This window comes from Temnothorax americanus, unplaced genomic scaffold (genome assembly GCF_048541705.1).
Source record: "Temnothorax americanus isolate GAGA-0224 unplaced genomic scaffold, ASM4854170v1 Scaffold34, whole genome shotgun sequence".
Taxonomy (NCBI): domain Eukaryota; kingdom Metazoa; phylum Arthropoda; class Insecta; order Hymenoptera; family Formicidae; genus Temnothorax; species Temnothorax americanus.
In genome coordinates, this window is record NW_027509485.1 from 807570 (window position 1) to 951748 (window position 144179).

The following is a 144179-nucleotide window of genomic DNA, read 5'->3' on the forward strand; positions in this document are numbered from 1 at the left end:
TGTGTTCAATAAAGCAGAATAGCGAAAAGTTTATATTTTTTATTTATATATTCTTTAATTTAAAAAAGTAATCTAATTAAATTCGAGAAAAAAAGATACTCTTCCTTAGAAAATTATTTATTTGTAAAGCATAATCTTATAAAGAGAGAAAAATGTTATTTTCCAGATAAACAATTGTGTTTTTCACCTTAAATATATTACCAATAAGTTTCACTTCTTGAACTCAATAATTTGTCCGATCTGAAGAACACGCGCGGCCAATTGATTTACCGTATAATGATAGGTATTCAGAATTTCTGATTTTGTATAGAATTCGTGAATTATTCAAAATTATTACGGAATCGCGGTCAGTTAAACGTGACTCTTACTCGTCCATTTTACAAGTTACCGCAAACTCGTGACTGCCACCAATCAATGTCCTGATTACCGGTACGTGCGTGTAAGTGTGTGTATATCCACGTTAGTCTCGGAATTTCAATATCACGGCCGTAAAATGGTCATTATTTAGAAAAGTTTGGTGGCGAATTAAGTCATTGGAAATGACGATATTTATGCGCGGACGCGGTTGCTACCAGAAGCGGGAAACGATAATAATTGACGGCGGTCTTTCCCGGTGGGCGAAATACGTCGCGCAAGAGACCGATGGCGATTTATCGGGCTGAAAAGATCGACGGTGGCGGCGGCGCACGGCGCGGCGCGTTCCCCGCCGATGTTTTCGTCGTGTTATTAAAACTACGCGTGAATTATGCGCGCGGCATTAACGAGCGCCCGGAGCAACGCGATCGGATCGAAATCCAGCCAGCTCGGTGCAGAACAATCGGAATGATCGAGTACTCGAGTCGTTCCGATGTGAAATATATCGGGCTGCTTGACCACTGTAATACTGTGTCTAAAACGCAGTTCTTAAATTTAACTTTAACTGAAATCGAGACACTATCAACGAAACGAAAATACACCTATACTGGTGATGCGCTGGATGATACGTATGATTCAGATTATCTTATTTCTCATAAAAAATTTAAATATAAGCTCAAGATAGCTGATATTCCATTAGCAAAATTGTCAAGACATTTTATTTAAAATAACTCGATTACATATGGCAGGAGTTTTAAGAGACAGAACAACATTATTAGCAAAGGTATTTCAGTTTTTTACACGATGAAATTTGTGTATATAGTATATTGTGCACCAAGGGGCGAAAGTAGCGTTTTTCAGACGAGTGTGAAGTTTGCCGGTGAGGGCGGCAAATCACACGAGACTGAAAAAGCTTTCGCCCCGAGGTGCACACGATATTTTTCACAATACCTTTACGGAAAGTTCGACTTCCATGCCTAGAGAGAGGCGAGAGTGGTCAATTTCAAGCCAGGACTTAACTTTCCTCCCTAGGGCGGAAAGTGGTTACTTTCCACCCGCTATGCCGCCCTGGCGTGAAATTGGCCGCTTTCGCCCCTCTCTACAGGCATGGAAAGTCAAACTTTCCGTAAAGGTGTTGTGAAATAGTTATTTGTGCAACAAGTGCTGTAAGATGAAAATTTTCATCTTTACGCACGACTTGCATACCCTATTTTATGTTATTGCAAGTGCGTGGAAAGTGGCCCATTGCGCACACTACGCGTGCGTGATAGACCACTTTCCACGCACGTGTTACATGAAAAATATTTTCCTGGTAAGAAATTTTCGATAATTATCTGAAATACTTTTTGCGACGTGTGATCTTTTTATGTGATTTTATATTTTTAATCGAAATCATATGATATTTCCAATGAAAATACGATTTAGAAACAATCGATCTTTCTTTTATACGCTGAATCGACATTGAAACTTGGATTGTAGAGAAGAGCTTTCCATAATAAAATAAAGAAAATGACAAATAGAGGACCGTCAGGTGCTGCCATCGGCGAGTGATTTTGCGCCAAAAGCATGGGACAAGCGATCAAAAGGATCCTCGACCTTTGACTTTTTGCGGCATAATAAACCAGTGACTTCTTATGCAACTTGACGCTCGTGCTACCGGATATAACATTAATATGACGTAATAAACGTCAAGCGCAGTAGCCGACTGTAATAAATTTAGATATAAATTATGCTGACAATTGCCAACTCATCCCTTTTTTTTGTCTCGAGTTTGTCGGAAGCATGGCATCGGTCCGCTTGTGTTCCACTGATTAGAGATAATTTAATTAAGCTCTTATATTGAGATACATTTACACGTAAGAAACGTCACGTTTTAGAGGCTGAAAAATTTCCAGTTGTATTAACGTGTCACGTTTACAACCCAGTACGAGTTGTATCTCTTTAGGAGAATGATAAAGGCTAATGTGCGTGTCCAAATGGTAATAATCGAGTTGGTCGAGTTAGTATATTTTAACACAAAGACCTCCCGCTATCGGAGTCGGAAAATGGTCCCACAGACATATAAGGCTCGATTAGAATCACATTTGTAACAATTTACGCCAGAAAGTATCAAAGGGAATAAATCGCGTCCTACGACACCTGTCAAAGTTCTTCCAGGCGATCGTTAAAAAGCCGGCTGCGTGAATTGCTACGCGATACGATCGTCGATCGCGCGCGTTTGACAAGCCGAAGAATCCATTTCCGTCGCATTGTCGATCACGCTCGTTTTCGAGCAACGAGCTGAGTTGATGGGAGAGAAATCTGAGAAGTAGGATAGCCGGTCGGATCGAATCAAATAGCGTATATAGCAATCGAAACTCGTTTCTCGAAAAATAATTCCTGACATGATATAGCGGCACTGGCGCGGTGACGGCGGCGCGGCGTCGCGCAGCGAGCGACGATCAACGCCACACGGCCACGGATCGCTCTTCATCCAGGAATTCCTGTTCAGGTAGTCACAGACAGGGGATAGGTCATAGAGAGAGAAAGCGGAGGAGCGCGCGGAGTTGTTGCAGGCTGCACGTACAACTCCGGGGCTCTTCTTTCTCTCGGAAGGGCGGAGCACTGTCCATCTACCTGGGCTGCGACCGGGGGCACAAACGTAAGGCATTCTAATAATAACCTATGGGAACCGCGTTCAAAAGCGTGTCGGGGCGCGGGGGGAAGAGAGAAATAGATAGGGATAGGCAGGTAGAGCGAAAGAGACTACCGGTGCCGGTCGAAGCGGGAGATTGCGGTAAGAGGAGGATGGGAGAAGAATTAGAGGGGCTTAGCCCCGCGAAGCCTATTATGAGCGCAGCGGGTGTGGGTGGACACACCGATTGCAGCGCAGGCGAATCTTTGGAGCAGCCGAGGGGATAGAGAAAGAGAGAGAGAGAGAGAGAGAGAGAGAGAGAGAGAGAGAGAGAGAGAGAGAGAGAGAGAGAGAGAGAGAGAGAGAGAGAGAGAGAGAGAGAGAGAGAGAGAGAGAGAGCGAAAGCGAGAGAGAAGTAGAAAGAGATAGAGAGGGGCTTGGGCAGATTTAGGCATTTTTCTCCTGATTTTTCTAGCGCGCCTCGCTGAAAGCCACCTGTCGATATTTAATGCGATAATGTCCCGTCGCGTGTGACCGAAACGTTCCTCCGCCGACTTCGATGGACGACTCTGACTTGACTGACTGATGTCCGACGTGTCGTCGTCCGATGGTATGGTCGATCATCTCCTCCTTTCTCTTGGAGAACCCTCGAGAGATTCCCCGTGGGCGCGATGCCGAGTTTTTTTCCAACGTTGACAGTAAATCCACTAACAGGGAGAGAGACCGAACGGCGACGGGTATTATAGCGCGGAAGTTCTCCAAATCACTCCGATTTTGAATTTTCAAGAAATACAATACACGATACATGCATGATAATCGTTTTTTCTATCACTCTTTAGATTTATTTCTTACGCGAAATGTCAAACATTTGTAAAAAAAAAGAGCGATCGGAAAGAAATAGTGTAAAAATAAAACGTTGCCTAAAATATGACTTATATAATATATGTTTATAAATTTCTAAAGATTGTGATAGAAATTTTCTTAAAGTCTTTGACGACTTGGTTTCAAACATATTTATTAGATAACGTTGCTACAGTGAAATTGTAATCTTATTTGACGCGACCTTATTTGCGAGAGACTGTCCTGCGAAGTGATGGAGTTGATCGAATTCGAGGCTGCCGCGAAGCAGGAGCGCTCGGAGAGGATCGGCGCGTTGCGAGGGCGGCGCAGGCGGCGATAGTTCGTCTTCTCCGAGAGGCCGCCGCCAAGTCGTTTTTACCCGTTCAAGTGGGCCACGACCGCGCAACGGAAAGGGCCGCACGGGACGTGTGAGGTTTTAAAGAATGGTTTCCCGTGGCGCATCACTCTTCCGCGCCGGTTAAGGCCTCTCCTCGTCGTTTTATCGGCTGTGTTTACACCGGCCCCGGGATGGATCTTTTTCGGGCGGGGAGAACTTCGCCGGCGTGTCGGTGTCCGTTGGAGAAGAACGATCGTCTTACCGCAGCCAGATAACTCACCTGTCCAATCGCGTCAAAACAAAGAATCGCGTCACAGATGCGTCACGGAGAGACCGAGCAAAAAACGCGCTTTTCAAAAGGGTTCACGTCACGCGTGAACACATGTGGTGTCGGCAAATCACCGTTCTGCGCCATTGAACGCCCCGGACTTTTTAAACTCGGTATATCTTAATCGCTAGACGTCTTGACCCTCTAGAGACACGTATTTTCTCAAGAAAGTTTGCTCTAACGGCAATTTTAATAGTACGATCAACGCTTAAATTCTAATCACGATGATATCGTGTAGGAAAAAAAAATTACAAAAAAATCTCATTTACTATAACATACTATGTTCGGTAATTAGAAAAATACAGAAAGTAACAAGCACTTCATTGTAATTAAGTATCGCGCACGTGGTTGCAGAGAGTGCTATTACCAAATTACAGTTTTGCGTTCCAACGTCGACGATAATCGAAGCATGAGAAAAGCCATAACTTGCATATTTACCGTAAAAATATACGCGGCAGCCGCGGACAGATTAATCAACACCGTAGACGCGGCGAGAATTTGTCAACGTATGACGGACAATGTATATATTCGTCACTCGCGTATCTGATGTCGAAAGACGCTACACGCCAGTACACGCTGTCATCGATAGACAAGACCAACCACTCGGAGTCGTTCGGGCCGGTTTGTCGTAACCGCGGTACTTGTATCGCTATAACTCACCCTCGCATAATTACGGGGTACTCTTTCGCTCTTTCTCTCTCTTCCTTTGCCTGTCTCTCAGCCATTTTCCGCCTTCCGTTTTCCCTCTCTTTTTTCTCTCTCGGCTTCCGTGCTCCTCCTTTACCTTTATATAAATCGTGACTATAGGCGGCCGTTTACCCGCGGCATATGCAGGTACAGGGCGCGTGTCACCTGTTTCGAGGCATTTCGTAAATAACAGAAATAACATCTTAAGTTCGATACGCGATAACGGGCCTGACTGGCGTCGAACGCGTGACGACGACTGATAGACGCGTCTGATTTAATTTTTTTTTGTGTTCCGAGCAAAGATCAACGATCCCGGATGTGCTGCTGCCGATAATGAAGGATATAGATATATATTTAGTACACTTACTTTTCGACCTATCTATATATTATCTTTATATGATATATGTCATATTTCACCACCTTCATTTCGTATAATCATTTATCATGATACTTTAGGGGTCTCTTTGTTCTCACAATCAATGCCTTTTGCGCCAGAAATATTATATTCTGATAATAATAATAATAATATTATTAAATGATGTCTGATTATGATTTCTTATCACGCAACCTATTTCTTCGTTTCGGGATAGAAAGAAAGAGAAAGAGGTACGTCTCGAATCGCGAGTAATTAACCTCGCCGCACTCGTTCGCGACTCGATTTCGTGGCGTCAGGTCGGATAATCAATAACGCCATAACGAGACGGCGAGAGCGTAAGATTGAAACGTTTCGCCGTCACGACTGCGCGCCTACTCGAAAAAGAAAGAAAGAGAGAGACAGAGAGGAACAGAGAGAGAGAGAGAGAGAGAGAGAGAGAGAGAGAGAGAGAGAGAGAGAAAGAGAGGGAGAGAGAGGCCGGACGCTCTCGACAAACGACTCTGTCAGATCGATGGATCAGTAAATGCCGCATCGGATTGTTTAGCGGAGGACCGGCTTGCTTTCGATAATTGCCACGCACTCCAGTCAGGATGAGTCCGCGTCTTTCGGAGTTCTCGGGACGAAGGGAGAAAGGAGGGAGAGAGAGAGAGAGAGAGGGACGTTAAATGATGGACGAATGCAGGTCAAACGTTTTCTCAAATAGAAGTAGCTTGTACTTTTTTCCGAAGGCTCGACCGGTCCCGACGAAGTGAGATCCATGATCACGATATCATCCTTATATGTTCCTCTGGCGCTAGGTATCCCGCACCGTACCGAAATTTAAACTTATTCATCGATAACAAGTAAATTGCACGTTTAATTAGTATAGTAATTAAAGTACAGTAAACAGTACGAGGCGATATTAATATTCCGCAAGCACGGGAAAGCAAACTGTCAGATAAATTACTTAAAAGGGTACATTAACAGCGTTTCGCATTAATGTAGAATATGAGATAGCGGAGTAGTAGCGCGTCTCACGGCACGCAAGAATTTCGTACGGCACGCGCGGCGTTTGTGATCCACACGCGTTACGCGTCCTGAGAACTCGAAAAGAGCGAAAGATCCCGCCTATTTTGTTCACCGTTATCTCGCGTGTAACGCGTGGAAATTTTATATACATTTGCAAGTGACGACGGGAAACGTGCAGCCGAGCCGGAGATTCCCGGCGTGTCATCATTACAAGGATACGTGTATTATACGTGTGCGCACATTTACGTAGGCAAACTAACGAGGTTTGATTTTTCGTTATTGATAGTATCTCCCATTTTCTCCGAGAATTTCACTCACGGCAGCAAATGCAAAATTTTCACGGCAATGTACATCGATTGGGAACTATCTTTCTAAATTATTTTTCCTCTGAATAGTATCCGAAATTGCATTTGCTTAAGTTTTTCGTAATGTGACACTTATAACGCCCTTTTTATGTCGAGTTCTGGGTCGACAGGCACTAGTGAGATCCGACAGCGGATAGACGAATGCGCAGTCGATAGAAGACACATCCTCAGACGTGCAGACTTGACTATTCGAAACGAGCGCGTGCCCCGCACCCCGGGGATCAGAAAGTTCGGTCCTTTGAGAAAATATATGGGCTCGATCTTACATGCATCTGACTGGTCTGTGTGGCCGGTACGGGAGATAAGGACAACCTTCATGGAAGGACATTATTCTGATTAGTCTGATTTGTGATCAGAAACAGAGAAAGAACTATATACAAAGTCATGGAAGAAGCTTGGCTATCTCTCTCTCTCTCTCTCTCTCTCTCTCTCTCTCTCTCTCTCTCTCTCTCGCTTCTTTTCCTCCGTTTCCCACGAGCCTTCTCCTCCTTGCACGCCCTCTTACCTAATCGCTTTGACAGCGACTCGAGAAACATAATGAGACGCAGCTCGCATACTGAGTAGTCCTTAGTCACGTATCGGGATTCGAATCTCGCGGTATGTGCAAATAACTTGCGCTTGTAGAACGTTCATTCGTTATTTTCTATCGTAAATCAAACTGACCGTAACTGCATTCTCGCGCATTAACGAATTCTCTAGCAGCTGCAGATTCTGTCTTCCTACTTGAGGATATATAATCGTATAATTACAAGAAAGAGGATGAAATCCTGAATTACTATATCGCCGCCGATTGAAACGCGCGATAACATTACAGCGCTTAAGTTAATTTTATGCCACATATAGATTTTTATTTTAAGACGATTGAAAAATTTTTGTTTGTCGTAAAAATTGAAAAATTACTCCGAGCCATGGAATCTCAAGTGATTCATCTTGAATAACTATAATAACGATTGAGAATATGAAGTTCTTACATCGAATTAATTCTGGGTTTGCCGATATGAACATCTTCGACACGAATGCGACCGGTGCAGTAGGCTTTTCGGTGACCGCCCGGACCGCCTCGACGCAGGAGGATGAAGGAGAGAAGGAGAGATCTCTGATACCCCGGCGACCCCAACCCTCCTGCATCCCGCGCGCAGCCGGCCTGCCAGTCATCTGTGAGGGTTTAGTCACATTGGAATTTCTCGGAGAATATTCTGTAGAGTTCTCTCTCTTGCTCTCTTCCCTCCCCTTCTCTCTTTCTCGGGGTCCTTTACCCGATTAAAATACATATTTCTCATATTCCTTTTGCCATGACTTGCAAAAAAACGAGATGTAGATGCTTTTCGCATGAAACATTTTTCGTTAAAGGCGAGTACGTACGGAAATTTAGTCCCCACCGTGCACAAATGGATTTTAATTATTTTAATTTTATTATTTCTATAGGCATTTAACTTGAGTAAAATGGCAAAATAATAATCAATTTTCCAAAGTTAATCACTTAAAGAAAGAAGGAAATCTTCATTTTCAACATGTTTCTCTATTTAGTTCTTTTATCTACTTTATTTTTCGATTTACTTTATTTAAATTGCCTGCCTTTATATTTCTTGTATTCCGACTTGTATTTTTACAATTGTGACTCAGAGTGTATCGCCCCCGGAATATCACTTTGAGAACAACAGGAGCAAAATGTTGTTCCTTTTACCGGTCACCGTACTTATTTCTGTTATCTTTGATCGAATAGTTGAGCACTTGATTGCGCTGCAATAATAAAAATCGATATGTCATTACGACGTATAGCAAGACGCGTTCATTCAAGTATATAATGATGGAATAAATCGGTACAGTCATTGCTGCTTTTAAGTAATCGCTAATTAACATGAATTTTAGCTATCTTTTTCTAAAATCGTTTTTTATAATTATTTATAGAAAAATACAAACGTAATATATAGCTTGATATATAATTGATATGTATAATTGGCGTTTTTCTGACAATTTATTTCAACTCGTCTTCCAAAATGACATTGTTATGGCATTTATCGCTTTATAGCATTTATTCGCTTATCATGCTTATACTTTCGTACTCGCGCTGCACGATTATAAGCACAAGACAAGGTGCAATGAGAATTTCAGTTTCATAAAGCGAGGGTAGCGGCGCTTAATGACGAGATCAGATTTCCACCTTCATTTCGGATGGTAATTTATGCCGCGCGCAGAACTCGCACGTCGCTAAGACGCCCACGTAACTTCGTTGCTTGTCTATCACTATTATCGCTAACACGAGAGCGCGAGCGAACGGCTCTCTCGTGTCCGGATTCGCTCGATCTCCTTCGTAATAAAAAGCGTTCGCTCTCAGGCACACCGCGACGATCACTCGATATCATTGGATTTCTACAGTTTCTTCCGAAGACTATATATATCGCTTCGAACGTATCATAAATCCGCAGGTATCCGGACTATCTAACTTTGACGATTACATAATCGGACGGGCAGCTCTTTTTCAATATTTACATAATAATCACCGTTATATTGCCGGCGCGATTATTTCACTTTTGGCGCAGAAAAGAAAAGAGAATTTTCCTCGATCGCATCGCGCGATGCGATCTCGCAGAGGGAGAAGGACCTTCTCGTTCGATTCGGGGCGATAGGTGCGCGCGCGTATAGTGGCGCGTACCTCGCAAGGGCGAACTACCGGTTTAATGGGGCGCGGATGTGCGTTCATAGGGGTGTCGCATTCACCCGGGATGATCGATCACGGGTTATCCACCCTTATAGTTTGTTATAATGCGCCACGCAGCGTATATACACGCGTATAGGCACCTAGGACGCCTTTCGCGCGTAGGTATACCTTACGATGCCCAACCGGCGCGGCGGCCTCGCTTTCGCCCTCCGAGCACGCTCGACGATAAATTGCGTAGTTCGATATTAATATAGCGGCAATCACATTTGAATAATTGAATGTGACAAAATATAATCTCATCCCGATCGCGACTTGTCCTTAGCCGAGTCTAAGAGGCTGAGAATTGTCACGTGATAGATATACTTTCGCATTTGTTGGCGTGAGTCTTGACAGAAATTTATCAAATTGATAGTTAATGACCGCTCAAATGAGGCACGTGTGATACATATAATAATTCTTAAGTAGTGTTATGGCATATGGCTACGAATGAACATCGAATCAATCTAACGAGATTTTTTAATTCTTTTCCTTATTTTTATTTACACGCATAGTGAATGGCTTTTGCTTTAAACCGCAATATAAATTTTCGCTCTTCTTATTGGAGGCTGGTATACTCGTACAATTTGCATGATCCGCGCGAGCGATCGACGAGAGAAAAGTCTGTGTGAGTCGCACGCCGCCCCGTGACGGATAAGACACACTCGTTTGTTATCGTGCGGGTTTCAAGCGGGGATCGTTTACTAACAGATCCCTCTTTTTTCTCACGACCGGTTATACCAAATCGTACCGAGTGGTACGCTCAAGAAAACCCGCGGATGCACAAGGCCGCCGGAATTTTTTTTTCATTGCGCCCCTCTAAGAACTATAAACAAGCGCGAGCGAAGAGTGTGTCGCTCGGTCCCATGAAAACAAGTGGCCGAGGGCAGCCAGGGAATTCGGTAATTCGAGAACCTTAATCGGATCGGTGTTGTGTTTCGCGGACCCGACAATAATGTTGCTACGCGCATCCGAGGCTCTCTCGCGATGCTGTCGAATATTAATTCTTTTCGCCACGGAACATTCCCCGCTCCCCATCAACAAACGTTGCTTGCCATGTACTTATGTAACTAATTTTCACGTTCGCGAGAATCGGAGAGCTTATGCATTTTCATAAGTGCAAATGTGATGGAGACAACGTGTGCAATTATCTTCGCTGAACTACTACGCAGGGAGCAACTTCGTATAGTTTGTCGTTCATAATAATACTCGCACACACAAATTATACAGTGTTTATACAATTAATCCGATCGTGTCATGAAGAATATTTAATTCTATGACGACCGTCGATAGAAATACACATATAGGAAGTTAAACGTATTACATACGTGAAATCCTCGGGGTTGTATCTCGCTTAATCCGTGGTCCGTTTAAATGCGGATCATTTTAATTTGAGTTTTGAGTTAAGATGTTCTTCCCTGATATCAGTGACGATGTAACATTTCTTGCAATGTATTTATGCATGATGATTAAAGCGCTGAAAGCCAAATAATCTCATGACGGTTGACATTTGAAATAGATTTTTTACTGGAACGTTTTGACGAAAGTCTAAATTTATAATGTATATTTAGAGTTATTATATATGCAATTAATAATGCAGTTTTAGATTGCTCCTAGATAAAAGAATCTAGAACGAGAAATTCGTTGCATGCAAGAACATAAAGTTCGCGGTAAGTACTTTCGTAAATTTCGCTCGTACTTCTCGAAGCGAGGGAAATTTATACCTCCTATTTCGACCAACAGCCCAAATTAAACTTGCGAAAGATCCTCGGCGCGTAAGGCAGTGGACCTTCCACGAAAGGCGAACACAATCGGGGTACATCGCGTACGAACACGTTTCCTGGCTCCGTCCAGCTTAACTGTATAGACTTTGACATTGTTACGCCCCCTTCCTAACACAATGAGAGAGACGGTAGGGATGTTTCGCGGAATTACGCACGAATAGTAAGCAGGTTAGGTTGCGCACGATCGCATTGTATCATCTTTCCCGCAGTGTATTAATGCACGTTGTTCCAAACTCCTTCCAGCCTAATATAACTCTGTTTTCATAAACGCGCACTCTCGGGCTGGAGTCGCTTTGACTGGTCCAAATACGATCGCCGAAGTTTATCACCTGTCTAAAATAATGCTCGTTAAATTTTCAACGAGGAATTTATAAGATATAAATTTATTAAGTGTAAATTAGTAAGTTATAATTTTGTTAATAATTTAATTATTGTCGATTGTACATATTGCTCTGTTGCACACGCATACATCTTATTTCATGTTCTTTATATATACACATTTCGTACTTTATTCAATCTCATAAATCCCAAGTTCTCTCTCTCTCTCTCTCTAGTTGTCAAGCACGTGGACGTAGAATACGGAAGAGCAGCGAGGGTGGCAGCTTTCTCAGCTCTGGCGACGTTTATCGAATTTTTCGCGGGGCCACTTAGATAATTCGTAGCAGGCAGGGGACTTACGTAAGAATCGATCATTCTCCGGCGTCACGAGAAATTTAATGGCTCGTGGCTGGCTGTGCGCGCGCGATCGAGAGAGAGAGAGAGAGAGAGAGAGAGAGAGAAAGTGTGTGTGTGTGTGTGTGTGTGTGTCTTCCCTTCCCTATTGACAGATGTATGACATAGCTGGATTCGTCTCTTGCTCTATGACGAAATAACAGGCTTAAAGTGTCTTTTGCACCCTGCAGCTAAAGATTTTTAACAATGTCCTGGAAATGCGAATTACGAGTAACGGTATAGGAACATCAGAAAGGGGTGCGAGAAAGAAATTGGTGGCCTTGTCGACTCTTCCTTTGTTTGGGATTACAAAAGCGGCTTGTCTTTGTGCAAATACCGATGCTACAGGATTTGAGCAGAATATCTACATTGCAAACGAGAAAGTTGTTCTTTTAAGAGGAACGCTCTGTCTCAATGTTAGCTCGGGTGAAATCTAAACAATATATTCTTGTGATTTTTACGCTCGAAACTATCTTGTTATAAACAAACATTTTTGTGTTTAATGTATTTTTAAATTCTTTATTCAAATGGTACTTATTTTGATACATATTTCTCTATAATTACAGAATTTTAATTTAAAGTAGTGTATTTTTATTTGGTTCGCCATCTGTGATCAAACATTTCATTTCCTTCATGGTTGCTTGTCAGGAGTTTGCCATATGAATGAGCAAAGAAAATTAAACTTTTAAGGCAAAGTGTTCATCTTTAAATGTTCTGTGAAAAAAAAATTTCTCATGATTTTTGTATATGATAAATTTTACTTGCAAATATCCAGTGTAATTTTAGTTCAACTTACTATTAGCACAATCTTATTATCCCTTTCATTTATCTGGTATTTACTGCATTTACGAGTGTTACAATTAATTATCATACTCGTACTTAAAGACCGCCCAATATTGAGTCTGCGCGACAGAATAAACAAGTTAAATCCATACGAAGAGAGACAACTCTCGTCTTATCTTCGCGTAGGTATCTCTATACATACATACAAGAAAGACGCGTCCGATATAAATTTGAGAATTCAGGATTCATTATCCACTACGTCGATGGCGTCCAACACGGCGCCGCCCGCCACGTCGATCGATGGCTGCCGAATGCGGATGTGTCAATTTGCGATATTATGCGAAACGCGGCGTGTAAACGCGCGCGAGGACGAGCACGGGAGCGGCGGCGGCGGCGGCGACGGCGGTGGTGGCAAAAGGGGGAAAGTGCGGGATGAGAGAGTCATAAAATCGAGCGAAGTGAACGCCAGGAGGGAGACACTGAGCGATGTCGGTGACAGGTCGCCCGCTCTCCTCCACGTCCTCCTGCAACCGCCTCCTGTCGCTATTACTCACCGAACGCCGAATACCATTCAAAGTTCGAAACCGCACGTTCGCGACCCAATTCCTATACGCGGAGTCAGCTGTTCGGTTCATTCAAAGCTCGATCGCTAGCGCCGCCGGGTGCCCGCCGCGAAAATAACGGCTAAATTATTAAAAAATAAAAGGTGGAACACGCGCGCGTGGTCGCCCTCGATAATTTCATTTACGGTCCGGTGGGTATGTGACTTGCGTTTAGACGAATGCATTAGCAGTTTTATTAAAACGTTTATTTTATATCTCTATTTTGATAAATATATCATTGTTGTACGATTGGTGCATTTTGATAGCTATTGTTATATAAGCATTTATAGTATGATATAATGAGCTAGTATATAATACATATGTGCAGAATTCGCTACGCCACACGCAATAAAATATAAAACACTAAATTTTTGAAACTTCGATTATAAAGTCTTTTGTTCGATATGAAAATAAATATCGTACAACGATTTCTGTTTTCGATTTAATCGCATTGATCCGATTGACCGGCAGGAATGCCTGGACATTTTGATATGTATATGACATATATGTATATGTATAATGTATTATATGTATTATGTCCAGGCATTCCTGCCGGTAGAATGTATAGTACAAGTGACTTTAACACAATATTTAAAACGTAACAAAAGAAACATATCATATACAAATATGTTATATCTTTGTCTCGATGTGTGGCTGCCTTCGGCCAGCCGAAGGATTTTTTCCGCCGCCGCATATACAACCTGCCGTCCGACGGGAAAAATGGCGACTAAAAAGATTTATTCTAAGATAAGATTATAAAGATTACAGGCCATTAGCGACATTAGTCGGTGCTTAATCCCGGTAAATAAAATATTTACCGTATATACACAGGTACGCCCACGAAGGATTTTATAATTTAGGGAGGAAACAATTGTTGAGTTAGGATCAGTTCTAATTCCGTAAACTGGGATCAATAGGAATTTGTTCAGGTGGCTGCGTTTGTATTTCATAGAGGAACGGCCTGTGTGTGTGTGTGTGTGTGTGTGCGCGCACGCACACACACACACACACACACACAGAGCGGATCCTTTCTCTCTCTCCCTCTCTCGCTCTCTCTTTCTCTGCCAAGACCACTCGCCATGCTGACTGTCAGTATTATCCTGCGTTCGTGCGCGCGCGCGAGCGCGCGTGACCGTTCGGTTCGATCTGCCGAGCCACCGGTACGAGCAGTCCTTAAAAGTGCAATGTCAAATTTTACGCTGTTTGTCCCGCGTCGATCACCGACGGCACCTCCGCGCGAAAGTGCTACAGTCAGTCGTATTAACACTCACGTCAAGTTCGCTCCAAGTCAATGAAACTGTAAAATTACTCACGTTTCACGTATTCCCGTTCTTCCTCCTTCTTTATTACATACCTTTTCATAATAAAAAAAAAGGCACGAACCGTTTGCCGATACGTTTAAATTAGAATATCGATCGAACTGTATATCAATGTCAAAAATAGATATCAATGAAACTTGGAAAATCTCTTTGGAGTCGCGTTTCTGGTAGCGAGACTCGAAACCAAACGCGGAATCGTGCATTTTTCCCCGGTTTTCTTGCAACAGCCTCGAAGACCAGGAGAAGCCGGGAAACGCGAGGGAAACGCCTCGGTCGACCGCGCGCCAGCGTGGAATTGGAGCGATGGAGTCTCCCGATCCACGTATCTCGCTGTATTTCGCGAATGACGCTCTCTCCCGCTCTCGTCCTAGCCATGGCGTTCTCGTCGTCATCGTCGCCGCCGCCGCCGCCGCCGTCGTCGGTCGTCGTCGTCGTGGTCGTCGGCGTCGCCGGCGTCGTCATCGCCCGTCGGCGGTCTCGTTGGTAGTGGTGTAGCGATGGCGGAGGATCCCGTAGTTCGCGGTCCCGCCGGCGCGGCGCTGCGGCCCGCGCGCGTTCTCGCCCGGGTCTCCCGATAGGCGGGCACTGCCGGCGCATTGGCCGCTCGCCGGTGGGCGTGTCGCCGGCGTCTCCCACTCCCGCGCTACGCGCGGCGCTGATTGACAGTTGGCGAACGACTGCGGACGGCGCAGGATCTAAAATCGCGCTAGGCGCTGCTCTCCACGCCGCGCTACGCGCTCCGCTCTTCTCTTTTACTCCGTGTGGCCGATCTAACAAACCTCCGGCGTCCGGCTTTTTCGCGGGGGGGAAACCCTGAAACACGCATATCCCCGTGGCTTGCCTTTCGACCGCGCGGCCCGCTGCTAAACGTGGGTAACACACTACGGAACCCTATACCGCGCCTTCTGTCCGCCGGAGTTACACGAGTGCCACACGCAGTAGTTATAGTCACGGTCAGGGAGGAGGGTCGCCCGCCGTGTCGTCTCTCGCGCGCTCGGACAGTCTACTCGCTCGTCGCGCGGTGTCTCCTCTCTCGGTTCGCGCGCGCGTGCCCGTACACCGGATCCTGCGAGTCTCACATCGCGATATACCGTCGCGTCGCGTCGCGTCGCGTTCGCATCTCGCGACCTCGCGTTCGTCTTCGCCCTCGTCGACGTCGCGCGCGCGACAGCGACAGATCGTCGTCCCGAAACGAAACGTGAGCGCGCGCGCGCGCGCGCGCGGGGGGCCGCCCGGTGTTAGAATCCCGTGCGGCGACGTGTGTAAAGGCGGCAACCGCGGAGCGCCCGGAGGTGACGCGTATATCTCTCTCGCGCGGAGAAAACAACGCCGCGCCGCGCGCGGGTCGTGGCAACGCCGCCGCCGTGCCGTCGCGCACCGTGTGCGTCACGCGCCGCGCGTCTCTTTCGCCGTGAAACGCCGGAACACCCGCGCGAAGTTGTGCGAGCGGCGCAACGGTGAATAGTGCTCGCGTCGTGGCGCCCGTCGTCGTCGTCATCTTCGTCGTCGGGCGTCATTGTGGCCGTTGCTCTCTCTCTCTCTCTCTCTCCCTTCCCCCCTCCAACCCCTTGATACCTCAGTGAACTCGGAGAGAATGTAAACGTGGTTCTGTCAGTGAACATCGTCGTCGTCGATCGGTGATCATCGGTTGTGTGTCGAAACAGTGAAGTAGAACCCGTCCGACGTCTTTCTCGAAAGCGTCGCGTCGCGTCGCGTCGCGTGCCCCCGCGTGTGCACCGGATGCGAAGGAGAGTGGAACAGAGAGCGACTTTGCGCAGCGGATCTCCCCGAGAAGAGGTACACCTCGCGGATCGCGTCTCGATGCGGCACCCTCGGCTGCCAGGCCTCGCGAACAACGCGACGCTCTAGGTATTTCCTCTCCCCCACCCTCTCTCTCTCGCCGAGATAACCTCGCCAGTTGTTGACACCGCGTTGCGGAGGTCAAACCACGTGCCCGAGCGTAAAGCTCCCGTCGCCTGTGACATGCGGGATTGACGAGAGGAGTCTCACGCTCCCAACACCCCGAGCGCTGGTGCGCCCAGAGATTACACCTGTGTTATCCAGGACGTCCGTGGTGGAGTGTCGCCGCGACGACGATGAGGAAGCACGCGCAGCCGGGCCCAGCCGTCGCTGTCGTCGCCGTCGTACGAGTCCCACTACCGCAAACGTTGCCCGCCGCCGAGCACTGCTGACGACGCACGTCCGCGACAGTTTGAATTTTGAGCGTCGGGCCGCCGCCGGTTTCGTCTCCGAACGACGCCGGTCTCGCGTGTGGTGCGTGTATGTGTGAGTCTCGGAGAATACACAGGACGAGACAACAAAAGGGAAAGGATCCCGCGAAGAGAGACCTACGGAGAGAAAACGGAGAGAGCGACAGAGCGAGAGCGAGAGAGAGAGAGAGAGAAGGATCGGCAAGCGGAGAGCGGAAGCGGAGCAGGCCGACGGGCCGGCGATTGTCGAGAAGCGCGTCCCGACGGCTGGCTTCAAAAGGAAGCGGAGGAAGAAGGCGGTTGAACCTCGCAGCGTGCCGTCGGCCGCCGACGGAGCCCGGAATCTGGTGCCACGAATCCATCGCGTCGTCCTCTTTTTCCCGTCGGACGCGAGACGACCGAGATCCTTCATCTATCTTTCTCTCCGTGCCGTGAAAGCCGAGCGTCACGCAGCGCGTCCGAGCATTGAGCTTTAGCGCGCGCGCGCGCTACAACAGTGCCGAGGAAAAAGTGTAGCGAAGTGTCGAGGCTCGCTTGCTTATACATTGTGGGAAAATACAGCCGCTACGGTGGCTCAGCACGCAGAGTTCCCCGGCGCGGCCAGGGCGTTCATGGCGCAGCCAAGGGTATGTTTCAAGTTTCAACCTGCACTTGCAGCACTTTTGCGCGCACCTTTTTCTCCGATTCGGTGCTAGGCGATGCGCGCGATCGATAGGAGAGACGAGGATAATCCCTCTCCTCCCCCTCCCCTCCGGCTTCGATTCCGAAATACGGCGAGAGAATCTTGTGACCTTTCTCGGAAAGATGACGTAACAACATTGCCAGTGACGGGAAACCACGAGGATGTCGCGTATACGTTTCTTCGCGTATTTTTGCCGAGTGCTCTAAAAATGTCCCGATGAAAGTTTCACGAGACTCGAAATGCCGTTGGGAAAGTGTTTTACCTATTCCAAATCTCGCGTTTTTAAGGGAGAAACATTCTCGAAAGTGCGAAAGTGATCGATTGTCCGTCCGTTTATAAACGCGCGCTCGCGATTGGCCAACAAGGATTTTTTTCGTGAGTTTTTGCGAATCATGCTGCCGTGATTTTTCCTCGACGGTTTCGTTTCCGGCCCTAAAAGTCAGCGTCGCGCGTGAGTCTGTAAAAACTAAAAACGGTGCCCCCCCTCTCTCTCTCTCTCGCTGCGTCGCGTCTCGACGGAGGCGAGGAAAGTTTCGTTCGGACGCGCGCGAGTCCGCGGCCGGTGAATTTGAATTGAATATATATCGACGCCGTGTGTCGAAAGGGGAATTTACGTGTCGTCCGCCTCGGCGCTTTGTAACGTCGCGCTTACAACGCGTTGCGACGGCGGCGACGAAGAAAGAGAAACGGCACAGTTTGCGCAAAAGGGGGGGGGGACTGGTTTTCGGGCTCGCCGCGAGCGAGCTTCTTGAACCCGTGTCACGCTACGTATCGCGGACGCGGATCGGATTGGGATTGCGGATCGCGGATCGATTGTCAGCCAATCACGGATGAGCTGCTCGTCTATGATTGGCTAGATTGCGATCCGCGATCCGCGACCCGCAATCTCAATCCGATCCGCGTCCGCGATACGTAGTGTGACACGGGCTTTTTACTCGGGCGCGAAATTCGCGTCCGTGTCATCGGCACCCCGCCGATTCGCGAGGGTCGCGTGAGAAAGAAGAGGGGTCGAGGGGTCCGAATGAAATTTGCCGCGAGGTCTGGCGGGCTCGTTTCGTGTTTACGTGTCGATTACGCGCGTCGTAATCGGACGACTTTGACCGCGCGGCGTAATTACGAGCGATAATCATAGCGCAACACCGGGGAGTAAATTTCCTCTGGCCTCGATTGCGAGAGTCGCGACGATGCCTCGCTGAGCCTCCACCGAGTTTCAGCAGAGTCGTGCGGGAGATTCGAGAGGATCCCCTCGAACAGAGGAGGGATCCGTCTGTTGAATATTTACGCCGTGATCGTTTCGGTAGACTCGCCGCGAAGAATCCTCTGACTGATTTCAGGCACGCTCGCGCTATCTCCGTAGGCCGAGTATATTCACCCCGGGATCTCGCGCATTGTTTCCGAATATGTAATAATTGTCTTTAGATCGTCTTTAAATCGCGCTTCACGCGCGGATTTATACGCGCAGATTTCGAACGGAGAGCGCGTTTCGATTGGATTCCAGAAGCAGCGCGGAGTTTGATGATTTTCATTCGCTTAGGGGCGCGACGAACAAATGCATATGGCGTTACGAACGCTTAATTAATTAAAACAAGTGGCGAGTTGACATTTCGTTGTTGTTCTCGATGATGAAAGGCATCGCCACTCCGAAACGCGTTTCCATTCACCGCGTTTCTCTCTCTCTCGTAAACATTTCTAACGTGTCAAAAGTTAGGCGTATTATTTCTTCATTATTCACCATTAACGTGATAAATAATTGCGATATTGTCCCGGTAATGGATAGTTGTCTATGATGATTCAATTAAGTGTCATTGAAATCCTCTTTTTACAATTTGAACGCCAGGAGTGACACGAACTTAATGAATCATGTTTCGACAAATCTGAGGCACTAGTAGCACTATAGTGCACCGTATTAATAATGCAAGTGTTATTCCCTTTCGCATTATGAGATTCCCAAAATATTCTTTCATTCGAATAAAAGCTAAGCACATTAAAGTCTATTTCAGCTTTTTATCTAATTATTTTCAATTTAGTACGATCATATCTATAATACTCTAGCGTCGACGTAATATTCATCTGAATTTTGAATTAAAAACTCGCCGCGTCACACAGAGACCGCAAAATTTAGTGTATCTCTTTTCGAAGAATTAATCAGGCTTCGCGTCGTCTGCGGTTTCTTGTTCACGCGACGGTCAAATGCGACGAGCTGCGGGACAATATATAGCCTCGTTACAGCCTTTTGCACGCATTTAAGTCCAAGCGCGATTTGTGTATTCAATGCGCGTCTAATGGAGAAAAATATAAATGCAGCTATTGCATTCTTTGGATACTTGGACCGGTGCAGCAATTTTTTGAGATCAGTTAATGTTAAATATTTTATTTACATATTTTCGCGTTGATCCGTGCTTGCTGTTCTTCGTGGTTATACGAGATATGTTTCTGCCCGTCGGACGTAGGTAACACGTTTCTTTCTCTCTCTTCAATGTGTTTTTTTTTCGGCTCTTGGTACTCTTAAATGCTTTAAATAATCATGTAAATTTAATTGTATTACTAAAATAACGCGCGAAAGAAATTTTAAAATTCTTGCCTTTACATATCGTGACATACCGATAGAAGAATCTTTTACCTTTCATATCATATCGAGTAAGTAACAAATCACATTTTCAAAGTAGATTGCTGCAAATCATGATATCCAGCTTCCACGAAGAGCAATTGATATTCATGTCTTTTTTAAATGTTTTTACGATAGAATTGACACATTATGAATTAATGTTTGAAATCTATTCTAAAAAAAAATGGTATTTTTTTCAAGTTGTGCCCGAGTTGTTTTTTGCCGATGCGAGATATCGGCCTATTCCAACATTTTTCTCGTTTTATGCAAATACGAAATACTTAGTGAACTCGTTTTAATTCGCGAAACTAAAGACTTGGCAGATTAAGTTCGATCGCATTGACACTTCTCGATCATTCAATGCGCGGTGCTAAACAGGCCGTATATTGATTCCGATAACTGAATCCATGCGAAAGCAGTGCTTCTCGCGCGCCGATAACTACTCCCGTGTTTACACGTTTCACACACATGTGGCATTGCGATGCGATTCACATGTGACCTTTTTTGACCACAGTCTCTTTTGTCGCCCAACTTTTGATGGGATACCGACGAAATCTTTTCGCATACCTGATGCTTCTGCTTACATACCGCTCAGTCAATTCCGTTAATAGAAACGAAAATTAAAATTGGTATATATATAATTTTGGCTTCCTCAATTTTTGGAATTACACGGAAAGAACGGTTTTGCTGAAGTGTCTAAAAAATTTAGCTATAGATACAGATCTGAAAATAATTTTGTTGCAACACCAAAATAATTATAGTAGAGGTCGCTGATTATGCTGTAAACAATTTTGACATTTCAGCAATCAGTTTGAGTGTTTGAGTGTTCTGCATAATTATTTTGATGGCCCAACAAAATTATTTTCAGATCTGTATCTAGCTAAATTTTTTTTTACTTCAGCGAAACCGTTCTACCCGTGAGAAATAATGGGAAATGTATCTTTCGTTGATTTTCACGTTTCCGTCGCCAAGAATAAATGTTCTGTAATGCGTCCTCGAGGTGTCAAGTATGCGTTTCGTCCCGCGAACAGTTTCCGAGTAAGCCGGATGTAATGAGTATTGACAATTTCGGGCAAATAATACGTTTGCGTCTGGTATACCGGCGTGTCTCAATCGCAGCCGCGGGTCGTGCAGGAGTCGATCCCAGCGATGCGCTTCTTACCGCTCAATTCCGCTTCGGCATCCCGTCGCTCGGTCCCGGTTTGCGCTTGCAAAATTGCCGAAACGTGCGTGCGTGTCTGCTTCAATGGCAATCGCAAACCTCTTTTGCGTGCAGCGCGGAGAATTCTTCGCGACGGTAGATCGGAGAAAGCGGTCGTCTACGGCAAAGCTCGGGTTCCTGACAGGTGAATTTTTTTTCAGCGACTTAACGCTCCGTCGGAGGTTGCAAAATATCGATGATATACGATAAGTATTTTTGCTAAATGCGCGATTGCCGAAGGAACAACGAGAGTACCTGAAAAAATCTTTACCTGGCCTGCGAAAACGATGACGGGTATCCGGGAATTCAAATGGCCACGATAAGTATCAAATTTATTCGGGATTACTGGCGATTTTTTCCGATTTTTAAGTTTACTTGTTTATTTGTGCTCCTCTACATATGGCTTGTTCCAAGGATCTATCGATATTTATTTTAAGGAGAAATATGTGACAGTGCCATTTACAAACAAGTTTTTGTCGAGGAACGAACATCGGTATCACAGTCCTGTTTTCATTTCTACGTATTTTTCTAAATTTGCCGTTTACTTTGACATATGTCCTTATTTCCTCATTTGTGTTTCCAATCCTTCCGAACTTCGTCCCGGCGGAAAGTTAGCGAGCGATCGAGAGTCAAGCAGCATTTAGGAATTGAACGAGCTAGAAAGGTGCAATGTGCGATCGCGTTTCGCATGAGCGGTGTGGAAATTCACGTAACCCGATAGCGCATTTCGGATTAAAAATTCCGACCGCCGCGTTGCGCCGCGCGAGGGAATGGCGGACGGGGCTCTCTTGGACGACGACGAGGACCCGATTTTTCGTCGTCCGTCGGCGCTGTATAGGTACCGCCGCGCCGCCGAATGAGCCCGTGATTATGTATTTATGGGCATCCATCAATCACTTTCGCTCTCCCGATTGCGGATATCGGCCTTTAGCCTACGGATTAAAGTCGTATCGATTTCTCGCCGTTCCCCATTGGCCGTGCGCGCCCGCGTCGCGTCTCGCCGGCCGTTTTTTTCCTCTTTTCGTCTGGACAGTCGTTAGGCATATTCATGCGCGAGATAAATGGGGCCCAACTCGGCTCGGTGCCCGCGATTTAGAGCCGCATGGTGGGCGCCGCTCCGATACGAGCCTAATTCTGTTTTCCGAAAATATGCCCGTATAGTCAGAGTGCGACCGTTCAAATGCAACCATAAACTTCATATATGTCAAACGTCTCTCAGATGCACGAAATAGCTCTACCGGTGAACGACTCGGAAATTGTGTCTCTCGCGTTGTGGCACGTCTGATACCTTCGAAATACAATATTCTCACATCTCACAAATTATCAGACGATGCGGAAAAGAAAACGTTTAAATTTACCAACTTGCAATAGAAAAGAAGCAAGTTTGTTTGTTATAAAAATAAGTGTCTTAATATAATTAAAAAAAAAAAAAAAAAAAACAACCGAAAGAAGAGCAGCTCGTTACATTAAAAAACAGACAATATAATTGTAATTGCGAGGAAAACGTTTTGTCTTAGAATTGCGCTCGTAGCGTGATCACAGGGTTAACTGGAAGCACTACCGCGATTTATATCGTTAGATTTTCTATTCTAACATAATGAGAAAAGAGGGAAGAGAGAAAGAAGCGATAGGAAAGATAGAGCGAGGCGCGAGCTTACGAGAATTCTATCTGATTTTATACGAGGTGCTTGAAATAATTGAATTTCTAAGGAAATTAATTACCGCCATGTGTGATAATCATACTTTATGTATCGCGTAATCGTTTGCAGTAGTGGAAAGAAAATGTTAAATGTTAAACGAAGTCAAATCGGAAATAGAACGAAATTGAAATGCGAAAAACATCTTTTATAAATGTACGATAAAGGTACGATATTACAATATTCTTTTAAACATTGATAATGATTACAAAAGAAGTAGATATGCACAAGAGCATTTTTATCTTTTTCTTTTTCTCTCTTTCTCCTCTTTCGCGATACTAACAGCGAAAGCGTTCTTAAATAGTTTAGTATTGGCAATCGGTGCACATCGGCCGAACTTTTATTATAAATTGTAAATCGTCATTTGGCGCGTTAAATAATAATCAATCTATCTCGATTATATTTGACGCCAGGCGGTCCTTCCCCTTGGTGAACGAGTTTTATTTTCATGCCGACACTAAATGTCAAATGAAAATTTCGACGCAAAAGTTTGTTTCGAAATAAAACATTATGGCTGACGTGAAGAGCTCGCGAACGCATGCTTGCCGATTTCGAGGTTGGGTTTGCTTGCTCCACCGTAAAACATCATCGAGATTCTCGCCTTCTTCTCTGCAAAATCTTGATGCTATACCCAAGGTCTCCATTTTCTGTCACTTCGTCACGGATTAAAGAGTACATAAATTAGACGTGGAGATTGCACTCTTAATAAAAATAGGATTACGTGAAAAATTATTTGGCGAAGTTGTGTCTCGAAGGTGCGACAGTCCTGGCTATATCAAAGGCGAATTTAATTTTTTCCTCGAAATTTTTTCACGTAGCGAAATTTTTCGCATTGCATTGCTCTCGCGAGAGATTAATAGCCGGTTGGGATGTTTCTGATATTTCTCTTCGTGTGATGTATTATACGATTTTGAAATTGATTTCAACTCCGGCGGCGGCGTAGTGCGCGGAGACCGAAGCGGCGGAGTGTTATAGGGAAAGAGCGGAAGGGAAGAGAAATGAAAAAGAGAAAGAGAGACGCGAAGGGCTCGCGTTGTCGGGTTATTGGTGTTTACCTCGTCGGCTCGCAAAATTCGCCGACGGCGGCACCTTCATCACTCGGCAATTTTCTGAATTCTGATCCGCCGGGCGCTCGCGCGCGATGTATTCCGCCGATTTATATTTTTCACCCAGAGATAATCGCGCGCAACGCGCACACACACACACACACACACACACACGAGTATTGCCGCGTCTTGTCCTTCTTTCCTCCCCCGTCGCCGCTGTTTGCCTCTGCGTTTTTTTCGCAATTTATATTGAGATGCTTAAGCGCTCGCCTTGACCTATCTACTTATAAATGGCGGTCGTTTGTCAGGCTTTGCTAAATTTCCCTCGGTTCTCCCCGGCCTGCCGCGCGAGCCGGTTTACAGCTGCGCGAAACCGAAGCGGCCTCCCTCCGCGCCGCGCCGTTTACGCAAAAACGTCATTTCCATACGTATTAGGAATTCTCGCGTCTTGCATTAATCCCCATGACAGGACAAATTCGTGTACTAACTCTAGGACGCGTCATTCAATTTTTGCCCGAGAGACGAACGTTGCGCGCAACATAATTCAGCACTTAAGCGCGTTATAGGTACTTTATTTCGCGGCGGTACAATATTGATAGTGCAATGCGCTCGAAGGAATTAACTCAACAAAGGAGGAGTGAGATAATTCGCTGCAGAAAGAGAGAGACTAACGGTTCACCAAAAACTCTGCTCGTCGCTTCCTCAACGCCGTTTCCGGAAATATTCTTTCCACGTCATGCCGGCCCGCCGCTCGCATACGTCTTCGGTGACAGCTCGACATCGTCGCGACGCGTCGCCCTGTTACTTCTCCGTTTCGGTCACAAATTAACGCCGTCTGCAAATAGTGATTGTATACGATGCGCACGAGCGCGTTCTCTCGAACCGGCTTTGTCGCGGATCTTCTCGGCGACGTTGACGAGGACGACGCACAACGACGACGACGACGAGCATGACGACGAGCTTCATCGTCGGTATAGGGACGAGTCTTCCACGATCGCGTCTCGAGACACAACCTTACCTCGCTTCCTCTTGCTATACCCTTTAAGATATTCCGCTCGCCCATCGAGTGATATCTTCATACTGCCATGACGGTGAATTATTGTCCATGGCCTTTTTCAGTTCCTCCAGCTGAGAGAAATTCGCATTCTAGATGCGACATGGTTCGCGCGCTATACCCAGACAAGAATCCCTTTTACGTCGTTTTTCGCGGATAGGTGCAACTTGCGTGTCTGTATGAATAGAGAGACCGCGCAAAGCAAAGTGGAAATATTCGTGGTTGCTTGGAAAATAGTTTATTATGTATTAATATTGCAAAAATTATTTCTACAAGATGTATAATTTATCTCGAGAGAATGACGTCTGCGGTTTATTTATTACATCTTATATTATAGATTGTGTTGATGGGAAATATAAATATAGCGCGTTTAGTTTTTTTATGTAACACGTGCATGGAAAGTATAAGGCTCGTGCGTCATTTCCGCACCCGGGAAATTTTCATCTTACAGCACTTGTTGCACAAATATAACTATTCTTGTCAATAGTATTTGCAGCGCCGAAATGCGTTTAACTTAATATATCGGGAATCAAGGTTTCAGCTGTATTAAGTTGAAGAGTCGTTCGCGGAAAGCATGAGGGACATAATTATCGAGCACTCCAGAGTTGCATGGTAAATATATACGAGGAACGTCGATGAAGATATCGGGCCATATTAATTCAGTACTTTGTTCGGTTCTTCGCGACGTCTTATCACCGCACTTTCGCGATACGAAAACGAGGACAAGTCGCGCGCAGCTGAGAAGGACGAATTTTAACCAACGCGCGCCGCCATTATTCGCATTCTGCTCCGCAAGCGGATCGTTTGAGTGACTTTAACGTGCGTATCGGATTAATTCAAGCGCAATATAGCAGGCGATTCGATTCGCACCGCGTTATTTTCGCGATTTCGCCACAATCTTGATATTCGGCGCAAGATTAATCAAATTAGGTGAGAAAGAGAGAGAGAGAGAGAGAGAGAGATGACAGTTGTAATCGCACTTTTTCGGACTACGTATGGGTATATTTTTTCTCTCTGCTTAAGCGGATTTCCGCATATACGTTGCTCTCAGGAGCGAATTGCGCCAAAGGTTGAATTAAATTAAGCAGAACGCGGATTGCAGATCGTTTCCGATATTTTTGCAGTATCGCTTCGTAACGGGCGCAATTGCACTCTTCCGGATTGCATCGAGTTATACACATTCACACTTGCCGCGGTTGGTAATCGCGAATTCCCGCCGCTTCTTGTTTTCGCGACGACGAAATTACGCGGCATTCCCGAGTCCAACGCTAGAATTAAGCAATTAGCGATAATAATCGGCTTGCTTGCTTTCGTTCCCGCGCAGACTGGCGTGACAAGCCGCGGGCTTGGAGGACTCGGGAAAATCATTGCTTCCGTTCTCGATCGGCCGACCAATCGATCGCGATCGATCGAAGCGAATCTTCAGTTTTTCATTAAGCGTTGTCTCTTTCTCCGCGCGCGCGCGCGTGTGTGTGTGTATCCTGTCGATACACGCACGTTCGAATTTGTCCGACAATTAGCGCACTTTTGTTTGTCATCCATCAGCTTTGCATCGGCGCGAGAATTTTATTGCTAGAAATCACAAGGCCTTGCCCTTTTTTTGCGCTATTCTAGGAAGGTTGGCGTGGCTAGGCGTATAATTGAAATACGCGGTTATTTATTACCGGTCGTACGGTGGTACGTAATTAATTGTTTCTCCTGCGGCGATTAAATCTTATCTTTTTCTCCGACAGTGATAGTGTAACGAAGAAAAAGTTGACAATCGCGATCCCGCGGAAAAATTCCAATAGGATGTTTGTGTCTTTTGAAAATAGAATGATAGTTGGGTTAAAAGCACGCACTCTTTTCGACAATAAGATAACCTTCCATTATCTCGCGAGCAGGGAAAATTACGTTTGGAAATATCTGGTTGTCAAATTGAAAAAGTTTTTAATTAAAGACAACAATTATAAAATTAATTACTCCCGTATTATATCTAAGAATTATTGAAATTATAAATTTTCAAACAGGTTTATCAACTCAATTATTTCACACTGTAAATTTTTATCATTTTCGACTAATGATAGGTTGAGCTTCAACTGTTCGCAGTAGATTGATGACGTATATATGAGAATTTTTATTTTTCAAATTTAATTGCACTGTAGTCCGGTACGGATCACAACGATGTGCTACATTGTTATCTAATATAGCTTATAGAATACAGTTTACTGTTCTTATATATGTAGAAGCGTCATCTGATATGCCATCTCCCGAACTTGAAGTCGCGAATTACGATTGTTATACAAGTTTAAAAAAAAATGCTTAAAAAAAGACGTGACATTCTCGCAGTCTCTCGGCGTGTCACCTTTTGAACGTTCTCCATTCACGTGTGCGCTCCGAGTCCTTGCGTCAATCGTTATAAACGCACGATTCTAAATTTACGAGCCAACGCCAGAATAGACAGTGCCTATATTTAAATAGGAAAGAAACTCGAAGATTACGCTATTAGGAAGCACTAGCGAATAATTGCAAGCAACATTTTCAAGTCCGTAGATTAGTCTATAGCGATCTCATTTTCCCAATACTTAACATCTAATGAAGAATGTATGTGTATATGAGATTATTAATGTCTTTGAATAAAAAAAAGGCATCGGTAAATACACGAGAATAAGTATCTTGTATCTATTTCAGCTTTGTAACTCTTATACAATTTTGTGATTGCAGTACGATGATGGCGGGCTGCACGGGGGTTACCTCGAGGGCGGTGGCGGCGGTGGAGGCGCGGGGCTATACGATCCACACGGTAGTGCCCGCGGTGTTCCCGGTCTCCATCACAGCCCACACCTGGGAGCTATGGGCCCAGCACACCCCCAATACCCACCGCCTCCTCCTCAGCCGCCGCAGCACGTTCTCGCGGCGGCAGCTGCGGCCGCGGCCTCCGCGGTGCCCGATGTCCACAAACGTGACAAGGACGCCATATACGGGTGAGTGAGATTTTCTGTATTTTCCTCGTTGTATATATATTGCTTTTTTGTTATTGGATGCGCGTCGCGCAATGCGGCGACGATCGGTAAAAACGAGTATTATTGCGCGACGATAAAATGAACGCACATTTCGAAAGGCAGAGGTTTATCGCGATATTATTATGCACACTTTTAGCTGTCATTGCGACGATCCTACAGCTAACTTTAGGTTTGAGGTACAATTGCAGACTTACCTAATAATTGCGGTAATTCGCCGACGATTGTGTAATCTATCTCTATCGGTTACTTGTTAAATTTGCATAAAAGTACGTATCGGTGAATGTTCCATTTTCCAAAGCGGGATGTTTCGGCGAGAGACAGGTGCGAGAGCAAACGCGGGACGAACTTGAAATGCACATAAATTCGTCGTGGCCATTTGATTTTCTGAGTCGGTCTGACTCGACCTGCCTCAACAACTGCCCGTAACGGACAAGTCGTTGCTAGATCGCCGCGTGATTTCTTCCCGCGCTTTCGAAAGGTAGGCAATCTTTTTCTCTCTCTCTTTCCCGCTATAGTGATAGAGTTGCTCTAGTGAGAACAAGTATTTATATTATGTATAACGTTAGCATATAAAATGCTTTAATATTATAGCTATTGTTTTAGAAAGAAATATTTTTGTTTAGATTATTAAATATATTTTAATATTTTTTTTATAGTAAAATGATATGTAAGAAAAACAAAGTTTTGAATTGAATTAAACATTGTATCATAACGAGACATAAAACATAAGCTGAAAAACTATTTAAAGTGTTCAAAAATTAATGACATCAATAATTTATAGTTTGTCAAGAAAAATATGATAATCATGCTATTGAATATTTCATGATAATACGTAATCCATACCAAAGTTATATTGTTAGTAAGAAAACGTCAGTTGAGATATCCAAGTATCCAAGCAGAAAGTCTGGCTGCTAAATTATCGAAATATATCGAAAGAGAAATAGTTTACTATAATACTATCAATGAGAAAAAAAATGTTCTGCCTTTTAGTAAATATTAGTTTGCATACAACTGTGACTGCATTTACTAAAATAAAGAAAATTTTCTTTTTTATTAGTATATTTTTTTCTCAATAAATTGAATAAATACACATATATTAATAAAAAGAAAAATTTTCTTTATTTAAGTAAATGGAGTCACACAGTTGTATGCAAACTAATATATTTACTAAAATGCAGAACATTTTTTTCTTAGTGTAGGATTCTCAATCTCGAATAATACTGACGTTATACATTTCGAAGTAGCGTGTTCAGTTTTCCGTATCACGCGCGATATCGTTTTTGCGATACATTGCAAAGTCGAACAGAATATCATTACCATATGGTTAACTCCGAGAGATAACCACGTTTCAACGATCGAGTTGTCCCCGGCTTAACGATACTTTCCGTTTTTTTCACGGTGACAATACGTATTATACTGTTTTTACGCAAATTTCTCGCTTAAGCTCGGTGTATATATATGTAAATTTAATAAGAAGCTACAGCAAGATTGCACGTATAAAGCATATACATGAAAGTATATAGATTCGATAATATACGCGATGAACTATTGTCACATATCGCGATACGTGCGATGGCACTACTCTTTGATGTTCTTACATCTTATTTTTATATTTTGTCGCAAACATTCCTGCATTTGTTTCTCCCTACATCATTATAGCTGTGGCCGTTCGCAGCAGCTCGTGCCACGCGCATCGTTCGTACAAGCTGAAACACGTCAATTGGCCGTTTTACGGAGCGGCTCGGCGGCCGTGTTCCGCGTGATTTATAGCCGCGAGATGCCCCGATTTCTGATGTACGTCCTAGAACGGGAGCCTCATTATTCTGTGCACCCTGTAATTTGTCCATTCGTCGTGTGCCCCGGTCCGACCCGAGCAGGAGATTCCACAACTTTCTCGGAACGCCGCCGTCGCTGCTGTGCCGTGCCCATGCCCATGCCTCGCTGGAACGAGCGCTTTCGGCGCGGTTATACGCGTGTACGCACGCACTCTCCCGTCGCCGGGAGGATCCTGGTTCCTATCGTGTAGCGGTATCTTAAAATCTTTCGGTTATTTTGGAGATTAATTGAAAGGCGAAGATAAATTCGGATTAAGTTCGTTTAAATTCTTTTTATTTGAAAAATTGACGAAAAAATAGGGAGAGAGAGAGAGAGAGAGAGAGAGAGAGAGAGAGAGAGAGAGAGAGAGAGAGAGAGATAGAGAAAGAGTTTATTTTTACTCGTTTTAAATAATTTCCAACACAAAATTTGAATCTTGAAATATATCTTTCTTTTTTTATTTGCATTAATTCCGGGAATATCTATGACCTCACACTATGCTACGTTTGTTTTTTCTCTCACTGTGCTAAAAAAACCTCGGATGTTAAGAATACTCGCGTCTATACGGATTAATCCTGATTTATATAACAATACGCTTTTGGTGAGGTCGGATTGAGTCGTTTGCTTGCAGAATCCGTAGCCATTTTTGTCCCATGTTTCATCCGAGTCGATTAATTCGTCTATTAAAGCCGCGTGTGGGACTTTCCACGTGCGAGGAGATTGATGCTGCTCATGCTCGAATGTAATGTCGAGGCGCGCGGCAAGAAGAGAAAAAGTCAGGGACATCTTAATGCATTTTATTGCATAGGATGAATTTTTAAAACAAGTTGCATAAATATAAATGTATATAGAGATGGATTTTACTGAGATTTTACTAACGTACATGTTGTAATAAAAGATAAAGAAGTATTTTACAAATCTTTGGCGACACATATGTACAAATAAAACTTTTAATAATGTAATATATTTTAATGCTATATTTTTCGCTGAATTTTCAGTCATGATAATAATAATAATAACAATAATAATAATAATATATTTTTCAATATTTTTAATATTTTCTTAATTAAGATATGGTACAATACAGTATAATATATTTAATAAGGCATGACGTCGTAAACGTTTAAAATAATGTGGAAAAAGAATCTTGTCCCTGATTATTTTTCCATCGTGTGCTCGTAAAGTTTTACGTAAGAACCGGATGTAACGTGAAGACGAAACTAACCGATCACTGGAATCTTGGCTTATGCAAGGGGTCGTTTACGGATTAGACGTCTCGCGAGTCTTACGCAAATCCGAGCGACAATTTATCGCCCGACAGACGGAGAAATGCTATCGTTCAATTATCGGTCGCTTAGTGAAATAATAAAAAACTCCATGGATATCGTTTCAATGATTGGCGATTTAAAATTGATCTACCTTTTCTTGGCTTTCTCTGCGAAAAAATGTTGTTATCTTTGTGCTATTATTCGCAAAAAAAAAACACGTTTTTTTCATAGTTTTCTTAGATTGATTTATGAAGTGTAAAGGTTTTAGAAGCTGTAACATCTTATGCTATTATTTATAACTGTATTTGAGAATAATATATCGTAAGCTGAAAGAATAGGGAATTTTAAAATGTTTATTAATTTTATCTATTGTAACTATTGTACATAAATTTTTTCACTTTTGACAGAAGATTTTACTGTAATAATTTATGATTTTCGTGAAAATTGTTTTTCTTGCGCGAAGAAATTATCTGACATGGTCGATTGATATACGTAATTGCGTCCTATAATAAACAACGAGTCTAATTAACAGTTAGCTAATTGGAGTGCTTTGTAAACGGTTGCATTTATAAGTCTCTCTCTCTCTCTCTCTCTCTCTCTCTCTCTCTTTCTCTCTCTCTCGACTTGTCGTTTCCATGACTCGCGTTTTATATTATTCGATTATTATGCGCATCGGTATTGCGATCACGATCTTCTCGCATTTGCGACGAAATCGAAAGACATTCTCAAAATTACTACGCCGCCAACAAAATTAAGCCATGCGCGTGAAAACGTGTTGCTGGTCGTTTAGCAAATCGTAAACCGCGGTATACGGCGTGAAATTGACGATGCTCGTGCGCAATAATAAGAGTCGGTAGAAAGAGAGCGCGGGGGAGGCGTAGGGAAAGAGAAAAAGAGAGAGAGACAGGCGGGGGGAGGGAGGGAGGGCATCAGGGGAAGGGAAAAGAGGGAAGAGGCGTCGATTTGAGGGGCGGAAACCGCAAAACCGCAAACATCCCCCATACTGCGTACAACGGCCCAATCATATCATTACCTTTTGCGGTCCCGTCATTCTGACACCTCGTTTCTGGCCGTCGTTTGTCATCGACGTCGCACTTTGTTGTCGCGACGCGCGCGACCGCGTTTTCAAGAAACGCGCACTTAAAGTACCGCCGGGCGTTCAATCGCGGGACCCGCAACGCGCGGCTCGGTGGTTTTCCTGGGCCGCGCGTAAAAAGGAGAGAAACTGTGGCCATCCGATTGGCTCCGCGAGGCCTGAGAAAACGCCGAGCGAGATTGTTGAGATCGTCGAGAATCGCGAATCTTATTCTCGTGAGGTTCGACTCTGCCAAAAAAGAAAGAATGCATGATCACTTTGTTCCGTGCGATTTTTTAAACGTTTCCTAATCCACACGAAAACGATCTCATCTCGCGTTAGCCATCTTCGGATCTCATTAGAAGCGTAAAAAGGAAGTCTCGGAGGAGCTTTCAATACCGCTATGGGAGCGCGCGAAAAATCAAAATTAACAATTACCGCGCGACGTTGCGTTAAAATCGATTATCCGGTGGTGGACGGTCCGTGTGGTGCCGGGGGATAGGAGTCCGAGGAGGAGCCGCGGCAAGTAGAGACGATAGAGATATGGACAAGGAGAAAACGGGAAAAAAAAAAACGACTACATAGGTATAAGACCACACTGTGGTGGTGGTGGTGGCGGGCGAAAGGGGTAAAGTCGACGGGGGTTTTTTTTTCCGCCTGGTCGGGTACCTTGGCTCTGGTCCGTTCATTGTGGTGGTTCGGTTCGGTCAGGTTGGCGCGCACAGGAGAGTACGTTGCTCGCGGCGGCCACGTCAATTTGTCGAAATTCGTTCCGAATCGTTTTATGTCCGCCACGCCGCGAGACGCGACCCGCTACCATGCGCACACAACGCCTCCACTTTGGCGGCTACCACGTTCGCGCCGCTCCTTCTCTCTCTCTCTCTCTCTCTCTCTCTCTCTCTCTCTCTCTCTCTCTCTCTCTCTCTTACTCTCTCTCTCTCTTTTTCTCTCCGTCTTGAACCTCTTGAGAGGCCGAGACCCCTCTAAGGTTTCATCGCCGTCTTTGAAATTGTATAACCCCCACGGGACGGGACGAGCCGCGAGCTAAAAATCCGTCGTGTCAATGGTCACTTTTAACCGACGTCGTCATACATCCAGTATGTATAGCCTATTTATTATATATAGACGTTTAATGATTTATTTATTTGCAAAACTTTTTTACCATAAAGATTTTATATCTCGGAATTTTTTAGTTTTACATTTATTATTAATTATTGTTTGAGACTGAGTGCTTTAAAAGGGATAAAGAAAACTAACGCGTACGAGGGATTTTCTATTAGTTGCCGTGATATATTAATTCTGTGTAATTTGTTGAATAGCACTGTCAGTTCCTAGTCTTCCCGCATTCGCTAACATTCGTCTCAAATGAACGTGCATACAAATTAAATGCACTGTTTTGTGGAAATTTACTTTGCGTAGTTAAGCTGCGTATGTACACTCTTATCATCTCTTGTCCACCTGTGTCTCTAATTTACATACGATTTGATCGTTTGACAAATTCTAAAGTAAAATGTTAACGATACGAACGCAAATTAGAAGTTGATGTGAGCTTCGTTTAACTTCAAAATGACGTCAACTGCATTTGCATACCGCGCGGGCAATGGTAAATATATCCTTCTTTTGTACATCGCTCTAAAGTTAAATTTCATATAAGCGACTCAATGTAGACGTTAAGTAGAAAAATTTCTCGGTGAACAACGTCACGCGTTACATCAACAAATAAATAATTCCACGTCACAGAATTGTGTCAGGCTTTAAACCTCGATGTTAAGCCCCTGTTTGCAACAATGTTGCACAGGCACCGACCTAATCTTATCTTATCCTCCTAATGTCGCATTGGTAAGCGTACTTTACGTGTAACACGCGCTTATACGCACAAAGAAATATTATCGAGCGGTACGACAACCTCTTCCATTTTTTCTCCCTCCTCTCTTCTCCTTGCTCTCTTTCTCTCTCTCTCTCTCTCTCTCTCTCTCTCTCTCTCTCTCTCGCTTGTTCGTTCTCGCTCTGTCCCTCATCGAATCATTTTAAGGATTTTCCATATAGGTTTTTTTGCATCTTGCATTTTTTAATTAGATCTTAATTATTAATGCAGTTATTTATCAACGCAGCCATTTTATGCTGTTTAGCTTTCCTCGTTTAAAAATAACGAATTAAGTCAATTTTATTTACATAACTTGTATCGTTTTATATTAGTAGCTAAACTCTGACTATAGTGTTTTTAGACGCCGGTCTGGATCTATCGCGATCGATATAAACGTAAGTCAAGACTAACTTAACGAAAAAAACGATTCGCGACTGTGTTCATTATTTAGCACGCTCTATCCATTGAATTTGCAGTTTTCCACGAACACACATGTTATTTCGCTCTGATTGTTATTGACAAAGAAGACCCATTCGTTATTATCGACCATTTTTCAATTTGTCCTTGCATGGATATACAGCCCATGCGTGTTCCCGGATTATGAATAAATTATGAATTGAGCTAAGAAAAAGACGGTAGAAGTTGAACAATTTTTATTTGCTGATAGTGTCTCACAGAAAGATAGGGTATAAATTTATTACACATAAAATGGGCGCTCGGGTGCGCGCGTTCGCAGAGATAATGATCGATATGACAGGAAATCGTATTACTGAAAAAGTACAACTACAATAATAATAAATATGCATAAGAATTTGCAACTATATAGAATAAGAATGGAACATCTAGAACTGCGGTAGTTAGCCAGTGTTCTATTATATAGGTCTCCGCGCGTAACATCGTTTTTCCGCGTAAGAAATGCATGCAGGGAGCGAAATCTAATGGTCGTACGAAGACGGTCGGAATCATTTTTTTTCCACGCGCGCGGACGGCAGTGAAGCAATCCCCTGCTTTTCGGTTAAGCGCTTCACGCCGGATTTCGCTTCTTCTGCCACCACGGTTGTCCGAGTTAATTGCGTCCTCGTAGCGCTAACAGGCGGCCCACCCTGTCGGTCACGCGCGGATAAGAGAAAAACGCTACGCGGATAAAAGAAAAACGTGCGGCCGGGTCTATCGCCGCGCGCGGACGAGACTTTGTGTGTCGATTCAGATCGGCTTTTTCGCACGGGCCACGCCTCGGCGATTCGAGAAACGCTATTTACGGACATCAGCGGCACACGGAACATCCAGAACACTCGCGGAGTAGGAGACACACTCTTCGAGTCTTCGGGCGCATCAGGAATCCAATATAGCCTTTAATTAAGGGGGTATTCTACTGTAAAATGCGCTTTTTTCGGGATTTTTTTACAAAAAATCAGTGAAAATTGTTAATATCAGCTTTTTATGTATATATTTTATTATCTTTAGAGAACCCAAAAAATATTTTTTGAAGCTAAATTAATGAATATAAATATTAATTAAACCCTATCGAATACATGGCAAAAAAAACGGTACACATGATTGCGTCCAACAAAAAATTCAAAAAGATTCTTAATTAGTATGAGTTTGGCTATAGCAGGAACTAGAATAGAATAAAGAAATAGAAAATTAAAAAAATGGCGGCACTGAAAATTTAGTATGAATTTTCTTATCTTTCGAAGGTTGTCAAAATCGTAAAAAAATTGTTTTTTACTTAATTCTAGTTCCGGCTATAGCTAAACTCATACTAATTAAGAATTTTTTTGAATTTTTTGTTTCAGACAACCAGAATGGACGCAATCATGTGTACTGTTCTTTTTTTGCCATGTATTCGATAGGGTTTTTATATTTATTAATTTAGCTTCAAAAAATATTTTTTGTGTTTTCTAAAGATAATAAAAATATATACATAAAAAGCTGATATTAACAATTTTCACTGGTTTCTTGTAAAAAAATCCCGAAAAAAGCGCATTTTACAGTTAGAATACCCCCTTAATCAGTATACTATTCCGTATAGTTTTAAGACTGTTGTCGTCACGACGCGGAATATTATTATTACCGCGTATTTCTTTGCGATACATATATATATATATATATACGAGATCTGCTAATTACATCGATCTCGAGTAATTAATTACATTCCTGAACGCCAAGTTTGTTTCGCGTTCTCGAGATTTTCGCGTCTCCTTTCGTATAAGCGCCGACGCGCGGTCGTTATGTAATATCGCGGGCATCGGATAATAATTTATCGCCTCTTCGCAGAAATGAATCGGGCCAGAAGCCACATCGGCCAGAAGCTCGAAAGATTGCGGTGTTAATTAGCATGCCTACCGAGATCGGCGCGCTGCTTTGCGAAACGGGCGATGCGGTACGCTCCGTTAGCATAATGCGTATCTGCTGCCGTTCGCGCGCGCTCAGGCGCTCACCCGTCTCACGTTATTCCCGTTATCTTCAAGCGCACTCTCTCGCTTCTTCTTTCAGACACCCTCTGTTCCCGCTCCTCGCACTCATATTCGAAAAGTGCGAGTTGGCAACGTGTACGCCGCGCGACCCCGGTGTAGCTGGTGGTGATGTCTGTTCGTCAGAAAGCTTCAACGAGGATATCGCCGTTTTCTCAAAACAAGTAAGTTTACAGAATATTAAATGTGCAGAGAAAAAAAATATATATGTATATGTGTATAGAGATGGATGCATGTTACATCGCGAGCATTATTCGACGTATATACGTTGTTCTATATCTCGATAATCAAATTTATATCTGCCAATTAATATAAATGATCGTATATGATCGGGATGATATTTTTTAAACGCAGACTGACTTGCTTGAGTGGCTAAAAAATAAAGGGATTTTCTAAACAGTTACAATATAAGACAGTTACGAGTCGCTTTCAGCGTTTTTTCGGTATGTTTTAAAAGGTCGAGATCCTTGGACGAAATCCTCGCGAAAATTTTACGATTTTGTTCGGCGAACTGTCGCACGATTCTTCCGTGAGAGAATGTCCCAGAGGGATTTTCGAACCTTCACATCACATGAGTCACGAGGAGAGACGCGCGCGTTTCGTCTCCGTCCCGAAACTGTAGATCCATCGCACGAGACTCTCGCACTAGCGTGTCTTCAAGCCTCGAAGAAGGAAGAACCCTGCCTATCGTGGGACTTATTTTTAGGATTACCGTTGAGAGACCCGGGGCCCGGGTATATATACGGGGCCCCGTTCTAGCTACGAGGCAGAAGATTCGCTCGCTCGCTCGCTTGCCCGCTCGCTCGCGCGCGCGTGAGCGCGTTTTTTCTCTTCCCTTGCTTCCTATTTTTTTCTTTCCCTCTAGCGGCTCACCTGAGGCTGGTCCCCCCAAGGACACGCGTAGGTAACTCGAGAGCCTATATGGGGCCGCATGCCGTGAAACGATTTGGACCTTTTAAAACATACCATTTCGCTGTCTGCGTGCCGGATCGCGCACGTAGGTCTGCTCTCGAAGGTCTACTCGGAAAGTGTACCGGTCGAGCGCGCGTTTCCGCGTGTTTTTTCTATACAGGTACAACAAATTGCTCGCCACAGACATTTGCATCGATAACATGATGGAGCGTGATATACCATAGCTATAACGGCAAATGTCATTCGGTTAGTAGAGGAAAGTAGAAGCACGATAATTCTATATATCTGAAGGTGTCACTTTTGCTTTCCACTGTTGGTCTACTTCGAAGTGTTCTACTTCAAAAGTATTGAATTAATAATCAACAATTTATATAGCTAAGCGTTGATATATTGAATGATGTAGCGTGGGCGCATATATATAATATCTCGGTTTATTCTGTGAATAATAAATTTTCTTGATACGAGAAACGCGATTAATCAGAAATAGGTCGAAAATGATATTTCATCGGATCGAGCGTAATGAAAAAAATTCATTCACTTCTGCCCGTCTTTTTTACGTAATTTTCTAGAAATGTAGCATTCACGACAAACACATTAAGCCGAGGCGACAGAACGGGCAATAAAAATGTTATCGTGCTCGTTTGCTTATGGTGAAGCGATGCAAACGAATTCAGCACATTTAGATTGAAGGGTATCGGACCCATTGCGCCTTGCATCGTTAGATAGCTGTAACCTCCAGTTATTTTCACGTAGTCGTTGTGCAACCGATGTAATATAGGGTTTAGTATCGTGCATCGTGCATCATTAATTAAATTCTTAACCGAGATAATAGATAATACGTAATATACGTGTCATTGCACAATAGATATGCGATCGCAAGAATTTTCGCGAATAACTTACACTCACGCGATCGCGCTCGCGCGGCGTCATTATCGCGCTGGAAGAAAAAGAAATTCGCCGAGACTTACATCTAAATATAGGGTGTCGGTAATACGGTAGCAGTGGCTTTGAGCAACGCTATGCCGAGATAACGATAAGAATTAAGCCTCGGCGCGAGGTAGGATGATAAGGTGGCGACCCGTGTGTATACATTATTTTGTCTCGTTGATGCCGAAAAGCACACCAGACGATAAGAACACTCCAAATTTCCGGCGTGTCAAGATTTTCGAGATAATTAAACGCGAATTGTTTTTCTTTCTCCAGCATAATTTTTTTTTCGCCGATAGAGAAAGCGGAGCGTAATGAAATTCGCGAAAATCGCGAATCTCTGTTATTTTTATCTATATACGAGCCAGCGTCGACGTGTTATTACGTCGGTGTGCACGGCGTCGAATGTACCCCGGTGGCGTTGCGAAACTGACATGATATTTGCATCTTAATAAGGCGCACCATAAGGTGCATTTCAAAACGTGCGCCGACGGAAAATAAAGCTTATGACTATATACGAACGTTTATTCCGCGACGACGCCGCGCGCGTGTATCGCCTTAATATGATGCCGCTTCTTATTCTAATATTTTCCTCTTTCTCCCTTGGCGTCGAAGTTAACGTTCCGTGATTAAATCCGTAGAATATCCGAGATAGAAATTGATAGTCATGTAGTCCTTTCCTCGAATCTATATCTGGCTTTTTAATAACGATAAATTAATAATAACACAATCGGTGGCAAAGGAAATGGATAACGAAGTGAGCTTAGAGAGAGAAAAATTGCTGCATTTTATTGTACTTGTGCTTAGAGTGTATATGATATCACGCGTCAAGTAGAACATATGTTTGAGATGGTTAATTAATTTATATTGATTAGGGATGCTCAACTGATACACGATTATTATCTCAATCAGATATTCTTACATTCTTTTAATGTGAGTAATACATTAATTTTTGGCACTTATCGACGTTTGAAAATTCGAAGATTGTCTTCAATTTATCAGTTTACTAAATTTTATCGACAATCTTTTTAACATACTTAAAATTCGCTTTGCGTTAACTTGAAAGTATCTAACTGTCGTTGAAAGTTGAAAGCGTATTCCATTCCTCTTTCTTGTGCGCGCGCGCGCGCGTTCTAATATTCTCTAAGACTATTCATAGGATACCTGTAACTGTTTTTACGCGAGAACGCGTCTCGGATGTATTGTACATCTCGGCAAACATCAACACTTCGCAAAGCATCGATATTCAGGCGAGCGTTGCCTTCGAAGGCCGTCACTAGGCGCGTAGGTCTCTCACGCACACGCGACGATGCACGTTGGCAGATAAGCAGGTGACAATCCTCTTGCGGCGGTTTCCGAGGCGTGCCCTGTGAGCCGTGCCCTCGTACCTTTCGGTGTCCCCTCGCGCTCCGTATATCGGTACCGCCGCGGCGATAGGGCCATACGACAAAAGGGCCGCATGCTGTGCGCGGGATTATTTCGCGTTTCGTTGCGTGCGTACCGTGCGTGCGTGCGTGCGTGCACGCATGCGTCATGGCTGCCGCGGGGCACGACGCATGCGCGATCTTCAGTTGGGGCCCGACCACGGCGGTCGTCGAGTCGTGAGAAGCACCGAAGCGTGGAGAGTCGAGCCGGGGCGCGATGGCAGTAGGGGGCCGGAGAGGCGTCGAGAGGGGCATGCGATGCAAGATGGGAGTGGGGAACTGCTCATTTTCTGCCATTGTAAATTGATCTATTCAATGGGTCCACTATTATCCCTCCCTGCGGTCCACGCATCGTGTGCCCTATGGGGCCGCGATGTTCCAAGTCTTCCGTGCCCCCTTCTGTCCTTCTACGTTCGCTCTCTCTCCTATCTCTCTCTTTCTCTCTCTGCCCTCGTCAGGGACTTCTCGGTCCTCTTTCTCTATCCTATCTCGATTCGCGCGCGCACTCGTTGCCTTCGGAACATCGTTGCCTGGCTGCAACGTGCCATCGGTTGTACCCCCGCTGCGTTGCGTTACGCTGTGCCTTTGTTGCGCCTTTTTTCACCCACCAAAAGAGGCATCTAGCTCTTTTTTTTCGCGATCATCGCCGGCGACCACGTCGACAAAAAAAATTTACTTGCGCTTCGTCGCCTCGTGGCCGCGCACCACCTTAACGTGAATCTGGTCGGTCAAATGAGCGTCGCCGCGATGTTCGCTCGACTGAATAAAAGCTCTTAATTCGTACTTATCTATACTTACGAAGACTCGACTTTAAAGGAATTTTGTTGCAACAGGAAATAAGTGATTAATCGCGTTATTTTGCTACTGTTTAACTGAAATTTTACGAGAGACAATTAGGCATATGTATATCTATACAAGCTTAAGAAAGTTATTTATTCATATTTAAAATAATTTGATTATTTTTAACATATATGCTCACCACGAAGTACAAGTACGATAAGTCGCTATTATTAGAGAGATATTCTCCCTTTGTATAATTGCGTTTTGAACAATGAGTCGAAACTGCCGAAGCACTGAATATACGGAGACGTGGGCGCGTCCGTGCACTCATCACGATATCTCGATTCCGTGTCGTGCTCACAAACACACGGAAAGAAAGAGGCGAGCGAGAGAACCGAGAAGAAAGATTCTGTAGCGATTTATTGGTACAATTAGGATGCACCTTTCTCTGGCAGCATTAAGCCCTCATAAAATGCCATCTCTCCCCTCCCATGCACTGATGATCGCTAGATGAATGCATTTTATTCAAAGCTGTCGCGGTTCTTTTTCTTTCGGCATTTATTGACTTTCTTCTGTTTGATTACATGACTTTAAGAACTTATGGTACAAGAATGTTGTAAATAATATATTTATAAAATTGTTTTTACGTTGAAAAATGTTTATATGACATCATTGGATAATATGATATAATATGTTCTAAGAAGTCAACGAGAAATTCTGTGCCATCGAGATGTTTTAAGATTCGAGGTCAATTAACTAAACGAAACTTACGTGAAGCTTGGATAGGTATTTGAACCGGTTTTCCATTACCTGAGAGAGACGTTATCGCAATGTCATCGGCGAATTAGATTATATTTATAATGATTATTAAATTTTAATTGAAAATTTAATTGAATGTTGAAATAGAATAAAAACGGTATGTTTAATGGTATGAAATTTAAAACTTAAAAAATTAGATATAATATTTTATTAAGAAATTTGTAACCAAGAAAAATTACTTGAGATTAATGTTGAAATTCATGATGAAGTAAAACCTTTGGCGTTGATGCAAATATTTTTGGAGCAATAAACAAAGCGCCAGGACTTTAATCCACTGTAAGTTTAGCTTTGTGGAACTATTTCGAACTGCATTTCCAACACGTTACAGATTTCCCCGTTTTAATTGTTTCAACACCAGGCGTGTATACACGTTTAATTCTGTTGTTACGAGCCGCACGACTATCGCCGGCGGTCTTGCCGTGTTACAATTTCGCAATTATCGCATTCTAGCGTAAATATCTCCCCGTTTTGACGTGTGCTACTACGCGATAGCGATCACGCGATATCACGCGCTCTGCCGGTTCTCCTTCTCGCGACTCGGCGCGGCGGCCGCTCGTGTCATATATTCGTTTGCAAAAAACAAAAAACACGTGCCGTGTACTCATCACATAGGGTCTTGACTCTGCACAAAAATTACTTTAAATGACCGAGAGAAATCACAACTTTTTTTGTGACATGAAAGACGTCAATCACTCTAAAGGAAAATCGGTTGTCTATGGTTCCGGAAGAAATTTTGTTTTTTTTGTTTTATCCTTTTGTTAGACTATTAGACCGTTAAAGGGTCCATGTCGAATCCCAATTTGAGAGTCAGAGAAAGTTATTACTGGCTCTCACTAATTTAAATTACTGAATTGTATTCAGTGCTTCGTGTAGCAATTACAATAGTTGACTGTATCGGAAGTAGAAAAGTCGGAAATGATATAGTCCCAAATTTAGTCAATAGTCTGTCATGTGTATTTCTACTTTTAAAGAAAATATTCGTTGCGTGAGTAGGGTTATAGAGTGAGTAAACGAAAATTTCTATCTGCAAATCTTGAAGAACAATTGTTATATAGTCTTTTCACTCGTGCATTGTTTTTTGCGAATGCCTAAATGTCCTAGGATCGTGGACCATTTGTGCCATTGTTCAAAACATCTTTTCTCTCTTCGAATACGGTTACCGTCATATCGCATAAAACACAAAACCATTATATTTGTCAGCATTTTCTAAATGCTTAGCTATGCACGATCTATACACAACGTATATATAGAGAACTTTTGGAGATACTTTTACTCGACTCTGTGCAAAAATTACTTTGTAAGAAGAGAAATCAACCTTGTAATATAAAAGACATCAATCACTCTATTTAGGAAAGTCAAATGTTTATGGTACCGGAAGTTGTTCTTTAGTTTTATTCTTTTGTTAGAGGGCCCATGATGAATCTTAATTTGTGAGTTAGAGAAAGTTGAAGTCCTTTTTTATTTTGATCTTAAGAAACTCGTGCATTGCACATAAGATTTGGCAGTAAGTTGCTATTTTTGTAATTACTATAAATTATAATGTCGCAGAGATATACAAGAGAAAATTGAAAAAATAAGAATTGCTGAAGAGAACATTGAAATTAATTGTTTTTTTTTTATTGTTTCTATTTATTTTGATTTGCACAAAACATATTCGCAACTGTGAACATTAAATGAAAAGACATTCTTTGAGGCTTATTATTGCACAACATCATCTAGCTAGAGTATTAAATATGTTGAGAAATAAATGGAACGGAATTAGAAAATTTTTCGCCCATGTCACGTATTCCAGTCTGCTTAGAATTCTCCAAATGCTCAGAAGGGAAGGGTTTTACGAAGGGTTCGAGGGGGCGGCAGCAATAGCGGAGGCAAGAGAGCAGCAGCAACAGCAGCAGCCTCCAAAGCAGCTGCTTCGTATATCTCTCGGCAGGATCGGCGCACACCACGTACGCAATACGTGTGCGTATATGTATTCTCCTCCATGTGGTGTTCGTACGTGCACACGAGGTCGCCCCGAACAGACACCCCGCGTGCCGGAACGAGAGCATTCTCTAAATATTATCGCACAATATTTTTACCGCCTCCGCGCCGTGCGCGCTGAGTTATGCGCCTGACAGCCAAGCGAATGCTGACGTTTCTATACGCATCTATCGATGTTTGTTTTCTCATCGAACATCCTCGCCGCGAACGGTCGATTTTCTCCGCCGTCATCATGCGATGATACCGCACTTTTCCCTTCTTCTACAGGAGCATACATTGCGTTATCACTGTTTCAATGTCGTAATGAGTTATTTCTTATATCGTTATACAAACCAATTTCTTCGTAAATTACATGGAATATATTATGCGACCCTCGTAGAATTAAACGCTGACTAATTGATCTTCTCGAATTTCATTTACTTTCTCTTTCAGACATTGTGAATCTTTTTGTTCCACGAACCGTTGCCAATTTTTTTTATGGATGCGTCCAGTCTCACGTGTCGGCATATGAGCGACTACGTTCGATTTAGGAAAAACTATGTGCAAAGAATTAGAAGCAGGGGGAAGGGCCACGCCGAAAACAGAATGGGCTGTTTACAATTTGTAATCTTGCCTACCTGGCATGGCGCTACCCCGCCGCTCGAGCAGACCGTCGAAAAAGCGCGATGACAGGACCGCGTAAGAACTCTAGCCCTCCTTCTTACCTCCCCTACGAACAGTTGACAGTATTTTTGTCGCATGAGACGCCTTCATTATCTATACACCGGAGCGGGAGAGCTCCGAGGACTTCCATTCAGAATTCCGGGCTCATGAATACGCGGGCTCTTGCCTGGGAATTCGTGCGTGCGGACAATATTTCATTATCCGATCTTTTTCTCTCATAGAGGAGCGACGTTCCTGTGGACTAAATCTCACATTTCTCGACTCTTTGGATACTTTCGACGCTGTAAGAGAGAAGTCATTCAATCTGTTTGAAGAGTCTCATCCTGTTTCTTCGGGACTGTTAACGTATTCACCCAAATGTAACAAATAATGATGTTATAATAACTTCGAAAACCTCGCGCTAATCTTTCACAAAGTAAAAGTGGAACAAGTGGACGAAAAAAAAGATAAAAAAAATGTGTATTTCTTTTCTTATTAATTTATTTTGGCAATTTATTTACATACAGTTAGCGCTTCCGCCGCGACGAACGTAATTGGTCTCGTAAGATCCCGAAAGATATCTAATCTGATCGTTCAATCTGAAAAGCATAACACTCGTTTGTCTCAGACTCCATAAGACGCGTTGGCTCTGCCAACGAGATTAGTCGTGCGATTCTTTCAGTCTTCTTTTCATCATGAAATCCGAACGCCAAACACGAGAGCGGTTTTGTTTCCATTCTGATCGGCTACTCTTCCACGCGGCGCCATGAAAACGCCTGAGAATCTCACCGCTTCCTTCTGCTTCCTCTATCGTCCGTCTGCCTTCTCGATTTGCCGCCCCGGGATTCCATCGCGTTCCCCGACGCGTTTCCGTTTCTGTACGTACGAATTCAACAGTGGGGGTCCAATTAAGAGGAAGCACGCGAAGGAAATCGCTTAAAGAAAATAGGTGGGAAGATGAAGCGGGGGGAGCGAAGGGGCAGATGTGGCGCGGGGGGGGGGGGTTTCGTCGTGCTCATGTGTGTGTGTGCATCTCTATACATATATGTATGTATGTACACCGGTAGGCGATACGATCGTCCGTGTAGCTTTAATACCGCAATTACGCTGGATCCAATTATTAACGCCCTTACACGTGTGTCTGTGTGTTACAGATCAGACAAGAGAAGCCGTACTACATTGCAGATCCGGAGGTGGACTCGCTGGTGAGTGTTTTCTTATTTATTCGTCTGTATTCGTCTGTAAGCGAGACGCCCGTGTTGCATCTCTCGGTATATCATTCATCTGCGGCTTATAATGTCCATCGCCTGGCGCGTCAGACGCATCTAATCTCATTTTCCCTTCCTTCGCGGAGATCGTTGTAAAATTCGTGCGAATTTAAACGCGAGAATCGCGAAACACGGCTCGTTCGTCTCGCTGAGACATCGACGATTAATTATGGGAGCAATTAAAGAAGAGGATATGCTTCTTCGATAGAGCGAGCGGACCGCAAGACCGTGCATGCGTTATCCGATTTAGCGGCGTGTAAATAGCGAGAAATCTCGCTATAGTCGCGTTTTGTCTTCCCTGACGACTCCGCGGCGCACGTCTAATCGCTCAATTTCATCGAGCGATCGCCCATCGAGATACCCAAATACGGTCGGCCGACTTCAACGACGAAATAACGAGCCAGGAAGTAAGGTTACGACGCGCAAGTCACCGCCAGGGTTCCACACTTTTTTTTTCTCTCTCTCTCTTTCTCTCTCTCTCTCTCTCTCTCTCTCTCTCTCTCTCTCTCTCTCTCTCTCTCTCTCTCTTTCTCTCTCTCTCAGCGAGTGGAATAATTAACGGAGCGCGTTATCGTTGCGCGCTTCCATTCGTAGTTATTCCGGTTGGAGCACGGATTCGGAGTTTCACGAGGGCGGATACATTTATTATGTGATATCTGGACGATAAAACAGCGTGGCCCGGAACAAACCACATACTGCATTCTTCTGCTATTTCCTAAATGTAATTGAAACTATCTGCAATTACCCTAGATCTCTTTTACTTCGTTAACAGATTGAATTGAAAAATAAATATATCTACGCAGTTTCATTATTCGCTAAATAAATGGCTGCATCGTGACACAACGTGGCTCGGTCTGTATTGCTGTAGCAGAAGGTCGATGACGTTATTTTTAGGCTCAATTCATGACACGCGGTAATTAAAGATCGAATAAATAATATGCACGCAATACGCAATGTTATATACACTATTGTTTTTCTTGACGAGAAAGCGAGTGGCTATTTCGTTCGAAACTTCGGTGGGACGCGGAGGAAGAAATATTTTAGGCGACCCTTCATGCTCTCTGATCGAGATAACCGAGTGAAATGGGTTTTTTAAATAACTCCGAGTGTGTATTTTCTCGTCGGGCAGGAACGCGAACATGCGGCTTTGCGGCGATGGTTAGGGCGACTTAGAACCGATCCGGCGCCATTACAAATTCCTCGAGAAGTCGTTGCCATCTATTGTCGTCATTGTGTTCCGCAATATTTTTTCACAAAGATCACTGAAAAGTGATCTTAATGAAATTTGCAGTTGTTATTTTTCCTAGAATTCATTCGCGTGCAGGAGTTTTTAGATATTTTTTAGTGTTATTTTTTAAACAACAATTTTTTAAATATAGTTAACATATATATATATATATATATATTAAATAAAATTTCACGTATTTAAAATAAATTTAAAATATGACAGTTTAAACCATATTCAAAATTGAATTACAAAAAGTTAACAAGAATTTGATGAGATATTTATTGGAAAATGTTACAGAATTCTACAGAAGAGAAATGTTTAATGAATTGTAATTTCAATAACCTATATATCTATCATTTATATTTAAATCAGTACGTGTCCAGAGTTAAATTTTTCTCATGTCCCGCGTTTGTGTTTCACGATCAGTTTAACAAGAATATATTTCAACAATATATTTTTATTGGGATTATGTGTGGAGATCGTTTTTTATCGTCATTATTTTTGCGAAAATATATTCGGTTTTTTTCCTTCATAGACAGTTTTTATTTAAACATATATGAGCACTATATTTCTGAAAAATCAACATGTTGACCTAACGCCAAATTGTTGTTGCGCTTGCTTTGATTTTTTTTACACAAAGATAGAACGGTGACGAGAAATGTATTTTGTTGACCGTGTTCTCGCACTGTTGCCCACAATTTTTCGAAACGTCACGTCCGTTACCTGGCTTGTCACGACCATGTCGAGTCACAAATATTCGGGCCAGGCGGCACCTTGCGCCTGCGGCTGCCGTTGTCACAACTGTCGATTAACCTTATTTAAAAATATTAGCGTAGTAGGAATCTAGATAATGACGAAATTATTTTGTTTGCTTATTTGCGACGCTAATGCAAGGCGAGAAAAAAAATAAATAGTAATAAAATTTAACATCATATAAAACGGTTACGTCAAAATTACATTAATATAATTGTTATATCAGGTTTTTTAAGGTTCTGAACTTTTTTCCGATTTATTGCTATAGCTTTTGGTCTAAGTATAAATCACGTAAAAATAAGTCTCGTCGATGATTTATGTCTTGACTTTTGCGCCACGAGGTCGGAAGTGCCATCGGCGTTTGCGGTCGTTGTCTTTCGTGCCGATTGTGCGCGCATTGCTCTCGGCTATCCCCGGCATGCATTTGCAAAAAGCCGCCCGTGGCAGGTGTTACGAGTAGTAAATCGATGGAGTTAAATGGGCTTGGCGGATAAAAATTTTCGAATCGTCTACCACTGTTGGCGCGGCCAACCTGTCGCGAAGGTAGCAGCGCGCTAGAGGAACGTCTCCTCGGGGCTGGTGCAACTCGCCGTTGCATTCGTCCGCGCGCCGCGCCGCGCCGCGCCGGTGCAGTCACCGAAGTTATTTACCAGTTGCCGTAGGAAGGCCGGCGGAAGGTGGCGTGGCTTCATTACGTCCGTGGCAAATCGCAATCTACGAGCAATGAGCCTCTATCGTAAAGAAGAGGCACGTAACGTTCGCGCTTTTTGCGCCTCGTCCACTTCACCCTCTTTCTCTCTTCCGCCGTATTCCGTCCTTTCGACCCTTCTCCGTTCTCTTCCTCCTCGACTATCTCCGACTCCGCGACTTCTTTTCTTCCTTCTCATCCTCCGGCCGTCTTTCTTCTATAACGTTCTCTATCTCCCAGACAAAGATCCTTCCTCCTGCGCCCTACGCCAATCGAGCGGGGCTTTTTGCCGATAATTTCCCAGAACGGAAAAGTCACCGAGTGAGATTGCTTCCCGAGCCGTGGCGAGAGACTCTACCGCGTTTTCTTCGCCGGTTGTTAGCGGTCAGTAGCGCAGTGAAGAGACAGTTCTGCCGGTATTACACACGGTTCTACAGTATTACGCACGGCTGAGTGAGCGTGAGGATGCTCCAAGCTCAGCAAATTGGGCGTCATTGTGATCACTGCTCTGCTATGCAAAATCAATGCGGCTATAGGGAAAGTCCATATAGCAAAACAGAATCTCACTTGGATCGTCCGTCATTATAAGTTAGTACAAATAAAATGAGCATCCGTGAAAATGACCATAAACAATGGTTAGACAAATGTCATAAATGAAACAACGATACACTTTCACGAATTTCTCTGATTCTTTGTAAACTTTAATTTGTCGTGCTAAAACGTGTGGAGACCAAACGTAACGAATGCTCGTTAAAAAAATCACTTCAAAAATGAATTAATCCACGAGGGTCTTTGAGCGGTCTCACATGGTCGAGGGAGCGACACGCTCTCAGACAGTCTCCGCGCGCGCGTTCCGATAAATCGTGGAGAATTTCCTGACGTGGTGCTAAACGGGGAAACCGCGCGAGGAGACACCACGTGGGCGGACAGAACGGCGACCCGGCTCCTTAGTGCGCGTTCGTAAACGGAACGGGGGAAAGAAAGACACGCGGCGAGACGTCGTGTTTCGCGCAGCGGAAAGCGGTAAAGCGAGTAACGCGAAGCGACGTACCACTAAACCGTATGGTGGGCGAGGGCAAGAGGAAACCGCCGACTGTGCCAGCGAGGAGGGACGCAGAGGGCGAGAGACGGCGGGAGGGAAGAAGAGGAGAAGGGTCAACCCTTCTCGTACACGCGCTTAAATAATATTCCCATTAGCATAAGCGAGAAATGAGCCAATGAGATGCTAATTGCCAGTCTTGCGTTTGGAGAATAATTATTATTGCGGGGGCATTCTACTCTCTAGCCGGACGTTGGACCTTCGCCTTCGTGATTTACTCGTGGCGCGGCGCGGCGCCACGCCGGGGCGCGGCAAGAAGCGACATTAGCTCGATTATTAATTCTTCAGATATTAATTGTGTAGCGCGCGCGCGCGCGCACGCGTGCGTGCCCCACGATTCGTCATTTCTTGCGCAACCCGGACGTTAATTGGCGTTGTTAGTAAAGATTTCGTTTCGCAATCTCTCGGGAAGTCCGCGGCCAGTGTCGAATCTGCTCCGGGTAATAGATATGATTCCGATATCGAGGCGAAACGTTTTCTTATCGTGAGATTTATTTCAAGCCGCGCTGCGCCAATATATTGCGCTACGAATGTCAAATTTGTTTTTTTCCCTCTTTTTTATTAAAAATTGCTCGCAATCTAAATCACTCATTGAAGCGCCGTTGTTCGGCCAGCACGACAAATTACACAACGTTTTTACATATTGCGTCAAATTTATTTTACATTTATTTGCATCCAAACCTTTTTTTTTCATTTTTGATCGTGTAGAATTTTTTTGAACCGTTGCGCGCATGTTACATGAATTGCATCGTATATTTCAAAGTCCAAAATGTTTTCTGATAAAAAATTCACGAGACTCATTAATCAATAAACTTTCTGATCAGATCAGAGAAGTGTATCAATGACATACAAACGATTCTTTATGAAACTCGCGTTTTTGTTTAATATAGAATTATATGGTTTCACGCGTAGGATTGCAGTCACGTACCTTGACTTGTGATATATAAATCGTAATAACGGAGAGTCAAGAATATCGCGACGCAAATATCACGAAGTGAGAATCGACAAGTGATATCTTCAACATGCATCCTCCTCGCCGCCGTATGCGTGACGTCGTGCCTTTAGCACGCGATTAGCGCGCGTATTCTCAAGGCCTGGTCGCTGCGGGCAACATTATACCTGATTATTGCAATTTAATTGCAATCTCCATATCGTCTCGCTACCGCCGCGGCCGTCGATATACCAAAAGATCGCCCGTCCGTAATCAACGCGCGATTCTCGCGCAATTTCTGTCTTACGGCGAGGGAGAAGAAAAAACGTTCGGCCCGTATCCATTGATTGAATTACCAACGGTGCTGTTCATTATTTAATACCCGGATCCCGCGTGCGTTTGAACGCTTTCAGATAACGACTCTCAGCGCGGCGTTGAAAGAAGCGATTGTAATCGCGCGGTTAACGTTTTACGACCGCGTGTATTATACACGTGTATTGTGGGACTTGCCAACGCGCGCGGCCGCGGGCGTACTCGCGTATCTGCATTTCGGAACGCGCGCGAGTATTTTGCGAATATCACGCATTCCTCCAAGTATCTCTTTCTCTCTGTCTTTGTCTCTCTTTTTCTTCCTCTATTATCTTCTGCCGGACACCAGTATATTTTCCTCAGATGCCCTTTCGTTCCCTCTCTTCTCTTCGGCCCATGCACAACCATGGCGGCTGATAAACATACCGCTGGAACGTATTCGGGTTTTTTTTTATTTCGCCCCGGCAGAAATATGTTGCTCTTATCTTCGCTCCGTGTAGCCCGAGAAGTCGAGAAACAGGCGTGCCTCCCGACTGATGGACAAAAAGAGATATTTATCTGGTCTCCGCGCCGTTCAGGAACGTACTCGCGCGTACTCGCCGGGCTTCTTCCGCCCACGCCAGGACCGTCTTACGCTGGTGGCGATATTATATCCTTGACCGCCGTGACGCTCTTTTTTTTTGCCGCGGCCGTTCGTGAATTAGGAATAAAGGGTCTGAGCATGGCGAGTAAGGTGGTAGAGAGCGGGGGTTCGAGTGCCCCGCAGAGACTTCTCCAACTCGAAAGGGAAACCACTGGATCGGACAGGGTCGAAAGAGAGAACTGTGGCGAATGTGTAAAGTATAATGTAACAGAAGGACTGCCGAAATGCGTATAGCCACTCCGGTGGTCCTTTATGCACGGTCAACCTTTCGACAAACGATGCGGCCAACTTCGCGGCCTTGCAATTTTTCGTGATACAATTCTTCTCAAACCAGAGCGAAATTAATCTGCCAAACCTTAAGCTGGACCTTACAGTATATTTTACGTTTCATCGCATATGGTAAAATGTATTTAAAACTTATATTAATAAGAGAGATAGTATAGAGCATTACGAAACCTTGATGAAATATGATTTTAGTAATCGGATTCATGCGTTTGCAAAATAAATAGGGTATATATTATTGTTCTACAATACTTTTCTTTCGACAAGTTTATTTGATTTGACGAGATATTCAATATTAGCACTGTTGACAGGTATTTTTCGCCTTACAATCGGAAGGATTAGAATTCGGAGATACGAAGTAAAGCGCGTACTCGATCGACGGGCGTCGAGCATCGATTATCGGTCACTTGAGTAGATCAAATATTTAAGCAAGCCGCAGCGCATACGTCATCATCGGATCGCGCGATAAGATCGCGTTTCGTCTAATAAATTCGGCACGTTGAAGCGCGGCTATACGAATTAATTAGGAGGCGCCCGCGAGCGAGCGTGCGGAGTGGCATGGCATGGCGTGTGGCGCGGAATCTCGGAGTAAAGTTTATTGTTACAAAGGTTCTGGAAAACCGTGAGTGCGTACACGCGCGTGACTCGCTCGCTGCCTATTGGTATGGGTCACCGCGTATCGATATTCGAACTGATTAAACCTCGACGTTCGTATCTGTGCACTGGGTATCCGATAAGAGCGGACAAACATACGCGGATCCGTATCGAGCACGTGCCCAAATTATACCGAAACACTTTAAGCAGTTCGCCGTTATACGAGTCGCGCACTCGCCTATCCGCTCGCTCGCAAGAGAAGCTCGCGAGCTCGTTAAGACTGCCGGTTGTAAAGGCCGGAAATATGTTTTATTTATACGGCGTATCCCGTGGTAGAAATTGATTTTATAATTCCCATGGCGGGCGGTAATTAGCGGCGGCGTCGACGATGCATAACACCCAGGCAAAAACGACACATTGTGTCTGACGAATATCGTCGAATGAATTTCTCAAGTATACGGCCAAACAGCATGGGCGATATATAACGTTATTTCGTTCGGTGATTATTTGACAAGGAAATGAGAGACACGCGGGATTAAGGATTCGACAAGCGATCTGTAGCGGGCCGTTCGGCCGACGATTAAGGACGATAAAATAATTTCCGAGTGAGCGAAGCACTTTAGTTGTCCGCGAGAACGTCCACTGATGCGCCAAGTGTGTCTTCCGTGGAGCATGTTTTACTCGCCGGTTTATGTCGCCTCTGCATGGAAACGACGGAAAAAAAAGAACCGGGAAGGGGCTCCTCCCGGGCTCGTTGTGTCGCTCGTTAAGACGTTAATGTTGCCGAAAATATTTGCAAAAATGCAGGTGCAGTTAAAGTCGGACGTTTCTTCGTACGCATGCGAAACTTTCGTGTGTGATGCGTGTCTTTCTTACGACACATCGACAAGGCATAAGTTTTCAATGTTGATCAATTTTATGACTATTGCGATTAAGATACGAAAAAAAGGATTAATCATTTTTTTTTTTTTTTTAAGATGCCATTTATATAACTGTAATGTCCATTTCCATCAATGCAGATTAATTTTAATCTCAGTTTAACTTTTACTATTTATCTTCGTCTATTTCTTAGAACTAAAAAAATAAAAAAAGTAAGTTAAACCAAGATTGAAGTTAATCTACATCGGTGGAAATAAACGTGAAAGAATAATTCGAAATAAACGATCAGATTGTGTCGTTTTTCGCGGTATTCAAGGATATTATTTGCCGCGAGAGATGTTTTCGGGCTTCGTTTGATTTTCTCGTCTCATAACCGTCCGACGAACGGCCGGAGTCAGCGGCCGAGGAATCACGCGACGCACCTTTTCTTCGTTTTTCTTCGTTTCCTCCGTTTATCCGGGCGCCCGTAGTGATTCCTCGGCTCGTTTCGTGGTTTCTTCTTTGGCCACACGCGCCCTTATATATACATACACCACGGGCCTTCTTTCTATACGGGACTTTAGGTTGGGTTATATTACGGCGGGACTAGGCCTCCCTCTTTCTTTCTCTCTCTTTCGCTCTCTTTGGAGCCCCCGTGACTTTGCGCCGTCGCCGGGACTATAAATCTCCGGCTATTAAGACGGTAGTCCGCCGTTTTGATGGCCCGTGCCAGGACGCACTATCATCTTAATATCGCGTTACGTGCACGTGCGGGATGCCCGAAGTTCTTGCGCTCTACATAAACGTCCTGTGGAGTCGTCCCGATCGGCTATATCAGCGTTATTACTATTAATACTTTTGATGAATGTAAGAACGAGCCTAATTCTTTGTTCGACTTATTTGTCGCAATTGTAAATTTATATCGCGCACCAAAGTGACGGTCTTCGTCACGTTTCATTATTTTATCTTGCCTATAAGATCAATAAACGTTTTATAATACCAGCATATGTAATTAGGATTAAGCTCTTCTGAAGTGAATTAAATTAGTTTTGTGAAGGATCTCACTTTCTCGATTGTATTATAAGCAAAAAACATGTTACGACATATTCAGCGTCAGTTTGCAAAAATATTAATTTATATGATAAAACTCTTATTTTTTCCGTCCGTTTCGAAGGCTTTGGTAACTTGCGAGCCTGTAAATCTTTTTGATGCAAAATTGAGATGCGTTTGTCCTTGTTACGGACTGGTGTGAAGCAATATGTTGGCGGTATCGATAATTGAGAAAACAACGCGTGGCCAACAATCGGGAATACAAGTAGGCGCGGGGTGTTTGCTGTTGACAAGTATCGCACGATTTAACAATGTTTAAATATTGTCGCTTCGAGTGCCTTCGTTTCGAACGCGCGACCAGGTCGTTAGATAAACCGTCCCTTGCTTGCACAGCGCTCTCGACTACCGTGTATCGCCGGTATACACCTTCCTGCTCGTGTACACATCGAACGGGCAGAAGATATCTCCTATGGACTTTTCTCTTCTTTCAAAATATGGATTTTTTACGATTTTCGAGTGACACGACGTTCACCGTGTCTAATTTCCTCTCCCGCGGACGAATTTACCATTCAGTATCAACCCTCTCATTTTATGAATGAGCTACGTTATCTCGAGGAAAAAGATGCACGCGATAGGCGCCGTTTGGACAAATCGTGCGCATGAATAAGTCACTTGGATTGCTACGAACGTCGAGCATGATTGTATTACATCGGCAGATTGGAAATTAATTGTCGTGGATTGACGGGCAACGTCGTCGGTGATAATGCTTGTCGACGCGAATTTTTTTCTATAAATTTAACGCCGCGGCGATAATGAAGCGATCGAGATGAAATCTTTGAGAGCACGGTTATAATCGGTGCGAAATGTTCTTGTTCGTCGAGTCGGAGAAGTGAGAGAGAAAGAGAGAGAGAGAGAGAGAGAGAGAGAGAGAGAGAGAGAGAGAGAGAGAGAGAGAGTGGACCGAGTAATCTGGGGAAGAGGACGCTTACCTCATAAATCATTGGACATCGATAAGAGTCGTCGCGGCGTCCGTGCGGTGTCCCTCGTTAATAATTGATACAATTAACAGCCATTCATTAGAGAGCTGCTCGCGTATACAGGCTCCAGAACGTGGCAATTCTCAGATCCGCGCAATTTACATTTCGCCGATCTGGTTTTCGCTCGTTATTACGGCGGGGACTTAGCGCGTGTCGCGCTTTGATCAGTCTTCCGTCCATCCTTGTGTCACCTGAGAGCTAATAATTTACGATTTATGTCAGACACGGCGCGTTACCTTGCTCGACCCGTGATTTTATTTCGCTCCACTGCATCTGTGGGATCATGCTCGTGGATCCGATTAAAATCGATTCGGGCGATTATTTCAGCTGTTAATCGTAGTCTTATGCCGTTTCGCAGTGTATCGTTTATGCACTTGACGTGAGACTCACGCGTATTACCTCGGGACACGACAATCTCACGAAAATCGGCGCTATTTTATTAACAGTTTTATGTGCCTTTTCATGATTATCAGAGGGATATATGGGATTGCTTATTTTTACAGAATCGGAGAAATTACGGCAGTCGTTTCAGTTTCTTTCAGCTTGTCCAACGAGTTTATCTCTTCAAGCACAGAATCGTTTCGAGATTTACTGCATCCTTCGGTTTCCCACTCGGTTTCCCATCTTTCCGTGTTTGATCGCTCTTCCTTGGATCAAAATTCTTTTTCCTATGTGTTTGGTTCCACCTTTCTTCACTTGGATCGCGGACAACAAGGGCATGGCACACACGCGACGGGGAATAATTCCCGTGCGAATTTGTAGGAGCGAAGCGCTCGTTAATTAATTAGGTTTTTCGAATTGATAACGATGCGTCCCATCAACGTGGCGGCGTTTATACATTATGCATTACGATTTTATGAATTCTTTTCCGCGCGAGTGAATGCCCGGCTCTTTCTCGGCGCGCACAGTCGACCATTCACTTTCGTTTGTCTGTCTGTCTCTCTCTCTCTCTCTCTCTCTCTCTCTCTCTCTCTCTCTCTCTCTTTCTCTCTCTCTCTCTCTCTCTCTCTCTCTCTCTCTCTCTTTCCCTCTCTATCTGATAATCTCTGTAGGAGTCTCACTTTCGCTCGTCGGTCGCCATCTCGTTCCTTTTTCCGCCGTCGCGCGCGTATGCGGACTAATTAATATGAGCTGTATACGAGCCCATCTGCCCGGCACAAGGTCCACGGTCCACCTATGCGGGTACCAACCTGACTGCGCGTTATAACGATCTCATCAAGGTCGTATCACGACTTCACCGTACTTTGTTGGAAGTGTTGAAAACGACCGGTATATTACGCGGGAAGATTTATGCCGAGCGGCCGAGATCGAATTTAATTTCCTCAAAAATCGTTTGCAATCAATTATAAGATGCTAATCGTGCTGCTTTAACGAACCGCATCACGGAACGGATTGACCTGCCAGGCGGATTTTTTTAATTCATTATTCTTTTAACCTTGATACTCACTTTAATCTTAAAATTTACATTTATATTAATAATGACAGTTATGTGTATACGCTCCAATTATAAGAAGAACGTTGGCAACACGTTATTTAATATATGGACGTACGTATAATGGAATCGATTGGCGTAAAAAGTGGGGCAGTGGTGCATGCATTTACGTCACTGACAGCATCCAGTTAATTTTGTCAATCTAAAGAATGGCGTGTATTAATTGGGAACTCTGGCGACAAGTGCACAAGCATCCTTCATTATACGCAAGAACTGAACGAAGACACGCGCTTCTTGATAATATTCCATGCATTATTCTTTTATTGACGTTCTATCATCCTCCCTACCTATGTTATAATGTAAATAAATAAATATAAATTTTTAAAATTAATGCTTTTGTCAATAGTTTTTGTTAAATAAAACTGATATATTTCACATTAGTTCATAAAATGGTTCGAATTTCGAATCGTAATTTTGAAATTAAATTCATTTATTTTTTATCAATAAAACTATTAGAATTTTATTCTATGAATGGGACGATCTTGGACGTTCACAAAATATCCATGAGCTCTCACTCACCAGATGTTCGGAGTGCAGCATCCGTGAGGTGCGAAACCCCCCAACACAGTGCTCTCATTTACACTTTCGTACGTGCGCGCATCGCGTATTTCGCGCGTACATCACGCATCCGTCGGTGCAGCATGCATCACGCGTCACGGTGTAGTCGTGTAGTGACGCTCGAGTGGAAGCAAACGGGGGGGGGGAAGAAAGGTAGAAGGAAACAGTATACGCGCGGTGACGAGAAGGAGAGAGCGCAATAAGGGGAGATACTCAAAGTGGGGGGCACCCTTCGCCGTCGGGCGTTGCTTCCGACTGCGTCGTCCCTGTCGGCTTATAAATAACACCATCTCCCCGTTTCTTCGTGTGTTTCTCAGTTTTTCTTCTGCCTCCGCGCTTCTTCCTCCTCCGACTCCGGCCGGGGCCTTCTGCCTCCCCTTCTGCCCGGGAGATACTTGGCCGCTCGCAAGCCTAATTAATAACACGTGATGAGCGATCGTGGCAAAACCTCCCGAGCCGAAAGATTGCAAGCGAAGCAAGAGAGCCGACGAGGAAAATATAAGAGAGAGAATGAGTGTGACGGGGAGTGACGTGGCCTGGACTAGACATCACGAAAAGCATCATTTGCGATAGAGTTAAAGTTACAGACAAGCGTACACTGTTGTGGAAGATCTACCGGAAAGACAGCGAATACATTATTTACGTCTCGACGAAATTATAAATTTTCTTGCGTAACTGGTTACGTAGAAACGTAATAGGGTCATAAATAACTCGTCACGATCAAGTATATGACGTAATATATTTACGTTTAATTCGCACCCCTTAAATTCGTACATTTCTTAGTTTAAAAAATGAATTATTTCCGATAAATTTTGCAAATTCATGTGTCAGAGCGAGGGATATTCGCGGTTGCTGTTCTCGCGCGATCGCCTAACGACGAGTATGCACGAGAGCTCGCGCTATATCGTGGTATTGGTCGGGGAAGCAACAAAACCGTCGGATATAGAGAACACATTGTGTATAACGTCGGAGGCGAGGAGGAGAGACGAGAAACACATCGTGGCGAATCGTCTCCTCGCACCATCTCGCGAAGGAGCACCCGGGTGTTCTGTGTTGTGTGTTCGTTACTGGACCGATACCATCTTCGTTTTTTCTTCCGCTCTCTCTCTCTCTCTCTCTCTCTCTCTCTCTCTCTCTCAGCCTCATCGCGTTCTTGTTTCTCTTTTTATCTACTCTCGCCCTTTCTTCCTTCTTGCTGTCCGTTCGTCGACGAGGAGGAGCTTTGAAGTGTCGAAGACCCGATACATATTCTTTTGATGCTGACGGTTCGTCGTCATATGTACAACGCGGACGATTGTTCCTTATTCTACTGCTAATTTCGATTCTTCGCATCGATAATTTCGACATCGAGCGAATCTGACAGCTCCCGAATAAGATTACTTGCAATATTTTCGCAAGTGCGGATGCATAGTAAACGTTCATATACTTTGTTTCGATTTATGGATCATCTTTCTTTTTAGTATCGCTACTTCTTCGATATCAGCTAAGTATTGATAGGAGAATAGTATATATAAAAATAAATGTTTTAGTAAATATATATAAATCCCATAATCTTCCGTTTTATTACACTCGAAACGTTTTTTTTTCTCTATTTATTCCATACAAGCGCTGAAATGCACTTCGCCGAGGTGATATCCAGGTTCGCTTGTGTCGCTCGTGGTAGTTACCAGACCCGGCGTTATACCTGCCTCGCTTAGAGCGTATCCTTCCATGGAAAGGATGATGAGAGGAGGGCAGGAGGTGGTATAGGTATAGGCCTCTCGGATGAGCCCACTATCTCAGGGAGCACTCATCGCGACCGCTTTCGTTATCGGCCGCGTGGAATCATAATGGACCATAATTGCATAAATATAATGTTAATTAACAATTAAGATTGCCGCTTTGCCTAATTGAATCGCCGCTTCTGCTGTCCCCGAGAGAGAGAGAACGACGTCGTTGCAACGTACGGTCTCTCGTCTTCGCGTAGAGATTGCATTCGGGGGATCTCGGGGTGGCCTTAAACGTTAACGGGCGTATCGGAAAATTATACCGACGGTCCTTCCGAGGGCGCGCCTTCGATACCGCGGACACATCTCAAAAAGGAAAGGGGAGAAAAAAGGGAAAGAAAACAATTATTACCTTTCGAGGTCGCAGAGGCACGCTCGCTTATCGAACTTTATATTCTGGTACTTTTCTAAGCGTTGCGACGGACACGCGTTGCACGCATCGCGCGATTGAAAACACGTCGTGGTAGGTTTTTTAAAAATAATTTTTCATATCTTTTTTCTTTCAACAACTTGAAGAAATAGAAGAGAGTCGCCGATCAGCAGCGAACGAACATTCGCGATATCGAGTATCATCGCTGTACGCTGCGCGAATTCCGCGCGACCGGGTTCAAATATGCAATTAGCGAAACGCAGATGCAATAATAATGAATTCCCGTTAATAACTGTCGCGCCGGCGCAACTATCGCTGCAGCATCGCGCGACGGCGGATATTTACCGGAAGAGATAAATGGAAAGTACACGGGCGCGCGCGCAAATAAAAAAAAATAAAAGATCGAATCCCCGGCCGAAGAACTGTGACCGTCGATCTGTTGCCGAGCTGCCGTTGACGATGCAGCAGCCAGCGTGTGGTTAAATCACGTCTGCTTCATGTTCCTTCTGCCCTGTCGTCCTCCCCGATCCCTGCAGCCTTCCCTTCGTCATATCTTCTCTCCCTGCAGCATCTCCGAACCCAGCCTCTTAACCATCCAATGCCTTTTTTCTGCCTTCGCGTCCGGCGAATGTATTTTATTCAATTCTTTTTTTTCTCTCGTTTCAGATGGTTCAGGCGATTCAAGTCCTCCGGTTTCACCTCCTCGAGCTCGAAAAGGTGAGTATCCTTCACGTCTGCATTATGAGGCTCATAACGTTATTACCAATCCAACTGATGCGTTTACTGTAATCATCTGTTCCTTCATTACTTAACGTCGCGTATTTACTTTTTCTTGTCACAACGAATAGGTTTTGGTTCGAAATTATTTCGCACGACTAATATATTTTTATAACGTTAAAAATTAGCTATTTTCTAAAATTTACTTATTTTATCTTTGATCAGAATCGAATACATGTAGCGCGATTCTGAAAATATTACTGGCTTACGTAAACTCGCGTTATACTTTCCTTAAATCACGTGTTGCTGATGCAAAAAGCAGTTTTCTACTTAAAACTATAATACAGCGTACGGTCGAGTGGAAATTCTCGCGATTGGTCTTATTGTGAGAGATAACCGCGCCCGCCTGTCGATAAGTTGCCTTTAACACCTGAAAAACGACTGTTATGACTGCGGGGGCAATTTTCCGTAATTGCGGTGAAAGCTCGACATCTACGGCGCGCATTCGTTGAGACTACGACGCGAACGGACTCTACTACGTAAGTGGAGTCATTTTGCTGTCCAACGGCCGGACGGCGACGGACGCTTTACCTCGTTCGCAGTTGTTTGCTTTGGATAATGGTAGTTTCATTTCTCGTTCTTTTTTTCCTATCTTTTTTCGTTCGTCGCAACACCTCCCCTTCTTTCTGATTGGCGAAACGAAATGACAATGCGCGCCGATACCTTTACCAGCCGGTCAGCCAGCACGGCGCGGCGTGGAATTACATAGCCGTGCAAACGGTGAAAGTGAGACATCTGTCGAGGGAAATTCTGAGACCGTGGGCTTTTCATCGGGCGGCGGCGACGCAAACGAACGAGCCAACGAGCTCGTTTCGTCGCGGCGTTTTTCGTCTCTTACCTGATTTGCCGCTGAGTTTTATGAGATTCTCGGAAACACAGCGCGCGTTTCCTTTTTCCTTTGCAATGTCGACGAGAGAGAGGTAGGCTAATATAGGGCTCTCTCGCTCTCGGTGCAACGTGCATGGATTTTTTGATAGATCCCTCCGTCTCTCTTCTCGAACGACTACACCCGCGGGATACTGGTGGGCCGGTCTGGTTTACCCAGACATTTTTTTGCGGCAATATTTTATCATACAAAATAGCGGACATCCATCGCATTTCCATCGAAATGGCAGCTGACGTGGCGGCAGCCATTGGTCGCCGCGCCGCGCTCTCGAGACCTCTTCGCGATGCCTCGTCTGTCGGTCGGCCCTCTCATTCGTCCCGGTTCGATCGCGCGCAATTTTACAGCAATTTTTCTCCTTTAAGGCGATCACATTATTATAATGCCGCACCATCCGCGGCGGATTCAAGTATCTTCGATGAGCCAAAATTAGCATAGTATTAGTCTCATATTAAAGATCTATATTCATCCACGACGAAAAATTTTGGCTCAAGTCCTACCTCGGCGTCACGATCCAAATGAAATTCGTATCGATAAAATTGAATGGGAGATGAGAAATAAATTTTGTAACAATTTTATACAAATTTAAGTCAGCGGATAAATCATCGCGAAACGCGATTCTACTTCCGCGTTACCTTATCTGTATCGAGGCAAATGAATTTACTAATTGGGGGTCGCTCGAAATTACAGCGACGTTTCAGTTGATCGTGATAACACTTATTACTCGTTAGCCGTACGTGCCTCTAAATTTGCCCTCGTTAATGGAAGCACACGATCGAAGAAATTAGCGGACGCGCGCTGCGAGAGATAACAGAGATGGCTGGTGGGTGATATTCTTCGCGCTGGAAACGATGCCGCGAAAATACTCGATACTCGGTTACCAGTACGCGTAAAACGGGCTTTCTCACGTGCGTCGAAACTCCCTACCCCCGCAGTCCGGAGACGAAACGCGGCTTGGCTGGCACGCCATCGATGGTAACGGAGATTGAAACGTTTCTGGTCCTCGGGGCCTCTTCTAGACAAGACGAGACGAGACGCGAACGAGCGGAGCGGAATGCAGCGGGCGCGATGAAGAAGATTCCATAAATATCTGTGCTCGAAGTGGAGGAGAGAAAGAGGAAGACGAGGAACGCAGAGTGAGATAAAGAGAAAAGGAGAGAAGGAAAGAGAGAGAGAGAGAGAGAGAGAGAGAGAGAGAGAGAGAGCGCAGCGTAAGAGAGAAAGGGAACCAATGGAGGCAGGCTCATGGTAGCCCGCGGTGTTCTGCCTCGTGCATTTAACATTTTCGAACCAATCGCGTATTAGCATAATTACGTTTTGCCGGGCCCGGTGCGCGGAAGGAAGGTCCGGTCAGGCCCTTTTCCTTTCTCTCTTTCTCTCTCTTTTACTCTCTCTCTTTCTCTCTCTCTCTCTCTCTTTCTCTCTTTCTCTCTTTCTGTCTTCGCGGCATTTTCTGATGGCGCGACCGTCTCTTTTTCTCCCTTTCTATCGTCCTACTCGCGCTCGTCTCTTCTTCCATCGCAGAACTCCGCACAGCCGCCTCCCATACACCGGTTAGAGAGCGGTAAATTTCTTATGGGATATTATGGCGTACACAGTGCATACCAACGGGATTCGTACTGGTACAACACGCGGGCGACCTCCTCCTGCCCGTGGACGTGCCGCATACGGAACTGGTTCTAAACCTATGCCACAGCGCACGTCGCTCTCTTTCTCTCTCTCTCTCTCTCTCTCTCTCTCTCCTGCTGGAATATCCTTGTGTTCCAGCATGCATATGTACATGCCTTAGGAATTTTTGGATGTCCCTTACGGGATCTTGACCGAGCACTCGCTAGCAATTAAGTTTTAACCGGCTCGTAATGAGATTTTTATGCGTAAATAGACATCTCGTAAATTTATTCGAAAGATAACGAGGCGTCGCGAGTTTATTCGATACATATAGAATTCGTGGAGATTTTTATTAGAAGTGATATCGATTAATTTGATGGCGTTGGAAAGAAATTCGGGACGGGTTTCTCATCGTCATCGATATACCGCGGTGAGGAGGAAAAGAAGCGATGGGTCCCCGACCGTTCGTCATGCACACCCGGTATACAGATATCCTGTGCGTGCCGTAAGGGTGGTCAGGTTGCGAATCGGGCCGCGAGAGAGAGGGAGACCGAGACAGACACCCCGAAACCTTCATTACCTTCGGCTTCAAAGGAGCCCATTGTGCCGTAAATGGGGTTCCCCCGTGTTCCTTCTTTTCTACTCTCTCGCTCGTATGTACCTTAGATCCGTTCCATTCTTCGGCGTTTGCCTTTCCGAGAGTCCGTGAAGAGACGAGGTATAGGAAGGAACAAGGCGGATGTAAGATAGGGAGACGTTTACCCGTTCTTTCCTCCGTTTACGTAAATTTTCGAGCAATTTCGGTGCCGAATGAAAGACGGTACCGAAGTCCCCGGGTTCGTATAATGTCACAGCGCGCGCGGAACACTCTCTTTCCTTCCACGACAAGGCGCTTGAGAAAAAGGGCAGAAACGTTTAATAGGTCTCTTTGAATGGAGAACTGGTTTCGGAGTAGCTGTTCTGTCTCCGTTTTTGAAACGACATGTAAACACATGGAACAATCATGTAATATATCACAAGTAATAAGTTTGTAATTAATCAAATTTCTGTGCGCGTGCTTCCGTGCAATCTCTGTATGCAGTTTATTATTTTAAAGTAATTATATTAGTTACATATATGCGCCACATTTTTTATATTGTCAAAATTGGAACAAAATTAAAATCAGGATTGTTGCAGTAATTTCGATCTGGAATTTGATCCAAAATCTTGTGTATTTTTGCCGTGAGGAAAATATCTTCAAAGATAACTATATGTATAAAATAGTATTTAATAAAGCAATCTATACAAGGAGACATCTTTGTGAAAGAGATCAAATTGTTAAATTGTTAAATTTATAAAATGGAATAATCTCGAATTATGCAGTCATTGTTAAATGAATTTCTTATGATATTTTTACATTTCGCTAACATTATTCTATTCTTTCAAAATAATACTTAATACAAGTCTATTGATATAATTATCTTCAAACAATCGTGTAGACGCGATGACGACGACTGTTTTATTCACACGATTGATAACTTAAGAAGCAACCGGAAGACGAAATCGCTCATCGATTTCAAATGTCTTTTCCGCTTTCGCTCGAGAACATCGATGGAAATAGTATTATCGCAGCTGTTTAAATCTTTGATCGCAGCGTCCTCACTAAAAGTTTAATTCGATCGATACTAACCCTCGATTCGAAATTGAATCGTAATTTAACTTGTGCTGAAACTTTAAGTAGCATATTCAGATCTCGAGGACTATTTTCGTACGGCGTCCAATTACGAGCGTGGGGCCGGTTCGCAGCCCGAAATTTGTTTCGCTCGCCTTCGTTCGCCAGATAACGGGCCACTTTGTCGTATCGCGCACACCGAGATATTCTTGAACGACATTCTCTCCCCGAAAAGATCAGACCTAACCACGTTGTCCTTTTGCTGTTTCGATGACCGCCAAAAGCGATCTCGGAAAAGGGAGATGCGAGCGATCGAGCGTCCCGTCTGTCGCCGGGGACGACCTCCCTGTATCTTGTATCAGTCCCCTCCGAGATCATCGTCCACGGTATAGGATGACGCGATTCAATGGTAGGATAGATTGCAAAAATTCGCGTGCTTCAAGGCGATCGTATCACGTTCTGTGTCATAGTTGAAACATCCAGCCATCGATCTCCTGCCGGAATTTCCTTTTTCCCGATAATTTCGAGACGTAATTAATGTCAGTTTTACTTATACAAATTAACATTAATCTGATAAATTAATATTTCATAAATATTTCGATTTTATTTTGATTTTCTATAAAAATAATTATTTATTATTTATTCTCAAGTTGATTATTTATGCAAAACGCAACAAAATTGAGACACATTTCTAAAATTCTAAAAGATTTTTATCGAGGTGATATCAAAGCGAAGGATTGATTCGATGCGTTAGAGGGTTAGACAGTGAGAGGGGGACGCAGACTTTTTTCTTAATTTTTTTTTCCGCTGAGCATTGTCGCTCGGTTCGACTCGACTCCCGACGGATCAAATTCTAACCAGTCCAGCATTATAGCCGCTGTCCTTCGGAGTCCTTCGTCTCTTCCTACCCGCCCTTAGATCCCCACATTAAAGAGAGAGAGTTTAGTCATCCCGAGGCAGGCATTGTGTTACTGCGTCGCGGTGGTAACGTCGAGGCAAATAACGCAGGAAAAAAGTTCCGGTTGCCGCGCGCTGGAAGAAGCGCGGTCGGATCGGAGGTTGTCGCGCACATTTTATCGGCGCGACCGATGAGAGGCCCCCTCAGTTTTGAAGAGAGGTAAACGAGCGTGACGAATGTTCGCCGATCGATGCGAAATACATCGTCGTCCTGTAGTGACTTCGCATAATACACATAACGATCTTATTGATCGCCCCTTAATGATATCGTTATTGAGTCACCTTTCGCTGAGCGAAAACGGCTCGATAATCTTGCAATCTTGTCCAATGTGCGAAACGTTCGATTAGACCGGTGGATTTATTCGCAATGTCGATTATCGCGAGCACCAAAGTCAGTTTCTATTTGTTCATTTACCTTTCTCGCTTCGAGCGATCAAGAACGAATTGCTCGTCGCCGAGTTTCTCGGTCGGTCGGTCGGTCGGGGGAAACCCGATTGCGAGTCTTCTCGCATGCGTTTAACGGATGATAAACACGTGCATTGTCCTACGTTCGTGTTCCTGATACACGCCACCATTGGATGGTGCCGCCTACGGCAAAGATGGCCGTCTTCTCTATTATATATAAATGCTTAATAAAAGAGTATTATAAGTGAGCTCACTCTCTCTTTCGCTCTCTAGGTTGATAGAGGTGGGCAAGGTAATGCGTGCAAGGTAGCCCCGGGAACGAAAGACGATGGAAGAGAGGGTGTACGTTTGCGAGGGCCGTACGCGGCTTCGTAATATCTCGACTCGCCGACAATTTACATATAACAAGATAACGAATTTTATTTGCTTTTGCTTATATAATACGTTTATTCTAAACGGAATCAAGGAGGCGAATCAGGCAGGAGGATAGGGTCGTGGGACGGGGGGAGTAGGGCGAGGGTTGGAGAATGAGTCGAAAGGGGCACGGAGGAGGACCGGCTCTCCTATAGGCCTGTCAGGCTTCATTTGCATACATAACATTCTGGTCGACTGGACACCGGTCAGATCTCCTCTCTATCTCCCTTTCTCTTGCACTCTTTCTACGTTCGTTGCATCGGTTTCTCTTCAGCCTAGCCAGACCGCTTCTACGGTCTCGAGATGCGCGCACCATCCTTCTCCTCCATCTTCGTGTATCGATACGCCGCGTTCGAGCCCGCTGTTGATCGCGTCTCTTTTATTTTTTATTTCTCTCTCGTCTCTCTTATTCCCCCGTGCCTCATCCCACAATAAGATTCTGCATCAGTTGGATCTATTCGACGGAGTATGTCTATTAATCATTTCCGGTGGCGCGGTTAATCAGCCGCGCCTCCCGTTGTAAAGTATCTTTTGGAAAACGGTATCTTGGTTCTCCAATGGAGAAGAACCGATCTAATTGGTTCCCGAGTCTTCCTCATGACTAACGAATGTTCTTTCCCTTGCGTTCCATCAGGTACACGAGCTGTGCGACAACTTCTGCCACCGGTACATCAGCTGCCTGAAGGGCAAGATGCCGATCGACCTCGTGATCGACGACCGAGAGAGCTCGAAGCCACCCGAGCTGGGTAACGGTCTGGACGGCAGCGGACCCAGAAGCACCGCCGACAGCACCAGCCATACGGACGGGGCCAGCACGCCGGACGTCGTGAGTACCTCACCATCGTCAACGTCTTACTATCCGCACGACGCGCTCACCCCCCACCATCACCATCACCATCACCACCATCACCATCACCAGAGCCAGAATAATAACAATAATAATAGTAATCACGCCGGTATCGGCAGTACCGCCACTACCACCCCCCTGCAACTGAGCAACCAAAACCAAAGCCAAAACCACCACCCTGCGCCGCAGTCGAACACCACCACTACTACTGCTATTACCCCAAGTAGCGCCGCCACAACTCCCAACTCCCTAAAGCGTTCGCACCAACAGATGATGATGGCAGCCGCGATGGCCACCTCGCCGCACGCAGCCGCATCCGCGCCCCCAGCGCACGCGCACGCCGCCCTCGCCGCCTACAGCATTAGCTCGGCCGTTTATCCGTGCTCGTAATAGACTACGCGACTTCCGTGCCGATTTCGCGAGATCTCTTTTTCTACTTCTTCTCCTCTCTTATTCCTCTCGTGACATTATTCTTCCCGTTGCTTATCTTCATGATTCTATATCTCTTCTTCTTTTTGCCATCGTGTCTCGCTATTTCGTTCTCTTCGTATGGTTCGTCTAGCGTCGAATGTCAATTTGGACAGACGCGACTAGGATGATGCGTAGGACGATAGCTTAGCGCCGTTCCTTCGGGATCGATCGCGCTCGCGATCGATTCGGCCCGTCCTTCGAGGGATGACCGATCTTTCTCTGGTAAAACCGAAAGTGATCTGTATGCCGTGATAATTGAATCGCGACTCACAGTGAGTTAGGTCAGATGTGCTCTTGGACTCGCCTTCTCGGCGAGATCATACACGCGTGGGAGTCGAAACACACGAGTCCGTGCCATGCCGGGCCTGTACTCTATAGGGAGAGACGGTACCCCCCTAGCACCTGATCAATGTCGAGACGCGAGTATGCGTGGGTAGCCGCTTCTGGAGCTTCGTTAACGTCCTCGTACGACCTTTCTAGAGGCAAGGGAGCGCTCGAGGTAGGGTACGCTAGATCGCAGACCCTAAAGCAAGCAAAGAAGGATTTTTTATTGTTGGACCGGCGCTACTTGTTGGAATTCTTTTAATATATTTAATTTTTATTAGTATTTCTCTCGAATTGCTCTGCGAACGGAAGATTTTTATTATTTTGTTGTCTTTAAATTGCAATTAGTTGTTCGAAACTGTAGAATTTATTTATTCACCGTATTTTTTTTTTATTAAAATATTACTTAAAGTTAAAGTTCCTTGATAAGATTTGTTAATGTTACGCGTAAAATTGGAAATTGGATAGAGAGCGGAGAGAGCCTTAGTGAAGTCGGGTGTTGGATCCATCATCTTCTTGGATCCATCGGGTGCATCCGTTCTGTTTTTTCCGCGTTACTTCCACGTACTTCTTGCGACGATTAAGCACGCGCTTCGTTAATTTACGCAGGTCTTCGTTTAACCGTTCTCATAAATCCGACGCGGATTCGATTACATAAAGCTTCGTTTCGTGGCGTGGTATAAGAATGTTTCTAAATCCGTTTCGTGCCAGGGAGGCAACGGTCGTCCGTTGACATCGGTTCTCACTCGAAGCGATCCGCTTTCAAAACATATTCAGAGATATTCTCGCCCCGAAATCGCCTTGGAAACCAGTCGTAATGGGCTATTATCGGTGCGGGAACGCGCCGAATGAGCTTGCGGTCGTTCGCAGCCTTATGCAACCAATTCCGCGTTTTGCTCTTCGTGCGGCCGGGGACACGGTCGGGCTCTATCTATTCGCTAGGCCGGCAGTTATCGGAAATAACGAGATACGCGGTACGCGCGCGCGTAAACTTCGCGAGCGAAGCGTTCGCTTCGTCTTGCTCTCTTCTCTTTTTTTCTCTCATTCTCTCACAGCCTTCTCTTTCCTGTCTCTCCTTGAAGGTCTCTCGCGACACGGCATGGCACGATGGACGGGATAGACGTGCGAGATATTTGTATAAAAGAACGGGCATTGGAGGAAGAGGAGGAGGAGGAGGAGGAGGGCGCGTTCGCGGTCTCACGCGAGGAAACGTCGTCGACGAAGTAGGTCGCTGAGCAGCTAGAGATAGGGTGGATAGAGAGGCGCGAGAAAATCGAGGTAGAGCGGTTTCACTTCGGTTCGTAAGCGTTTTCAGTTCGAATAAGGCAATCGAGCAAGAGAGGGGGGAGGAAGGGGGCAAGAACAATACGCGCGAGTATTACTTCGACGTCACGCGTCAATGAGACCGCATCAGATGCATAGCAACGGGAGAGAAGACAGCCGATTAACTGAATCGCGTATATAGGAAGGGCGGAACAAGGCGCGGATAATTCGTACGTCAGCGTCCCGGTTTTTTCCCCTCTTTCTCATTTTCTTATTTTTTCTTCTTTTTTTTTTTTTTAAACGCCGTTACTGACCGCGATTTATATGCGGAGTAGGGACGTAGGGACGAGAGAGCACGCGCGCGTCAGTAGCTAACGGCCCTCGATGCAGCGCGCGTTGGATGATGATCGATACTATCGCGCGCGGTAGGCGTGTTTACGACAGACATTATATCGTCTACGCGGCGTCTACTTTCTTTAGGTAGCCTCTCTCGTGGGCGTAGACACGCGTATTTTTGCTCTGACATCGCGGCGTCCATCTTTCTCGATCGAAGTCATAGTAACGAAGAACGAGTTAAGCTTGGAAAAACCGATGATAGTCGATTAGGAATTCGCTGATATTAATCGTGATTTGGATATACGTAATAGGATTAAGACTCATATGCGTCACAGAAAGAATAAGATGAATTTTGTGTCTATTTTTAAACTGAACGATCGGAATAACTTTAGGGATCGTGTGCAAGACGGAGAGAGCGAATGAGATACGCGAGAAGACAGCGAGAACGAGTCGTAGCGTGCGTGGTTCGTGTTTAGCGAAGATAGATAGACTATAACGTTTAATTTATTGCGAATTTTTTATTTTGAGGTTACCGAGAATCGACGAAATAATGCGAGTTTAAGATAATGAGACAGAGACTATGAACTAGTTCGTTGAGCGAATATGATGTATTAAACGAACTGCAAAATCTCTTTAAAGCGAACTTGCGCCGCAGGTGTGCGATCGGGATCGAGTTGAGCGAGAGTAATATAAGGGAAGGTATACATGAGGCATAACGAAATCGAGGAATGCGACGAATTCGGGTGAACGAAGAGGCAATTGAAAATCGTGCGCAATCAAGTCAGTCCGGCTATTATCACTAGGTCTCGGTACTCGTAACTAGGGAGTTGTGTGAGGTACAAGTCCTGATCGGCAGGGCGCGCGAGGTCCACCCCCATCCCCCGTACTTAACCCTTGTATCTTGTGTATGAAATGCAAGAAACGCGAATAATAATTGAGACTCTCGAGAGAGCGTGGAGTCGAGTTTCTCCTGCTGGTGCCCCGCTGTCGAGAAATGTCTTTTTAAGGAATTTTCTTCTCTTTGATCTTAATGTTCATCAATATTGCGTGTACACGTATACGTAATATATGTGTATACGACTGACCCGTTGTGCGTCTGCTGTCGGAGACAAACCGGGTGCAACGTATACAGATCTTATACACATGCACGCGTGCGTCATTTTCGCCGAACGAAGACATTGCGTGCACTCGTGTCTACGTCGTTATAGCGAAACGTACGCGAGAAGTACATGCATTTGCACATATGTCGTGAGACAACATATGCACGAATACATGTCTTTAAATTTCAACTTGGGAACAAATTCAAAATTATTTTTGACTCTTACACGACAGGTACGTAAAAAAAAAAAACCATATGCGAGGCACCAGACTGAAGGAATGACTTTAAAGTTTGAGTATCGGCTAAACGCGACGGCGATCTTCTCATTAAGATCGCTGTCGCAGGTAAATGCAAGGGTGTACGGAAATGGGAAGGATGGGCTTCGGCACCGGTCGATTGGAACCCTAGTTACGAGTGCCGAGCCTAGGGCCGAGAGGATTGTGAGCCTCTTGGCTTTCATTAGGTATTGTTCAGAAAGAAAGAAACACACAAATGAGAAGGATACAGGGGAAAAAAGAAACAAGAAAGAACGACAAGAGTTACATGAGAGATACAACGATGCATTTTTTCCCTGTTTTTATATCACGACAAACGCGTAGGGAAGTAATCTTACAAGGATCAATTATTTCTGCGCGGCAACTTTTACATACGGAGATTGAATGATATTGATTATTAAAATCTATAAGTCGATAACTAAATCGATAATTTTTTATTGTCGTATATATAAATCAAGAACTTTTATGATTTATGATCGATATTCGTTGGAAAAATCGTTTAAAATGCAACGTATGCATTTTTACCTTTTTCTTTTAAATGCCGCGCTTAAATGATCGATTCGTAACAGATAATTTTATTGCGCATGCAGAATCTTTGGAATGTTGACGGAATGGAACAGAAAATTCGTTATAGTAGCGCGAGTTACGTATGAAGAAGATAAATTTCGCGCTGAGAGATTGAAGATAAAAAAAAATGCAGAAAATAACGTGAATACTTAGTGCCATAGGTTGCAGTGTGCGCATGTTCGCACCGAGACTGTGTACTTAATTAAATACTTAATAAAAAAAGATCAGTTTAGTGTGTAACTCGAACATGAAATACTCGATATTTTTAGTGCTCAAGCATAGACATCGTTACCACATAATCAAAACGAGAAATGCGTTTTTCTCTTCTTTTTTTTTTTAATTGATCTGTTCAGATTACGCTTTTCGTTTTTTTTTTTATTGGTGAGTAGTATGGTCGCGGAAATAATGTGATGTTTTATCGCGTTTCAAATTTTATAATATTCTTTATGTCATGCGTTTTGTTTCTGCGCATATTTTTCGCGATTTTGTGAGGAAAACTTGTCCGATGAAGAATACTCGTCGATATGGTCGGTTGGTGCGCATCTTGCACGACATCCGACGATTATTTTCATCGCGGTGCGAGATTGCGAGCTACGAAGAGCGAGAAGAAGGGAGCAGATTAGTTTTATCAGGATTGCATAACGCAAACGCGGTTGCCCCCCTTTTTTCGATCTCGCAAAAAGCCGCGGATGTATACATTTGTTAAATGACGACGTCGCCGCGTGATATGGTTACGTTTTTGTTTCGTATTGTTTCTGTAATTGTTACAATGTTCACGGGGATGCGTGCACGGTACACAGATGGAGACGGCGCGGGAGACATAAAATGCAAAACGATATAGGGAACGCGGAATATATTAAAGCTCTCAATTTATACGCGATACGTTTAAACGCCATACTACATAGAACGTGAACAAGGAAGCCGACAACCGCTGTGTTTAACGTAGCACATGCATTTAACGCGCGAAAGAGATCACTTCCAAAAGACATTGTGCATGTATGTGTGTTTACGATTTACACTTGTTAGACTTAAGAGAATAAAAAAAAAACAGTCGGAACTCACCCGAACATTGTATACGATTAGAATTACATATAGTGATAATATATATTATATATATATATATATTACTGATAATATGATACTTGTTTAAACTATTGTCTCAATCAACGTATTTTCATTATAAATAAATGTTAGCCTTGTTGAGTTAAAACAAAAAAAGATTCGGTGCGTCTTTTTTTATTTGGGGCGTTTTTCGCTCTCGATTCTCTCGGTCGAACCAAAAAGCTCCTTGATCCTCTCGCACACCCTCGCGCCTCGTCGCAGATTAATTACGTATGCATTGTGATGACACCTCTGTCAGATAAAACCTGAGTCTCTGATGTGTAATAATAGATGAGCGTTATTTAAAACGGAGGACTATTAAAAGAACGGCGATTATCTCAATGGATTTTGGAACAAATTCAATTAGCTAGATTTAACATGCGACATATTATATTTAGCACTGACCTGGAAACGAATCTTTTCTCTTGTCAAAAAATTTGATCGGATATTGGTGACGGTGTGATATTTAAATCACGGCAAATCTTTGGTATCTCCATTTCTTTTTCCGCAAGTAATAAGATTTCCGTTTGCGGAGAACAAAACTCTAATACGAGTCAGTGAATTTTCGACTTGAATATAGTAGGTTTGAAGGTCGCATTCGCGATAGGTAGGTTCAAACTCGCGATATGTGAAGATGCATATTATTCATTATCGTACTTATCCGTGCGGCCTATTTGGACTCTAATCGCGCAATTCCCGGAGGTGTTGCCGAACGTCGGTGAGGGAACGAAAAGAGAGAGTCGGCCGCGGTCCCATAAATCTCGGTTAACCCTCAGCTAATAAATATTTAACCCTTTAAATTTGCAACAACCCTCGCAGCGTGTAGCCATTTGCATAAGGCTTCTATTTCATTTACACATCGCATAATTGAATATTTAAATTCAATTGCCGACCGTTACGCGCTCGCAGTTCCGAGCCGCAAAACTGCAGTAAAACTTGTAACGGGGCCACTTTCCCTCCCCGAGAGAGGCCACCCCCGTGGCCGCGCCGGGCACATCTCTTACGGCGTGCTCGTCGCCTCCTCCGCGAGTCTCCGTTGGCTGCGATCAACCCTTGGAAAGTGCTTCAAGAATATTTCGTCGGCCGCCACCCCTGGGGGAAACCACGTTGACGACACATTTTCCGTGAAACGGTGTCGTCGGTATATACGATCGCGGGATTGTGTCACTTAAATTTCGCCGTTAACCCACTACCGCCGGTTCGTTCCTTCGCAGCACACATATTCGTGCGGGCGTACCAGAAGTTATCATCGTCCGCATAAAGCATTATGGAATATATTTATCCGCCTCGTCTTTTCTCGAGGGCGGCCGTTATTAGCGGTTGCGTCAATGGCATTCCTATTCTTAGCGCTTTTTCGTCTAATGGGAGCTAAGCCACGTCGAACCGTTATTGAAAGCTGATAACTCGAGCGAGCGATAACGAGCGCTGCATTTGCAAATAGTCAGACGTGAGACGAGCGATTACAATAAATAGAGTGAACGTGTCTCGCGTGAAGATAATTGAGAGGAGACGCACACCGCGGTATTAGTGTATCACTGTCGCAAGAGCGACAGAACGCCTTAGGCCAGTTAGGCCCGAAATAAAGTCGCTCGTTCGCTCGCGCGAAATCGCTCCAGGATCGACGCCCGACGTCGCTTCTTGGTGTCGCGACGCTGCGCGGTATCGTCACGTTTCGATGGCCAAATTAAAACCCGCCGGGCGCGAGGGCTCTCTCTCCCTCACGCGCGTCCCCTATTCTTCCTCCTATATTTTTTTCCTTCTCTCGCGTCGGTAAATATTTTTAGAAGCGATTCGTCGGGTGACGAGCGTATATACGCGCCACGTGTCCGGGGCTCCACCGCCGCGTCTGTGCTCGCGTGGTGAATGTCCTCCGCTTCCTTCTGCTCCACACCTCTTCCTCTTTCTCCGCCGCGCGTCCTCCTCCTCGGTGATGTCCCTCTCACGGTGACGATCTCTTCTACACGCTCAAGACGGCATCTGGCGTCGAAGCACGTATGGCCGTTAGCACTTTCACGAAAGGGATTACCATTGTCACGTTATTCATGCTAACGATGATCGGTCGAGATCGGCCGCGACGATAATCGCCATGTCACTAAAATCGAGGAGGCGGTCATTGTGAGCGACATACTGACAGCATAATAAATTATCCTCTCTCTTCCCTCCACCGGCACCTTCCGGGCCCACGACTTTTATACTCTTTCGCCCTGGAACGGATGTGTATATGCACGTCGTAATGCGATATATAGCGCCCCGGCGCGGGCGCGTACGGTGGTTTGCCGGTGATCTCGATGACAGCTCGCGAATCGCGTGACGTCGCACTCCGATTTCAGGAACTTTAAGCACGTTTTAAGGACCTTTAAATGGGCGGTATTTCACGGGAAAGAATGATGAAAAACATTATTAAGATAAAATTCTTTTAAAACTAATAACTTGAAAATTGTGTCTTAGAACAGCACATGTTTCTAATTTTCCTTAAAAAAATATATTAAATAATTATTAAAGCACAGGGAAAGTGTGGAGAGTCCGAAATATTCTATATATCATAAATTGAGGTCAATTCTTCCTATATTTATATTTAATTAAATATCTTCATGGCGCACAATTGGGGACATTCCCAGAGAATCGATGCGATTAATTAGACGATACGATGTCGTTGGCAGCGGGAAGATCCGTCGAGTAACCGCATTGCATAAATTCGTTCGGAGCCGAAGCGACATTGCGTGCAAGGGCGAAGACGACGATTTCGTATTCACATCGATCGCGTCTAATTAGAGCTCGACGCTATTACTATAAAGCTTACGTTCAGCCGGCGACGTTGCCGTTCCTCGTTTCTATCTTGCGGTATATCCGCGAACATTTAATCCTCAAATTCCGGGACACTTTCGCAAACGTTACGAGAAAAAAAAATCGCGAAACCTTCGTGGCGCATTCGTAAAATCGCCTTGCAAATGGCGTTTCTCTGGCGATTTACACGAATATGTACTTATGAACATGCGTTATATATGTGCGAACATATCCGCATACCGACAAAAGCGATTCCCACACCCACGACCCGCGACAAAGAGATGGTTACGTTTCTCAAGGTACGCGCGCGACGCGTACGCGTTCGCGCGAACACTCATGCACGCACGCACGCACGCACGCATGACGCACTCTTCTCGACACATCGCTCACGAGTATAGTAGTAATGTGATAAGTGTAACGACTAGGCCGACCAATTGCAGCACGCCGTATTCCTCTCCTTAGAACCGCCCATTTGGTGTGCGCGCAAATGCCACCACCGTCTTTGTCGTCGTCGTCGTCGTCGTCATCGTTGTTCTCATCGCCTTCGCTCGAGTCTCGCGCGACGTGCAACGTCTCGACGGTGCACGCTCGTATGTAAAATATGTGTGTGCACACGCGTACATACATACATAAACGCAGCAGGCGAGGGAGGATAGGTCGACGCGGTGACACGTCAGTGTGCGTTCGCTGTTAGGTATATACTCGTTATAATCTCGTGTCGCTCGCGGAAAATTACTGGATATGGTTTGCGCGATATCTACGTTTTTCAGTATATTTTGAATATACCTATGTACCATATAAAGAGAGGGGAAATCTGATAACGTATTAAAATTAAAGATTAATTTGACAGAAATGGCTCCTGAAATGGTGGCTTATATCTAAATAATTAGATAATAATCTATTTGCTAAATGCATTAATTTAAAACATATGAACATTATATATATATTGTAATATTAAAATAATATGAATATTTAAACAAAAGGGTATGGAAGAGTACGAAAAAGACTACGAAGCAATGCAGAGCACTGCCAATTTTATTCTTAAATGGATAGCTTGATGTATATGTTGTCTTGCTTAAAGAATTTCTAAATTGGTATTGAAAAATTTCAAACACAAATTAATATATTCATCTATATCGATTTTCCTTTCTAAGAATTTAAACCGTCGTACAAATATGTCGATATAATTGCTTCGCGAAGTACAGCTACGTCAGCTGTAAATGTATATTTTCATAATATATAATATCGTTGCGGCTCCGAGGGGCGGACTTGTCTTTTCTCTAGGGTGAGCGGGCGTCAAGAGGGTAGGACGGTTTCTGGTGCGAGGAAACAGGAGCGGGCGGACACGGGTAGAGACGCCGGGGGAGAGAGAAAGTGCGTGGAGGGTGTTTTGCTGGTAATTGGTGCCAATTTAATCCTGCCCTTCGCCCGATGTAGCCCGTATTAACGCTAAGGGAGGAACGCTGCCGAGCAAAGGGAGGGTGCGCCCTTCCCACACAGGCCAGGCCCCCTGCCTCCCCCAATTCCCTTCTTCGTCATCTACGAAAACACGCGCGTGCACACACCTACGCGGCCACGCCGCGATTCCTAAGCGCGCGCGGCACGTGTGTTTCTGTGTGAACAGGGGAGACGCCGAGTGGACGCGCACAAATACATGGCACGCGTGCGTTTATGCGAGAGATAGAGAGAGAGAGAGAGAGATAGAGAGAAAGAGAAGGTCCACCAGGAAAATATAATTAACGGTAATCGCTCGCGTATATGGCTCGGATTAACTCCGGTGGGAAGAGGAAGACGGCCGCGAGGGGACGAAGGGCCCCACGTCAAATTCTTCGGGGTTATCAGATCGAATGAGTTTTCCTACGGGATTACGGGACGTGCTACGGTTGCTCGCGATTCAACCGAGATGGACAATGCGTGGCTGCTGACCGTCCGGAAAATTGAGGACCGGAAAAGTAAGAGGGGCGGGGGGGAGGGAGAGAAGGAGAAAAGAGAGATTCGGCATTAATAATGCATCGCGCGAGGACGCTTCGCGAACAACATATCATTACCGTGTATTTGGCATTCAAATTCCGGGAAGCAAAAATGCTCTTTAATTCTATTCCGAGGGCGCATTTAATATTCATATCGGGCGAAGGCGTAATATACTTACTTGCAAATTTATCGCGCGCGCGTCCGCGATTGCAGGGTGACGATGCTAATTCCGCCGAGTCCGCAGGCCGAATTAATGCCGTCGGGGGCAGTTTTTCCGCGCACGATGATCTTCGGACTGATTCGCGCTTCGTATATCGAGGTTGCCTTCGTTTCGATCGTTTTACCGCGACCGCTCGATCGTCAAGGTCGCCGCGTATTCAAGAGTTACCCGACATCGAGATCGGCAGCTCGAAGGGGGACCGACCGCCTCTATTGTTCCGCGTAGAGAATGCGATCGGTTCGTGCCTCTCGAAGCTTGACGAACCGCCAAGTAAAGTTCTCTGCGACTTTCAAAGCGATCGATGGGACAAGGCTTCTGCGGGAATCTAAATAGGAAGGAAGAGGAGGCGAGTAACGCGCGAGATCGGCGCATAAGCGGGTCACGATGGCGTCGAGGAACGAGGGGGAGGAGGAATAGGAGGAGAAGAAGAAGAAGAAGGAGGAGCGCGAGATATACTCTAGGAAAGTGAGAAAGATGGCCGAGAGTGGATGAAGTGAGAGAGCGAGAAGGTGCGGGAGAACCGACGAGGTAACCGTGGAGGAGATGCCAGAAGATCTTGTATGCAAATTTCCTTGGTGCATCTCCGTGGGATCGGTGGAGGATTAACGGGCCGGCTCGCATGAAAGGCACGGAGAAGGAAGGCGTGGAGAATCCTTTCTCCTTCTCGAGAGTCTATCCTCCGTTTGCGCCGAAGGACGTCTCTCTTTCTCTCTCTCTCGCTTGGCCAATTCCAAGTTCCTCGGTCTTTCCTTTTATTCTTTCATCCTCTTCCTCATCCTTCTCTCTCTCTCTCTCTCTCTCTCTCTCTCTCTTTCTCTCTCACTCTCTTTCTCTCTCTCTCTCATTTTTCGATCCTTCCCGAGCAGCTTTGGTCCAGCCAAATAAGAGAGCCGATCGAGTTTATTCGCGAGGGAGTGAGCGTCTTTGGGCCCCGAGGAAAAGAGAAGAAATCGACATCTCGGCGCTGCACTTTTGTCCTCTTCTCTTCCCTTCGTCTCTTCCGCTGTTGTCAATAGTGGAAGACTCGAAGAGCTGCGGACGGACGCATTCCGCGGAATGCGTCAGTGCCGCACCACCGTCGTTGTCTTCACCGATGTCACGTCGGCGGGAATGAAAACGATCTCGTTCTTCGCGTCCGGTCCGCATGCAAAATCGGCCCCTCCTCGAGCTCTCAGAGAGTCTCGGCGAGACGGCCGAAACGTATCTTCTGACGCGCCGATGCGCGATTGGCTCGTAGATACGAATGCGAAGAACGAGGCGCGGGAAAAGAAAGGTAGAGAGCGAGGCGCGAAGAAAACTATTTGCCGAAGAGATTTTTGCCGCGTGCGACGCAACGATAGATATACGATCTCGCGAAAGAAGAGCCGATTCTACGTGAGTCGCGTACGAAGATGAATCTCTCGCGTGCGCTCGCGCTCGCCACCGTGATCGCGCGCACGAACATTATCGTTATTGCTGAGAGGTCGGATTGTCATTGCCTTCGTTGCCTTTCGCGAACGCAGTCGATCTCGCTTTTTATCACGATAAGTTCCTCCAACATTCGGATTGTTTGTCCCTCTCTTTAGGATTTTCATGAAATATGTAACACGAACGCTGTGAAGAAATTCTATATTTCTCCAAATTCGTCGCATCTTCGCGCTATTACGTGCAGAATATTACGCGTGTAAATTGGGATGAAATTTATTTTTTGGAGACGTTATTAAAAAAGCATGTTCTAGAATATTAACTAATAATTGTCAACAAACTTCGCATTTTTCCCGAGTTTTATTTCAATTTTTTATCGCGGTCGTTCGTAAATTTATGCGCGTTTATTACCGGCGCGGCGTGTGTCGCGGGACAACGTTGTGTGGGTGCGGGCGCGAAATTACCGCGGTAAATACGCGTCGTTGGGTCTGACGATGGCGATGGCGAGGGGGGGTATATCCTTGACTGAAGGTAATCGAGCTCGCGCGTATAAATCCTATTAGAGGATTAGAGGGACGGCTGCGGGAGCGCGTGTGCGCGAACATATACGCGTGCTTGCGTATCCCCATGCAAATATAGCAGACCCCCAAGTACCCTTTCGTGGGTGCCGGCGTCGTAAAGAGGAAAGAGCGAGGGGTAGAACGGGATATCGAATCCTCGCCATCGTGAGGAGAGAGTTTCGTGGTCGTACGCGCGCGCGTATAAGGAACGCCTCGACGGCGACGACGCGGTACAACCGGATGCATTCTGGTAAATCGAGCGCGGAGAACGGCCCTCCGATTTTCGACCTCTTTCGACTTCCTCCGCGAGAAGCGGCGGAGAACCGGCACTCGATTTGCGAGCAATAAAAACGACGATAGTCGGCGGCCGTTCGCGCCGCGAACTTCGCCCGCGAGCGAAGTGTCTGTCCGCGATCGTTTTCGTTTCTATTAGGCTCGTAATAGTTTCAGCGAGACATAAACTCGGCGCTGCGCACATATAGCCGCGGGTCTGAATCCGAAATTGTCCCGAGAGTTTGCATTTATCGGCTTCTCTCGCGGTTGAAGCGATATTTTTACACGTCGTAATAACATGTTATATATTCTTTGAGTTCGCTTTCAGAGTAAATGTGTGTATCGTCTTTTTTTTTAAATCCCGTTTTTCTTTATTCGATTGACAAAATCTCTTTTTTTTATTCCGAGTAAAATCCTTGTCATGTAACATTTCTAAATTTTGTCCAGACGTTGCCATTCTCGTCAAGACTATTTAAGTGTACGCCGGGATTGTTTATGGATCTCACTTGCGCTAAATTTAACGTAACATACATGAATCAAGAATTTATTGCTTCCAAAAAGATTTCCATTCTATGCTCCTAAGCTTCTTTGATGTTGAACGATATTTTATCTCAATGCGTTCCTCGAAATTGTCCGAAGTTTACTAACAGTATACGCGCCAACGAACGGCGTTGATATCGATTCGACTGGCGTCCTCGTGGCTTGCTGATCGACAGGATTCTTAGCGATCCGATTATCCGACGCGATTCGCGCGTTTCAAGAGCTCGCGATGTTAAATACTGACTCTTGGCCTCTGCGTAGCGCTGTCTTGTAACCGCGTCAGCGTCTTTGACTGTCTTTTCACACGCGGAGTGGAGTTCAGAGCGACGCGTGTCAGTGACCGGGATCTTTAACAGCACCGTTGCTCCACTTGGACCATGCATGCTAGATCAGAATCTCTCAACCTATGTGTCACAATAAGGTGTGCGAATAGTGCAAGCAACTGTACAATCTATTGTAATAATGTGCACACACACACAGAAGTAATATCTCTTATAACAAGAAAATGGCTCAGGTTTGTTGGAAATTAAATACATCTTTTTTATTTGAAGGAAATAGAACTGGGAAAATATTTTAAACAGTAAATGATATAAGAAAGTCATTTTTTCTATTTTAATATTTATGAGAAAGCAAATAATTTCCAATATGCTGTATATCTTCTCGACATTAATCGTCGCCGGCAAATTTACCTACGTATGGGTAATCGATCGCCAGACACTCGATAGACTCGGCGAGGTGACTGCACACGGTGTTACCGGACGACAATGCCGTACGTATATCAGAAAAAGTAGAGGTCAAGAGTAAAAGAGAGAACGGGAGAGAGAGAGAGAGAGAGCGCATCGTGGCGCTATGCACGAGCGATGATAATCAACGTTCGTCCGTCCGTCCATGAGCGCGTATTGAAAGACGCGCCGCTGAGAGGATCAGTCATTCGGTGCGGTGTGAACCACAGCCGCATCGCGGCCCGATCTTTTTCTTTCTTGTCGACTTTGTGTGTGGGCGAGCGCGCGGTTGCCTGCTCCGAAACGACACAGCGTTATCCTTTCTCTTTTTTCCTTCAGTGACAACGATGCCTTTCTCATCTTCTTTGCTCTTCCCCTCGTTTCTTCGTCTCGCATTCTCTTTCTCTCTCTCTCTTTCTCTCATGTGCCCTTTTCTCTCCCTGCTTGAACGTAAAACTTCACATCCTCTTCTTCGCTTTCGCCGAATTTTACGATCCACCGCGCTATATTTATGCTCTATCTAAATAGCAGCGTATTCACATAACTAGGAACGTGTACAACGTCCACGCGTTATGGTCTATAAATTATCAGTTTATATTTAACAATGTAACTAGTTTTTCGATATCGCATCCAGTCGTTCTCAGTGTGCCGTTAGACTTTCGTATCCCGCTCGCGTCGCCGACCCTTCGTAAGACGAACACGTCGCCTCGCATCCATGCTCCCACGAAGCATTTATGTCCTGTCGAACGGTACCGAGACGTGCGCTCGATATACCGGGCGAAGACGCATTTGTCATTCACGAATAGGCGCGAGATCTCGCCTGGGTGGTCATTCCCTGCGAGACGCGATAGAGATTGAAAGAGAGAGAGAGAGGGAGAGACGGAGAGCGAGAGACGAACGGGTGTTGAAGCCTTTGCTTATCTGCAACAACAATGGGCGTTCCATCTCCGACACGGGCGACGATTTTCCTCTTTCGATAGCTCACTCCTCTCGCGTGACACATCCGCGGTCGTGTGGAGATTATGAAGTTTGGAGTGCGGCGATCCGTATCGGGGCCGAGAATTCCGCGAGATTACGATACGAGAGTAAGATATACGATCAGGGGAAAGTGAATAAATAAAATATAACTTGCAAATGTTTTTTACTGTATTTGAATATTGCAAAAATAAGCATGTTATATTTATTCAAGATTATGCACTTTTAGAGAGAGAGAGAGAGAGAGAGAGAGAGAGAGAGAGAGAGAGAGAGAGAGAGAGAGAGAGAGTAAGACTTAAAATTTTATAAATATGTATACGTTCTCTCGATATCAGATGGTATGTAAAAAGCGAAAAATAACCAGTTTTGCTAGAAAAAAGAATTTTTGTCCCGACCGGGTGCATCTTATGTATGTGTAAGTCTTTGTGGTAGTATGGTAAAGCGGTACCAGGTGAGGCTGAAATGTTGGCAGGTGTGTCAACTATCGAACGCGGGACAGCGGCGCGGCGGAGGCAGTCTTTCGGCTGGTTTCTGTAAGCGAGACGAGGCGTTTTGCCATAAGTGAGCGTTCGCGTGACACCCGGACTTAGGATGAACTTAGTAGTCATTTAAGAGACCGCTTGGCGGTCTCTCTCCGCGAGTTTTGCACGCACGTGCACACACGCGGAACTTTGCACGGGGAAAGATGGATATTCACGACGTAGAACGGATAGAACGAGCGTCTTTCATTCCGCGCTTTCACGGTTGGTCTCCGCGCGAGAATATTCTGCGGAGGCCTCGACTATACGAACCGTCCTGGATTGAAGAAGAAGAAGCTGCGCTTACGCAGTTACGCTCCTGCAGAAGTACGCATTTTCCAGCATATTGAAAAATGATCTCGGACTCCCATCTCGAATTGGAGGAGTAGTATACAAGAGCCACTGTGTGGCACAATTACTTTTACACAGGAGAAATTATCTGAATTATCATATTTGACAGTACGACGACCTTTCGTTTTGCCTCAAGATACGACCAGTCTGAAACGATAAATAAACTCATCTCGCGCGCGGGGAGGGGGGGAGATTCAAGGTTTTCTGAATAAGCGGTGACGCGCCTAACGTCTGCTCGCGGTGATTATTTACATCTTCCGGGACGGGGAGAGTACCGACCTCACCCACGTGCTTTCAGGTGCGACCGAAACGTCGTCGGAGAATGCCCGCTTATTCCCACGCAATTGCGCACAATACGATTCGAGCTACGATCTAGCCCTGAACCCGGTCACTTCATTCTTTTCCTTTCCTTTTCTTCCCTCCGTACTTTTTCTCGCCCTCGCGTCTCCACGCTCATCGCTCTTGCCCTTAAGAGTAGTCGAGAATTAGACGCGACATCGCCTTTGGCAGTAGGGTTGTTGTGATATCGACGCCTCGTTTGGCCCAGTCGCGTTACCGTGACAAACGGCACTCGTAGATCTACGAGGCCGTTTCTGCCGCGAGTCACCGTCGAGTCGCCGTGGGTGATAGGTAGGCTTATTAACCGGGATTTTGATGGAAGACCTTCCCACCGCGCGTCCACGGTCGAAAGATAACTCAAACTGAGGAAGTCTCTTCCATCTTTCGTTTCGTATCACCTTTATCGCGCTTAAATCTTGTTCTTTGTAAATGATGCGAGAGCTAACGCGGAATATCCAATTGATTAATCGACGCCGGCGATACAGATTTGTCGCGCATAACTCAGTGGCGTGTGCCCGTGCCACAACCGCGCAAATTAATTCCGCACTTAACACATGTCCCATCAGTTTTCAGAAAAGCTATTCGTCTCATTTAGCGTCCGTTTCGCCGGTTCGCGCGCGCGATCCATAAGGTTGGTGCCGCGCGATTAGTTTCAACGTTTGTGCAACCAAAAGTGCGGTCGTGTTCTTGGATCCGTATTCGTATCCGCGTGATTCGGCGCCAACTGAAGCTTCCTTGATTTTCGGCTTATGATCTCATTCATCGCGAGCGAGTTTGGAAAATCGGGAAAAATCTGAATCCGGGAGACGATAAAAGTTTTCCTGGAATTTTTCACTATCGATAAAAGTAGAATGAATACTTAATTAATCTGACCATAACTTATTGATATACTTTATCGTAAGAAATGTATATTGATATATAAATCATGTCTCGGTGCAGCCACTTTCTCGATTCTATATCCCGTGTCGCAGGAACTATAAGTCGTTGGCGTTTGATCTCGTGTGGCGCAAAGCGAGATTCGCGCTTTTGATTCCGGCTCATTTTAATCGCGCGCCGTTCGTTCCTGTGCTTGGAGATCGTCGACGTCGTCGCGACACAAGGTGGACTCGAAGAAACGGACGGCGGACGAGCGAATCGGGCGGATCATCGAGTGGAACCGTTCGGCACGATGTCTATATGGAAGTGTGACATCTTGACGGTTATTCCTGGCCGCTTCTCTCGGCGTCTGTCTTTTATTAAACGACGCGGCAGGGTACCCCGTTCACCCTCGCGCCTAGGCGCACCTTGGATGGTAGAGGCGCACAGGGGGACGAGAGGGTGTTACGACGACGCAACAGCACGACGACGACGATGACGACGTCGACGACGACGACGACGACGACGACGAGGGGCGGAGGGACGCTCTTTCGCGCTCGTCAGAAATAGTGGCACTTCCCTGTCTCCGCGCCAGCTACCGCCGATATCTATTCCGGCGCGCTGCGCAAAACAACTCGCGGGCCCTGTCGGACCAGCCAACCGGTAGTTACTATGTGATGGACGCGCGAACGCGTCGTTCGAAAATATTGCCGGACCTGGATTCCGTTGAGTGTACGATGATCGGTTGATCGCATCCATGTCCGGCAATTTGGCGGCAAGGTAGTTTCAGGATGGGTTCCAAATAAAATGGATTAGAGAAAACTAAGTATATCTGTATTAGATCAGTCGGTATTTAAAAACACGCATCTCATTTTGGATACAGATTTTTTTCAAACTTTGATTTTGACAGTATAATAAATTGATAATGCATAGCGACAAGTTGTTTTTTAATTTTTAAATTAATTTATCCTGTTTTTGATTTCACATCTGGTCTTGATATTTATAATCGACGAAAATATCGAATCGGGAATGACACGTAGGCACGCTCACTCTCGGCTTGATGCACCCTTCGATCTTACATGCGGGCGCAGCTGTGTTCAGAAGTTTAGAATGAAAGAAGGATTAAAGCGAGAGTGGAATTTCCCGTGAATAGAATTGTACACGGTGTGTAGTCCGTTCTAATTTTATTTCACGATGAATATTCTATTTACGTATATATAGTATATAGCTTCTTAGAGTCACGATATATGTTTGCTGGAACTTTTTTTATGTACGCGAACTGCAGTGTCGGGATTGCCTTTCGCGATACGTCGATAGCAGCGACGGAAACACAAAGGGATACACACTTCGTCTCATTTGTGTTGGAAGTCCCGTTTGCTCGATACATCCAATAGTACGTGCCATTATAACAGTGTTATCGATAATAATCTAGTAATCGCATGACTCTGCATCGCAACGTTATGTTTTGCTTCAGATGTCGATAGGTGGGTATTCCAACACTCTTCACGAGGGTTTCTCTTCTTACGAGATCTAAGCCTATCGTACAGAACTTGAACGGAACATCGATTACACGGCGAGAAAGCATGGGTTCTGGTTTGCTCTGGCTCGATGGTTTACAGCGAGTCGAACCTTCGAAGACGGAGGAGACTCCGTTACAAAGGCTCTCTACCGAGGTCGAGGTCGCTCCCCGGTAAGCCCCCGGTCGAGGTAGCGCAAGCAGCGCGTGTAAAGAGAAACCCTCACCGGGGGGAAACAATGTAGGTAACACGGCGAAGGTTAGGGGGGCCGTAAATCAAGGGAACGAGCATCGACGCCCGTAAAGTCATCGGGCACGATCATTTCTATCGACGATGTGGCAGGAGAAGGCGATTAAAGCCGAGTGAATACAACCCGCAGGAAGATCACTGACCTGACTAAAAGCCTCTTCACGCGCGATCGCCGAACTTTACTCCCTAGTGGTTTATTAACGTGGAATCTCTGAATTCCAATTCTTTGATATGTTTCCGCGACATTCGCGCGCACGAAGAGATGTTTAGCAACTTCGATACGAAACGGATTTAATTTTAGCGCCGCAAAGGGCCGAAAGCGTTTAGTATAGGCTCGTCGCAGCACGGTAGTAAGTATGTCAATGACTCGTAGGCGACGGGCTAAGATCTAGACATCTCCGTTGCTTTTAAGCTCGCCGTATTTCCACCGCGAGCCTCTCTTCGGCGCTTTGGCGTCGGCTGCCAGCAAATAGTTTAGCATCAATCCCGCGACGTCTTATTATAACGTTATTAAAATAACCGGCTCTCGGATCTCGCGAAAATCTCTTTTCGCGTCCGTCGACACTCGCACAATTAATTCTAATTTAAAAAGACTGCCGTTTATCAGTAGTTTTGATTACGAAAAAATTACCGAGGATAAAAAAACATTGTTATCTGCTTAAAGTTATTATAGCAATCCGTTATCTGTTTTCAGCGTACATAATTATAGTTTTATAATAATATTTTCGGTTGCACGTTTCCTTCTTTTTATTATGCTTTTAAATTTTATTAATATTTTGGGAATTTTCAAATGAAATATAACATGTGTTCTTTAAAAAATTTAATGAACGAGGAGCTTTGGATTCTACGTAGATACAAAGGATCATTGATAAGCCATGATATTGAAGACATTGTAGCGGCAAGATCTCGCGGCTTCCATGGAACTCTGTTGTCATTATGAGGAATAAATATGCTCCGATGCGAGGGCACCCCGCTGTTACTCCTCCCCAGAAATCCCTCTTTTTCATTTCTGGCTCACCCTTGTTGGCCGGGGTTTTTTTTCCGTTGAAAAATATTGCAAATTTCCTGGCCCTTTGCGAGACCCTCCAGAAAGCTCGATCAGCTGTGAAAAGATATCTCCTCTTTCACTCGTAATGCAAACGTATATTTGCGACTTTATCGATACGTCACATATCGTCGCCTCGTATCTTGTTTACCGGCAACAATTATGTCTGCGAATGACGAGTGACACTTTTATCTCCCATCCTATCTCAGATACGGGCTTCATCGTGCTTTTTATCGGAATATAAAAACATAATCCTCGTCGCTTATTTATTTTAATTAAACATAGAGTTGTCACGCCGATTATACAATCGCTTTTGCCTTTTTAACATGTACCGTGTACAAAATCTACATTTTATAGAACTTTAATTAATTTTATTTAATTGGTTAAACAACAATTTGCGCGCGCGCGCACGCGCGTGAATATACAACGTGATAACGATAATGAACGAAGTTACCGACAAACTACAAGTGACGACTTTCAGTCTTCGCTAAATCCCAGTCTGTATTATATGACTTGTTCTTCCTTCGAAACTTTGCTGGGGCCTTGTATCGGGACGAAAGCGCCGTTTCACGAAAGCCCGCTGCTCGGCTCCACGACCCTTCCCCTCTGCAGCCTCGCAAATCGTTTATCCTGCTTGTACAGTGCCTTCTACACGGTGGATATTGTATTACAGAGTTGAATATTTAATGAGGCCGGCGACACTTGGCACGAGGGGTAAAAAGTTCGTGGTCCCTCCGCGCTCCCCCGAGATATATTCTACCAGCCACCCCCTAATTCTTTTCGCCTCGATTTTCGCGATAGGCGAGGGACGAATTTTTTACGAGAATACACCGCGATAGGCGATACGATATTCCTCCTGTCTTCTCGTCGCATGTCACCAGCTTCGGGTTAGAAGTTAAGCACGTTCCACACACACACACACACACACACAGGACGCCTGGCAAGTCACGAAATTCCATGAATTATTGAGCGGCCTCTTAAATAATCGGCTCTTCGAATATTACACTTGTTTCGCGTTATCATCCCCCCCCCCCACGAATTTAAGTCGAAACTCGACGGGGATCTAACAAAAATATCATGATAAACTTTTATTGAAATAAAAACATTTGTTCGCGTCATCTTAATTTGTTGTATCATTAATATTTTTTCCGAAGAATATTTGCAAGGGCAAAATATATTGGCATTCGCGTGTATTCGCTACAAGAAGACGTTTGCCATTATATAATTTTCTGCAGCGAGATAATGAAATTTTGTAAATAATCTCCGTACATTTCTCTCGCGTCTTTCTCATCCCCATGTACTTTGAAGAAGTCTACGGTGTCACCTGGTACGAGGAACGGTGGCAGCATCAGCAGCCCCTTACTTCGGTCTCTGCCTAGTTTCATCTCTTCCCCGCCACCCCTACGTGCAACGCCATAAATCAGCTCGACAAATTTAATTATCCTGCTGTCTGCGATAAAGCCGGGCGTGCATCCTCCTTGTTGTCTAACTTCACCTATCTCGCAAGCCCTTTAAGCTTTCCGCTTCTTCCTTCGACCAGAATTGGCGTTGTGGTATAGAATCCATGAACCATGTAAAGGATATTCCTGTTTACGTTTCGGGAATATATAATTTGCATGATAAATCTTTTATCGCATGTTTCAGTGGAACGAATGTAAAGTACGATGTGTCATCTTGATATCGATGATGACTCTGGTGATCACAAAAGGGGATTCATATGAAAGCGGATAAATTCTTTTTATATAAATTTCTATAATAGAGTACTTGATAGTTCTATTACTTTTTTTTAAGCCAACTTGATACGTTCTATTGTTTGTTATATATGATGAATAGCCGACTATTCGTTCTGCAATGTTTAGCATGATAGCACGATAAGATCGTTACGGTAAAGAAAGGCGAAATCGTTTAAGATTGTTCCCCAAGTAGTTGCATATAACAAGCGAGATTATAATGGTTCGTTGTCGCTTCAATTAATCGAAATTCACGCTTATCCCTCCGCGGTTGCGGCGGGGCGAAGGAGGACGGCGAAGGGGAACGTTATACCAAACCTGCCTTTCGTTCGAGAGCTTAGCGAGATCACTATTAACTGCGCCAGGATAAACCACGGCCGGTCGGTTCTTATCTGCGGTCGCCGCGAGATAAATTTCGAAGCGAAAGCGCAGGACCCGCGGACCCCCGGATTAGGTTCGTGCGAATACTGCATTCCGTTATCGCCGTCGGTGCAGAACACGAGGCGAGGGACAGAGGCGGTGGGATATGTCGCGCGTGTGCGGACACCGCCGCCACACATGTATGTACACGCACATGCCGCGGGTCCAGTACGTGCCCGTTTGCCCCCGCGCGATTAGAGCATGCCCGCGCTTTACGTACGTACACGTCGCCGAATCGCACGTGTCTTATCTACGATGTTCCTAGGACACGTCGCGGCGGCGCGGCGGCAGGCTCGCGAAGCTCGATTTACGCGCACCAGCCGCGATAATCGGACCTCCGATACCTCGACGAATTTATGTATCTCGCCGGCAAAATAATAAGATTAATGCGGTAATGATATCAGTAACATGTAATCTTTATTAAATTTATCAGAAAATTTGGAATATTTCTGAATATATTTCGGAAATTTCAAGTATTTATTTTTAGGGGAAAATAGAATTTTATAGTTACTTATTGTAAAGTAAACTGATTTTATTTAGGATTTGATATTTTAATCCGGGATAAATCTTTCGCTTAAAAATTTTTTATAGCTGCAAATTCTCTGCTTTACTGTGACTAACCGTTTTGTAGCGTCGTTTTCCCGAGGAGGAAGTAAGAAATTGAAATCTTTGCCGGTCTCTTCATCGTTCGCAACCGTTCGCTCTCTTTCTCGTTGAAATCATAACCGCCACCACTCTGGGATTGGCATAAGGCGACTTGACCGAGGCCGCTAGCTGCCTCATTGTCGTGGTGCTTCGGTCGTATTATAATACAATTTTCGGCGGTTCAAGCTGAACCCCGCATATTTCGAGGTCGTAAAAAGAATAACTATGTAGGAAAAAGAGAGAGAGATAGAGAGAGAGAGCGAGAGAGGGTTCGAAGAGAGGGAACGTACGTGTGCGCGACTACTCGCGGATACGTGTGTACGCGAGACAAGCGAATTTGTGTGCGTCGGTATAAAGTAAACCGGTGGCAGCCAGCACAATGCGCCGTATCAAACAAAGCTGCTGTGCTCGGAACTTGCATAGCGGTGTGGGTGGGTGCGCGAGGTGTAGTATTACTCATTCAAATGATCCTCTCCCTCTTTTTCGTCCCTCCGCCGTCGGTCCGATGCGACCGGCCTCTGGCGCTCGCTCCTCTTCTCTTCCCTCCGCCTTCTCCCCCCCTCTCTCTCTCTTCCGTCTTCTCCTCTCTTCCTCCCCCTATTCTCTTCCACGGCGCTTTTAATCCGCCCTGGCATTCACATCTTCTATACTCCAGTTAAATAAAGAGTCGTACTCTAGAGCCGAGTCCTGTTGCATGTACCGGCCGTGTATATGCGCGCTCCGGCTCACAGATACACCATGGAGAAACGCGCCAACCGACCCCTTTCGCCTAGATTTCATTTTGGTACCGGCGGCTCGAGAGCTTCCTCCGCGCGTCCGCCCATTGTACCGACAACTTTTTCCCCATTATTCGAGTCACATATCGAGCCGGGGTTGATTTCGAGGTTTTTTGTTATTCGCCGACCGCGCGCACGTCTGCGGGGGAGAGAGATCCTGCGTTGGCAGTGCGGGTGGCAGCCGCATTCATGCCGCCCGCGATTTGGCTTAGCTCTCTCGCACACTCGTAAGAGAACGGATTTTTCGAGATAGAGAGCTGAAAACGCCGTTTAAACCATCTTTATTCTAATGGGATTCCGCGCGAAAAATTATTTATAGGCGTGAGTAACGGCACTTTGTAGCGGGGTCGATGCTCGTAACCATGTTATATGTTTTTGAGTCACGTTGGAAATCGGAAGTCTACGCAAATTGACGTGATTTACGCTTAACGTCACACCTTAAGGTCTTTTGTAAAATGAGAATATGGATCTTACCTTTGTAAGATCTAGCAAAAGTATCCTGCGAATTCTGCTTAAACTATTTTGAGACGTTAAGAATAAGAGTCAAATATCAATCGTTTTTCACATTCATGTTTTCTACGTGGTTTCGCTTGCGTTCCATAGCGTCGGAATTATCCATTCTCCTTAATTCACATCCGTCGACTTCTGTCCGTCTCTCGATAAAACCGGATCGAATTTGTTACTGAGTCTCGACGTTGATTCTGTTTGCTTATTCCATTGGTCCATTGGTAGTCACAACACTCGGCCGCACGTCGATCTATCGTCCTTCGATCTTTGTTCCTTCGATGCGAAACCAAGGCCACGGCGAAAAGCGGATAGCTGATTTTTCCTGGTACTAATGCCATTGTGAAAATTTGCGGGGCATTCGAATTTCCGGCTTGCACAGAAATACCGTTATGCCGCGTCGCCGTGAAACATCAACAGTTGCCAAGGGTTGTCCAGGGTTACTGCACGAAAAACGTGAACGTCCAAAAATCCCGAACATTGGTTCCTTTGTCGAGCGGAAAAATTCTCGGAAGGATTCAGAGAATAGACCGTAACGCACCCCCGCTGAGGCTCTCATTGTTCGTGTCGCAGCGGGCATCCTGTTTGCCGATCAGAGAGCCGTTCCAACTAAACAGCTCCAGGTAAAGATCGGAGATCTTTTCCGATCGCTAAAAAGGATTTGCCGTATATCTCGTCGAGCAGCTTGTCGAAAATTCGAACAAGGCTCGATTTTAAGAAAAATTTTCTGGCTAACGCAGCAATTATCGTGAACGTGGAAAATTTGTTCAGCGTGAGCGACGTTTTATTCTTTTTTCTTACATAAACGCATAGAATCGCAAATGTACCGATTACAGAGAGAAACGGAGAGATATTCGTCACATGTTAATCGCGACCAAAAGTATTAAGACGCGCAATAACAACGAACGATTCTTTACTGTAGATGATTTCTTATGTGATATCACGATCCTTATATAATAATTACAGCGTGTCGCATTATTTTGCTGAAGTGACCGGCGTCGTGGGCTGACGGGGTGGACACGCCCCGTGATCGCGCCGATGAAGAGGAGCGTGTGAAAGCGAACGCTTTGCTTTCTCTCTCTTTCTCGGCTTCGTTACTACGAAGCGCATATACGGGCGAAGAACAATCGTTGCTGTCGACCACACGCGAAATTGGCAGTAGCATTCAATCCGAAACGCGTGCGCGCGTGTGCGCGCGCGGATTATCAATCCGCGTATACGCACGCATACGCTGAGCGCGCTTGTGTACATGCGGGGTGGTCCATTGTCAGGCGGAAATTACGGAAACGCAAATTGGCCGGTGTGACTGTGACGGGCGCAGACGTGAGCCACGTGCTGCTGCGGTTCTGTAATCAGTAATACCAGTATTTAGGGGGGGGGGGGTTGAAAGGGGACGGCGAGATCGGGGCGGATTTCTAAGCCGTAAGCTCGCTATTGAGAGATCAAGCCTGGAGGCCTGTTTCCATTGGCCGTATGTGTGTATCGTATATTCTGGCAATTATGCCTTAACCACGTGCATATTTCTGATGTGCGTGTTTGTTTGATTTCACAATGATTTAACGCCGCTGTAACATCCGCGCGTTTGTGAATCTCTTTGTGTTTAGCGCGCAACTGCGGCTTTAGAGAGAAATCGCAGTTATTCAAGTTTCTTTCAGCATTGTTCCGTGCTTCAAGTCCCGGTAAATGTCGAAGCGACCAATTTTGTGAAGACGAAAGACCGCGTAGATCAAACGATAGCGATAACGATCTAATAATCTATTTTTTTCCACCGATATGTACTTTCTTTCGCGAACATAGCAGGGTGTAAGGGGGGGGATGATGTTCCCATCACTCGCATGCCTCTGTCCATCCCCGGGGGTACACGACGGTGTTTACAAAAGTCACCACCAGATGACAGGGGCGGCTCGTGGAACAACATCACAAGCGTTTCTCACACGGGGTGGTTCCATTGTCGTGCACCCTCGCGAGTCCCCATCAGCTTTTTTTCCTCGGACCCGAACTCGAGGCCAAACGGTATATCCAGGATTCGGCGGAATCCTCCACCCCTCGCGCGACCTGTACGCCGCCCGACAAGCCACCCCTTGTGTTTGCAGAGCCGCCCGTAAATGCGTATTGCCGATCGCATTAACCGGCGCAACTATGAATCCCAGAATAGCGCGTAATTGTTATCGCACCATTATAACGCTGCGCCGCGTCTTTGGCTTAGCATTACAAACAAGCGGTAAAAGCGACCTGGAGTTCTCTCTGCTAAAACTGCTATACGCAATCATAACGCAAACAGTTATTCGGTATATTTTCAATGCCTATGTTACAGCATAATATTATAAATAATAATAATCGCTGTCTCTCTGGCTGGCTATCTATGCGACAGAAAATAGAAATATATATAGCGTTTTCTCGATCGTGAATGCATCGTTATTTACAATGACACTTCAAATCTCCGTGAATGAGTGTGTTTCGCCGGCAGTACGTAACGCGTTTGTAATCTCTGCGGTGACTGATAAGCGACGAAAGTCGGAGATAAAGACCGAGTCTCGAACCGGTCGAGATCATTAGTCTATCTAATCGTCGCTTAATCCAGAGCAACGACATTGGCCGGTGCGATAATCGCGAGCTGTCAAGGTTACGCGCTGAACTCGAAGAATAGCCGCCGCGGTACGCGGCGCATCGAAAACGTATATATCTGTTTGGCATCAATTCACGCGGCGAGCAATGTCGGCGAAGAATTTAATCGTCGGCTCATCGGTATATTGATTTGCACATTGTGGAAACGCGATAACATCGTCATAATAGTCGATCAGCTTCGGCTGCGACAACATTCGAGCAGAGTGCGCCGATAACGCGTGAGATAACAATCCCGTCGACGCAATCGAACCGCCAAATCGCTGGAGATGCTAATCGAGCGCTATGTTATTTTTCCTTAAGAAGTGAACTTCGAGTGAAATATAATTTTTCACTGACAATTTTTTTTCTAAATTTGGTTTATGCGCCCAGTACTATTCCATCATGTTCTTTCAGTGGCGTTTTTCTCACCACATTGTGCTATAATATTTAAGCAATTGACTAAGTTAAAAGGACATAATGGATTTCTATATTTTTATAATCGATATTTATAAATATTACTTTCTTTATAAAGAAGACTCATTTATACATTATGTTTTGAACAATAACCGCTGTGCAATAATGCGTGTCAATCATGCGATATAGTCTCTCTCTGTGCGCACACTCTTATTTATCCATGGGATATCTATTTATATAAATTTGATGAAGTTCTAAAAAGGTCAGAGAATCGGGCATAGCTTGTCGACAGAAAATTTGTCGCGGTGAAAACCATCGACCGTGTCAAAGCATTTCATATAATCGCTTTCATTGTTTCTCGATGCCGAAGTTGGAGAAGAAACGCGCCGCAGCCTCGATGTGTGACGTGTAATCTTTCTACCTCTCGATTTTTAATTAAAGAATATAATATTATACACGCGTTAAACTTGATTTATTGCGCCTGCATTTATGTGCGCCCTCGTGGAGCGGGAGCGGATCGAGGCGGAAAGCGCGCCCTTTGAGGTGTCGCTCCGCTTTCTGCATCAGTGGTTGTCAACCGCGTGTGTCATTCAATCTTCAATTATAATTGTTTTTTTTTTATGTCATATTGTATTTGATCTACGATTAAAAAAAAAATACCTGGCACGAAATAACGAGTTATCGGAAACACGTTCTGGACAAAAATATCGCGATACAGTGGAAATTAATTTCGCAAGATTTACAACAAAGACATTGTTATTTGGAAAGAAATGCGTATGTACATTCTAAGCAAATAACATTTTCTTATTTCATTTATTCTTTTACACGCTTTGATTGTACTTTAACTTGATATATATATACCTACATCAATATATTTAAAATATAGAAATATAATGAGACGTAAAAGAAATATGTGATTTATAAAACGATATTTGTTGTAAAAATTTTTTTATAAGTGAAACAGAATTTTTACCTTAGCACTTATATTGATATAAAATCCATCATTTCGCCACGATTATAGCGTTTCTAGTACGACGAGGTAGCATCGCACGCACGCGAGCGGCGCGTTTATCGATCGCGGTAAAAATTCCGACTTCGTCCCGTAGTCCCGAAAAGTCCGAGTCACCCGAAGCCGTGCGCTGCCAATGGCTGCGGCGAGGTGAGTTAGCGGGTTGTAACTGTATCAAGTTGGCCGTGACACGACCATGCATAAATCACTCTTGCGGCTCGGGAAGGACCGCCGCGCCGCGCCGCGCCGCGCCGCGCCGCGCCGGCATGGCATAACGCGCAAGGAGCACGCACACGTGTGTGCACACTTGTGCACGCATGCACGCATCGAGCCGCACACATCCCGGCTCGTTGTGGTGCCGCGAAAGGATCGGTGCATGCCAGTCTTCGACACTCGATACACCGTCGCGTCGCCTCGGCTTCCTGAAGCCGATCGCTTTTGCGCCACCGCTCGCGTCTCGGCGTAAATGTGACTGAATTACGGGAAACGCGGCGTATAATTAATCGAGAAATGTCGAGTGTGTGCGCCCCGTGAAGGTATTCGAGCGAGAACGGGAGCGAGAGTAAACGAGCGCCAATCGCATCCGTTCCGCGGATTAAAATCGCGGGATTATACTTAACGCGGGCGTTCGCAAGAAAGCTGATGGCGTTACGCTGCGCGATGCATGTCTCGCCGCGTGTAAAATTGTAAAACTGTATTTTTCGATGGTATATTAGAAAGAGGAACTTAACGACTCATCGCGTGCACCACATCTCACGGACGGGATATCGTATGCATTTTAAGAGAATCGATCTCTACTTTGCATTCAGGGAAAAATTCGAATCTGCTGACGGTCGAGAGCGAGCGAGCGAGCGAGCGAACGGGGAACGAGAAGGGGGTTGGCGAGGGCGAGGAGCCGTCGGTAGACCGTAGGGGCGCTACGAATCTAACTCGAGTGAAGTGGCCGCGGTGGAGCGGAGCGCGCGGAACAGCTGATTCAATCATGATAATTCCTCGAATGAAATTTACCGCCAACCATCACGCACATATCCAGTAACGTACTACGAGCCGAGCTCTCTCTTCCGAGGGTGCGCTTGTCTTGTCGGCCGCGGGGGATGGTCGAGGCCCTCCCCCGTTCCCGTGCGCCAGGGGTGTCAATCTAATAATACCAATTGACTCTAGCGGCCGGTGAATGCTCGATTTGCGGCCATCCCTCGTCTTATTCGCGGTTTCCGCCTTTATCCTTTTAGATGTAGTGTGCGGGAAAAGTGGCCCACGATCGTCTGGAATCTCTCTCCGATTGAAAATTGCTGGAACGCGTTTTCAATTGGACTTGAATTTTAAGGAACTTCTCTTAATCGGTCACGAATCGATCTACAACATATTTCAGTTGTCTGTCTCAATTATAATTTCTATTTCCAATTTAAAGTTATTTATTTTTTCTTAAAAAAAAAAATGGATTTTTTTAAGTCTCATTTATTTATATTAAATATATTCTTGATTCTTTTTTGTGTTTTAATATCGGTGATATTTATCTGATAAAATTAAAAACATTGCCAGAGCGGGAGGTCAGTAATTTTCCTTTTTTAGCGTTATTTATCTGCAACTCGACGTGCCGTGCGCGATAATATTGCGGACGACTTGTACGAGAGCTCGTTATGTGACACTCCAGCCTGTTCAACGATAAGGCATACTTTCATCGCCACTGTCACTTCTCGATGAGCGATCACCCATCATCGGGACCCTTCTGCCCATTACCGCCTTTTCGCGTACGAGCGACACAACGCAGCTCGATATTACCTGTGGAAAAGTAACGAAATAGAAATGGCTTTAGCGCAATATTGCGTATAGAAAAGCCGCCTTAGAAAGAAGCGCATTTTCCGAATTACATCACACCAAGTAAATTGGACAATTTGGTTGATAGCTCGTACTTTTCTCTTCCGATAGTTCGCTTATTTTATTATTGATAGGACAGTAATTAATTTGGATAAACATTTTTGTATAATATAAAAAAGTCTGATCAGTTAATTTAAAAACAGTGAAACAGTACCTGGCTGTAAAGAACGAAAGTATTCTTTCGCATTGTATTTCTGTTGTTTGAATAATTAATTGATCTCCTGAGAAAGTCGTTACTGTTCGTTATTTCGGACCAACTGATACGGCACTTTAATTTTGTGCATACATCTTTACATAGACACATGTCAGCTCTCTTTATTTTACTTTATTATATTCAAGCAAATAATATTACACTGAAAAGATGTGTACGTTGATAGAATTAAAATTCTCCGCGCAAAATTAAAGAGACAATTAAAAGGATCTTTTATTCTGAAAACATCTCTTAAACTTTTCAAGATATTAAAATCTTTCTTACGTTTAACGACAATTAATTTACTCTTTCGTCATTATACAGTTAATTTAAAACGTTAAAATGATCTCAAATGCACTGTCAATTTAACAATTTCACAGAAATTAATAAGCGATTTTTCGATTTAAATATTTTTAATGTATAATTGCATCGTTATATATTAGGAGGGAATATTTTAGGCTATCGATCAAACCACGAGGATTTAAACGCTAATTTTCAAAGGATAGCCGATCATCAAGTCGAACCGCTCTCACCCCGTCCCCGCCGTGTTTGCTCTCTTTTCTCGCCTTCTTTAGTCCGACGTTTCCCTTCGCTCCATTCGCGCACCCTCCAAGCCATCTCGGCGTGTTGCGCGCATTGTCGATAGTCAAATGCATAACAGGGTGCGGTGTAAAACCGGCACGCATGGATGGTCCAGAGTAGCGCCAGATGGGTGACTGATGCGACCGTCAACCCCGCGCTCGCATAAAACGACGAACCCGCGTATGACAGCGCGACCTCGGCCGTCTACGTAGCGTCGCGCGCGCGTGCTGGGGGGGTCATCGACGATATTATGTTTCATAGAAATTCATTGGGGATCTCGTTGGAGAGAAGCGTATGCGCGGGAGAGGCGAGAATTGCGGCGACGTGTGCAAGAGCGTTTAATTCTCGTCTCGATCGCATGCGCGATTACTATATTCGAATTTTCCTCGCTTTCTATAATTTTATTTACGTTGGTATAAGCGGCGTAATTGGAGAAAAAAAATTGCTCCTGCTCGTTTGGACGTGTCTCGTCTTCGCTCAAGGCAGCTGTTGCCGATACGCTCTCGCACGAAAAGTCGGTTACCACCGACAAACATTTTTTCACGATGTCTTCATTGTTGCACTCGTAGGTATGTACGTTCGGGCGCTCGAGGGACGACAGATCGTTCCGCTTTGGTTTACATGGGCCCGTAGAAAGAAATGAAGGGAGAGGGGGGCCCTTCCCTCCACGTCGTTCTGCGCGACATCGACGGCAACACCTCGAGCGTATACACACACACTGCGCGCGCGCGTCGAGAGGGCCCGAGCTTCCCTCCGCGCGGCTCGCGAAGGGTGTGCAGGTCGGTTTGATTCAGCGGGATCCTGCCGTAGTAGTTACCCGCCGCCGTCCTGCGGTACCCTCGGCGCGCAGGATACGAATAATAATGTAACAATGGCTGCCGTGAGCGCACTACAAAAACACTCGCCATTGTGCTCAGCCGAGCGTACAGGGCTGTGCGCCGCGTAATGTGATTACACGAGCGCGCTGCATCGGTGCTCGAGGCGATTGACAGTCATCCTCGTTAATGGTGTTTTTAAAAACAATATCCACGTGCCGCGCCGCGGGGAGTCAAGAGAGATATCCGCAGAAATTTACACACCGCACCTTTCGGAGTAACGCACCCATCACAATATCGTTTCTGGCTCTTACTTATACTCAAACCAATTATCGAACCGTCGCGTCTTCAGCTTTATCAATGTACGATCGAAGGAATTTTTATCTATTTTTGTGGAAACAGAGAATAGGGGGAATGTTCTTTTAATATCCGTAATATTTTCAAATGCTTTTCTGCCTAATCGTTAATTATTTCAATATCAGGAAGAAGATCAAGCTTAGAAAAACGAAAGCGACGATTTACATCTTGGAATAGTCACTTAGAGATGTTGATCCAAAATGAATTAAGCTGCGAATACAAAAATATATTATAATTAATTATTATTGGATGTTACGCTCGAGGAAGGTCTCCAAAGCGCGGCACGTCTCCCCAACGTCTTTATTACGTAGACCGATTCCTTGCAGGTGCCTTTTTCGGCACGAGAGACATTCTCCACACAAGAGAAGGACCGCTTGGCCAGGCTGGGAATTATTTTAATGTACTCCAATCACGTGCGCACCGCCGCGATGCTGCTCGCCGGCTCGGAAAATTTTATCGATAAGTCTCGAACCAGTAATTCTTCCCCGTCGTTGCGCTATTGCCTACTGTGTGTATTAATTATTTCCGTATCGCGACTATTGATTTACGCTAGAAGTATTCTTTAAAGTCTTTATATAATTTTGCGTTCGATTCAAACTGCTACAACTTTCTAGATAAGAGATAAGACCGGTGTGTGTTGGATTAATTGCATTTTTTCATTCAACATTCAGCGTTTTGATCGAACATACTTAGGCTTACTCCGTATGATTCGCATACGATTCAGTTATTAACGCGCAAAACTTTTTCCACGCACATTTGTTCCCGAGCTGCGCGCGGCATAACGCAGAAGAATAATGTCGCTCCGCTCGAAGACACACGCTGCACCGGCTTCCACGATGTTACGCTCACGGCGGTTTCAACAATCGCATACCGACGACAATTTCCCAAGCCTACTACCGTAACTTCCTCCGCCGTATATATGTCGAGCTTTTTTTTTTTATTCCCATTTCGCATGCTCCACGTATCATCTTTGCGAATGATGATGAAAGACGTCGGCGATATCGCTCGGAACCGAGCGCGCGCTGCTTCACGTTTTCCTCGGCAATCTCGGGAACGGGTAGATCCTGCCTCGTAATTCCAGCCTGTTCGCGTAACATGGCAACGTGTAATCTTGGTCTTAACGTTACAATGCGTCGCTTGAAGACGGGTTATTTGGTAAGGGGAGCAATGCGTAAACCTGGCCGGCGAATGGCCGGCGAAGTGCGCGTGCTGCATCCCAATCAGCGCGTATAGAATTGCGGAAAACGTTACCCAGATTTGATTCGCATCTTACATACGCTGCTCGCGGATTAGTATATACGCAAATGGTTCTATATTTGCGTGATCGTCGCATGAGACTCGGAATAAGCGGAGAAAATCTTATTAAGAGACTAATTTAACTTTCTTAGTTTCTTCGACTCCGTTTTCCTTAGATATCACAATTTTAATAATCTGTCAAATTAATCATCGCAATATTTATTGTATATATAGGAAATAGAATCGCGCAATTTATGAAGAAAAGGATGTAGTTATTTTTATTTTGTAATACCGGCGCAATCGACAGATGCGTGTATTTTCTAAATAATCGTTAAAGAAAAGAATGTTTTAAGTAACGATCACCTCGTAGCTCAATATACGTATAGCCGTTCTGCATCTTTGGAGCGATCTCATGTGACTTTCATGACCGCGGAGGGTGTATCGTGGACGATATATTTTTCTTTGCGTGCCGTATTACCGTGCGTAAACCCAATAAAGAGCCGCGAACGAGCGGGCCACACACGACGGGGACTAGTATCTTTCCCGATCACAAAGCACACCGCGAAAACGAGGCTCGTACACTCTGGCGTCGTTTAATTTCGATCGCGTATAATAAAAGGGATCCTAACGATCGCGCTCGTGGAAGAACCGTTTCCACGAGCCTGGCCCGGTTTCGCAAACAAACCGCGGCTGCCGGAATTCCCACTTTTACACCCGCGGCAGGGCAGTTCACTTCGCGGAAGCAGATCCGCTTCGCTTGGATCAACAAACAGATCCGGTCGGTGTCGTCGTACCTTTTCACCACGTGACTTTCTCGGTATACGTATTGTCGTAAAGGAGCCAATTAATATTTGTCATCGGTTCTGAGCATTGACGGTTCTTTGTTATTTCTCGAACCCTTTGTTGTTTTCTTAGATAAGGTAAAAATATAAAATTAACGAAGAGATAAAGAAAGGGAAATAAGGGACGCATATATGACATTTGTTGGAAAAGGATTACGAGGGATAATACCTCTAATCATTGCGTAGAAATTCACAGGATGTAGATATGTACAACGCGGTTTAGTATCGACGGAGACAGAGCGTGCGTGAGGTACATATACAAACGCGCTCGGCGGAGATTAACAAAACGCGTAACAAGCGAGAGATTTCACGCATGTGCACCCCCATAACCGGGGATTAAATGTCCTTCCACGCTCCTGGCCGGCAGATATAGGCTAACGGCTAACCCACGGAACCGCGTTACCACAATAATAACGCGAAGCGCCTGTGGCGGGTGGTCGGCCGCGGTCTTGATTTTTGACAATGGCCGACAAAGCGAAGGGGGACAGGGCCGCGTAGCAGGGGGGCAAACCGAGCGGGTCGCCTGTAAAATGCACAATATCGTCAAATTTCATTATCGATATAATAATGCGGGCTTAATTCGGCGCGCGATACGAAGGTTGCTTGAACCCCGGCGGTACGACGTCGCTCAATGCCCGTCGCCCTATGACGTCCCTAGGGACACACGTGGATCGCATATATGGAACAGCTTGAGGCACGAAGGTCGAAAGGCGTGCGTGTCCTGCGTGCCTCTCTGATATACCCACGTCTTTGTTCTGGCAATTATTGGCCCCGCCGCGTGCGGCAAGAAATTTTCGTGATTGCAGTAACTTTTTCCAGATTAATATTTTGATCATTTTTAGATTAATATATAGCAGCATGCGCGCATAATCTAATTATTTTCATTACATTGATTCGTGGAAAAATTCTCAGATAATTTGCTTAAAATAACTACGTCCATAAATAACAATTTTTTCTCGTCGAATATTCGTCGAGAACGACATTGTTTTCGTCTTTAGTTTGTAGTCGTGCATATGTTACGAGATTCTCTAACGGCGCGCGTGACTTTGTAGAAAATCACACGCAGAAGCTGCGACCAATTTGTCTGGCCGGTCGTAGAACCGTCGTCTGTCGTTTCGTCGAACTGTTTCAACGTGATCTAGTTTAGCTCGCGCTTAGAAACGGCGAAGATACGGTCGCCTTCAAAGACGATTTATCCGTCGGTCGGTAGGTTAATTTCGCTCGTTGATTTCTTGGAAGCGCGCATCGGTTGCGAACGATTGTCAGATCGGGAACCATTGCCCGCACCGCGTTTGCCTTTATGCAGTCTCGAGTGCAACGAAAATCCATCGAATGATGTGCAAGCTGTGGCAAAGGGCAATCGTGCCGCGTCGTCGTTTCAGTGGCTGTCATTCGGTTAAGATTCCATTTCGTAAAAATTAATCACGTCCTTTATAAAAATGGCAGCTATCTTAATAATGAGAACATCATCAGAATCGCAGATCGATCTAAAAATTTGAAAAACATTGTGCTAATAAAGTGATCTTAACAAAACTTTCTCGCGAGTTTTTCTCTAATTGCGAAAGATAAATTATTAACGATTGATTGTATATGATCGATTAAGTCTTAATTAATGTTATATTATACGGATGCTTGATGATTTTTACGATTATTGGGAGTCAATACATCGAAAGAAAGCGGAACGGAGGTAAAGAGATACTTTAGCTTAATTTTACGAACGGCTGAGAATCCCTGAAGAGCTAATCTTCCTTGGCCCTGTAAGAGGGAGAGCAAAGAGTCTCTAGTCAGCTGCTTTCTTTGCAAAATCAGCCCCACGAAATGGTAGCTAAGCTCGCCATCGAGGGGTCTCTCTCTTCCGCCGTTTTAAATCGATTCGCTCGAGTTTCTTCACGGAGCAGGTACGCCGGAGTTTCTGCAACATATTCGTTACACGGATCCCTGCATTTTTCGAACACCGAGAGAAATAGGCACCGCGGGGTCGGCACGTACGGCACACGGGGACGCGAAGAGATCGAAGCCGAGGGGAGCGACCCGGTATACAAACACGCTGTCCTATGCTATCGGCAAGATGTTTAATGTTTTGGACTGTTTGAGCATAATATTTACACGAGACGGCCGCAGGATCTTAGATGGTTGCTTCCGGTTTATGCTCGAGCGCGCGCGACCGTTCTTATCGAGCCATGTTCGCAAATAGTATCGCTCTTATGCACACAAACGTCGTTCTCGCATCTACGCGCCTCGTCGTCGTGCGTGTATAGGTACTCGTAAATCAGACGCACGTGTCGTCGATCCGCCGATCAATCGCGAACGATGGAAGATGCGTATTCCATTTGCGGTCCGGATGTTAATTCCGCGTGACGCGCTTCAGCAAATTATCGCGAGACTTCTCGGAAGCGCCGCTCCGCGCGCTCAATGAGACAGACGGAGCACTGATCGTAATGCGGCGCGACGGCTTACATAAAAAAAAAAAAAAAAAAATCGTTTAAACCGTCGACGGCGATTTTCCGGAAGAAAAACCGCGCGACGTTCTGTGCCCCGTGAGTTACGATTTCTCGCTTTTGTACGTCATCGCGGTAAAAAAAAAAAATGGCGCCGGCGATAAAACAAACGTAAGCCGGAGGATACCGGTCAGCCTTCTCGGCAATAACGTGTTGTGTGTATCGTTCGGCGTGCTCGTGAGGTGCGCGGCTACCGACGACGACTAGCCTTCACCTACCGAGGCGGTCCGCACGCAAGGTAATGGTCGCGTGGTGCAATTACCCGGCGTGACTTGCATTCTGCAACCCCATCGGTCGCGCTGACCTGATAGTCCTCTCTTTCTCGCGTTCTCCTCCTCCGCCCGTCCGCCACGTCCTCGTCGTCGTTACCGCCGCGCGGCCGTAACTCAGTCGAGCGTGAATTTTCGCATTCAACCCGGGACCGACATCGCCAACTTTTTCGGTCGATACGCGGCGCGGCCGTGTCGTAAATACCCCGGTCGACGTTTATCCGGATATCGCAGAGCGCTCGCTGCGAATTCGCCACTGCGAATCGACACGTGTCACGAATACACCGTGACTACACGCGTTGATTTTTTATCAGTCAGCGGTGCGTGTCGTTGTTGGTTATACGGAAACTTTCGACCTTAATTTTTTAATGGCGCGCAATCTTCGATAAAATCGACCTCGAATTTTAACGGTTAAATAATATGGAGAATTAGTAGGATTGATAGAGGAAAATTGAATTTATAGCGCAATTGTTATTTTCCGATCCGATAATATTCCAATCGCCTATTCTCCCTCCCGATTCCCGGCGTCGCCAATAATCGAATCTCCATAAAAGCCTCGAATCAGTTCCGATCGATTTCACGCGGAAATGTTGCTTTCATTGGCGCTGACGGTGGAGGCGATAGAAAAAAAAAGAGTATGCTCAAGAGCGACACTCGGGGACTCGGGGCTTACGTCGCTCGGAGAAACGAGCCGTCGTAAAGTTTATCGTTGTAGCGTTAAGGGGGAACGAGGACGGCGCGGTGCGCGGCGGCGCATCTCGCCTTTGCTCGTAGATTGTCAAAATAGCCGATCTTTATGTCGTTTTTATAGCCGCTCACTCGCGGTCGTTACGAGCGTGAAATCCAAGCTCTTCCGGGGACAACGGAGGCGGTCTCTTCCCGGGGACTTTTTCAAAAAGTCGCGCACAGCACACGGTTCCTCCGTTAGGAAACGCATCGGCATCTTCCGTGGCAGGAGCGTTGGAGGTTGCCCCCGAAACACATGGCGCGCAAACGATATCGCGTTAGAGAAAGACTTTTACCCCACGGGGGGCCCACGTGGTTTTTCATCGGTGTGCGCGCGAGCGTGTGTGCGCGCGCACCCCGTCCCACGGAACCCGACGAAGTGAGGCTCTCCGGTTACATTTTCCCCGAGCACAGAAGGGAAAATACGCCGCGGCCCTTATGGCAAAGACGTCTTAGATTTTCGACAAAAGGCTCCGGTTGCAGACGCGTTCTCCGTGTATTTTCGAGAAGCCGTTCACTCCGTAATTCCTACAAATTCGAGAATCAATGGCGTGTTGAAATTTACTTGGTGAAATTTTCTTTATTTTCCGAAAATATACCTCCTCCGAATTCTTACGCTTTGTTTAAGAAGAAAAAGTGTTACGTTGGCATATCTATCCAAATGTCTAAAGACTCCATCTCTCATCGGAAGGGAACGCGTGGCTAATCTATATACAATTATTACGCGCGGTCGCCTTTTAGCCTGATTGCCTATACCTGACGGCTAAAAATCCTAAGGGCGCGCCGGAAACGTTCTAATTTTCAACAAATGACACACGGCATCCCTTTCCTCTCCCGCGCGTAGATACCTTGTCCTACCGCTTTTTGTCATTCCAAAGACGAACGACCTGTTATTATCGCGTGACGTCTACCGAGAGCGTAAACCTGTTCGACACCCCAAGACACCGAACGACATCTTAAGAACCGAAATAAATCGGCGAGAGATCGACAGATTTCGAAAATCGATATATTACTCGAAGGAGCACTCATTTTGTGGCACTTACTTTGAAGCGTATCAATGATAATTTAAAAATGATGTAAAATATTTCAAATCGTTGCGTAATATTTAAGTTTTTACATTAGTAATTTATGAGCGGAAACTCTTGTGAAAAGTACTGTTAAAAGTAACTTACTTACAACGTCGGGAAAAAAAAAACGCTTCTCTGCGTTCGCATACCATCACGCGAAATGTCGATAGCTGTTCAGATCAGTCGACTCGTTTACGAGTTTCATCGTTGCCCGACAAAAACCTTAAACACATGCGACGCACGAGACCCCAGGATGACGCTTCCGGAGAGCAGGTGTTCGCGACTTTCACTAAACTGTTTTTAAACGCTACCTCCGTCGTAAGGAACTCGTCGTATTCTAAACTTCTCGACTCATGTCCCTGGTTTTTTTTTAATTTTATTTTATTTCGTCGAGGCTGCGCTTCCGGCCTCGCTACGCCGCGACGATTCCGCGCCAGAACTTCTTTTCTCGGTCTCTTTTTTTCACGCTCGTTGCGCATAAAGAGCGGCAAAAGGTGGCAAATGGCGGGCGCTGCTCTCTACAGTGTAGCCGGTAATAATAAAGCCCCAGCTCAATTACCCCGATGAATCTTTAATTAGAGGGACGACGAAGTTTTATGTTTATAACCACGCCGGGGGATAATGCATGCTCGCGATAATAAAGATCTCGATAGCGTTTAGAGTAACAGAAAGAGACAGAGAGATAAAGAGAGAGAGAGAGAGAGAGAGAGAGAGAGAGAGAGAGAGAGAGAGAGAAAGAGAGAGAGAGAGGAGCCGATGAAAAGGGGACAAGGAATACTACCCGCGGCGTGTCCTCTCGAGGCGGGTGGAACGAGCGCGCCAGTGACCTCGTAAAATTCGAAAATGGGCTAACGAACTCGCGATATGATTAGCCTATTCCGCACGCAGTCGATGGACGGCCGGATAAACGCTGGAGATCGACGCTTGCGAACGAAAGCGAGAGGGCGAGGCGCGACGTTATCTCCGCGCCTTCGGAGCGTTATAAATAACGCGTAACGCGCGAGGCTTACGTCTGCATTCCCGACGCATAGCCATGCATCGGCCATGCCTCTGCGCCCATCGTTACGTGTGTGCACATTTTTACGACGTTTTTCCTTTTCTTTCCGTTTCTTTCTTTTTTTTCTCCTTCGTCTTTTTACAATTGCAAGAATGTGCCCTTTTATCGCGACGCGCGATCGTCCGCCCGAGAGAGAGGCGCCGGACGGACGCTCGATTCCACTACGCTAATCGAGAATTAATTAAGGTTTATGTGGCGCTGTAAATGTTTATAACTCCTCGGGGGACGGGACAGGTGTTTTATTCCCTGAGATGCACGCGTGCCACCGACCGGAGAGACAGCAGAGATATTTATCGCTATATAACTCGATTTATGAGATCGTTTTACCTCTGGACTGGTACAATGACACCAGTGACTCCGATCAATATGACGTGTTTTATTTCTATGATCGACATCCTTAAGTTCAAGTATCGAAGATTATGGGATACAAAATCGTAAAATTTTTGTTCTTATTTTTTTCTGCCTCTTTATCTATTTATATAATTATTATTTAACATATCGGTCTGTAATATTTAATTTTTTGCAATTTAAGGAAAAGTGTCTTATGCTAATTTTATTTGACGAAAAGGAACAGACGCGCCAGAGCCGCTGATCAGGATCTGCTTAGAACGGAAGAGAGCGTCATGAAGCCCGTTGTCCTCTTTAAGTATTTAGGAAAATCTGATCGCGCGCAACAGGTTGATCGATATCGCTTGTCTATCGAATTACAAATAGGCCTTATTTAGCGTTTTAATGAAACGACGGGCAATTGAAGTCGGTGACGAATTTCTATTAGCTCAGCCGCGCCGTCCGGCTCGTCGTATCGCCGTGTCGCCGCGACGGCGCGGCGCTAAATTTATATCGAGTTCTGAAAAATGGGAATCGCCACGAAAACAACTCGCGCCCTTTAAAATCGTTGTTTATCGGATATTGGCGCTATTTATCGAACACGATAGCGAGCGCGGCAATCGAAAATCGCTTATTTACTTCATTCTCTATCGCTAGATCTTTTGGAACGGGCGCATGCACGTTTTATGAAGCATTCGTTGTCGATCGTTGACATTTATAAAATAGGATATTAACTCGCGCAAAAACTCGCGTCTACTTACCTGTAGCGAGCTAGCCTTTCATACTTATCCGATTGAAGCGAATAATTGTGCTCGCTCCCGCGGATCATCGAACGAAATTATTTATTCGCACTCGAGCGCGACTTCCACTTTCGAGTTTCTCTTTACCAAGACGATTACGTCGTAAAATCCGCCTTACGCGCTTCGCGCCTGATTAACGCGCTTGAACAACCGCGGGGTTCCCTTCCGACGTGTAATTCCGTGCCCCAAATCGTCATTTACCCGCACGATTACGCTAAGTGAACCGGTTTCCCAGTTTCTAACGAACGTCTTTTCGGATCAGAAAAATCGAGAATGTTCGGGAGAGTTTCTATATTATCACCTGGGTGCAACTTCGCGTGGGTAACTGGATTGCTCGTCTTGTTTACAAACGGCTTTGGGACTGTCGGCGAATTCGTGATCGCGCCAATAACGCTAATAATTTCATCTTTAGTTTCTCTCTCTCTCTCTCCCTCTCCCCCTCCCCCGTTTGAAAAGGCGGATGAGCATGTTTATTGGAACGACGAGTACCCATGCATTACTTCGTCGGTATTTGCATAGCGGGGACGAACGGGGTAAGAAGAAGGGGTCAGAGTCGGAGCGCCGCTCTGTCGACTATGTGTTTTCGGATTATAAGCTGTTGCAACCGTATTTACGATGAGGATTCAACCGGCTGCGATAAGGGATTGCATAAGTTTAGCGCGGTAGCGAGGCCCCACTTAATCCGTTCCATATAAACGGTCCATGTTGCTTAACATCGCCGGCGTAAGGTTATTCGAAGTCTAATGATGTCTTAGCCTCTTTTCGTATTGATTCAAAGCACGCAGCTTGATTCATATACAATACATATCCATGTAAATGTTGCGTTGTGTGATCTAAAATTAATAGATTTATATTTTCAAATTGAAAAGTCTGAGAAGAATTAAAACATACTCTCTGAAAAATTGTCGATAGAAATAACCAAGCACCCCCAAGAATATAGCAGGCACGACGAGTCGTCTGCATATGCAACAGCAACAGAGGAGGAAGCAAACGAGGACGGGTTGGCGTTGTGTCGCGTCGCGTTGCCTCGCGCGAGCGTAAGTGGCGTTCCTGGTTAAATGGGAATGGTCGATGGTTCGTTAGGCAGAGCAGTTTTTCAGGGTTCGCCCGGAGAAGTTTTTCGAGGCAGCTGCGGGGCGAGAAAGAGAGAGATCGGGGAGAAGGGGCAGGCAGAGAACCTCCCGTTCGCCAGTCTTCCGACTCGCCTCTGCTTTCCGAGTGCTCTTCTATACTTACTCTATCTCCGTTTTTCTCTTTTCTTGCCTCGCTCTTTCTCGCTGTACTTTCGTCCGCCTGCCCCCTGCTCCGTACCGCGGCTACTCGACATATGGACGCACACGAAGAACGCCTCCTCCGCCGCACGCGAAAAAGGCCCCGGGAGTCGTCTTCGAGATTCGCTTCCCTCGTTAAACGAATGAGAGATTTTGCATACCGCACACTGAGCCGGCTCTTTCTCTTTCTCTCTCTCTTTCGTTATCATCTTTCGACTTTGTGCCTTCCTTGTCTGCTTCTGCTATTCGTCTTTTTCCATCTTCCGCGGGACACATATCGTTCGTCTTCTTAACGAGCAGTGCGGCGTCCTCCTGGAAAGAAGGTAAGGTAACTTCTAAGGACATTAGCAAAATTTTGACAGATCTGTTTTGATAAAATACGAGAACAGAATAGATCTCAAATGCGGGGAAGTTTTGATATTTTGTACACTTGGTCGGACGGGAAATAGCAAGATTGGTCATCTTGGTCATCTTGGAGAAGGCGTCGCTCTCTTTGCACCCTTCACATATTGATTCGCTCTCTATTCCATTTCGCGAGATTGCGTTTATGCGTTTGTACGCACGAGCAAGTGTGTGATACGTGTACACCGCCGCCCGCACACGTCACATTAGGCTCATTTTCCACACGCGGTTTTACACGCGCAGCAATTACAATAATAACAAGCCTCCGCGCCTCGTTCCGCGGTCGCGCGACCGACCGGTGCCCACTTAGCCTCCGTGGACTCGGCTCGTTTTGTGAAATTGATTTAACATATTCATTAGCCTATGCAAATCGACGACGCGTCGCGCGGCGTTGCTACTTAGCGGCTTCCACATCTCCCCGTTGCGTCTCTCCGTTCATATTTCTTCTCCTTTTATTTTAATCGATATTAAATCCTTAGATTTTATACTCCGAACTCAAAGCGGAGCTGTTTGTTCGATACAGTTAATATAATTTTTTTCGTATTCTCGATGCTTCTTTACTTTCCCCTATATATGTAAATAATTGGTTTATCTCAAGAAGATTCTGCTCCACTGCATTTATTTAATTTTTTCGTGTTCTCTCTTTTCTCTTTATTTTTCTCGAGACTGCCGGGAGTCGTTTCTGGAATACGAAGTTACCGAAGCGAGTCTGTTTGCGGACAAGGAATCGCGATCAATTTCGTTACATGCACGGGCGTCGTAATATCTTTCAAGGTGTCAGGATTTATCAAACTTATGAGCCTATGAAACGCGCAAATCCTTCGCATACCACGTGCGGACACGCGTCCTGTTAGCGGCGTCCGAGGGTCACGACTCTGAAAGGAAAGTGATCTTAATGGCAGGAGACAACACAACGATAGCGATGACGAGCGAACGTTATTCGGGAAGAGTTCTCGCGTGTTCATTTCAATCAGATTGATGCGACGAGGCCTGTTTGCGGCCTTAATCCACCGATAAGTATTCGTCCGCTTTACGGCCGTTTATTAAATCGTGGCGGGATAGGACTGCAAAACGATCTCCCGTTTTCGATGTCGGGGAAACGTATATAATATCGCGGAGGGATGTTATTGGACGTGGCTTATATGCAGAGTCATGATAAAATAATCAGCAATAGCATTGCGACGCCGTCGTGTGTACACGCGCTTCGTATAATTTTATAATTTTAGCGCGTTCGCAGCGAGACACACGCGGTGTGTGAAGAACGCTGCGGAAACCGCGATCAACATCGTCCATATGGCCGCGCGCAACCGGACATGTACGCGTCGAAATCATTACGTCGGCGGAGCGTATCATTAAATCGTCATTACTCCGTCGGCGTTGTCCATTTACACGGCGGAGCTGCGCGCGTGTATATCTTTTCGGTAACGACCGTGCCCCGTTGCGAGTCCCTTCGCCGGAGGGAACGAGCTTTGTAAAACGTACGTCGCGTTGAACGCCGAGTCGTTATGCTCTTTGATTTGAAAGAGGTGCAAACGAAAAGAAAAAAAAAAGAATGAAGACCGATGCGTCGTAATGACCGCGCGCTTCAATGCGATGTCATTTAATCGGAGTAACGTGGATCTATACAATACGACGTGACATACCGTCGTTTGAATAAAACGTTGGCCACGCATCGACAATTTTGTACAATTTTGATTGATTTCGTTCTCCAAAGGCGGTTATTTACCTTAGTATTTTTATTTGACTTGACTATTCTCTCTCTCTCTCTCTCTCTCTCTCTCTTTCTCTCTCTTTCTCTCTCTTTCTCTCTCTCTCTGCCCCCCTTTTTTTACAATATATCTTACAATATATCTCTGTTCGATTGTCGAGTAATCTGCAATTCGAATTCTCGAACTCCTCGCCAGCACGTAAGAGATATCTCTTTGTACATAACAATTGCAACTTGGAAAAAAACTCGACTAGGAAAAAAACAATTATTCAACGCCTCTTTTTATAAAAGCATTAAGCTAATCCGTTTCGTTATCAATAAAGTAACGCATTTGCATCATCGACCTTTGAGTGCCTGGAATATTCCGTTGCAATGACCCGAGTCGCGCTCGCAGAAATATTCTCCGCTTGCTGATGCAAACGCGGGTTAACAAAAACCATCGGAGGGAAAACTGCCGTGTCATAGGATCGCGTCTATTCCGTCATAACACCCGCGGGTATGTTATGCCAGCGAAAAAAGAGCCAACAAATCCTCCAAGGTATGCATACGCAAACACGTTGTCCACCCTTTGTAGTCATCGTGTGCACCGGGTGAAAAAAAAAGACACGCGAGGCAAACCACAAACGGATACTTCCAAGCGTCATGTATACGCGCGCTCGCGCACACATCGGGCACGCACGCATTACGTAATTCTACCGTCACGCTCTGACGCTATCCTAAATTGACGGACGTGTACACACGTCGATACCGCGGCGTGTGTACCGATCCGACCTCTTTCACTGATCGGACAGTTTGAAAAATCTCACGTTACACGCGTATCTTCCATACGAGAGTTCCCGCCATCAAGAGAGAGCTTCACGTTCGACGCGAGCGGCCCTTTCGAAAAACACGTCTTATCAGCTGTTAAAATTTAATTTTTGAATATAATTTTATTAAATCAGACAATCTCTCTCTTTGTTAACGCATCACACTGCGTGGACTATCGCGAATGTGCTTTGCAGGAACAAATAATGTCAGGCCGCTCGCTTCGGTAACTAACGGGCGTTCCCTGAAATTATAGAGCGCCGGTAAAGTAAAGATGCACGCGGAGAGAACAGCCCATTGTATCATTAAGTACTGATTTGCCGTAAGAGCTTCTTGTATAATTCTCTTCGTTTGTGGCCGGGAGCGTCTTTAATCCGAATTGTAAACACCGGGGCAGCCTTTAGCGCGGAATTAGGAAAGGAGAAAAAGGCAAGCACGAAAGCTGAAGCTAAACAGAACTGAATGCGGATATATCTAATATAATGTCGCGATTATAAATCATTCAAGTTATCAAGCTTCAACTGTTAATGTTGAAATATCGAAAGCAGAGAGTGCAAATGGAGTCTTAAAATAAATTTAATCAAAAATTTATGCGTTTAAATAAATCTGTGTAAAAATTTTATTAAGGATGAGTCAGCTTTAAATTTATCGAATTATTCGTGGCTGAACAGCGATAGAATTGGCACAATTTATATGTTACGTGTATCAACAATTTCGATAACAATGTATATTATCTGTTTTGTCATCGTTTCACGTCATTCCCGCGCTTTCGTAACATGCAAAGCTAGTTACAGCGCGAAGTAATTATCTTCTGGTAATCTGCACAGACTGCACATTTATGACAATTTTCATTACTTTGATGAGAGTGATTTATTGCAACGTTGAAGGATGAATCGCCCATATGGCTCTTTCTTTTCATCGCTGTTACACCGATCGAGACTGCCGTGCGTGCGTGTTTTTTTTTATTTATTTATTTAATGGACCGCACACACACATTTCCTTCAGGTAGTCGGCGGAATACCCGCGGAGAGTGTCGAAAAAATATTTTCGAGCCCCGGTAATAAGAGGGAACGTTAAAACGCTCACGGTACACCCGGACCACTCAGAGGGACGAAAAATTACAAAATGCGATTCAGCTAAGTGAGGAGAATTCACGGATTTTATGTGAATCGTGTATTTTGCGCAATCATCGCGTGCATCGTTCGACATTAAAGCGACATTAACGGAATGGCGATAACGAGTAACATGAATTTCTGATGGTACATTTTTAACGACATAATAATGCGTAACGTTACGTTAGCATTCCTCAACGTATATACCTACCAAATAATTTAAATGCGCTCTCAAAATTATAGGACAACCAATATCCTTTGATGTTGAAGTAGAAAACAAGCAATGTTACGTTCAAATATATCTAGGATATTTTTTTTATAAGCCGGCAGATTAATTATTATAATTCTAATCGCTGCAAAGATCGATTTAAAAAATTTGGGAGCTTCTGTTGAATCGTATAACGACACTTTACGCGCCTAATGTAACTGGAAGCATCAGCGCGCTATGCGGAATAACCGAAGCAGATGTTCTTCCTCGTGCCATGCGCCTCTTCCTGGACGGGTGTATTTAATCAGGACTATATCCAGGAGGCCGCAAACGTGTTTTCTGGCGTCGAAAGATTCGGGGCGTGCGGCCGGCGGCGGCGACTCCAGGTGTCGGGCAGGCCCGGAGCCTGCGACGAGCGAGCGTAGAGAATGCGACGTAAGTTCAGGAGTCGTTCTCTCCAGCCTTCAGACGGCGTTCAATAACCGGAAGTACATCACTCGACGCATCCGCCTAACCATTTCTACGCGTCCCCCAATTCCGTGTCAACTCGCCTCGTTGGTGGAACACTCTCTTCGTCCGTCCCGCGATCAATCTCTCTCGCATTGTCCTCCTCTCTCGCACCTCCTTTTGCCGTCACCGGGTTAAGCATATTTATATTGTTACCCGTACTTACACATACCGAGACGACGTGTCTGCCCCGCTTACGTCGCGCACCCGCGCGCGCGAGAGAGAGGAGACAATTTGCACGATCGGCATATCCCGGAATTAGCTTCCGTCCTTCGTCAGCCACGCGCGCGGCTGATTCACATCAGAGATACATCGCCGTGCGCGCTGCACGTTTACAGCCTTTTATCGCAATTAGACGCCACGTTATTTGCTAAGCAAAGAACATTATCCAATAAAAAAATCTTGCGCACGCAACGCGAATTAGCGGCGTATCGCAATAATTGTAGTACAACGGAAATTATATTTCACTTACGTTATATTATGAATTATTTTTGCCTCTTGTCCGTCTCGCATGTCGCCGCTTGTTACTTAATGGTTTATATATTTGTCCGACACAATGCATCCGTAAAATTATTTGTAAAATCTTCTTTCATTTGATTAAAGTCAACACCCGAAGACCCTTTCTGCCACACATCCAGCGACACTTTCTCTTCATATTCTCGTTAATTTTTCTATGTAAAAGCGCGTGTATCGCGACTTGATCGATCGAATATTTATTTATCGAAAGTATCGTCTTTATTCGCAAGAAATGCCTCGGGTAGTACCGATCGACATGTAGTACCTATATATATATATAACATATATATATATATTTCTAACCCTCGAGGCTGGAAACGAAATCTCGATGGCTGATCGTTGTGTTTCCTCTTTTCCTGCATGCCCTGTGCGCGCGCTCGTAACTGCTCGGAGCTCTGCTGGAAGGCGCAATGGCTCTTATTCCCTCGGATATTGTTATGTTCGATACAAGGCAACATCGAGATGCCGATACCGATAGGCGGAGACGATCGATCGGAGAAGATCTCCGATAATCGCGTTGCGTAAGGAGCGACGAAACTTTCTCATTACAATCATTACTGCGTTCTCTTCGATTTTGTTGCTTTATATATACGCCAAAATGATATGCATATATAATATTAGGTAACGGCTAGGATAACTGACATCTTAAACTTGAACAGAGTATTATAAAAACTGCAACAAAAATTGCTTGCTTGAAATTAACGAAAATAAAAAATTAAAGTTTATTGTAAATTTTGTTGCAAACTAGATATTATTATATTACTCTGTTAAATTTTACAGACGCATCGCGTTATGAATATTCAATAACATTTGTAGCAATAATGAATCTTCTCTTGCTAATCGGAACTGCGTCCAGGAAGTCGCTCTCCGTTCAATTACGAAACGTAAAGACCAGGCTCGCCCTGGCGGAAAGAAATCTCTTCACACCACGTGGGTTTACGTTATAAATATGGGGTAGCTGCCTGCCGGTGGCTGCGGCCACCGTCCAGACTGGATACGCATTTAATTGGAGTCACGTTGAACCATAAACATAATCGTAATATGATAATTATACGGTGTCGGTGGGCCCTGCCCGTTTTCTCTCATAAAGAGCAAGGGGACATTAACGATGCTTGGGCGCGGTAGGAGCGGAGCGGTAGGACTCGCCGCCGCGCACTGTCGCGGTCTAGAAGAGGAGCGGCAAGAAGTGTAAAGTGTAAAAGACTTCCTGTTAAACTCGGCATCATCAGCGCGGGAGAAATCACGCGACTTAGGGCCACTCTTGATGACACACGTTCGCCCTTGATGCCCTACTTTATCTATCCGCCGGCAGTTAAGATACAGGCCGGGTCGACGTTCTGCGTCTTCTATTTTTACAGTCATTGTTAGCACGTCATTCGTAATTCCCGAGAGGGAAACGTGCGAGATATATCTGGCGCGAACATTGCGTACGCGTCTAATCTGCTCACGTTCGCCAAGCAAAATCTTCCCTGGAAAATTTAATGACTAATGACCGTGAGTAGTCGTTAGGGAAATTCATTCGCTCTCGTATTTTACGACGCTGCTCTCTTGGCAGATCTTGCGCGGCGATATTTATAGAAGATGTCGAGTATCGTTTTAATACGTGAAGAAAATTACTCGAGTATGTGCGAGTTTTTCTCACATTATTTATAACTCTTCTTGAGATGAGTAGAGAGATAAGATGAGAACGCATGATCGGTGGAATGTGAATTGCAAACATCTGATTATCGGCGCGGATTTTTTTTTCGCCAGCGGCGATTCTCTCTCCGGCGAGTCCTGCGGATTCCTTTATCTGTATATGAAAGCACTCTTTACACGTCGTACAGACGTATAAGTGTAAATAAATACATACGGATATGCGGCTAGCACGGTCAACGCGATGTAATAAAATAGCGTGGCGTGAGAGAGTGTTGCGTGTTTCGAATGACAGACGTAAGGACAGGAGGTGAGCGAGCAAACCCCCATTCTCCCCTTCCGACACTCCCCTTTTAAAAACCATTTCCTCCTAACGACCGTAGCTGTTTTCTGTCCATGGCGATCGTCCTACTCGCCCGATCTGACAAAATTATTACGGAAGTCTGATGCGGATTACGTATAGACACGGATACTTATGACTCAAAGTGATTTTCCATTCTCGACGTTAAGAATTTTATTCTCTTTAAACAATCTTATGATTATTTTTCTTATGGTTAATTTCCAAAATTCGAGACTAATATATAAAATTGAAGATGAAATAGAGTTCACTTTATTTATGTCTTTGTATGAAATAACTTTTTTTTTATAATATTGAAGATATAAGACAATTTAACGTCTTGGTAATTAATTACTGCAACAGCCACCATTGTCCGCAGTTCCGGGAGCCAATATCTCTTAAAGACCAATTTGCGCAAATCGAGGGTGAAATATCGTTCGCACGTCGATCTATTCACTGACGGCCACACGTTGTGTGGTCAGCGTCGAACGCGGACAGTTCTGGACCAACTCCTCTTCCTGCATGCCGGCAATAGAAACGGGCATCTCTCGAACTCGAGCGCTTGATTGCGCGCGTTATTATTAGCGAGCTTCTACAACGGCCGCGTCTCATTATATGACGCGTTACTTCGCCGCAGTAACTAACCGTACGGACGAATAATGATCGATTGCCGATGCGTATCTCGGGGGCGTGCTCGTGCCTACCAGTATTGTTTATGTTCTAAGTTAACACGTTATTTCATCGCAACAATTAATTATTGATGACAGCTATGAAATGTGAATTTTTTGCTTCTCACTTTTTCCTTCCACAATAGTTGAGAGTAGGTATTTCAATTCCATTTCTTAAACTGTGTTTATAATAACGTAGCTATGCGTGAGAAATTGTATGTAAAATGAATTATTTGTTTAAGATGAGTTTCCAACCGAAGATATATTTTCGTAGCGGCGCGCTACGCCTGATGTCTCTGACTCGCGTCCTATGCTTACCTCCGTCTGTCGGAGAAATATCGCTCGAATTCACCGCAGCGCGGAGGATCTCTTGCGGGTTCTTTCATTTTTCAGCACACGTGGGACGCACGCACGTACATGTGGGGGGAATTCGTGCGGTTCCAGCGTATCTTTTGACGGACCATTCGACTTGCTCTAAAGCTTTTGTAGGAATTTGCATTCGAAGATTCGCGCCTGTGTGACGACCTTGTTAAATATGGATGCAAGTTTACGGATATGGATCCATATTCCGAGAAAGGGGACGCGCGTTGCTCCCCTGACGCTACGCGATCAAGCGCGCACTCGTGACACGGGCGTGGCAATCGCTGAGTGAGTATCCCGCGCAAAGTGCGGTGCCGGTAACACACAGACAGAACGACTGACAGACCTGACTATACCCCGTGTACGCGTGTCACGAGGTTTCCAATTCGTCTTATCACGCCTTCGGATCGAATCCACCCTCGCTCGAGGGACGACGAGAGCCTTCACATTGTCGCCGGTCTCATACGCCGCATCATACAAAAATAAGAGTATTAGTTGGGATTATGTTCTCCATGCTGTGTATCGCGCGAGATCCCATTCCTCGATTTCGAAAGTCTGGAACCTCGGAAAGTGTCAATATTCGTCTAACCTATTTCTCTCAGAGATTCTCGGATCCATTTCTTCTCTGGATTGTTTTACGTGCTCGATTTCTGCTCGATGGCTGCGGGCACTTGCGGGCGATTAGACGAGTTGTGCGATGCCAATATTCGTGATCCTGGTTAACGTTACTGTCGGCCCGAAACGTGTCTACGGCGAAACCGTTTCGGTGGGTTTCAGGTCGAGTACCGTCGCTGTCAATACGTCCCTTCCTCGTTTATGTGCGTGTCGTGTGCGTGCCATAGTGTGTGTCACGCGATGCCTGTGCGAACGCGTTAACATATGTGGGCAGACTCTGCCCGGCAGAGCAGCCGCTATCAAGGCTTCGTCCGTCCGGTTTGTTTCTCTCTCTCTCTCTCTCTCTCTCTCTCTCTCTCTCTCTCTCTCTCTCTCTCTCTCTCTCTCTCTCTCTCTCTCTCTCTCTCTCTCTCTCTTCCTCCCTCCTCTTTCTTCTCTCGTTCTCTCTTTCTTACTCTTTGCTATGAACAGTGGTTCTCACAAATCATTAACGTTTTATAGTTACAAAATTTGAGATTCTCCTTCGTTGCTCTTCAAGAGTGCTTTTCAGACTCTTGTATATTTCGTCAAATATTCGTAACTGAATCAGCGGTTTCACTTAATATGGAATATGTTCCATGTGGTCAAGGCAGTTTTCACGAAAGTCAATTTACCAAAATAATAAGTTCTCTACCATGAAGATCTTCGCCGGTAACGAACGTGGAACGTTAACGACCGGTCTCTTCTTAATTTCTTTGCGCGATGCTCGCGAAACCCTCGATTATTTTTCGCGCTAATGAACGTTTATATACACACAGCCGGGACTGGGTGTCACTGTCCGCGCTTAATGCGATTGCAGTTCACGATAAGATGCTGCCTCTTGGCAATCGTTAGCGTCACTTTCGCCCCGCTCGCTTATCCTACACGCACGCGCTACCCTCAGCACGCGTGTGCGTATAAATTTGCTCTAGATCTTATTGAAATCCCTCTCGCGAATGGTTTTATCCTTGACCTTCAAGGTAAATTTATTCAAAGAGAGAAATGCAAGCTTTTATCTTCCTAATTAACGTCATCGTACCTCGGCGAAATCCCCTGAAAATTAAAACTGGCTAAATAAAAGTTATTTATTTAAAAAATTGCGAGCAAATATTTAAAATAAAATACGAATGCAGTAGATGTGTAGATAGCACATATAACGATTAGCTGAGCTGACTAGTTTAAAACACCGATGAGAAAAGTGGACACACGTCGCCAACGCCGTATATGAGAAAGATCGGGAAAAGAAGAGGCATAAGAAACGGCAGGAGACGAGGCGAAAGAGGAGGAAGGAGGAGGAGGAGACTCGTCGACGGAGCAAAGCCGTCTTATCCCGAGGGAGCGGAGGCAACATGGGAAACCAATTAGCCGAGGAACGCCGCCACCGCGTGCCGTTAGATACGAAGCGAGCTCGATAGTACGGTGAACTGGCCGTTGCTGCCGGTTTCGACGGTGTTGTTGCCGATACGTTGCCTGCCGTTATCGCCAAGCACCCGCAAACCCACCGCGCCGTGGACCTTCTTCCTCCGGCAACCTTCCAACCCCGCGGAAAGATCGACGACGCACGGGAATTAAAATCCCGCCGCGTTTGGTAACGTGTAGTCGGTGTCCATCTCGAGATCCTGTATTAATACGCGGGAATTATTTTACGTCTTGTCTCTTCTTTCCCACTTCTCTATATATATGCAGATGTACGCTATGATGCAAGACAATATATGATATATGTGAAAGATAAATGCGGTTAGTGTATTTGATAACCACGTGAAACGAGTTTGAATCAGATTTTAATACTTCCAATGCTTCGAACAGTTGATTTGAATGACGCAAGTAAATATTAATGTGACTTTGACACGAATAAGAAATTCATACGACAACTATTTAATGGATGGCGCTGAATAATTTTACGTGGTTTTATTTATAAATCCCATATCTCGACACAGTTACATATATCCATTCATCACTTTAAATACAAATTTCATATGTATAAAATATAGTGCACGCACAGAAAATTCCGATAGGAAGACCGAGATGCGCGTTATTCATGGACTAATTAATTCTCGAGGATGTAACGGATGATCTCCGTACAAGATCTCCTCGTCTGGGGATTCACGTTACGCGTTGTAAATCTCGAAGATTCGGAGAAGGTTGTTCGTCAGCTATACGGATCACCTACGGCGCGCTGCCGGTTTTTCGTGGTCGCGGCGGTTTTTTGAGGTAGACGATCATTTGGGAGTCTAATTTATACGGCGGTTAAATTAAAACGACTGCGGCGGCGGCGGCGGCGATGGCGGAACGAGAGGTGGACTCGCATCTGCGAATCTCCATCGAGTCCGAGGGAACGAGAGCGCGGGAGCGAGCGAGACGGGGAAACGCACGAAAGAACGAAAGGCAGAGGCACTGTATATACAGACTCGAGGGAAGTCGAGAGGCTCTTACGTGAAGAGAAGAGGTACAGGGAATACTCTCTCCGAGAAAGAGAAGAGACTATATTGTGATTAGGGAGGAATGTTGATTAGATCCATCAGCTGGTCGAGTGCGGGGCCCTCTTTCCTTCTCGCTGGACCCTTTGCCTCTTAAACCGAGGCTTCTCTCCTCACTCCCCCCCCTCGCATCTTTCTGACCTAAAAACTCGGCTCTTTTCCCGTAGAGACGTATAGTTCCAGTACCCGAAGTGAATTTATCACGGGCTGTTTTTTTCTTTGTGACGTTTAAACTGACGTTTAAATCCTGTTGAAGAGATTACTCTTAATTGCATATAAATTATTAGAAATTAATCTTGATTATAATTATGTTAATAACTAAATTAGGTATTATGTACTAATACATTATTCATGTATCCAACCGTTACATCATTTTATTTACTTAAGTTACGAGTATATCTTGTTTATCACCTCCAGCTATGCTTCCGATGGATTTCTCTCATATATGTAAAATTCGCTGGCACAGCGTATTTCGATCGTCATGCGAATACTTTCGCACTAGAAGTAATCGGATATTCTGGAAAAAAATCGATATCGCAAATATCTTGCGGAATTTTACGACGTAGAAACCTAGTCGCTCGCGCTTTGATTCGGGAATCCGAAACCCGTTTTCGTGGCGAACGTGTTTCCGATAACGCGTCGCCGCGCCGTGGCACCAGCCAAAAACGATGGATGCAGTAGGAGTCGTAAAAGCAACAGCACGAATCTGGATTTCGTTTTATTGACAACGCGCCAAATACCCGGATTCCATATTTATGACCGGCCCGGTCGTCTTCTCCTCCGTGTTGTACCTAACACGTCGCTCACTCGTGCGTTCATCCCGTGAAAGGAGACGGACACTGAAGCCGGAGCTCCAAAACAGGCTGCTGCCCGTCTCGTTCTCACTCGTCCCCCTCGCCTTCCCCCCTCATCTCAGCAGCTATAAATTTGTTTCGTTTATACGACCGTTTTAAAATCATTCCCCGGTCAGGTGTACACCTTGTTAAGGCCTAAACTCGTGGCCATTTAATCGTTCGAAACTTGTGGCTATATGTGGTTAGTACGGTCTCTAGTTCCACCTACGGTGCACTTTTGTACTCCTTTACGCCATAAATTCGTTATGAAAAATGTTAACGTTTTCAACCCGAATATGATTGATGGAAGAAGGTAATGCTTTTTTGGTCAAAATTATTCGAGTACACGCGACTTTTTTGCTCGATGTCAAATATGTGTTATTTTTTAGAAACACGATGAAATTATCATGGTTTTGTATCGATTTGGACGTTTGGACAATTTGTGTCGATTTTTCTTTCGCCGCGATGCCTTAAGGGCAATCACTAAGTCGACAACTTCTGTGGCGGACAACTCCAGCCACCTTGAAAATCCATCTCGGATATGTCTCGATTAGTTCGCGGCTGTGGACGGTTACGATGCCGGCATGATATTCCATTACGAAGGAAATGTAAATATGATTGTAGCGTGCTGACATAACGGTAAGATAATCCAGCGAGCGGAGGCGCTGCCACTGCAATAAATCGTAATTTATGATCCCTATATACGCCCGCCGGTATCGTCGAGATATTCAAGACTACACAGAACAGAGACTTAGAAGACTTTCTTCTCTTTCTCTCCTCCGTCTCTTTCTTTTGAATTCATCTCTCTGTTTCTTTTTCACCTGCTCTCTTTCTCTTTCTTTCTTTCTCTCCTTCTTTCTCTCTCTCGCCTTCGTTTCTATCCGCTCTCATCCCGCTCTGCGGAACGACTAAGAAGGCAGAGACTCTCGATCTGGGTCCGATGGGCATACTTACAATGTGCTGCCTTACCTCCATAATCTATCGCCGTCTCTGTCCAGTCTCTTCCAGCCTCTGCCCCTCTCTCCGACGTGGATCCGCTAGTTTCTCCATCTTTATCGCGCCCGTCCGCCTCGTTTATGTCTTGTTCTCTCAGCTTCCTCTCGAGCTCTTGAGCACCAATAAATTAATTGCCGAGATTTACGTATCTCGCCCGTAAACCAGTCAGCGAGACTAATGCTTGGCCCCTCTAATTACATAATTATATGGCATTATGTTATACGACGGTCAATTAATACGTACGTACAATGATTCAAAAGCGTGATTCGCGATAATAAGTTAAGTTTCCTTCGCGATCACCGTGCGATTCCGCGCAAAGTGTCATGCTTCAAATCACCGAATACGCATGTGATGCATGCGCCACTTCGATAAGCGATCGTAATTTATCGTCCGCGTGAGGATGACAGTGAACGCGCGTCGGTTATGCTTTACGGGCGAATATCACGAGCGATTCCCGATTCCAATCGCCTCGCGCTCGCACGAAACGTTTCGTATAGGGGATATTACGCATTCCATGAGACATTTCATATCGTAATGATGGCCTCAACAATGGCGGGAATGCGTCAGAGCGCAAACCGATATTGCCTAATGCCGTTACTCGGTCTTCGAGATTTCGCTTTTCCGCCTTCGCGTAAATTTCGTAAGATCGCTCCTTCGAGGGGTGCCTCGATGACTATCGCTTCCTCTCTCAAGGACGCATTCTCGTGGTTTCGAAGAGACATTTTTCCCTCAACGGGAAGGAAACGTACGGTATAAACGAGCGGGGGTGGAATATGAGATGCGGGCAACTGATTTATTTAAGGGGCAGGCCAGACATCCGGTTTGTCGAATTACGCTTTAAGAGTGCCCGTAGTAGACTGGCAGATACAAACGGAGACGCGGGACGAACGGGACACGTACGTGCGCGAGCGAGAGGCAACGACGTGGAACAAGAGCGCGTAGCTCGTCGACCCGTTAACCGTTTATCATTGCATCGACACGAGTCACGCGGTGGACCCTACTGGCCACTTAAAAAACGGCGATTCAGCCTTTAGTAGGAAGTGACGTCAGCTTTGGAGGTACACCGTGAGCCACGTCTCTCTAAACGCGACGTAAACAGCTTCACTACACACGGATTTCATCATACGACCGAAGTTTGTTGACTGGATGATGATAATTTTATGAGAACATTTATCCCAGATTCTCCGGACATTGCAATTAGCGTTAATCGCGATGTATTCACTTCACATGATTTTAGTGCAAAATTTGACGATGTCATCATAATGTCTGAGAAATCGCTTAAGAATTCCCGCAGCTATCGCACGCGATTTTTGGATTAATTAGACGCAACCTTCTTCGTGGTAGTCTTATTGAAACGATGTCGTTCGGCCAATTATTGTAAGCACGGTCGGCAGATTATCCGCCTTGACAACCATGATCCCTCGTTTTGCGTTGGATGCCAGTAGGAAACGGTCCGGCGACGACCGATGCATTATTAATGTCCCCTTACTCGTTACCGCACTCTCGTATTTACTTGCTCGTGCAATCTATCGGCATCCCTAAGCAAATAGGCATTCAAGAATCGTGAGTAATTAGTCAGATCAAACAGTGACTTCTCATTTCATGCCCATTGTGTTCCCGCCTGAGATTTCCTGGACAAGAAAGTCTTCGCTTTTAATTATTTCATGTAAATTTCTTCGTGAATTATCATTACATAAGAACGTTCACGTGCTCGTATATTTCATTCAAATTACATTTTTTTAGTCCTTCGAGAGCCAGTTATTTTCGTTTTTTTTTTATTCGAAAATTTAAGCTCTATTAGCTCTTAAAATAAGCACATAAAAAAAAAATTTGCATTTTTTTTCATTTTTTTGAAGCTGAAAGCACATATCTTTATCCTATCAAATAATATATACATTACTTTTGTTACAGCAGTTATTTTTTGTTCTTATATCCACAAAAACTCTAGCGATATATAATATGCAATTATAAATACTTTTGTGGCTTATTTGTTATATTTCGCGTAAATTTTATCAAAATGTCCGCTCATGCCGGTTCCTGTAAACCAATAAATTCATGTGACCCGTCTCTGCTCTATAGCAGATTCTCTAGAGTTGACCGTGTAACGATTTCAGACGAGATACCAGAGCAGGCAATCGAGGGAGAGAGCGGGTCGGTATATTATCGCGAAGATGACGCTTATGACAGCATGTGGGAGTAGCTGTCACTCATTGTTGCCTGGCCAGACATGATATACCCAGACATTTCGCTTCGTGATATCGAGAGATTCGTCTGCTTCAAATTCTTGCCCTTCAACCTCCGGGACGAGATCAATAAACTTACAAACACCTTTTTTTAGATACGTTTCATAAAAAGTACGAAAAGTTGGTTTCAAAATAATCGCTATTAGGATTACTTGATACATTATTTGAGCGGAAAAATTCATGCACGCGAAGCTGTGCTCGAAAAATAAAGTCAGTGACCCTGAAAAGTTCATCGTGTGTATACGATCGTTATATGAAGAATCATTCAATGAATGCTCCCGTCGCCCGCTTATCCCGTATAGCCGTAATAACACTTTGAAATACATTAGCGGGAAGCAACGAATTGCTTTGGATTGATCTACGATTTGTTATTCATATACTGCCAAGTAATTCGTGCCAAGGGGGGGGAAGTTGGTTGAACTCATCGATATTTCCTTTTTCTCCGCGATCCTACGAAAATCTCATTCATGCACACTCATCAATAATCTAAAACATTTTCTCATTCATTTCGCTCTCATCGGTAATTTCTATTCAAAACTAACCGTGCATGGCACATTCATGTATTTACGTACGGCGCTTTGTGCACATTGCCGTCGAGAACTGATTCACAAAACAAACTTTACGTTTATTCGCGCGCGAAAGTAATTCCGCGCGTGTCCCGACGCGGATCCGCAGACGTCTCGTTTCTTTCCTCCTACGGCGGGAGATTCTCTACGAGCGTCATTATCACACGGCTACACCTACGGAATAAACGATTGAATATTTACGGCGGACATTCGTCGCGCGCGCGACTTCTCCCGAGTAAATCCGTTGATTCGTAAGTCGTGCGCGTCCTGTCGGGCTCCCCCGAATCATTTAGGTATGCCGGCAGCATTTTCGCGGAGAGATACGTGTGCTCCGTCTTTAATCGAGATCGAAATCGGTCTGACGCGCGCGCGATCATCAATGGTCCGTGTATACGGGGTGTCTGCGAGAAATCGTGGAAATTTCTTTTAGAAATTTGAAGAGTATGTTATTAAACAAAATCATTAAAAATTAACTGCCGATGGCGAGACGTTCTGTTTCGCGATGTATTTTGGAATGCTCGATAATAAAAATTGTTTAAATGTAACATTATACGTTAATTTGGTGAATGTTACATATTTCGTGGAATCATATGAAATTAACGTTATTTTCTCGAGTATACCGAAAAGCGCATCGTAAATGGCCATTAATTTTAATTCTGGTCTCATTCAAAAAGTCGAGTGCTCGATCAGTCGATCACGTTGTTTTTACATGCTGTTTGTAGTGTTTATGTGGTGTCTGCGATTGAAAAGAAGAGTTAGAAATGCCTTGTATATATGTACGCGCGTGTTCAGCGTAGATAACGAAAAAAATTCCCGACGCACGTTAACGTGACACGCGCTTCACAAGCCAGATATTGTTATTTAAATAAAACAAAAGTATCAAAAGCAAAAATAATATATAAAAGCGATATTATTTCGCAATGGATGGTGATCGGTTTTAAAATTTGAAATCTTCCTTTTTACCTAAATCGATATCGATGTGACCTGTGTAATTAATATTGAGAAAGAGTAAAGAAGTAAAAGAAAATGCGATAAATCTTCGGAATGAATATTTGCAAAACATAGATTTAAAAATGCGAATAAAAAAATTTTTCAAGATATAAAAACCGTAAGTTAATTTGCGATCTTTTCTGCATTACAGAGGCCGCCTTCCTCGTCGCTTTCGTATCCCGGCGCGGGTGCTAACGACGACGCCCGTAGCCCCGGAAGTGGTGGTACACCCGGGCCCCTCAGTCAGCAAGCGCCAGCCAGCCTTGACTCATCGGACCCAGGTAAGTTCGATTATTAAAAAGAAAATATACGTAATACACCGAAATAATTATTTTATTTACATTGTATTTATAATTTATTTTTAATGGCGAATGCAGTTGCCTGTTTCCGAATATATTAACGTTGGTTGTAAAAGTCGCGTCCTGTCGTAAATTACACGTGCGCGTAGGTATATGACGAGACTATAAAGAATTTTCGGATCGATTGGTCGTGGACGACGGATCGATAGGACTTAAAGTAGGTTTTTTCCGCGCGCGAGGCGAGAAACGCACGTCCAGGCACGGACACTCGCGCGGGTGACGACGGCTAGGCAGGCTAATGACAATATCACGCGACGAGCAACGAGTTGATGACAATCAAGACGCGCGGCTAGTTGGGACCCCACGGAACCCCCCCCCCTTCTATACACGCCCTTCAAATTTTACGAACACGGACGCGAGTGTCTACACCATCAAACTTGCGGCGAAGCCACCGTCGAGCCTAATGAGCAGCTCGTCGCATTGGCGTAGTCAATGAGAATGTTGTCGCACAACGATAAATTATTATGTTTTATTTCTTTGAGCAACTAACGTTTTTTCTAAAGCTAGAGGGGCGTGATATAAGATCACTTTTCAGTTCCATTGTATTTGGACGAATATTTCGTTGCAGAAAGGCATTTCATTGCCTGTTATACTACGACGTGATAACGAAAAATATTTTATTTCTCTGTATCTTCTACGATTTATTCTACCGTTAGCGCGCAGTTTTGAGAACGTTGGTCGACGGTGCCGAAGGAAAAGTTGGATAGTGGCGAACGAGCCGCGCCAATGGTTAACGCGACCGGGTTCAGTCAGTCACCGGGAGGGTACTTATACAAGTTCACGACATCATCCCATAAAGATTCATTAAGGTCCGCCATTCTCTCTATATTCGTTCTGTCGTGCCAACATTATGGTGCCGCGTGGCGTGCCAGTTCGGCCGGGCGTGCACGCACATACATACGTGCATAGGGGCGAGAAACAAAACGGTTGATCAATAACAATCATAAGCGCGGACTCTCTCGCCGAACGAGAAGGATTGGGCGAGAAGAAGAGACCGATGACCGCTGATAAATCGAAGAAAGAGGGAACGAGGGAATAATGAATGGTATAGGTTCTGAAATGGTGGCCGCGTAAACGCTACGAGTTAAGACGCAGTCTCGTTGCATCTTCGTCGTTGCCGGTAATGTTCGACGATGCAAATGGAGCGCGTGCAACGGCCATTTCGTGACGAGATACGAATCTGCCGCCGCGAGATTTGTCGCGGAAAAATGTTGACGAGGGCCTCGCGCGCGAGTTTCTTTCGGCACGCGTGCCGACCGTCCTTTTAATTCCGCCAAGTACTTAGTCGTACAAGTTCGCGACTCTTGCTTCGTAAGGTGAACGGCCTAAATTGTTTATCATAAGCATAAGTGATTCAAATTAATGTTTTTAGAAAGCAATATGCTCTCCAAGGTTTAGAATTATACGATCATATATACGATCATATGATCATTGGATCGCTATCGTTCTTACGTCGTTATTTCGGAATGAAGAAATACTGAAGGTAGGACAATCTTCCCGCTACTTCCAAATTACAAAATAACATTGGCCAATTTTCATTCCCGCGGTAATGATATCGCCTAATGGAAATTTCGCGTGCCGACGGCATTTACGAATATTTCTGAACATTTAATTACAAATTTAGGAGCGTACAAGGGAACGAATTTTGTAAGAGAGAGAAAATAATATTGCCTAATATGTCATACATCGTTATTTTCTTACCGGTTGAGAAGTCCTCTGAAGACAGAAATTTTCTTCGCTCTCCCGCATATATAGTACACAATTCAACAATGTCAAGTCATCTTCAGATTTAATATCCGCGAATTGAGCGTGCGTGTATCGCGCGTACGGGTTACAGCTGGTTCGTGACCAGATATCAATCTCCGCGCGCGAGATCCGTCGTGAGAGAGCGTAGAACCCAAGAGTTTCGCACGTGGCCGCTACTTATAGAAAGCGTAGCCGTTGACGCACGCGAGATCGCGAGAGAGAGAGAGAGAGAGAGAGAGAGAGAGAGAGAGAGAGAAAAAAATTGATGGTTCTCCTGCACAGCGACAGGAACATGATAATCCGCAATCGACGCTTTCACCAAGCGACGATATAGCGCGCGTTTGGAAAACGCGTCCGTGAGATACGCTCTCCTCGTCGCGGTCGTTCTGTTTTCTTACGTAAGCGCGATCCGATAGGCTACTCTCGACGCCTCGAAAATGCAAATTGTCCTTTTTATAAAACGGGAGTATGCGCGGAAGTGATGAACGTTGATGCACATGTCGTTTTAATTTAATGGCATGTAACCAATTAAAGATGCTAAAATAACTTAATTGACATACATTAGAAGCGGAAATATCATCGAGCTTAGGCAAATCGCGCCTGTCAACATAAATTATAGTCGTATGATAACACCAGCGAGACATTCGTAATTATCGATTAGATGTTGAATTATTATCGCGACACGATATTTTCGTTCTCGATATCGCGACACGTGTATATGTATACACGCATGAATTTTAATTGTATTCGGTAGGAAAATTCTATGGTGTACACAAAAATCGGAAGAACTCGCGATGCATCGCTATCCATTATGTCGCGTCGCATATCTCGTATCTCTTTCCAATTGCAACGCTGCACGTACGTGTGCGTCATTAACGCGAGAGCACGTCCGCGGGCTTCGAGAAGTGAGGAAACGATACGAGTGTCGAATACATTAACAATCGCGACGAATAATCGCTTACATCGCTGCCTCGCGTCGTGTAAATGCGCTCCGAAATGTCGTTAAATGATACAACGAATCGATTTATCTTCGATAAACAGAGACGACGCTACTCTTCTGATCGATTTCTAAACCAACAAATTATCGTTTTACAAGTACTGTGACCTATGTTTCAAGACTTGTTGATAAATTTATTTTTTGACGACTAAATTGAAACGGGAATAATTCATGAAGAAGCTAATGTTGATGTAATACCGTGAAATTCGCAAATTTTTTACAAAACAACCAATTGCATTATTAAATGTGAAGATGAAGAGCTAGCTGCAATCTTAAAGTATTACGTAAGAATATCGATGGTTGCATCTGTGCAACACGATAAGATGGGCAATTGTTTAGGTTGCTCAATCCTCTTTAAGAGTTTCACCCCTCCGTAAATGGCGAATATTGAGGCATATAGACTTCCTTACTTGTATATACAGCGCGAGTTACTTGCGTTGGCTGGTTACTTAATGTCGAGATACTATCGACACATCCGGGGTTGTCATCGTACGACGCGGTATTTGCTCGATTCGTTTTCCCCTTTCCCCCTTTCGTTCTATTCGGTTCTTCGGTTCTTTTCGTCCCTTCCTTCGCACTGCGCGGGTCCTCATTAACGTGCCAGCTTGTTTGCCGCGAGATATCATCGTGGACGTCCTTTTTTTTTCGGTCGCCTCTCCCGCCTTCGCGATGACTGACAACAACATCATCGGCGGACCTAATTTGTATTCCATCATTCGTTGAACGACAATTACGCGGTACGTGGTTTTCCGTGCTGTAGCTCGCTAGCAAACGTTTCTCCAAATTCTCCGGCGATAACTGACAAAATTTTCGAATCGTTCATGTACTTTTGGAAATACCGCTTGGAAAAAGTTATTACGAGTTCGGTTCGAAACCGCGAGTATCGCTTAAGAGAGATACAAACTGGTACACATCACACATTTATTCTAGATCAATGGACATACGTACAATAAAAATCAGAATGCGAGCGATACATTTGACATTCGTTTTTTTAAATGTTCACCGCCGCACGACATTTATGTCGCCTCATCCATCGTCCAAGCGACACTTTCATGAAAGCTTCGATGGAGACGTCACGTGTGTCAAGCCCGGAATGTTTTCCAGAACGGGGCTGGAAACGCGCGCACATCCGCGCGCGCCGCCGTCGCGCCGATACGTGGGAAGAGCATGGGGTCGGAGCATTAACATATCGTGTCGCAATCGCTCGCGGATATAAACACGTTCCTCCTCGCAGTGGTTATAAAAGATTCTATCTCCTGCGCCTGGCTGACCGATCGCGATACACGGCCGTCGAAGAACTATGCGCGCCGTGTGTCATGAACGAGGTAAATATACCGGCACATACGCTGACAGTCGTGGCGGCTCTCGTAAAATTTATCTCGCGTGCGATACCCGCGATACTTTTGTTCTTCGTCAACGTACGAAGTACGAACGTTAATTCCCTTCTTCACCTTGCCGACCAAATATGCCCGCTCCCTCTTTTTCCAAAAGGAGCGACAATGTTTCGTTTCCTATAACACGCCTTGATGCTTGCCTATAGGGTTTTTTTTTTTTTTCATTTTTGCATTAATCATATCGCATTCGACGATCATAAACGTATAATACGTAGCACGATCGTTAAACATACTTTGTGCAGATGACGACAGTTGTTTTAAATCATCTGTTATCTAATCTGCGAATATGTTTTCAAAAGCATTTAGAGAGACGCGTTGATAAAATATGTTGAAACATTAATGCGTTATGAAATTAAAGTTTGTTTACTTACACTTTAAACATTGAAATGAAAATGACGTTGGAACTAGAAGATTTGGCTCGTTATATTCTCAATATAATGAGAGTAGAATATCAGTGCCGAGTTATCTTTTCGAGAGTCTTTCGTTAAGTTAATGGAGCACCGCCGATTAACATCTCACTTCGAACACACGATTTACCATCTCTGAAACGATCTCGTGCCGGTATCGATCGTTCTATCTTTGGAATACGCACTATCGCACGAGCGACAAGCAAACAGAGAATCTTCCGCTCTTTTTTTTTTTTTCGTATTCGAACGCTTTCGAGCAGATTGGGTCTTCGATTCGGAACCGGGTCCTGTCAACCGACGACTGTCCCTTCGTAACAATCTTCGACTTTTCGTGCCTTTCGAGAGATCCTTAATCGACGGTTCGTCGGACTTGGTCTCTACCGTCTTGACTTTTTCTCGCCTCTCGATCGTTCTCTCCTTTCCTCCATCATGCGCGGAAAGGGAGAGTGTTCTACGTGAGAAAAGGAGAGAAGGAATTAGATATCCCTCGTTTTCTGACAACTATCGGGCGTGTGTCGGTCGAAGAAGAAAGAGGCAAAGTGACGACGGGGGCTGGCAATAGGGGAGGGGGAAAAAGGGTGAGCGTGTTAAAGCGTGTACGGGGACCAAAGATCACGAGGAATTCCTGGAAATCGGCTTATATGGAGGAGCGGATGCAGGAGAAAGGGGTATCGAAGGAGGGAGATAGAAGTAATGAGGTTGATTCTCTGTTTTCTGTGTTTTCAGCGAGCGGTGGAGAGAGAGTATCGGTCGGTTATCGGACCGTGGCGTTTTTTTTCCCTCGTTTTGCCCCTTTCTACGTAGAACTCATTCTCTTCCCCCGCATTAGTCCCTCCGGCAGCGTCTCTTTCTCGCAGCATAATGAGGCCTTCATGTTGCGAACTTTTGCGTCTTGTTTCTCCTTCTTTTTTTTATCCTGAGGACGTTTCAGTCCTACGTAAAATGTCATCGAATACGAGGCCAAGAATCTGTCCGTTGCTTGGCAGGAAACTTTTGCTTGCTTCTGATTTCACATATAAATAAAAAGCGATTCTTTCTTTATAGAAAAAGAAGGTTTCTTCTAGTGTACGTGAGACACACATATGTTGGATATGTTGAATAAATAAATTACCGTAATTTATTCTTTAAATTCAGTGGAAATAATTTAAACGAAAATACCAATTATTACATTCTTACATTTCGCGACGGCAAATCATACACTGAATGATTTAATGGCCCGTTACGAATTGGGAACATCCGAGACCCAACTGCAGAAATTGGCGTAATACGCCTTATTATTATCGAAACCGCAACAGCGAGAGGTTCTCAACTTGCGCGCGCGAATGATCGATAGCGCGCAGATGGCACCAGGAAGCGATTAAATTATGAAATGTGTACATTTGCAACGACATCGATCGCGCTTGCAACGACACGTCGTGTACAAAGTTTATGAGACGCAACCGGAGGCAGGGGGAGAGAGAGAGAGAGAGAGAGAGAGAGAGAGAGAGAGAGAGAGAGAGAGAGAGAGAGAGAGAGAGAGAGAGAGAGAGAGAGAGAGAGAGAGAGAGAGAGACCGAGGCCGAATACCGCGATACCGAAGTTAATTGGCATGTTAATGAATAATAAACTCGTGTCGCTCGCGCGAGCGCGCGGGGCATCGATGGCTCTCGGGACGGTTTGTAACTGCGGACGTGACAGCGCGGCTGGCACTCTCTCATTAATATTATTGTTTACTATGCCTCTAATCTCCGTAATTTTTGCGACCGCGCAACCGCGTTTCTACCGAATGGTGACTTGTCAGAGTTCATTGATTTGAGCGACTGCTCGCTCGCGCGCGCCGCGCGCGTTATTCGTCGTTATCTTCTTTCCCGGTCGATTCTTGGTAGTGGTGCTCCGGTCTGGCTTGACCGCAGAAAAAAAAATTTCCTTATCCGTCCCATCCGATAGGCGAAACCTACGTCAGCGAGCCGCCGCCGCGCCGCAACTGCAGCGCCGTAAATTGGAAACGAGACGTTCACCATCTGGTCGATTAATTCTTTGAGTAACGGATAACGATAAAGCCACAGCTAGGTCGGACTCGACGAACACTCGATCGTAATGTAATGCCGTACTTAATATAATAGACCAGAAGTTTCGCTATTTGAAAGACACATCCACAATTTCTCGTTCCGCCAGAATGTTAGCTAATATCCAGGTTTATTAAACGCAGATAGGCTAATTAAATTACGGACAATGTTTTACATCGCATATACTTGCGCGCATCGAAGCGAGTTTCATTTTTTTTTTGCATTTTATTTTTCTGTATATTTCCAATGTGTGTAAATAATCGTAGCGGCAATCAACAATAACAAATTAGCGCACGCAATATTATTTATTGGCCGTTCGCCAAGAGCAAATTTCAGGATATTTACCTCTCTACCTCGTTTCATCGGCATCCTAATAAACGTCGGTATATTCCGGGTGATTTAAAAATAGTCGTAAATTCAATCCTCTCCTCTCTCTCTCTCTCACGTGCGCGAGCGCTACGCGCGGTCCGCAGAAAAATCAATTAAGCGGCTTATGTGAAATATCGGCGCAATTACGCACGATTGCCAAATCTAGTCGGGCTATCGATGGCCGCATTATCAAACGCTCCCCGCTCGGCCTGTGTCGATTTCAGCTGCAATTCTCTCTCGCGCACCGTCAGCTTTTCATCGAGCGTGCGCATTTTTATTACGCGATTCGGAGGCGTATTACCGGGCTCGGTGGAGCGTGCACGAATCCAGGGAATCGCACGCGAGATCCTTCTCCACTGGAGGCGAACCACAGGAGCGATTGCAAAACCGGTGATCGATAATGCGTTTCACGATCGACAGATACACGCTTTGGCGTTTCATAAGCGCGAAGGCCCTCGAGAACGTTATTACGTATTTCCTTGACAAGGCTTTAACGATAGAGAGCCTTCGATCTCTGTTTTAGAAATAAATAATAATACAAAAATTGAAGACATTACCAAAAACTGATATGCGACAGAGATAGGGTGTATCAAAGCTTACCATATATTTATTATTGTATTTGTCGAAATAACGTTTTGCGTATATAAGTTGACGCAATTGACTGACCAATGACAATTTGCGGTCTGCTATGTCCGCGATGACAATGCAACGATAAACCATTTCGCGAGAATCTCCCGTTTTATCGCGAAAGTCCACGTTACTCGCGGGGACGTTCCGATTCTTTCTCGAGGCCATTCGTCAACCGTTATCGGGCCGTCGGAAATCTTATAACTCTAACACGACATTAATTACGTTTTGTAGCGCTTCGAGATATGTGTACGTACACTTTCGGTCTCGGAGCATGAGGCTTATCTTTTCTCACGATGTAGTCATACGCCGTAGTTCGCCGGTACCAGTTTATCGGAAACACCTTTTTTTTTGCCGTTCCTGCGGAACCCCCGAGGTGTTGACGAAGATCGTAAATTTTCTGCTGGTAGAGGCGATGCACGCTTCTTCTTTTTTTTTTTTTTTTTTTTTTTTTTTTTTCCCTCGTTAATATCTCATCGTTCTATTTCCTTTTCTCGCATTGCATCAGGTAATACTCGGATATACGTCGAAAGTTAATGATCGAGAGTGTCCATCGGTTGCAATTAATATGAAAGAATAACGAAAAGAAATACATATCTTATCTAATACGATGCGCAATTTCGGACCAAGTAAGGAATTTTTATTTAAATATTTTTTTATATGTTTACAAAAAAAAAGAGGAGGGGATAGGCAGGGAAGATGATTTACGCAATATTTTGATAAACTGTAATTTTGACGATAAAAATGAATCGATGAACCAATGCTCTGTGCACGATTTTCGTTAAGAAATAATTTAATGAAGCATCACATTTTTTCGCGTTTGTTTATTCATGCATTTGTCGAGGAGCGTTTTCCTTATTGAGATTGTTGCGTGCTTCGGAAGCAACGAGCATCGGAGAACGTTGTATCGGGAAGTAACGGGTCAGAGGGAGCCGGTCTGTGTATCAAAAATACGACTTGTCGAAAGTGTTATAATGAATAATGCGAGTTGCGCGCCCGTCACTCTCGGAGAGTCAGCCTCGCGTCGTTACCGATACTGTATCGGCGCGAAGGAGGTGGCAGCGATTGCGGCAGAGCGGTAGAGGGAAGGGTTACAGCCGGTTCATTGCATGCAGTAAATTTTCTTCGGTTGGTAGCAACGCATGTCCATCACGCGAGACTATATATACGGTAAATAAAGGATATACGGCATTCCTGTTTATCAAGTAGAAAGCGAGGAAGAGACGCCAGAGAGAGGGAGAAGACGCTGGCGAATCGACTTTAACCGCGCGTATAATGCATATTACATTTTTCTTCGCTTTGTTCGGATAATCTCCGAAGAAATCAAGATTTGCTCAATATTTCACTGTCAATTCGGCATAGATCTAGCATTTAGCGTCGTTGTGCGAATGAAAAGTGATTTCGAATCAATGGCAGGGAGAGACGCAGCTCTAATCACGTTCGATGCATGGAATTTACATCGTCGCGGTTGAGCACCTCTGTCCGACAGCTGTTCGGAGCACGTAAGATAACCCAAACCAGCCGGGGCTGTCCCTAGTAGTCGGCTCGCGTGCGTATTGACGTAGTTTGTATTTTTTAAGTCGCTCGTCATGCCCAAATGGCTCGGCCACGCCGCCACGTCGCGCCGGAGCTCCTTTGATTGTCTTCTGGGAAACACCGAGATTCTTTCCTTCCTGTCAGCCGGTTAGTAGATCAGCCACGAATTACCACGAAAGTCTGCCACGAAAGCCAATCAGCGTCGATACACTCCTGAAAAGACACTTTAGCTCGGGTTCCCCGAACATTCTTTATTGTGCGCGCGGTACGAAAGAAAGCTGTTCAGTCCTAAATTAATGCCCATGCGACTATCCCCGAGACATTATTCGGTGTGTTGCAGAATTTCCGCAAATTTCATAGAAATATATCCATTCTCCTGCAGAAAAAGAAGAGAAACAAATAGTCCTTATAACATCCGTCAAGCAAGCGATGCGAGTTAGCGACGATGATCATTAGTTTTAATATAAAAAAAACGCCGAAAAGAGCACGCAAACGTACGAACTGCGTTCACGATTTACATCTTCGATAAATGTCGCATGTCAGAAAATAATAACACAGTAGCTTAGGATACTACGGCGGTCCTAAATGCGTTGTGGCCCATAAAAAAAACTTAACGAGCGTCGAAATCTGAAAGCCGAAAATCTACGTTATCCAATCGCGAACAGGCGACCTTTACCCTTTAGATCGTTTATAGATCGCTCGACAGCTCACTGTCCTCTTTTGCTAATCAGCTCTTTCGCTAGGCACGCGCGCGTGTCGCGATATGGAGATTTATGCAACGAGGAATCGGAATCGTACGAGCAACTTTGTCGCGATTTCGTCGATCTCGGAGCCGCGCTCAGCTTGTTTCGCTTCGTCTCTCGCCTTTCCTATCCACGACAATGCTCGTAAATCGCTCCGGTCCCCCGAGGGGGAATCTCACGTGACGCCTCGTCGAAACGTATTCTTCTGGACTTTATGCCCGCGGTGGCAGTAAAATCTTATCCTTACGAGACACTCTTCCGCGCCGAGGACTAACGGGCACGACTCCCGCCGTTTGGTGCCCAAGGATCAGCCGGGGAAGAATATGTTCCTCTCGGACGATAACATCGCGCGGTACCGTATGGCGCGTAAAACGCGCCGTTCTCGTGTCACTTAAAGCTCGTAATACGCTTTGGCGCGGCGAGGCGCAGTTAAGTAGTTGGCGAACGACGCGATGTCCCGATGAGGAATTCGGCCAGGGTCGCTGCTCCGTCCCGATTACCGCGGTTTGAGGACGCGTGTTCCCTGCACAAATCGTCGCGCGGCACATTTGATGCATGATAGGTCGCAATGATCAAGTGGCTTGAGAGTGAACGTCTCACTATTCAACGACGCGCTATTGATAAGTATCGTTTGGGCGTTATACATTTAGATAAACGAAATTGAATTTTACACACATCTTATTTTTTATTTTTATTTGCGGGAAATAAATCATAGCTTTTTCGAGTAAAATTGTGCCCCTATTGTACACATATCTCTTATACACAGAAACTATTTGGCAATCTGTTTTATCATATCCAAGCGCGAATTTCGCGATCGCGATCGCGATGGGATAGGACGTGAAAGAAATTGCACTTCTCGGCCACAAATATCATTTCGTTCTAGCGGAGTTTGAGAATCTCGTAAGTTCCTTCAAGGATTCACCTCTCGCCGCTCGAATTTTCGGTGGCGGCTACCCCTTTTGCCGGTGTCTCCCTTTTTCTCTCTCTTTCTCTCTCTTCGTCTCGCGCCCTCGACTTCCGACGAGCGCTTTCCTATCTGTACTTCCATCTTCTCTCTGCATTCCTTGGGGTATTACACGCCCCAGCGTGCACCACGTATCTTCCCTCTCGCCTACGCGTGGCGTCGACTCGATGGCGCTGCTTCCTCGACAGTCCTTCCACGGCTTTCTACGTCGCGAGGATGGGCGAGCGAGCGAGCGAACTCGTTCAAATCCCGATGCGGCGCCGGGAACAGCGCAAACCCATTACGGATTCATCGTGCGCCATTAGCTAATTCTTCCCTTGCTCCTAACATCTTCCTTTCCGCGCACCCTTTTACCGCCCATCGCGCGCGCGAATGATCGTCTTCGGCTCTCTCTCGCTTTCCTTCCTTTTCTTCATCCTATTTCGTGCTTTCCCATCGGACCCTTCAGCCAGCTTTCAAACTCTTGTAGACCCTTTCTAGCTACTCGACTTCGCATTTTGCGCGCAAATGTTCTTACCGCGTATTAAATGAAGACGGCACCGGTCTCCAATTTCAGAGATCTAATCGGGAGAAAATTTTTAGGATAGTTTTGACAATGTGAATTACATATCAGTCAAGTTCAAGATTTGTTGCAATTGCGAAACGATCTCAGCTTTCCGGATACCGGAAATGAAGATAATTTGCGTTTTGAAGAGGTCCTGATTTTATCGAGAACGCTCGATTTTCTAAAGAGCATGTCGTGGTGTCGGTTGAAATGTATGTGGCAGTTGACGAGAGAGAGAGAGAGAGAGAGAGAGAGAGAGAGAGAGAGAGAGAGAGAGAGAGAGAGAGAGAGAGAGAGAGAGAGAGAGAGAGAGAGAGAGGGAGGACGAACGAGGAGATCGGTGAGGGTAGCAGGCGGTGAAAGCAAGAGGAAGACACGAGTGGAGAAGAGGAGAGGACAATCCCGTGCGCGCACGATGGAACGAAAATGCAGTCACCCGGAATAAACGAGGAGACCCGAAGTTGTTGGTCGAAGTTCAGCCGGAGGGGTTGGGAATGAGTTTGCGTCGTGGCGGTGATGAAACTTTGCCGTGACGAGAAAGAGGGGTTGTCACGCCGTTCGCCTCTAAAGCCACCCTATCCACCCGCGTGGAGCGTGGTATAACACACCCCTCCTCCTCCCCTCGTCGTTTCAGCCATTGTTCCTTTACGCGCGGCGTTCTGGCTTTAAATGCGCGGCTTTGGTATTCTTCTTGTGTCCTCCGTTCATAGAGGCGACGAAAGAAGCGCTTTCCGACCACTTGTGCGATTACCATTGTTTTTGGCTTCGGATTGAGAATTCGCGGGATGATATTTCGTTTGTGCAAATAATTTCTTTCTCTCTCTCTCTCTCTCTCTCTCTCTCTCTTCTTTTCTGATACAAGAATAAATTATTTTACGATAAATATATTAAGTGTAAGATGGGCTGTGACTCGATTTTGTGACTCTTGCAAAGGTATAGACTAAAATGGCAATTCGGATTTAAAATTGTGTGTTCAATATTAAATCAAACGCGCAAATCCAAAATACTTCGACTGAGGCTCCTAACGAGAAGAAGCGCCGCGCCGCGCCGCGCCGCGACGCACCGCATGGAGGTCGGCCGTTGGAACGGGTTTACGCAGCGGACCACACATCGCGAAGGATAAAAGACGGCATCATCCTGCGGGCCCGTCGCAGATATAAAGACGAGCGTGACATATTTTTGCGATGCCTGAACGATGCGAGAGCGCGTATGAGCGCGGGATACGCGCTCTACGAACCTCTAAATATAGAGCGTGACTCACGACGCGACGCGTAGGAGGAACGAGAGGTGGCCGGAGGAACGGGAGAAGGGAAGAGACGTGCAAAAATACAGCGGCGCGAGAGAGTGTCGTCCCTGGTGCGGAAACTTGTGCGTAACCTCGACGCTTCCACACGCTCGCGTCCACGCGTCCACTTTCACACACGCACACGCACGTTCATATAAACATTCGACTTAACCGCGCGGCCTCTTATCCGCGACATTTCACGCAATCGACGAACTCTCGTCTAGATCGTATCTCCGTAGTGGCGCACCGGTATTCAAACGCTACGGCATGTTAATACCGTTAATAAAAAAAGACGTCGTATTGTTGTAGAAATAATAGCATTCCCGTTTTTTTCTCAAGACAAAAAGTGCACGATCACTCCTGTTCCTGATTTCGGCGTTTCGTGCATGAAGCAAAAGGATGAGTGAAGTAAAAAAAAATAAGGTTTCCATTAAATTCTCGAAACGATTGAATTCCTTTGCGGAACAGACAAAATAAAATAAAAATAGAAAACGAGGCGGAGAGGAAGGTCCGCGAACAACGACGAGAAGGCGATTTTTTTCTTCTTCGCCTCTACCATTGCCGAACAGACTTCATTCTTAGTTTACAAGCATGTGGTCTACAAAGAGATTGCCACGTTGTTAAAATAACCGCAGAGCCCGAGACCCGCGACTCACGAAGGCGTACGCTCGTTCGCGCGGCGCAAGTGTGTGTGTACGCGTGTGATTTTGTTGGGTGCACGAGCGAAGGCGCACGCATGCACGCGCACGCAGCTACGCACGCACGAGCGTATGTAGTGTAGGTCCGCATCGGTACGGAGGAAAGCTGGCACGGGCAAGGCAAGGCTTCGACTGGGGAGATGCATCTTTACTTCGTGACAACGCCGAAGTGGCGGTCACCTTCCGTATAGTCAGCGCTCTCGCCCCGAAGAAGGCATTTCTTCGAGTCGTAAAATCGCGAGCGTTAAAACACGCGTAAATCGTCACCAATTGCAGATTTACTGTTATTTCAATCGACCACGCCGTGAGCGAGTATCGCTGATCTGATTTTCCGGTGCGTTCCGTGATGATACTTATGAAATATGTTGTGTAACGTGAGCGCGTTTTTTTTTTAATATCTAAGCGCACACACACACACACACACAAATTTTCTTAATGTTTATTTTTACATTATTTATTTAATTTTTCTAAAAATAAAGGATGAAATATTTGAAGAGCTCGGTAAAATAAATATCCAAAAATAGAAGAATAAAGCTGGTAGAAGTAACCGCGTGCACTGTATAATAATTAAAAAGCAACTATTAGTATACATCCTTTTTCAGATATATATAGCAGGACATATATATAGCACCTTGCGGAAGTGTTTTAGTTTTTTTTATTCCTCGTCGAGCGGTTATTTGGCCGAAGCGAGAACCACTGTGACCACTGCCGTCACCACGGCGGCGGTGGAACGTTAACGTAAGAAACTTTTCGAAAACCACAAAGTACGGCCGTAAAGGAGGGCCGCGTGCGCGAACGTCACGCGTTTTACGGAGGAGTCGAGAAGCGTACGAGTGAAAAAGGCGCCCCCCTCCCCCGGATTCTCACGAAACGCGAGGGAGGAGGACGGAGATGTGAGGAACCTTCGCAACGTTCCTCCGCAACCCGAACCTCGGCAACGCGGTTGCAGGCGGACTGATATTTTTTGTCGGTGGTCTCTCGTCGACTTTGCCGTCCTCGACGTGACTTTTATTGCTTGCACGGTGTAAACGCGGTCCCGTCAAGAGTGCAGGAAGGAACGTGGCTTTATCTCGTTAAGATCCTACGGTTAAATTCGAACGAGTTAACTTAACGAGTCGATACACCATCTGGACTACTGTTTTACTAGATTTAAACTAGAAGAAGTCGCTACATGATAGACATTTTTTGTGCTTTTTGCTTGCTGTCTCCAGGATCAATCATAGATTCGTTATACTGTTCGAGATGCTGTATATTAATAGCGAATCATGTTGGAGATATCAATACGAAGAATTTAGCGAGGAGAGTGATGGGTACATCAATAAGTGCAATTAAAACGAATTTCACAAACGAGCAATTTAATATTTTCCCGGAGAGCGCGCGGTAGTTCTTAATTTATTTCGGTACCGAGGACGGCGTAGGTTGGTACCGAGCGTGACGCGAATGTGGAAAGCGCCCAATCGATTACTCGTTACAACATGGAGCTACCGCGAAACGAAGAGGTAGGCGAGGCCGCGCGCGAAGAGGAGTGCCCCTAGATTCGGCAATAATGAAAACTCACCGACGTGTATGATTGAAATCGCGGGACATCGCGGCGAAACCGTTGGGACAGGGAAAAAATGACAGGCGATGCAACGAAGGGGTGTTGGCGTTATGCCGCGGACACACTATTATGCATGCCCGATTACGTCACACGAAATCGCCTGGCTGGTGCTTTTCATTTTTTCCGGCAGTCCCGCCGTTGCCCCGTAATAAAATATAATTACGCCCGATAGCCAGGCATTTAGCGGACCGTTATTATTTCTTCATCGCGCCGCGGCGAAACTGACTGCTAACACTCGAGTACCTACCTGCGGTAGCATCGTGAAATTACGCTCGCCGAAAGAACCGAGGTGAATCGAGTTTCGCGCACGAACAGGCGAGTATGTAAAGTTAACGCGAAATATTTTTCCTATGCGAAAGTTTTTTTTATGACGGAAACAACTATCCGCGGACGTAGCCTTTCAGTTTACATCTCGTTATATAGATTTCATGATTATAGTAATACGAGCCGAAATTACTGTAATACTTATCACGAACAAATGTGGATCGAGCGAAAATGTGAATGTATTCGGAATGTATTCATATTAATCACCTGCATCGTGCAGTAGTTTTATCTAAATGTAACATTGCAAGAAAGTATCATGATATCCGTCACGGCTCGTTTCTTTCGATTGTATCTGTATAATTATTGTCATGCTGATAAAATCACAGGTTTTAATCTGCATGAGATTGTTAACTAATAAAAGCGAGTACGGTAATATACTGAATTCAACAATATACTGAATTCGAAACGTGTCGCGTTACATAAGACGATTTAATCGATCCTAATCCAGAAGTATTGGAGAATGGCGTGGGAAACAAGTCCTTCGAGAAGCCCTTTGTGTAATTTGAATAGGAAATGGCACCTCTCTCGTAGAATAAACTCATATATGCTTCTGATATTAAGTATTATATAATATATAACGTGTAGCTTTCTATAGCTTGTAGAATGTTTAAAATTATTTTTAATGTTTTATTTATTATTTAATAAAATTGGCGATTCGAAATTAGGTATATAAAAGATAAAATATATCGATAAGTATATATGACTTGAGTAATTATCTAAAAAGTTCTAGGAAACTTCTTTATGTCTTGTTCTTTATCTCTATTTTTTAAATAAATATATTTCTAATAAATTTTATTTTTTCGCAACCGACGGGAACGTCAGATATCTGCTATACATTCGGGGGAGAAGAACAGAAAGCGTCGAGTGCGAGAAAAGGAAACCCACGGACACACCTGTACGTGTACAATAAATTTGCTACTTTTTGATAGAAGCTTTAGCATCGGCTGAGACCGAAATAAAAGTTGGGGGGCTCCGCATCCGGATGACTCTTGACGGATCCCTGCAACGATCCGTCACATGCAGATACCATTCTATGCCTAGCCCTACGTTGTCCCTTATGCATAGTACGCGTGGATCTCGATACACAATGAGCGGGGGGGAAGAACCACCCAGTCGGTTTTGGCTCTGCCGCTGCCACGCATCGCTGCTCGCTTTAGAACGAGGACCTGCTCCTTCCTTTCTATCTTCCTCTCCCCCTTTGCTGTCCTCCCTCCTCCTTTTTTATATTCCCTCCTCCGCGTCCTTTTTTTTCCTTCGCGAACGGTGGTGAATGGTTCCAGTCGGGCGGATTTTCGGGGGAGACGCGTCGCTGCGACAGAACTCGTAGGGGGATGGCGGCGATTCTGTCGGCCGTCTGCAACACGTTGCATTGTGTCACTTCTTCATTCATTCCTGATTTTGCGGCCGACTTGCGTAGCGAATTTACGAAAACCATGACCCCTCCCCCCCGCGCAGACTGTCCGTTTTCCTCCTTTTCGCTCACTTAGATCGCGCGTTCTTCGTCGCTCTTTTCATATTCACCCTCTTCGTTGCGCAACTCTGTCGTCGTTTCGAAGGGACGTTTGTCCATCTGTGAAAATCCTCGCGTGATGATTACGCGACCGATGTCACGCAAGGTTGTTCTTCGCCGCCCTTTAATGACACGTCTGTTAACGTCATCGGCGATGTAACTATGAAACAGACGTGCAGGATCGTCGTTGAATTTTGCCCGCTTTCTGTCTTTCGCATATCAATGTCGCATGTGTGCTGATGACACTGTCACTTTAAACTCGATAATAATTTCCTATTCGATCGACGAAACACTTCATTAAAAGATTACGGAATGATAAGTATAATTATGCTTTTATATAATTAAAAATACGGGCATATGTGTAAACATAATCTTATAAACTGATTTACTTGATTAATTGGAAAATATGTTTTTTTGGACATTTTCTCCGATAATGATATTAATTATATAGATAATTATAACGGAGTAGTTTTCACTGTGTTGAAGATCTTTGATATGCATGCATCGACTGATTAGTTTATCGTTCGGCCAAATGGAGGAAATTTTATATCTAATAATAGAAGTTCTCTCTCTCTCTCTCTCTCTCTCTCTCTCTCTCTCTCTCTCTCTCTCTCTCTCTCTCTCGCGCGCGCGCAAATATTCGACAGTGTTTGTTGTACCATGCGATTGAGCGCGAGTGATCTCTTCTGATTCAGCCTACCCTGAGAAAACAAACTGTGAATCTGGTTCGGGTTCACTGTCAAGTGGGGGAGAGAGAGAGAGACCCCCTTGATCCTGAAGGGGACAACGCGGGGTCACAGCAGTTTGTGATTGGGTCTATTGAGGGTTTTCAAGTGCGTCGACGATCCTGCTTCTCTTCCGATCGTGGGAGAGTGCCGGAAAGTCCTGGATACTCAGGTACTTCTCGATGTCGTCGCATTGAATAGAGCACAGTAGATATAAGCAGAAAAGTTGGAATAAATGTACCCCATTAGAGACTATCAACTAAATTTTATTATTTATAGATTGTTAAAAAATGACAGTTAAAAGAGCCTTCACACATATCTTCTGTCATCTGATTCTCAATTTCTTTCAGTTGTATTTACTCAATATATTGTAATCTCTTTTATCTGTAATCTAATTAGGTTGTTGAAACCTGGGAAAAGATAATTTAGCTATCTTAAAAGATTACTCGATTCTCGTGGACTTCATTAAGTCAGAAGAATCAAGTGTTCGTTGAATCCCGGCTCGAGATTTTACTGATGCGAACATTTATCTCGAACATGATACCGCATTAAAATTTGAGCCTATCTCTCCAAGAATCAGCGTAAACGCACGCTCGCTGCTCCGAATAAATTTAGCTCATATTTACTGTTAGGCGTTTTCTCACGCGGGATTGGATGGCTTTCGTGTGAAACGCTCTTTTAATTACGCTACCACACTACCATGCCCGAATCGACTGAGAAGATCTGACGTATTGAGAGAGAATCGGGTATTAAGATCGGTAATTTAACAAGCAAACAGACTATAAAAGAA

The 144179-nt window shown here is 45.0% G+C and overlaps 1 protein-coding gene across 1 annotated transcript; it reads left to right on the forward strand.

Moving 5' to 3' along the window:
* Nucleotides 1-13777: 13777 nt before the first annotated feature.
* Nucleotides 13778-72301, forward strand: Hth (Meis homeobox homothorax). Its single transcript, XM_077413958.1, has 7 exons — nt 13778-15672; nt 16419-17639; nt 28002-28261; nt 36819-36960; nt 45435-45485; nt 59873-59923; nt 66536-72301. The coding sequence occupies exons 2-7, from the start codon at nt 17625-17627 to the stop codon at nt 67136-67138; spliced, it is 1122 nt and encodes a 373-aa protein (XP_077270084.1). The 5' UTR covers nt 13778-15672; nt 16419-17624; the 3' UTR covers nt 67139-72301.
* The last annotated feature ends 71878 nt before the right edge of the window (nt 72302-144179 follow it).

Coding starts and splice junctions, on each gene's coding strand:
- Hth (XM_077413958.1), top strand. Junction 28,262..36,818: donor GACAAGGACGCCATATACGG/GTGAGTGAGATT, acceptor TTCTTCTTTCAG/ACACCCTCTGTTCCCGCTCC. Junction 45,486..59,872: donor ATCCGGAGGTGGACTCGCTG/GTGAGTGTTTTC, acceptor CTCTCGTTTCAG/ATGGTTCAGGCGATTCAAGT.